The sequence below is a fragment of the Neomonachus schauinslandi genome, chromosome 5, assembly GCF_002201575.2.
Source record: "Neomonachus schauinslandi chromosome 5, ASM220157v2, whole genome shotgun sequence".
NCBI classification, from domain to species: Eukaryota; Metazoa; Chordata; class Mammalia; order Carnivora; family Phocidae; genus Neomonachus; species Neomonachus schauinslandi.
The window spans coordinates 146,417,310-146,541,012 of record NC_058407.1 but is presented as its reverse complement, the minus strand read 5'-3'; the positions used below and the strand labels follow the sequence as shown (position 1 = coordinate 146,541,012).

The window sequence follows — 123,703 nt, the reverse complement described above, 5'->3', positions numbered from 1 at the left end:
TCCTCTCCCCTCCCTCTTCCCTGCCCTCCGGTTGCGGGGCGCCCCCCGGGGCGCGTCTGCGGGAAGCGGGGCGCCGAGGGCCGCCGCTCCCAGCCGTCCACGCCTGCATGCGTTCCCACTGGCACGGCACCTCCTCTCTGCTTACTTAACCCCCCCTCCCTCCCCCCCCCCAGTTTATTTTTTCCATTGTTTGTGTCTGTTTGGTGACCCGGGTCCCCTAATCCAGTGTCTTGGGTTTGGGGGCGGGAGGGATGCGCGCCGAGTGCCGGGCTCATTTATTTCGGGTTAACCACCCCCCCGCCCCCATTTCTTTTGCGCGGGGCGCCCAGCTAGGACGCGCGGCGGATGGTTTCCTGTCTTTATTGGGGATGCGGAGACTGCCGGGTTTTAGGTTTCTTTCCCCACCCTTGAGGAATGGAGACCTGTCAGTTCTCATTAGCGCGAAGGCACGGTCGGGGATGGTCATCGCAGGGGTGTGGTCAAGCCGGGAAGCGCCGGCGGGGCCCGAGAGTTTGCGCCTGCGCCCGGGTTGGGGAACTCATCAGCGCTCGGGTATTTTTCCCGTCCCCCCCCCTCCCCGCCCCCAGTGCTTAGAGATCAAAGAAGGTACCTGTGCTAGGTACCGAGAGAGCGGGGATCTGCTTACATTAGACCTGCGCCGCCCGGGAAGGGGGCCGCCCGCTGGCCGCACGGGACTGTTCAGCGCTTGGTATGTGTCTGGACCCAGCTGAGATGTGCTCCGGCTGAAAAAGACATATCTGATTTTAAACACTAGGTATGGAAAGGGGGGGGAGGGGAACAGTAAAAGATCTCGTAATTTTTTTGTGTTTAAATAGTGCATGTTAAGATGATAATATTTTGAACCTAATCGGGTCAACCAAAATAAACCGTTAACATTATTTATAGCGGTATCTTTTTACTTTTGTTGAACGTGGCAACTTGGACGTTTGAAATTACATTTGTGGCTCGCCTTATATTTCTATTGGACAGTGCTCCAATAGAGCATCTGAATGGGGGCAGGGCGGCTGGGAGCCTGTGCCGTCTGCTTATCTTTTCCTGCTTCCCTGATGGCATGTGGCCTCCTGTCCCCTAAGCTCTCAAGGAGCCCCTGCCTCTTGCTTCTCACTCTGAGCTGAACTGAACTGTTAAGCTGATTGCAAATGAGGATCTTGTCCTCATTTGCAGAATAATGCAAGTTAATAGACCAAATTTTCTTTGTTGAAAAATTTTCTCTCTGCTGTGTATTGGAGTCTGGAAATAGTTGTGTTAGGTTAGAATCAGAATCAGATCGTGAATTATTGAGGATGAGTATTTCCAGTATTCGTGTGTGGGTTCTGTAAAGAGCATGTTAATTTTCAGGCCCTCTGCCACCAAAATGAACTGGAAAGCTCATGCCTTCCTCTGAGTTACTGTGACTTTTGCTTGGGGGCTCATCTGTCTCATAACAAAGTATCCAGGAGAAGAGTCATTGTTTCAAGAAAGTGGTAGAACATCTGTGATGTTTCTCTGTCTGGGTTTTGTAGTCTCTGAGGGTTGCAATGTAGCCAGACATTTTTGTAAGTGTTACAGAATGAGCTAACTGTTGCAAGCCAGGGTTGACAGTAATGTTACTTTAACTACTTTCTGTTTGTTTGTTTATGCCGTAACAGGGAGGAGGCTTGAGTCTGAAGGTGGAATTTAATCCAGACTGGTAACTGTAATTTTTCACTAGCAATATAGGAATACCTTTTTAGGAAAAATACAAACACTGTGCCATATATCCTGCCCACTTTCTCTTTTCCTGTGTCTGTCTTGTAAGACTGTTTAGTATTCAGTCCTTGTGTCTAAAACACATTATGTTATGGATGGAACATATTTCCAGATGCAGATTTTCCCTGGACTGTTATCCTAACTCTGTGCGTCTGCTGTATTCCCGTGGAAACCCTCTGCTCTAAGTTTCTTTAAATGATGTTCCTTGAGCATGTCCCTGTGTGTGTGTGTGCAGAGGTGTTTATTCTGTTCCCCTGGAGTGGCTTTAAAATGCCCACCTGTCTGCCGGCGCTGTGTTTGTCTTTCAGAGCACAGCCCAGGGCTGACTTAGACTACTCGCCTTCCTCCTGGCATCACTGCCACTTACAGTGCAGAATAGCATGGTGGATAAGAATTCTTGCTTGGAGCCAGGCTGTCTGGCTCTGAAATCTAGCTCTGCCACTTCCCTAGCTGTGATCCCGGATTGCTTGCATCACTTCTCTATGTAAAAGTTTCCTCATGGTACCTACCTCTTGAGACTGTTAGGAGGATTGAATGATTTAATACATGCACAGCGCTTAGAACGATGCTTGGCATCCAGTAAGGGTGCTAAGTGTTAGCTATTGTTCTGTGTATACACTATGTGGCAATCACGTATCACTTACCGTGGTGTCTTCTGTTAATGGGAGCTAGTTTCTAAAGTTACCTTGTGAGGCTAAAATGCCACAGATATGAATACAGTGTCCAGCTACTAGCATTGCACATTGTACCAGACTCCAGTATAATCAGTTTCACCGCACAGGCACTGAGTAAATAAGGAATTATAGTGAAGATCCAAGGCACCTTTCCGCCTTACCTAGAACTTTAGAATGAGTAACATTTAAAATCAGCTGATGGGGGGCGCCTGGGTGGCTCAGTTGGTTAAGCGACTGCCTTCGGCTCAGGTCATGATCCTGGAGTCCCGGGATCGAGTCCCGTATCGGGCTCCCTGCTCAGCGGGGGGTCTGCTTCTCCCTCTGACCCTCTTCCCTCTCGTGTTCTCTGTCTCTCATTCTCTCTCTCTCAAATAAATAAATAAAATCTTTTAAAAAAAATTTAAAATCAGCTGATGGGAGAAAGATGAGTTGATGAGGATATTCCAGCTTATAAAATTGTAGATAATTTAATGAAGTTTATATTAGTTGAGTTTCGAAGCTCTCCCATTCCAGTTCCCTTTCATTTAGGGAGAGGTGTGTCTGCCGTACTTCTTCCTTGTTGGCGATGAAGGAAACCCATCATTGAGCTCCTTCAGGGGTCACTTATGGTCTTTCTCTCTGTCACTGTCTCTAGATCCCCACCATGTTGATTTACTCCCCACCTTGTTCCCCCTGAGGGTTGGAGGCAGAGCCCACCACAGCCAGCTCTGCCTGCCTGGTCATTTCCTCCCTGGGACCCTACGTTGTCACGCCTGCCCTTTCATGTTAGGTGTTAACTCTTGGGCCTCTGAACTTTGTGTGAAGCATTCTCTTTATGCTTGGCCACTTCATTCGTTCTTGCACTCAAATATGTATTGACCTGGATCCAGATATTGGGAGACAATCAGGACTAAGAAAGACAAGGCAGCTCTGGGAGTAAATAGCGTAACAATTTAGGGGATAAGGGAAGGCCTCTAAAGGTGATATTTAAGCCAGGACCCCAGGGGGGAGAGGAACTCGCTCTGTGCAGTTCTGGAAAGTGTGTTTGGGGTGGAGGGACAAGCAAGCACAATGTCCCAGAGACATGGAGCCCTTGACTCATTCTGCAAACCCACAGAATGCCACTGTGATGGGAGCTGAATGTGTGAGTGCATGAGGGCGGCGGGAAAAGAGGTTGGGAGCATCCTCCTGGATCTGATAGGTCATGGTAAGGACTCTGGATTTTATTCTAAGGGCCTGGGGAAGCCACTGAGGGATTTAAAGCAGGGCTGTAACAACTGATTTGTGTGTTTAAAAGAGCATTCCTTTTAGTTTAGTGTGGGAAGTGGAGGGGGGAGGGGACAGCGGAGAAGACTGGGAGCTTAGAGCCCAGGCAGGGAAAGGAGGATATTGCAACATCCACGTGAGATGGTGTGATCTGTGATCTGGCTGGGGGTGGTGGAGGAAGCCTGGGAAGTGGTCAGATTTGGGGAGCCCTGCACATACTCTACAGTGTCACTTGGGGGATTTGTCAGGGGGCTGATGGAAGTGGGATGGGAGAGAAAGGAGAGGGTGGTGCCAGGGTTCTGGTTTGAGCAAGTGGTGAGAAGGTGGTTTCATTACTGAAAAGGTAGGATTGTGCAAAGGGTTAGGATTGGCGGGAAGGCCTAGGATTGGGACCATTCAAGTCAGAAATGCTGAATAAATATCACAGACAGCCCAGAACTTCATATATGTTATGGCCTTACGCATATCAGCGTAGAAGTGGATGGTCATCGGGGCGCCTGGGTGGCTCAATCATTAAGCGTCTGCCCTCGGCTCGGGTCGTGTTCCCAGGGTCCTGGGATCAAGTCCTGCATCGGGCTCCCTGCTCAAGTGGGAAGCCTGCTTCTCCCTCTCCCTCTCCCCCTGCTTGTGTTCCCTCTCTCGCTGTGTCTCTCTCTGTCAAATAAAATCTTAAAAAAAAAAGTAGATGGTCATCTTATAAATGCTGCTTGTACAATGGGTAGCTGTTTGGAAGGGAAATAAACGTATCCCTGCATCACTTCTTACAGTCAATTGGTGGGTCATGTTAAAAAAAAAATTTTTTTTTAATGAAACAAGAGTATTCAGGGAAAACATGAAGAATTATTTTATAATTTCAAAGTGGTGAAGGTATATGTGAGTGTGGCCGAATCCAGGCACCATGAAAGAAAATATTGATAAATTCAGCCACTTAGAGATAAAAACTTGTGTCAAAAAGTGTAAGAAACCAGACCGAAAGTCAAAGGATTGACGTCAAAGTGGGAAGAACAAAAACAGCACCACAAAAGACTACTTTCCTCTCTATGTAAAGAGCTTTCCTGAATGAGAAAAGCTCAGTCTGGAAGGAAAATGGGCAGAAGATCCAAGCGCACAGTTTATGGGGAAGGAAGTACAAGTGACTCTTAAATTTCAAGAGCTGAGCAGCCTCACTAGTGATAGAAGGGCTGAGACAAAACCTCATCACATTGTTACACCACTGTCACCCGTTTCTCACCTCCCGGTTGGCAGGAGTGAAGCACTAGATGATTGGTCGGTGAAGTGGCGAAATTGGGGCCAAACACATACATCCTTTAGCCTATGGAACTTGTCGAATATACACACATATGAGATGTCCTGGGTACCTGGTGAACTTTAGAGACTGGAAACAACCCAGATGTGCATCAGAAGTTACAGTACAACCGTATCACGGAACACAGGGGTTAAGGCGGCTTTTCCTGCACCCTGGTAGGGAGTGACCTTTGAGGTTAGGTATGGAGAGACAAAAGCAAGTGCAGAACACATCAGGAGCCCCAGTTTGTATAAAAAATAACAGACGCACAGGATATGTTGAACTTTTTATTTTGGAATAATTAGAAACAGGAAATTGCAAAAGTGGTATCTAGAGGCCCATGAACCCTTCATCCACTTTCCCCCAGCAGTGCCATCTTACATAATTGTAGTGGAGTATCAAAGCCAGGAAACTGAGATTAGAGAATACTGTGAACCAGAGTACAGGCTCTTACTCTTACTGGTTTTTACGTGCCCTTTTGTGTGTGTCTGTCGGCCTGTCTCTGCAATTTTATCCTATGCGTAGATTCACGGAACCACTGCCAGTCAAGATACTCTCTTGTTTCACAGACTTTCTTTGTCAGGACACAGAAGAGACCCTAATGGTGGGTGATTGCCCTCAGAAAGGGCATATGGGTGGCCGAGTGACAGGAGAGGAGACATTCCTTTTCAGTGTCCTAGTATTAAAAATCTTACTTTTTCAACAGTTTGTGATGCCTCTGAGACCTTTAGTAGAACTACAGACAGGCAGAGGGCCTCGAGCCCTGAGTGGTGCAGGAGGTCCAGGGAAGGGGGGGGTGTGTGACTGGGGGGAGAGAAGGGGCTCCAGCGAAGCCACAGGGCTCTCCTGTTTGGAGGCCAGCTGGAGTTGAAACCCCAGTCTCAAGGAGGCAGTATATACACCTGTCATGTGCTGCTGAGTTTGAATAAGAAAAGTGGCTTTTGGATTAACTTTATCAGATCCTTCCTCACTTTAAAATTGAGGCCAGGTTTTGGGCGCCTGGGTGGCTCAGTTGGTTGGGCGACTGCCTTCGGCTCAGGTCATGATCCTGGTGTTCCGGGATCGAGTCCCACATCGGGCTCCCTGCTCAGCGGGGAGTCTGCCTCTCTCTCTGACCCTCCCCCCTCTCATGCTCTCTCATTCTCTCTCTCAAATAAATAAATAAAATCTTAAAAAAAAAAAATTGAGGCCAGGTTTTAACTGGATCCAAAAATAAGATGATGGATAAAGCATTTATCTTTTCTTTCTTTCAAAATGGGAGGGAGGTGTATTTCTCAGGTGAAACTCAGCTGTGATGGAAGAAAATCAGGACAGAGATTGCCAGGGGTAGGGGTGGGGCAGGGATTGGCTGGGGAGGAGGCCTGAGGGAACTTCCTAGAGTGACAGTAATGGTATTTAGCCAAGGTGGGGGGCTGGGGCTGGGTTACAGGACTGTCTCCTTTGTCAAAACTTGCCTTGAAATTTGTGCATTTTACAAGGGAAAAAAGTTTCTGCATTTTACCTTAAAAAAACTGTAAACAAATATTGAAATCTAGAGCAATGATATGCATGCTGACGTGCTAACTGATGAATTATAATTGATGTCTGCCACTTACTTTGCAGTTTATCAAAATAATAAGGTGGATTGATGGATGGACAGAGGGATGGGCGGATGGACAAAGATGGGCAGCTGTGATAAACGGCAAAATATTAATTATAGAACATAGGTATGTGATGTTCATTGAGAAAGATTTTTAACTTTACTGTGTGTACAGTTTTTCTTTTTTTTTTTTTTTAAGATTTTATTTATTTGAGAGAGAGAGCGCACATGAGAGGGGGTAGGGTCAGAGGGAGAAGTAGACTCCCTGCCGAGCAGGGAGCCCCATGCGGGACTCATCCAGGGACTCCAGGATCATGACCTGAGCTGAAGGCAGTCGCTTCACCAACTGAGCCACCCAGGCGCCCGTGTACAGTTTTTCATAATGCAATTTTGGGGGAAGAAATCTACAAGAACATGAAATTCCCTATCCTACTATTTTTGACCATCATTTGGTATTACGTTCTCAAATCTTGAACCATGTAAAGGAGGCCTGTGTTTCATGCTATTAAAAGAGCCTGTGTCTTATTTCCACTTAATCACCTACTTGAGTTGTCAGCTCTTTGCCACCAGCCCTTTGTCCTTAAGAGGTCGAGGTTCAAGGTTTTCTGGCACTTTCTGGGGAAACAGCTCAAGGCTATTAACTCAGTGGATTATCATGATCCCCGAGTCCCTTCTTAGCTAACAGGGACCTCAGCCTAATTCTCCCACCTTCCCTGTACAGAGGTTGGGGGGAAGGTGTCCTGTTCTTTGAAGATGGGGAAGAGTTCTTGCGTTGGGTGGCCTTTTCTTTTGTCACTGACTTTCAGGCCTGACTGCTGTGAACCCCCTCCCCCCACAACCGAGTGCTGTTCTGGGTGCCTTTGAGCGGTAAGCTCTTGCTCTAAATTGGCCCCACTTTATTATTTTATTATTTTTTTAAAGATTTTATTTATTTGAGAGAGAAAGAGAGCACAGAGGCAGAGGGAGAGGGAGCTCGATGGGGGGCTTGATCCCAGGACTCTGAGATCGTGACCTGAGCTGAAGGCAGACACTTAACTGACTGAGCCACCAAGGTGTCCCAGAATTGGCCCCACTTTAAATAAAAGAGAAAAAAGGCTTGGTGGTCCCTTAAGTCATCTTTCTAAGGAAGGGTTCAGAGGCTACGTAGACTTTTTAAAAAATACTTTAAGGGGCGCCTGGGTGGCTCAGATGGTGGAAGCGTAGAAGGCACGACACATAACTCCCATTGCCAGTAGGGACAGGTGTCCATATTTTTGTCAGTCTTGTTTCATTTCCACCCGCTCATCCCCCTTTAAGGTAGACTACCTGAAAAACAAACTCCAGAAATAATGCCATTTTCCTTCCGTGTCATGGGCTTTGGAAACATTTTATTTTGGGGCAGTTTCAAATATTGACAGAGTAGAAAGAATCTGTGTGTTTGTCACTGGTTGGCCACATTTTGCTGATTCGTCGCCACCCCACTCCTTTTTTTTTTTTTTTTTTGGTTGTTGGAATATTTGATTTGATTTTTTTTTTAAGATTTTATTTATTTATTTATTTGACAGAGAGAGACACAGTGAGAGAGGGAACACAAGCAGCGGGGAGTGGGAGAGGGAGAAGCAGGCTTCCCGTGGAGCAGGGAGCCCGATGTGGGGCTCAATCCCAGGACATGACCTGAGCCGCAGGCAGTCGCTTAACCAACTGAGCCACTCAGGCGCCCCGATTTGATTTTTTTTAAGTAGACTCCACGCCCAGTGTGGGGCTTGAACTCACAACCCTGAGATCAGGACCAGAGCTGAGATCAAGAGTCAGATGCTTAACTGACTGGGCCGCCCACGTGCCCCGCTGGAATATTTTAAAGCCAATCCCAGATAGATCTTTCACATATGAAGACTTCAGTAAGGTAACAGCTTAAGCAGAAGATAAAAATATTTAGAAATGACAGTCTTTTTTTTTTTTTTTTAAGATTTTATTTATTTATTTGACAGAGAGAGACACAGCTAGAGAGGGAACACAAGCAGGGGGAGTGGGAGAGGGAGAAGCAGGCTCCCCACAGAGCAGGGAGCCCGATGCGGGACTCGATCCCAGGACCGTGGGATCATGACCTGAGCTGAAGGCAGTTGCTCAACCAACTGAGCCACCCAGGCGCCCTAGAAATGACAGTCTTTAAAAGATGAAAAAAGATGATCACCAGTTACCCACCTTTGGGGCATTCCAACGCTTGTCCCCACCCCTACACTTTTTTTTGTTTTTAAAGATTTTATTTATTTATCTGACAGAGAGAGAGACAGGACAGAGGGAACACAAGTAGGGGGAGTGGGAGAGGGAGAAGCAGGCTTCCCGCCGAGCGGGGAGCCCGATGCGGGGCTCGATCCCAGGACCTTTGGATCATGACCTGAGCCGAAGGCAGCCGCTCAACCGACTGAGCCACCCAGGCGCCCCTCCACCCCTACACTTTGAAACCGATAGATTTAAAAATAAAACTACCAATGTCAAGCAATAATGAAACTAAAACATTTCAGCTAGGAAGCCTGGGTGCAAGTTCCCCGTCCATCACGTGGGTTCAAGTGGGTGGTTTGTGTGAGAACCTGTCCTCTTAGGCTTAGATCCCAGTACTCATCACAGGATAACCGTGCCCCCTCCTCACCCCTGCCAGGGGACATTTAACAAAGCCTGGAGGTATTTTTCCTTATCATACTGGGGGGAGGGGTGCTACCAGCATCTAGTGGGTAGAGGCCAGGGGCGCTGCTAGAACCCTACCGAGCACAGGGAGGTCCCCATAATAAAGGACTGTCTGGCCCAAACTGCTGAGGTCAAGAAACCCTAGTTCAAGACCCTGGGAGATGGTGTTTTATCACAGGTCTCTTCCCTGTGGTTCTCCTTTAACTTGCCGGGAATTGCTTAATGAACAGTGATGGGGGGGGGCAGACACCAATAGCTTTGACTGGTGTTGACGTTTGCCAGTGTTAAGTTGAAGGTAAACCCTTACTTTCGAGAAAATTCCAACTGAATGACTTCATTCAGACTTTTTATTCTATCAGTCGCATCAACAAGGATTATTTCAGAAGTTTGTGTAACAGACTTCTGTATAAGGTTTCCACTCTGCTTACCAGGAAGTCAGACTCCCTCTGAGGCAAGCGGATGTGAAACCTTTTCACTTCTGGAGAGCTTCCAGAAGCAAAACAAGGCCAGGACTGTTTTAGTAGCAGTTTATGCGTGCATGCGGATAGAAAGGGAAGAAGCAAAACCTGGAGCTGAAGGGATGGGGTGAGAAGAGGGGTGGAGGAAAATGACTTTTTCATGGAGATTCTCTAGGAGGAGCATACAAAATCAGCATGGCTGTTGAGCCTTAAAGGAGAGTGAGAACCTGATACTTCTGTGTGCTGGGCAATAGGGACCGTGCGGATAAGCCAGGATTCTCAGTGTCGGGGACCCCAGAGTCAAGTCAGCAGAGAGGGACGTGGCCACAAGTAACTGTGGCAGGATCGCAAATTACGGGTGTTATAATCGGGGTCCAGGAGCCCTGTGCATTATGTAACTCTGTGCCTCGTTTCTTTCCAGATCGATCATTTAGAAAGTGGATGTGTGGGGTAACATGTCCAGTGTGTCCGAGGAGAGAAGAAAAAGGCAGCAGAACATTAAGGAAGGACTGCAGTTTATACAGTAAGGGCCTGACTCGTACCTGCGTTCACGTCACATAGTCCAGCTGACCCTTGAGCAACGCGGGGTGGGGGGGCGCAGACCCCCCCACACACAATTTAAAGTCCACATATAACTTTTGATTCCCAAAAATGTAACTACGAATAGCCTACTGTTGACCGGAAGCCTGACCAATAGCATAAACAGTCGGTGAACGCGTTGTTATGTGTATTATTTATTGTATTAAGATAAAGTAAGCTGGAGAAAAAAGTGGCAAGAAAGTCATAAGGAAAAGAAAATACATTTACAGTACTGTATTATATTTATCGAAAAAGATAGTTATAAGTGGACCTGCTCAGTTCAAGCCTGTGTTGTTCAAGAGGTCAACTGTACTTTTTTATATTGGATTAAGAAATCTTAAGTCCGGTTTGTCAGTCCTCTTAATTCAGGTCCGAAGTTAGATACTTTTATTCAGCAATAATTTTTGCTCTTGTACTTTTGATTTCTTGTGCGTTCTGAAGTATATCTTACTGTCACTGATTTTTAGAGCTAAAATCCTTTAGTGTCTCTGAAAGTGTTAGACCGAGAGGAATTGGAACCTAATCACATCGGAACACTTCTGATGACTGAAAAGTGACTGAGAATGAACTTGCACGCAGGGCTTTTGTAATCAAACATTTCTGTTGAGAAGCTTGGGCTCTAACTAGCCTTCTTGAGCCTGGCGGGGACAATACAGCCCAGTGCTTGGGTGGACTAGTCCAGGCCCAAGGGCCTCTGCTCTTCCCGGGAAGGAGACCAACTTCTCTGTACTACAGAATCCCAAAGTATTAGTGGTTCTCTGCTATTTTACAACTTTTTTGGTATTTGAGGAATTACGCCTTCTTTTAGTAGAAGTAGGTTGGAGAAGAAAAGTGTTATACTTACTCAAGAGAATATAAAGGAAGAGTTACAGGTTCTTTTTCCCATGCCTACAGTTATATGTGAGTAATGGTAGTAAAGAGAGGTAGGTCTTTCAGACGTGCTTTGAACCTGTGGCAAGCTAACAGAAGCTCAGTTTTACAATGACTTCTGGATGAACCAATCCTGATGAGAGCCTGATAATTACAATTACTTGGTTTCTTCTCCTTAGGTCACCACTGTCGTACCCAGGAACACAGGAACAGTATGCGGTAATGATGGGGAACACCTGCCTAAAAGCTCTGCAAGTAGCCTGAGAACTATCATGTCTAGTGGGGGTTGGCCAACGATGGCTTTGTGGGTCGAATGTGGCCCTTTGTCTGTTGCTATAAATAAAGTTTTATTGGAACACAGCCACACCTATCTGTGGCTGCTTGTGTGACATATGGTAGCTGAGACAGAGACTATATGGCCCACAAAGCCTGAAATACTTGCTCTCTGGGCACTTAGAGAAAGAGTTTGCCAATCTCATACACATAGAGGACAACATTATTGTTGGCACATGTGGACAGTTGTCCTATATTGTCTTTCCTCCATGAGTGTAGTTTGCACTAATTTTTCCTCTGAGACCTTTGAAAATTACTGTTAGCCTACCTCTTATTTCATTGAAAACAAGTGAGACAGATTATGTTTCAAAGGAGAGTTCACACACTCTCTTATTTAGGAGAAGAGATGATCTAACAGTAGTAAAGGGTGCCTCGATCCTAAGAGGGAACAGTTAGAGATAAAACTAGTGAGAAACACAGTGAAAGCCTGGTTCCCTGGGTCTTAGACTAAAGGCCCTCATCGGTGCAGACTGTTAGTTCACCTGTGGCTTCTTGTCTCTGTGGGTTTTGATCCTTCTAAGTAGTCCTTCTTTCTCTCTGCCTCTCTGTCTCCCTCTTCTCTGTTTCCTTCTCTGTCTTCTTCCTTCTCCCTTCCCTCCATCTCTCCAAACAGATGTAGAATCAGAGAGTATTATGGCTAGAAAGCACCTGGAACAGCTGTTCATTTTACAATTCATTTTATAGTCCTGACATTTACATGTGGAACTGGGTTCCCGAGAGGTTAAGTGTCAGGTCACAAGTCACCTCCCTTGTTAAAGGTTGATCTGTTCAGTGTTCTTTATTACTTTTGTCTGCTTGGACATGAATTTCATAAAATGAGACTGAAGACTTGAATATCTGTTTTTGTACTATTTATCTGATCTTGACTTTTACAACGTTAAAGCAATGATAGAAATCATGAAGGAACTTTTACATGTACCAAAACTTCAGAACTTTTATCGGTACCGAAAGAATGTGTATACTATACTTCCTTGGTGAGAAAAAGGTTTAACATCCCCACTCCCAAATCAGTAATTGACTTGAGCAAACGTTTACAAAAGAGGAAATACAATGGTCCATAAAAATGTGGGACATTATTTGCAACTGGTGAATCACTAAATTCTACCTCTGAAACAAACAAACAAAAAAGATAGAAACAACAACCACCACCAAATGTGGGAAATTGTTGGTAATCAGACATGCAGATAAAAATGGGGACAGTTTTTCACCTAGAAATTAGTAGGGGTTTTATGTGTACGCATACGCAGGTGCACACATACTACCCCGTATTGGTGGGGGTGCCGTGAAGGAAACCGCTAGACGTGTTCATCGTATTGCCCCTTTGGAATGCAGTTTAGAAATACTAGTCAGAAGCCTTACAATGCTCATTCTTTGTGACCTAGAGTTTCTCCTTGTAGGACTGCCTCACAGGCGCGGAGTTGGGGATGTGAACAAATATTTTGCTGCATTTCTCTTCATGAGAAATTGAATTTTCTCTTTAAGAAGCGAGCAAGATAAAGCCCTTGCTGAGATGGCGGTGTCATGGTCTGGGTTCCCAGTTTCTTAGAGTTGTGTTTATTGCTATGTCACGGGAAGTTTTCTGTACACAAATTAAAATTTCCTCATACCCTGACTTGTTCCGTAAAGGGCTTCAAGTGGTAACTTTCTTTTTTTAAGGTATATTTACGTGCTCTTGTGAGAAATCTTTTTAATGAAGGCAATGATGTTTATCGGGAACGTGATTGGAACAACTCGATAAGCCAGTACACGGAAGCTTTGAATATCGCTGGTTATGCAAAGTCTGAAGAAATTGTCATCCCTAAAGAAATAATTGAAAAACTGCATATAAATCGTATTGCTTGCTATTCTAATATGGTGAGCTGTGATTTTTTATTTTTATTTATTTATTTATTTATTTTTTAAAGATTTTATTTATTTATTTGACAGAGAGAGACACAGCAAGAGAGGGAACACAAGCAGGGGGAGTGGCAGAGGGAGAAGCAGGCTTCCCGCAGAGCAGGGAGCCCGACGCGGGACTCGATCCTGAGACTCCAGGATCATGACCTGAGTCGAAGGCAGACACTTAACGACTGAGCCACCCAGGCGCCCGAGTTGTGATTTTTTTTTTTTTAAGATTTTATTTATTTATTTGAGAGAGAGAATGAGAGAGAGCATGAGAGGGGGAAGGGTCAGAGGGAGAAGCAGACTCCCTGCTGAGCAGGGAGCCCGATGCGGGACTCAATCCCGGGACTCCAGGATCATGACCTGAGCTGAAGGCAGTAGCTTAAGCAACTGAGCCACCCAGGCGCCCCCGAGTTGTGATTTTTTAAAACAGTGTTTCTAGAGAGAAAAAAACATTTTCAATAACATAGTACATTAAAAGTCAGTTTTCTAATTTCCGTTTTTAAGAAAGACATATTGACGCTTTTAGAGTGGCCTGAGGCTTTGAAAAATCAGCTTTGGATAAATGTTTCGGGATTTTAGAAATACTTTGTTTCTTGGATGGTCCTTAGAGTTGCCATGTGAGTCTGGCTTCTGGGCTGTGTCTGCTTATAAGAGAAGTAAGTGCAGGAAGACCCAGGTGTTCACAGATTTGTTTTCTGTAGTGGATTCTTCATTGGCTAGCTGTTTGGGAGTTATATTTCCAGTTGACATTTTTTTTTTTTTTTAAGATTATTTATTTGAGAGAGAGAGGGAAAGAGAAAGAGAACGCGTCTGTGTGCGCGCACAGGGCAGGGGAGTAGAGGGAGAGGGAGAGAGAGAATCTCCAGCAGACTCCCTGGTGAGCTTGGAGCCTGATGTTTGGCTGGATCTCATGACTCTGAGTTATAACCTGAGCCAAAACCAAGAGCCCGATGCCCAACCAGCTGAGCCACTAGGTGCCTCTCCAGTTGACATTTTAATGAGTTTCAACAAAGAGTAACTAGTGGAGAGAGTAGGACAGGAGAGTGATGCCTGGGGCATCAGCCGAGTCTGAAAAGTTTTATTTCTTGAAGATCTGGGGCCTTTATGGCCAGATGTTAACGTTTATCTGACCTGCATGATGGGTACATGGGGACTGATATTCTATGTACTTTTGTGGATTTGAAATTTCATAATGAAGATAATTTTTTTTTAATTAAATTTTTTTTTTGAAGATAATTTTTAGAAAAATAATACCGCGAACGTAAGAGTTTAAAAGGGGGTGGGGGTGATAGTCCGGGGTCTTCGTTTGTTTGCATTTGCAAGAAGACATTGGTGCAAGAAATGAATTGCAGCTAACTTTCTTTGGTTTTGCATCTCAGGGTTTCCACGATAAAGTTTTAGAAGAGTGTGATGCTGTCCTCAGTTTAAATGCCAGTAACTGCAAAGCTCTGTATCGGAAATCGAAGGCTCTCAGTGATTTAGGAAGATACAGAGAGGCTTATGACTCTGTAGCGAAGTGCTCCTTGGCCGTGCCTCAGGTATGGACCTCATACTTCAGTTTGTTGGCTTACATTGCAACCATTTCCTTGCTTCCGGGTGGAGAAATGGCATGGAAAGAGTTAACATTTTCCAGCCAGCTGTCTGCATGCTAACTGCATGAGTTAGAAGTGATCATAAAGCAAGTGTCTGGACAGAAGAGGAGTTATAGCTGTTTTGCCTATTTGTCTTCACAGTTAGTAAATACAAGCCTCCATTAATCATATTTTCGTTGTTCTCCCCCCCCCCCCAGGATGAACATGTAATAAAACTGACTCAAGAACTAGCACAGAAATTGGGATTTAAAATAAGAAAAGCGTATGTCAGGGCCGAGGTAAGCCAGAGTTCTCTGCAGGAGGTATTTTCATTTTGTTTTGTAACTTGGAGTCAGTTCTATTTTTAACTTAATTTTTTTAAACTAGTGTCTTTATTTTCTTTCAGCTCTCATTAAAATCAGTTCCTGGGGATGGGGCTACCAAGGTAAAGTGATTACTTCTGTAAGACTCATAGCTTTTTGTTAAAAAAAAAAGAACAGAAGCATTGGCAGTTCTGCTTTTAATATTTTTGGTTTGCGTCTATTTTTGGGAGCTTTTTGTTCCTCAGACACATAATTGGCCAGAGCTTCCTGTCCTATAAAAAGAAACAAACAACTCAAGTAATATCTTTTACCCAGCATTTCCTGAAGTCCAGTGGAGCATTTTCCAGGATGTTCGTAGATGTTAGGTTTTGTTAGAAAAAGTGGCTCAGAGCCGCATACTAATTTTGGGAGTCATTGGGTTAAACACAGTTAACGAGTTGTTTTTTAAAGGTAAGTCTTCTTGGAGCTGTTAGGATGCCATCGTGAGTTGGGGAGTGAGTAGTGGCTAGACTCGTCCCTCTGGAATGGGGATGCTCCTGAGTATCCGTTGTGAAATAGTGTCCACCAGAAGCCAGCGGTGGTGGAGGGCGCCTGGGTGGCTCAGTCGTTAAGCGTCTGCTTTCGGCTCAGGTCGTGATCCTAGGGTCCTGGGATCGAGCCCTGCATTGGGCTCCCTGCTCGGCGGGAAGCCTGCTTCTCCCTCTCCCACTCCCGCTGCTTGTGTTCCTGCTCTCGCTATCTCTGTCTCTGTCAAATAAATAAATAAAATCTTAAAAAAAAAAAAAAAGCCAGTGGTGGTGCTGATAGACTAGCCCTGCTTAGCCACATGGCACCGAATATTCCATTTGTTTCTTGGATCTTAACTGGAAGGAAGTCAGCTTTCTGTGAGAACTTGGCATTGCTCTCTTAGAGTGAGATTTGACAGATGGCTTGTAGCGTAGAATCCTGACAATACTATGATCCATTATTTGGTTTAATTTCTAGGCTTTGAACTGTTCTGTGGAAGATATCGAGCCAGGTATGTTTTCACTTGTCCTCTTCATCTAGAAAGTACCAGCTTCAGATATTGTATGTCTCGTAGTGTCGTCAAATAAGATTACCGTGTGGTTGTTAGTACTAAAGCAAGAATAATTTCGAAAACTACCTTTGTGCTTCTGGATGTGCTGGCAAGGGATTGATAATACTGGATGTCGGTAGGTGGTCATTGAATACCTCCTGGGGCCCAACCAGCATCTCACAGCTCTGGCCAGAAAGGGGCCTGGGCACTGTGAGAAAGATGCTTGTTTTCACAAGCGAATATGTCTATTCCTGGGTAAAACAAATGACTTTTAGAATTATTTTTACCCTTTCATTTGAATTGCTTTTACTGTCGTCTCTCCATTTATTTTTATAATCGCTTCCCTATTTTCACCTAGCTCTTCATTTTCTCTGTTATTGGCTCTTGATGCTAGTCTTCTGTGAGTACACTGAGGACGAGTGAGTACGTTTCTATCCGTGTTACAGATTTATTAACTCCGAGGCAGGAAGCCGTTCCCGTTGTCTCTGTGCCTACATCCAGCTTCTCTCACCAAGTTGGAAATGAGCTGGCCTCTGTTCCCATTATGCCCTTAACTTCTATTTTGCCACTGCAAGTGGAAGAGAGCTCTTTGCCATCAACAGTGTTGGCAAACGGAGGGAAGACCCCCTTCACTATGCCGGAAGCATTTTTGGATGATGGAGATATGGTCCTAGGAGATGAAATAGATGACCTTCTTGATTCGGCCCCTGAAGCCAATGAAACTGTTATGGTAAATTTCAGCATTACTCCTCTCTTTTGAAGCCAGGGTTAATTTTTATTTATCTCTTATTATTTTTATAGAGAGAGTGTGAGCAAGGTTGGGTGGGGGAAGGGCAGAGGGAGAGGGAGAGAGAATCTGAAGCAGGCTCCATGCTCAGCACCAATGCAGGGCTCAGTCCCGCAACCCTGAGATCATGACCTGAGCCGAAATCAGGAGTTGGATGCTTAACCAGCTGAGCCACTCAGGCGCCCAGGCTTAATTTTTTTTTTTTAAAGATTTTATTTATTTATTTGAGAGAGAGAATGAGACAGAGAGAGCATGAGAGGGGGGAAGGTCAGAGGGAGAAGCAGGCTCCCCACCGAGCAGGGAGCCCGATGCGGGACTCGATCCCGGGACTCCAGGATCATGACCTGAGCCGAAGGCAGTCGCTTAACCAACTGAGCCACCCAGGCGCCCCAGGAACCCCAGGCTTAATTTTTAAAAAATTGCCATGTAACTGTATTTTCAGCATTACCTGTAGGCTAAACTTTAGGTCTCTTACCTTAAAAATTACTTTTGTCCTTCTCTGGTGGTACCAGGCTCATGTGGTTATTTTTTACATAAAATAGGAATGCTAATCTAGTAACGACCCAGTTTTCCTCAACACCTGTTGGAATCACATAGCATGGAAAGGATGTGTTAAAAATTCTGAAAAAGAGGGGCACCTGGGTGACTCAGTCAGTTAAGCATCTGCCTTCAGCTCAGGGTCATGATCTCTGGGTCCTGGGATGGAGCCCTGGTCGCTTGTGTGCACATGCTCTCTTTCTCTCTCTCTCTCTCTCAAATAACTAACTAACTAAATAAATAAAATCCTTAAAAAAATAAATAAAATTCTGAAAAAGAATAGCCATTTGATATTTAAAGAAAAATACGTCTTTTGGATTAAGAGTTTAAGGGATAATACCTCAGGGTAACTGTAAAGCCAAGGTCAGGCTAGATTGGGACTGAGGCTTGTTTTTATATGGCCTGCAACATAAGAATGGGGGTCTTAGATTTTTAAATGGTTGGAAGGAAAAAAAAAAAGAACAGTATCTAGTGACACATGAAAATGATATGAAATTCATGGGACGCCTGGGTGGCTCAGTCGGTTAAGCGTCTGCCTTCGGCTCAGGTCATGATCCTAGGGTCCTGGGATCGAGCCCCGCATCGGGCTCCCTGCTCTGCGGGAAGCCTGCTTCTTCCTCTCCCACTCCCCCTGCTTGTGTTCCCTCTCTTGCTGTCTCTCTCTCTGTCAAATAAATAAGTAAAATCTTAAAAAAAAAAAACCAACATGATACGAAATTCATACTTCAGCGTCATCAGTAAAGTTTTGTTGGAACACAGGCATGACCACCCACTTATGTATTGTCTGTGGGCTGCCTTTTTATTGCAGCAACACGATCCAATAGTTGAAACAGAGACTGTGGTTGGCAAAGCCTAAAATATTTACCATCTAGCCCTTCGCAGAAAAGGTTTACTGACCCTGCCATAAAGTATCTTGAAATAGCAGCAGCAACAATAGTAGGAGGAGGAGGAAGAGTGGGAGCAATTCAGGGCTGGTTTCAGTGTGGCTGAAAGAGAGAGGGGAGGTACAGTGTAAAAAGCAGGCACCCCGGGGTTTGAATCTTCCCACCTCTGTGGTCTTTGGCAACTTACTTCACCCCAGTTGCCTGGTCTGTACAGTGGCCATCATGGTAGGAAGTATCTTGGAAAGGTTAACAATTAAATAGATAGTATGTAACTTTCCTCAGTACTTACAAGGCGGGGGAGCTGTCAGTAAATTGTCACAGTGAGCGGGGAGGAGAGAGGCAGCGTTCCATTTGTCTTTGTGAGATTGTACATTTCACATCCCCAAGAAGGATGGTCCAGGGTGTCTGGCTTCTGCAGCTCCCTTCTCTTGAGCACCTTCCTTCTCCCCCAGCCCCCACACTACTCCTCTGGAATAGAGCCAGTTCTTACCAGTCTCAGGGTAGGGTGAAGGGAAGGAATCAGAGGGAAATGAAACGTGAATGTAACATTTGGCTTGAAATAGTACTGGCCATCACACCTTGATCCTTTTTGAAAGGTGGGCTTGCAGAGAACTAAGCTCTGTAGCCTAGATTCTTCTATGGAGGCTTGATTTTGATTTCAACTTTGTTATGTAATTACCCAGCGTAAGAGTTTGTGCCTATATGCTGATGTTCAAAGCAGTTCGGCCTACTTGTAACTGAGTTTCCTGGATTTTAATAGAATCTTTTTTCTTTTCTAGCCATCAGCGTTAGTCAGAGGAGCCCTCCCGGCCGCCAGTGTCCCCCCCAGCATACCCTTCTCAGCATCTCTGCTGGGCACCTTGCCGATTGGTGCAAGGTATGCTCCTCCACCATCCTTCTCCGAGCTGTATCCGCCTTTGACTTCATCCTTAGAAGATTTCTGCTCTTCTTTAAATTCATTTTCAATGAGTGATTCCAAGCGAGGTAAGAATTGAGCCATTTATGTAAATAATCCCAGTTAATTTTTAAAAAAAGATACTCTGTGTTTGGCAATTATTTAACTCTAGGTAGTTGGATTATTTTCAGGGTAGCTGAAAATATAAAAACTCAGTCTTCAGTTTTAATTTGCCTGGACTGAACTGTGTGCCATTCCGGAGCTCAGGAAGCATAGGGATACGTAGGGATGTACGTGGCACTCGTTTCTGTTTGTTTTCTTAAACAAGATACTTTGTTAAGCTGGGTGTCTATTGTTTTGGGGGGCAAAATGACTTTTAATGTTTTCTCCAAGAAAGGAGTACCCCATCTGAGAGAGTCATAAAGACAGGCTATCCTTTTAAATTCTGAACGAGGTAGATACTTAGTTACGACTAATTTCGGGTCAGAATTGTTCAGAATTAGATTACAGAATTAGAGTTTTCTGTTTCAGGCTCCATCCCTGGAGGTCACTGCCTGGTGCCTTAGTTTTTACAAGGGGTTGCTGAGTTTTTGGTCTGACTCCTGTTTCTGTAATTCCAGGTTTAATATATACTTTAAACAATAATGCTAACAATCTTCAAATTTTTTCTAAGGCATTGTTACATGGTTAAAGGGAGAAAAATCAAAACGATTGATTTCAAGAGATTGACACCTGAAAAACCTAAAATTAGTGTGAAACAGAAGGGCAGAGAGCATATTAACCGAGTGGTAGACTGAGACAGGGAAAGTCATTGCGCCTTACTAATTTCCTTCATGTTGTGACGAGTTCCGGCTTCATAGTTTGAAAAGGAGAGGCTCTGTTCCCATTTGGCGTATGAATTATTTTCTTAGTCCTTTTAACTGGTCCTGCTCCGTAGGCCCTGCTTTAGCTCACGTCTCCGAGAACAGCTCTTTATATAAGTGTGTCGGAGGGTTGTGTGTGCCCTTGGTCTCCAGAGGGAAGTCCACTGCCCAGTCTGGGTGTCACAAGTGAGGATGGGGAGTAGTGCGGGGAAGCCATAGTCAGCCCCTGAGCCCTGATGCCCTGATGTTCTTGTTGCATGATTAGAATGAGAAGGTCTGTTGAAGTGTTTTTATTATTTTAGATCTGCCCACCTCCACTTCTAGAGAGGGAACAGCGCTTAGCAGCAGTAATTCTTCCCTTTTACTTGTAAGTGTCACTTCCTCTTTTGTAAATGCGTCGTCGCTTAAACGTGAACGGAGGCCTTTTGCTTAAGTAACTGACTTACTGGAATGGCGGTGCTGGTCTCCCTTACATTTTGCGTGTGCTGGGGGAAAGAGTGGTAAAATAAGACTCTCCTGGAGCATCCGGTCATAAATGCTCTGTGTGTGACTGGGTCTGTCGCAGACCGTGGAAGAGGCTTTAGCTCAGCAGAAACCACAGGAAAGCTGAGATCAGGGCGGATAAAATGCGCGTGCTGTGCTGTCGAAGCAGAACAGTTACCTGTTACTTTTAACAACTTTGCACGGAGGATCAAAGACAGCGGGGGAGGGGCCTAGAGACCCAAAGAGAGGAAAACAGAAAGAAACCGTTTTTTTAAATAGAAGCGCAGCAAGGGCAGACTAGTACGGATTTCAGCAGATGAAGAATGTCGTATTTTCACAAATTTGTTTCTTTCTTTAGTGATAGTGCAATATTTGTTGGCTGTTTTTTTTTTTTTTCCTGTTTTTTGTTTTTTTCTTATTCTTCTTGCAGATGAATGGACCAGGCACCTTGTTTGCTTCTGAGAGTTTCCTGGGAATTTCAAGCCATCCCAGAAATGACTTTGGAAACTTTTTTGGAAGTGCACTTACTAAACCACCTTCATCAGTGACCCCACGACATCCCCTCGAAGGAACCCATGAACTGAGACAAGCTTGTCAGATCTGTTTTGTAAAATCAGGTCAGAACCAAACAAAGGAGATGACAGTATTAATAAGCTAGTCCATCTGAGAGTTCTTAGGAATTTGTCAATAGGCGTGGAAAACACCAGCTATTGTGATTTTTCCAGCCCTATTTGAGTTCTTTCTTAGCAAGCAGCAATTATTGACTTGGGCCCCTTGGAGTCTAATAGGATAAGTCTAGTCTTATTTGATATGATTTCATTTATAGAATTATATGGAATGGAACATCTACCTGTTTTTGAGATCTTATTGATATTTATGAAATTCTTTATATTCTACATACATGTTTAATAATGTGATTTTTTTTTTCAAAGATTTTATTTATTTGAGAGAGAAAGAGAGAGAATGAGTGGGGTGGGGGAGGAGAGGCAGAGGGAGAAGCAAGCTCCCCGCTGAGCAGGGAGCACAATGACATGGGGCTTGATCCCAGGACCCTGAGATCATGACCTCAGCTGAAGGCAGACGCTTTACCTGCTGAGCCACCCAGGTGCCCCAGGAATGTGATCATTTTCAAATAAAGCAAGAACGAGAAAAAAAGCGTTCTAAGACCAATATTTGATGTAATGTGTATAAAATTAAAGTCTTTTCTGTTGGTTTGTTTCATATCTTTACCCCTAAGTCTGGTGATAGAAACACAGTTTGTCTTAAACTGGATCCAAATTCATTTTCTTTCTTAGTTGTGTATTTAATGGTGTTCTTTACCTTTAGAAGCCATCAGAATTCCTGTCCTCGTAGTTAAATAAGGGTATGTTTTGAGGCTCCTGGTGTCGAATAAAACTTTGTGTTCTCCGACAGATAGCATATAAGAGGCACAAATCAGTAGCTTATTTACATTTGGGAGTTAATAAAAATAGGGTTTTTGTAGCAATGTAATAATCAGTATCCATCTGTTCACATCTGCTTATAAATGTGCCTGTGAAATGAAACGTTACTTTCTGTGCCTTCGAGCAATCCTTTTTCACATCTTTTCCAGGCCCGAAGTTAATGGATTTCACTTATCATGCTAATATGGATCATAAATGTAAGAAGGATATTTTAATTGGTAGAATAAAGAATGTTGACGATAAATCATGGAAAAAAATACGTCCAAGACCAACAAAAACAAATTATGAAGGACCTTATTATATATGTAAAGGTATGTGCTGTAATTACTTAATTGGCGTGCATGACATAAGTGAGAAGTGATTTGCTACATTTATTCTAATGGTTCCTGTGTTACTGTTACTAAAAGTGTGTAGATAGAGTTTATTGTTGCAAGTTCCTTGGGTTGAGACATTTGTATTTTTTTATTATTATTTATTATTTTTTTTTACCTTTGTTTTTAACTTTTTAATATTTGAGCGAGCAGGTGTGAGCAGGGGTGGGGGGCAGAGGAGGGGGGAGAGAGAGAGAGAGAGAGAATCTCAAGTAGACTCTCGCTGAGCGTAAATCCCAACACAGGGCTCAATCCCATGACCCTGAGCCGAAATCGATGGTCAGCTGCTTAACCATCTGAGCCACCCAGGCACCCCTGTCTTTAACTTCTTACACAGTGTGTGTTTTCTCGATGTTTATGGAAACAGGCTTTGACCAGGTTTCAAACGGAAAACCGTCTCACACTTGAAGTTCCCAGACTTAGTCTGAACAGAGTCAGAACACTGAACTAAGGCTTTGACCAGGTTGCTCTTTGAGGTTGCTTTTGAGAGAACTTTGTGGATTCATTTTTGTCAGATCGCTTCATCTGAACGCGCTTTGAATGTCCTTACATGATTTTTTAAGCTTAGACGGAGTACGTGAGGGTATCACAGTCTTTTCCCTGCCCGAAGTAGAAATAATTCAGGCTCTTGGGCCGCTGTTTTAGAGCCCATGCCATCCCTGTGCAGTAAGAGGCACGTCCTCGCTTGAAGCTATCCGCGAGTTGTTCGAGAAACTCAGATGGTGCCCTAAACATGCTTGATATTCACCGGCTTTGGAAAAACAGTGGCCATGTTTTCACCGTCTTTTAATTGTCTGTCTTTCTAGATGTTGCTGCTGAGGAGGAATGTAGATACTCAGGCCACTGCACATTTGCTTATTGCCAAGAAGAGATAGACATCTGGACGCTGGAGCGGAAAGGGGCGTTCAGCAGAGAGGCTTTCTTTGGTGGCAATGGAAAAATCAACCTCACCGTATTCAAACTTCTCCAAGAGCATCTTGGAGAATTTATATTCCTTTGTGAGGTACTGTCTCCGAGCCTTATTTTCTACTGTAGAATCGGTGAGAGTTTCTGACTTGCAAGTCCAGAAGTAGAAAATACTGAGCACTGGTCCGGCCATAATGGGGAGCATTCACTCAGCCAGCTGTAGTTACTACTAGGATCCAAAAGAATACAAAAACCTCATTTTAAATATTAATCAGTAGAAGTATGTAATGTATAAGCATGTGCATAAGTATGGTACAAAAGTTCTATTTTGTATTATGTTGTTGTGGTAATTCTTCTTCTCTGTCTGTTCCAGAAATGTTTTGATCATAAGCCTAGAATGATAAGTAAAAGAAATAAAGATAATTCTACTTCTTGTTCTCACCCGGTTACAAAGCATGAGTTTGAAGACAATAAGTATGTTGGTAGTTTCTAATTTTTATAGTGACATAATAGATTCTGTTTTTAGATCCAAATAAAACCAGAGTAGTATCTCCCCAGGCATCTTAGCCCTGTTCTTCTGTTGTCGCTGTTTTGAAAGATGATGACTACTTAAAAATGTCTATTAGTATATTTTGCTGGGAATTTTTAAATGAATTATTAAATTAATGTTTAATACAGAAAAGCATTATTGATTTGTAGCTTCTTATGACATGGATTTAAATATTTTGTGGCTTAATGTGTAGTCATCTTCCCCCTCCTTTAATTCAACAATTGTGTAAAGTGATTTATTTTTTCTGATAAAGATTTTTAAGATGTATTTTCAGTCTAGAGCTTGACCTGATGTATGTATATATTTTTATTTGTTTTCTTTTGAAAAGGCTTTGGCAGAACAATAATAGATCAACTCCGTTTGTTTCTTAGGTGCCTTGTCCACATTTTGCGAGAGACAACAGTAAAATACTCCAAAATACGTTCTTTTCACGGTCAGTGTCAGCTTGATTTATGTCGACATGAGGTTCGATACGGCTGTTTAAGGGAAGATGAGTGCTTTTATGCACATAGTCTTGTAGAACTTAAAGTCTGGATATTACAAAATGAAACAGGTAGGTTTGTGCATGATGAAGAAATGTCTCCTCACAAACCAAGAAACAGGCTCTTCACTCTAGAGACCACACTGATGGTCACCAGGGGGCAGGTGGGGGGGGGCACATGAAATAGGTGATGGGGATGAAGAGCATGCTTATCATGATAAGCACAGGGTGATGGAAGTGCTTAATCACTATATTGCACACCTGAAACTAACAGAACACTGTACATGAACTCTACTGGAATTAAAATAAAAAAGTTAAATGAAAAAAAAAAAAGGTCTCCTCAAAAGCAATCAGGGTTTGGCAGAGCAGTATCAGAGACTTTTCTCTGTCATCGTGATGTGGCAACATAACTCTTGATTTTATCCTTAGCTTTAAGCTGTCACTGTTCATTTTTAGAGTGGCTTATTTTGAGTATAACCTCATGTAGTGACTTGCTGGTACGAGTTCATGCATGTAGTGTGCTTTTGTGAGGAAGAGAGATTCCTCCGACCGCACCAAGAGCTGTATTTGTAAATATTCCGTTGTGAAAAAGAGTGATGTGACGTGCATTCATCTTTGGTGGCGGATTATGCTACGTGGGGGATAATGAGGGAATCGAGTCTGTGATTGGATGGGTGGACTGTTCATGCACAGAGGGAGAACCTAAAGCAAGGCTTGTACATTTCCCAGGTATCTCACATGATGCTATCGCTCAAGAATCTAAACGATATTGGCAAAATTTGGAAGCAAACGTACCTGGAGCTCAGGTATTTTCTCTTGTGTACCTTCTGCGTTTGGTATCCTTTCTGCAGCGGCCTTGTGGATGCCACTTGTTGACAGATGCAGTTTATACTTTTTTAAAAAAGATTTTATTTATTCATTTGAGAGAGAGAGAGAGCACACGAGTGGGGGGGAAGGTACAGAGAGAGAGCGAGAGAAGCAGGCTTCCCACTGAGCAGGGAGCCCGACACGGGACTCGATCCCAGGACCCTGGGACCATGACCCGAGCCAAAGGCAGACGCTTAACCGACTGAGCCACCCGGGTGCTCCGGATGCAGTTTATACTTCTAGTGCACTTACATCCTTACTGTTCACTGACTTAATGTGAAAAAAATCCCAAATTTTAGTTGATTGTAATAAAGAAAAAAAAATAGGCATCCCGTAATGCCTGCCAAGGCTGTAGGATACAGTTGTCTTACTCAGTTTAATTGGCAAAACAGTTGGGTTCTTGGGCTGTGGGGATCCTGGGAGTGAGGGAGGGAGACTGTGTCTGTGGTTCTGCTTCCCACCTGGCAGGACTGCTCTATGCACTACCTCCCCACCCCCAGCCACAGAATCCTAGTTATCACCCTCCAGAGCTGGCTTTCATAAGTTGAGGTTTGGTGTCTGTAATCTGCACCTATCATATTCTCTTGCATTGGGTGGAGAATTGGAGATTTAGTTATCTACTCAGTGTCTCCGATAGTGTATATAATGGTCAACTCATCAAACCAGACAGTATCAGAAATTGTATGCTATTATGCGAAAAGAAATACCTGGCAATTCAGTATTTTGTCCTCAGAAAACTGGTGTTCTCTTAAAAGTAAAACTTGTGTTTTAATTGTTTCAGGTACTTGGCAATCAAATAATGCCCGGATCTCTTAATATGAAGATAAAATTTGTGTGTGCTCAGTGTCTGAGAAATGGCCAAGTCATTGAACCAGACAAAAACAGAAAATATTGTAGTGCCAAAGCAAGGCATTCGTAAGTAGTGTGTGAGTGTGTATGTGTGTGTGTGAGTGTGTGCAAACAATGCCTATTTCATAATTCTCTGTTACATGGGTATGTTACATAGAAGAAAAAAAGATTGACTTTGAAGAGAGCAGAGCAAAGTAGATAACATAGGAGTAATTGCAAAGCGAAAGAGAAGAGATTTTTACGATTTCATAGATAAGAATTCAACAAAATTTGGTAGTGTCTTCTCTGAATTTGATCAGTTCTTTGTTCAGGATTCCTAGGGAATGTCTGTGAAAATAACAGGAAAGGAAATGACAGAATCATAAGGCATTTCTTTTAGAAGGGTTGAGAAAAAAATCTCTGGTCCTTCAGGTACGAACATTGTACCTGTCCCTTTATATTATGCCTTGTGCCAGTGTGTCTTTGTTTTTTCTGAACTCCATGTTTCTTAGGTGGACCAGAGATCGGCGTGCGATGAGAGTGATGTCCATCGAACGTAAGAAGTGGATGAACATCCGTCCTCTCCCCACAAAGAAACAAATGCCTTTACAGTTTGATGTACATACGTAACTTTTAAGCCACTTTTTTTTTTAATTAGGCATTTCAAATCATTAGAAAGTAGTAGTGATTCAGATTGGAACTTCAATGCTCGTTGTAATACCAAAATTTTAAATGGTCCTCTTGTTTTCCTTCCCCTTTTGTATGTGTGGTTCTGTGACAGTTTCCAGATTGACTGGGATTGGATGAGTTACTTGGAGAAAGGAAATAGACGGTGGAGTCAAGAAATAGTTATGGGCATGACCTACCTTATTTTTCAGATGAATTACTTTGGGAGGGAGTAGGAGAGGATTTCATTTAAACTTGATTCCTAGGCTTTGCTATCCAACTCAAGGCCTTCTGTTATTATGAATGCTACTGATAAGTTTCTTTGACTCAAGCAATGGATATTAGCTAAAAGATACCCCACTTTATAGGATTTTCTAAAAGTAACGCAAAGGAAAAATGGTCAGTGTTCGAGGCACACATTCTTCAAAACCCCTTAGAAAGTATCAGACCAACTGAAGGGGTAGTATTTCATTCATGAGGTGGCACGTTTCTGCTCCATACCCTCTGCTGCGTTCCGTGGTCTTCCGAAGGTGACTGTCCAAGCAAATCCCTTGAGCCGGCTCTGGACTTGACTCTTCAAGGGAGAGAGTCTGGAGCAAGTCTGGAGGGGTGTCATTGTGTGAGCTAACAGAGACACTTGGAGCATTGACAGGCAGTAAACTTTCTGCCCCAGTGGTGGACAGAGGAGAAAACTGTTTGCCCAGAGAAGCAGAGCAGGTGGATTGCAGAGCCCCCTCGGAAATGATGCCCCCTCTCCGACTTGCCCAAGAGAGTTGAGGAAGAGGCAGGTTAATTTCCCGTCGCCCAGGGTACCTTGCGTTTTGTAAACACACACAGGTTACGAGGTCAGGCTCTGAAGGAGGCGGTATGTTTGTGTTTCATCCACAGTGGTTTTAGACTTGGGGATCTGAGTGATTGAATTGGTGGGCCTTGTAGGAGGGGAAGAAGGTTTATTGGAACCGTGGATATCTTAGGCTTTAAAAGAGGAGATTATGGGTGTACTCCTCATTCTTTGTTAAAACAAAGGCGACTGAGAACGATTCTAGTTCAGCTGCTGGGACTACTGATTATTCTTTAATCTCGGACGTGCTGTATTGCCGTGCAATGTGCCAGTAGCTCATTTCCTCTTTTTTTTCTACCATACTAGGTATTGCTAAGGGATCCTTTTTCTAAAAGAAGAAATAATACTCTGTGTGTGTATGTGTGTAGACAGTATGGTGAGGTGGAAGGAGAATGGGCTTCAGAGTCTGCCAGAAAGGCCCTGGTCAAGTTACTCAGCCTCAGTTTGCTCATCTGTAAATGGGAATAATTACGTCCTAGGGAAGATTACATGAGATGGTGTTATGTAAAAACCCAGCACAGTGGCCGGCCTTCTCCTTTATCTTCTCTTCTCCCTGCTCCTTATCATTGAACTTTGAGAGACTATGGTAAATGTTTCCCTAGTAATACCTGCCTAAGAACTTATTGGGGTTTCACTTTATGCAGAGGATTGGGGGCGGGGGGCGTTGACACTGGCCCAAGGAAGGAAACCTGCAGTATTCAGGGCTGACTGCTTTTAGATTTTTAGCAAAAACTGATGCTAAGCATCTGATATTATGTAAACTAATATATGGGGCCAGCCTCTGTTGCAACACAAAGTAAGCTAACAATTAATTGTACTAGAATGCTCTATTAAGACAAGTATATTGATGATATTTGAGAATGAGCTGTCTTGGTGATGGAGGTTTTCTTAGTTCTTGATAGTTGTGGTTCTTAGAGACATCTACATTCTGCTGATCGCTGCCACCTTATTTTCCTACCAGTTTCATTGTATTTACTTAGTAAAAACACAATGCAAATAACCAGAAGAGGTAATATTTGAATGCTATGTAACTGGATGGCCTGGCTCGTGTATTCATTGTCTCCAGACAATGCATATCGAATGAATGATGGCTGAGGTTAGCTACCAGTATGGGTTATAAGTAAGCTAAATGTCTGAGATTTTTCCTGACACTGTTCAGGACCTTTGGAGTAGTCCATAGTTTCTTTACTGCCTCCCAGGAGCTGACAAGGAGGCTCCATGGAGATTAGGCAGGGAGAGGAGTTGCTGTCAGACTGAGGGGGCCAGAGATTTGCATTGTGGAGACCAAATGCTCTGCTGAGTTAAAAGCAGGTACTCTGAATAAGGGAGTTTGTAGACATTTTCTTATAAGAAAATATTCCATATCCTAGTTCCATACTTTGTGTTTTTTTTGGAGATTTTCTTTTGAAAAATTTTGAGATAGAAAGCTTAATATCATCTCATGTATGTTGGGCTTAGAGTCAGTTTGAATTCATTCAAAGTAATCTTATGTAATAATTGTGTTACTCAGCATTAGCACAGATAATGACGCTTATTTTGCTTAAATGTAAAAATTAGGCAGTTTTACTAACTGTACTCTTGTCTTAAAGCATATTCATATTTCTTTTATATACAGCTGTGCAATCATATTGCTTCTGGGAAGAAATGTCAATATGTTGGGAACTGTTCCTTTGCTCATAGTCCTGAGGAGCGGGAAGTGTGGACTTACATGAAGGAGAATGGGAGTAAGTTGCTGTCTTACCTGTGGCTTGACATCCATGACATCTAGCTTGCTGGGCAGTTTCCTTCCTCTCTGTACATGTGCCAACTCACCGCGAACCCAGGAAGTAGTTTGCATTGTGCCATTCTGTCAGTGGAGTGTGAGCCTGGCATCTGATCTGTGTTTGCTTAGGTCAGAGCTGGATACAAATACATGGGAATATTTGAATGGCACAGACGTGTGCCCAAAAGGTGGCCTGGGAAGTGCAGTCCTTCTTGACTGGATCAGACCATCTGCTCCGATTGTGAATAGGCACCCCCGAAAAGTCAGGTTAGAATTGAAGGTTTCCTCAAGGAGGCCTTCCCAGTAGAACAGCCCCAGATGCAGAGGCCCGAGGAGGGAATGCTTATCTTGGTCAAACTGCAAGTTGATCGTGGGAGTCTTTGAGAGGAGCCTCAGACAACCTTTCACTTTTGACCAGAGAGGTTTTACTGCAAGGACGGGGATCGTTGTTGTTTAATCTCTAGGAAACTGATGGAAATTTATCAACTGCTTGAGATCTGCAATCTCTGAATTACAAGAACCAATCAGATTGAAGCATGTCCCCTGCTGTGTTTAACCGGTGTTCACACTCAGTGACCTGTGTGGACAGGACTCCTCGCTGTCCTGCTTGGAGAGGGACATATTGTTGGGCCTTACTGAAGATGTCCTTGCATATCAGGACTGTTGCAGTGATTCCTGCTCCAACTGGTCTGGATGGCGAAGGATTTCTAGGTGGCCTCTCATCTTAGTCTGATGACATATTGTTAGAAACACTTGCGCAGGCAGCAAAGCCGATTTTTGACCTTAACCTCATTACCAGATTTTTTTTAGCACAGTGGTTCTCAACCGGGGATGAATTTGGCCACATATACCCACCTCCCTTGGGAACATTTGGCAATGTCCGGAGACGTTTTTGTTGTCATGACTTGGGCGGGGTGTCCTACCGGCATCTAGTGTGTAGAGTCTAGGAATGCTGTTAAACATCCTGCAATGCACAGGACAGCCCCCCACAGCAGAGAATTAGCTGGCCCAGCAGTGAGGTCGAGAAACCTGGCTTTGCACTTGATGGTCATGCCGAATGTACTTGTTCTTACTGTAGGAAGCCCAGGACCTGGTCACGGTTGTGCTGTTGTAAATTGCACCCCAGCATGTGGGTCCTCAGGGATGGTGGCTCGACTGACAGGCTCCCGTCAGGGTCAGAATCTCGGTCCAGTGGTAGTGAGTTTCTGCTCTTTCTTGGTAGACAGGAGTGTATCCGCTGCAGGCCCCTGAGCCGTGTTTAGTAGCCCATATGGTTGTGGGGGTGATAGTGAGTGTTTTACTGGAGGCAACAGGAAGCAGTGGGAGGTGCTTTTTTTTTTTTTTTTTTTTTAGCAATACCCTTTTAATGGTTTCTGACTTTTCAGCACCCCCAAAGGGTCTTGCAAACGCAGGGAGTTAATTCATCTTGAAAGCTAATGTTGGCACTCTCAACAGTCCGGAATTAGGTTCAGAATCATGAGGGTTTACCTCCCCGTTGGACAGGGCCCCTCTCCTCGCCTAATGTAATCCGTCTCCGTTCTGCCGTCTCGCTTTCCTCTCGAAAATGTACGCCAACTGATACAAAAGGTGTGCATGATCTTGTGTGTATTTCAATGGTGTATTTAAATTTCCGCTGCTGAAAGTGATTCATTTTTCTTTAGTACAAGATATGGAGCAGTTTTATGAACTCTGGCTAAAGAGTCAAAAAAATGAAAAAAGTGATGATGGTGCCAGTCAATCAAACAAGGAAAACGGAAAACAAATTCACATGCCAACAGATTACGCTGAAGTTACCGTGAGTCCTTCGCTTCCACCACTGATGGAGCCTTTCCTTTCTTTCTCTTTCCCTCAAGTCTGGTACCCTCACTGGCTGCCTGCCCTCCTCCGGTCTCTCCACCTCCCTCTGGTGGCCTTGGGCCGTTAACTTAAGTCCCCCGATTCTAGCAGATCCTTTCGCTAACTTTGGGGCCAGAGAATTTGGAGCCTAAATGCTGGGGCCTCTCCTTACGAGCCTGTGGCCTGGGCAGATTAGTGAGCATCCCTGAGGGGGGTCGTGATGGGTAAGTGAAGTAGGGTGGGTCCTGGACACTTAGGCCGATGCTGGGCCTCAGAAGATGCTCTGGAAATGTGGGTGCTAACAGCCCCCCCCCCCCCCGCATTTTCTCCTTACCTGCTAGCGTCTGGCCCCTGCCTCAGGGTTCTGTGGACACTTTAAGTCCTCTGTGGTTTTTTACTGTTTGGGTTTTCTTTTAAAAGTTTTTGTAAGAGTAAGGAGGACAGTATAATGACTGTTCTTGAGCCCACCATGTTAACAGTTCATTGTGTTTGCTTTTGTGAAATAAATAAAATGTTTGCAGATAGAGTTGGAACCCCCTTTGTCCCCCATCCCTGAGGGGCAAGATCCAGTGTGTATTTCAAAAATCCAGGCTATGTGTACCTGTCTTTGACATATTTATTCCTAAGCTATAGTTCTGCCTGGCTTGTGTTTTTAAAGAGGACATAGGCACATGTGTTATCCCGCTCCTTGTTTCTTGTTTTGTTTTTTGGCACCTCCCTGTAATTGACTCCGCTGGATCCGGGTCATGTCTGTGGCCTGGCCTCGCCCCCACGCGTGTGCCTGGGATGAACTCCACCTCCTCTGCCAAGGCACAGTGCTGATTCCCTTGCCACCTTTCAAGTGTGTTCCTGTGTTCCCAAAGCAGGGTCACCTGGACCTGCTGGGTTGGGAGATTTACCTGGGCTATTTAATCAGGTAGATCTTCATCACCCCCGACATAGCGAGTCACAGTCTCATGGGAAGTCTCCAGGAATCTGTTCTTACCCACTTGCAAATGATCCTTCCCCAGGGCATTTGGGGAACAACGCCCAGATGCTTACAGCTTGCATCTGTGGTGGTCTTCCACTGACGAGAACACAGTTCCTTCTGTGTAGGTCTGTGCCCCGGGGACCGAGTCCTCTCAGCATCTGGGCTTCCCTGGTCCCTGGTGCGAGTCCTGGCCCATAGTAGGAGCTCATTTCATGTGCCCTGAATGGCAAGGCTGCTCGTCCCTCTGCAGCTGGAGAGCTCCAGGCTTTCCCGTCCTCTCTGCTGGTCCTCACAGTGTTCATCCGTCCCAGGCTCCTCGTGTGAACCTGGCCCCTTGTCCTCCCTACACACGTCCTTGTTTGCACACCAGCCCCCGTCACCTCTCAGCCAGAGGCTCGTTGGAACCTGGCCGAATCCATTACCACTGCCCTCTGCTGCCTGTGCTCTGGCCTCCCTCCCAGTGCTGGGATCCTTTTCTTGGTCCTGTTTCTGACCTTGACTTTGAGCTTTACCTTCTTGCCCGGCTCCGCTGCCCCCCCCCCCCCCCGCCCCAGATGGGCTCCCTGAGAATAGAGTCTGGGTTTCTAGCCCTGGTGCCCTCCCCGAATCGTGTTTGGCCCGTTGAGGGACCCAGACAACACCCACTGATGGGACGCGTGTCTCCCGTGCACTTTAGGCGGACTTCCACTGCTGGATGTGCGGCAAGAACTGTAACAGTGAGAAGCAGTGGCAGGGCCACATCTCTTCCGAGAAGCACAAGGAGAAGGTTTTTCACACCGAGGACGACCAGTACTGCTGGCAGCACCGCTTTCCCACAGGGTATTTTAGTATTTGTGATAGGTACGTAGCCCCCGTAAGCTCCCGCGTGGGGAGTGCTGAGGTCACGTGACTCGCTCCATCATCCTGGCGGTGGGCAGAGGTTATGGGGGTGATGAGGTCTGAGAGTGGGTGCTTGGATTGGGGCTCGAAGCGTTAGCTGCTCCTTGGACGTTTCTTCACTCTTCTGTGGTTACGTGAAAAGACTGACTAGCCTGCCCGTATGGGGTTGAGATGTCTTAAGATAACCGAGGAGAGATGTATGTTTGTTCCAATTCGCCCAAACCGTCTTTGAGTTGTCAGGGGTGAGTGGCCAACCACAACGTGCCCTGCAGGGGTGTTCGTCAGTTCGGAAACTGCCTCTGAATCCTGGCTGTTCCAGTGCATATATGGAACCGACTCAGGTCAAAGGAAGAGGTTACTATCGCTCCTTTGTTTAAGTTGCCTTAGAAAATGTTTTAGCAAAAAAACCAGATAGTTTTGAGTTGCTCCTCATTTTGTCAAATCACTGTCTGTATGTAATTTCCCAGTTCAGATCCACGTGATACCCCAAACTATTGAAGACATCCTTTAGGTAGCGTCACTTCTGATTTCTTTCTCCTGCATCAGGAAGGACTGCGGTCTTTCCTCCCCCCATCAATCAGTATTTCTCACCAAATACATTTAAAAGGGCTATTTTTTTCCATTGTAGATGTCAAGGGTATATAATGTTCATTTTTCTAGGCTTAAGATTTTGAACTAAAAGTTTTATGCAAATCACCAAGCTAGTGAAGCGCGGACTTTTTGGGTTTGTATAAATAACTTGGGGATGCTCACCACGCTGACTCGCCCTGCAGGTATATGAAGGGCACCTGCACAGAAGGGAATGGCTGTAAATTTGCACACGGGAATGCCGAACTCCATGAATGGGAAGAAAGAAGGGATGCCCTAAAGATGAAGCTCAACAAAGCAAGAAAAGATCACTTAATCGCCCCAAATGATAATGACTTTGGAAAATATAGTTTTTTGTTTAAAGATTTAAACTAATATGCTGGCTTTTATGTATGTTACCTAATCAAAGCATTGACCAGAAAAATTGAAAGTGTTCTAAGGCACGTAGCAGAGGAGCTGCAGATTTTCTGCTTGTATTGGCGTCTATCGTCCCTCCTGAGCAGCAACCCACAGTAGGTAGGAAAACGCGCTGTTTAACAGGTCTGGCCATGCTCTCATGGCACCATTGGCATCAAACGGCGAAGTGACCGCTACCCTGTTGCCATCTGTTGAACAGACTTTTGGATGAAGTGTGTTGGGGAAGAGGATAAGGTTATGTCTAAGACGACTCCTTGAGTTGGTCCTTCAGATAAGAACCATCATGGTGAGAGAGTAGACACTTGCGCTAGGGGTCAGAAGACATGATGGATGAAATTCTTCACGTTTTAAATGGAACAAATTTGTTTAATATAATAAAGTTTGCTACTTATCTGTACGTAGGTTGCTAAAAAGGATTTTCTTAACTCAGATTTTAAGCCAAATAACCATTTAACACTAGTACATGTTAAATGGGGTATTTTTCTGTATTTGTATGTTTCACTATAATAAGGGAACTAAGGATAATGTGCATTGACACTATTTTGAAAAAATAATCAGTTGACTCAAATTTTATTTCTTGGTCTTTTGCTGTTTAAATGATGATTTTGAAAGATTACACTTGTACTGTTGGTATTGTGTAGTGTATGGACCAATATTGCCTGTAATAAACATTTTATATATAGATGTCTTTCATTTTTTGGTGTGGTCCTTCCCCCTCCCCAAAGAATTATTGAAACTGGGCCCTAAAATCACAAAGTTGGTTTTTTTTTTCAACGCCCTTATTTTTTTATTTTTATTTTTTAAAGATTTTATTTATTTACTTGACAAAGAGACAGCGAGAGAGGGGACACAAGCGGGGGAGTGGGAGAGGGAGAAGCAGGCTTCCCGCGGAGCAGGGAGCCTGATGCAGGGCTCGATCCCAGGACCCTGGGATCATGACCTGAGCCAAAGGCAGATGCTTAACGACTGAGCCACCCAGGCGCTCCTCAACGCCTTTATTTAAGCAATTAGTGATAGTATGCAAATTAGACATGGTAACGACTTTTCACTCTGTCCTGCTCTCTCCCAGATTTGAGTTGATAAGCAGCTTCTCTTGTTCAGGGACATGTTAACTCTTCTGGGGCTCTTCTGTGTTACATTCAGATGCATGAGTAGCAAGGAGACAAACAGCCAGCTAGGATGTGGGCCATGGGTTTCCACAGATAACTGGCACAACACTCTCAGTAGGGCTGTTTTGGTTGGCAGGATGGCTGGGAGACACAAAGACAGAGCTAAGCTGTCCTCTGGGACCCTGACCTGCTTCAGAGGCTGGGACGTGGTGACCTAGGAAGAAGAGTTGTCGGCAGGGTGTGGGGGGGGGGGGCTGCTATGTCCTGAGGATGTTACCAGTGCTGTGTCCTTGCTGGGGATGGGGGTCGGGGGGAGTGGTGGATGGGCTTGGAAGACAGGGATCTGCTGGGCTGTGATGTGCCAAGCCTTCCAACCCTCGCGCAAAGTCACTTCCTCGTGACGCCCTTGAATGAGTGGGTTTAGGGGGGTAACGGAAAAGGGTCTTGGTTCCTGTATGTGAGTCCAGCCGCCGTGGAGAGGAGGGTATAGCTGCTGGTAGTGAGATGAGACAAGTAGAACATCTAGAAGAACCAGAGGCTGCCTGTGACTCCTTGAAGACAGGAGAGACTGTTTTTCCTCCACGCGCGGGAAAGCAGTTGGGACCAGTTTTACTTGGTGGATGCATTAGGAGTGCATCTTATTTGCCAAATAGATAATTTGTTATGGGTGACAGTTTCTGTAGAATAGACTCGTAGTGTTATTTTTCTACCAGGTCTCTCTAGTCTGATGGCCCTCATTACATTTTTTCATCGTTGTACTTTCTTCCAAACTTCTTTTTTTTCCAGGGAGAAAAGCAGATGGTAAAAAGTGGTCTCTGGTGCTCTGTTTCAGTTAACAGATAAAAAAGTCGGTTGTCTTAACTTTTGGAATCCACGCTAGAAACTTAGCTTGAGATCCTGGAGTGGTCAAGAACTCAAACTCTTTAGTTGGCCTGGAGAGATTAGAATATAGACTTCTTGTATTTATTGCAAGGGAAGAATAGCAAGTTCTGGAAAGCCAGTTCTGGGGTCCTGATTCAAGGTCTCCAAGAAACATAGCCACCATTGTCCAGACTGCCCAGGCTCAGGGCGTTGGCTTCCCTCCTCCAATTCCCGACAACCTGTACCTTGTCAGGCATATCCTGTTTGCTAAGTAAATGCTTAGAAGCTTTAAAAGTTAATGAGCATTATTTCAACATATACTCTCCCCGCCCACTTCTCAGACTCCACCAACTTGATCATGGTGTAAAAAGTGGCTATGAAAGCTCAGATATGGGTCGATGTGGACAAGTTATGGCTGACTGAGCCCTGAAGAGCAGTGTCGCCTGACCCTGACGGCCTGGTGTGTTCAGAAATGAACTTAATCAGTTTCAGAAGTACATTCTGGTGTCAGAGCAGCATGGAAATGTCTAGATAGAGAAGAAGAAATGAACTGCCTTTTTAAATCCAGGGTGGTTTCCTGGCCTATGAGACGTCACCTTGCATTGCCACAAGGCATTGTGGGTCTTAAAAGAGAACCCACAGGCAGCAAAAGTTCTTTGGACCTTATAAAGGCCTGTGCCAATGACAGGTGTGTCTTATAGAAGTGTAGGGTGGATTCTGTCCTGGCAACCTACAGTGAATGGAGACTGGTGACTTTGGCCATATTTGTTTCCCTTAGTAATACACCAGTGACCTCAGATCTACACAGACAAATCAAGAGGGACTAGAAATAAGGTTAATATTAAAGAACCTAGAAATACATTTTTTTTCGGCGTCTATAAAAACAAGGTTATATAAAACAGTATGAAAACACTGTATTACCGAGTTTGTAATGTAATAGATGAAAAAGTAAAAGCACAGGAACGGGAAGAGGAAACAGAGCTATATTGGAGAAGCTTCTGTCTCTTACTGGAATTAAGGTAGTATAATCTGAAGTAGAAATTCTGGAAAAAATCTATATAGTGATCCCCAGAGCAACTGCTAAGGATATACCAAAGAAAGGTTTAAAATCATTAATTAATGGGATACTAGCAAATATCCGCTTAATACAAACGAAGGGAATAAAGAAGGAACAAAAAGGACAGGAGAGGGGTGCCTGGGTGGCTCAGTTGGTTAAGCCACTGCCTTCGGCTCAGGTCATGATCCTGGAGTCCTGGGATCTGCTGCTCCCTCTCCCACTCCCCCTGCTTGTGTTCCCTCTCTCGCTTTGTCTCTCTCTTTCAAATAAATAAATAAAATCTTAAAAAAAAAAAAGGACAGGAGAGCTATAAAACAACTAGCAAAATGGTAGGTGTAAATAAGCTACCAACGTCCTGGGCCTCAGTGGTGGACACACTGAATGCCATGGCTCCCTAGCAAGGTAGCCAACACTAGCCACACCTTACATCCCTGGAAGCCAGGCACCAGGCTCACCCAGCTGCCCTGGGGCAGAGGTGAGGTCTCACCTTAGCTTCTGGTTCTCGCCAGCCCAAGCTTTTTGTTTTGTTTTTTGCCTGCAGTCATACTGCACTGGTTCCCTCAGAATTTTATTTGCCTAGTTTTCTGATTATTCATAGTCACCTGCGGCCTCAGCAGCCGTGTAAGTATGGACTTCACTTCGCCCCAGGTACACTTGTCCCTCTCCCTCATGGCAGCAATTCTCTTCTGTCGCTCTCAAATCGCCCCATTTCATCCCTTACTGACTTGTCTTTTATAATCACAAAACTTTAGAAAGGACCTAACATTTAGAGTCAGAGATGTTTGAGAGAGTCAGCAGTAGGTCACTGGTCACCCGGGCAGCCTACCTTTGAGTCTGAATTTCCCACCTACTAGCTTTGTGGCCTCAATCAAATGACTTTTCCAAGCCTCGGTTTTTCTTGCCATCTGTGGGGTGAGTCCAAGCAGCACAGACCCTCCCCCAAGGGCCGAGGTGGTGGGAGATGAGGCTTTCGGGCACACGCCGCTTAACTGATGCAGATCGTGCACGCTGGGAGACTACAGTAACTGAGATTTAGTGAGATCTCACTGTGGGCCTGGCACTTTCCGTAAATCACCTCATTTATCCTCAGAACAACCCTGTGGGAGAGGTACTGCTATTACCCTCCATTTTACAGACGTGCAAACCGAGGCCGAGTGACCTCTCCCGCCCGCCTCACTTGCGGGACCCTGGACACCTCTCGTCCCCGCACCTATTTTCCCAAGGTTAAGCGGGGATAATTAACGGCACCTATGTTCCCCGGGGCCTGTACGGACTCGCGGGCACGAATACCATCATCATCATGGCACTTAGAACTCAGCAGGCCAAGCGGCGACTCCCGGATGCCCGAGCTCTCAGATCCCGCGCTGGGAGGATCACGTCGTGGACTGGCCGGACGCTCGACCCGCGCCTGCGCAGACTCCGCGGACGGAGGGCGGAGCCTGTGGGACTACAGCTGGCGGCCGTAGGGGCGCCTGCCGGGAGGCTGTTCGCGCAGGCTCTGTGGGTGAGGGGCGTGGCCCGCCGGGGGGGCGGGGCGGTCAGGCGGTGTCGGCATCCGCGCAGACTCCGTGAACGAGAGGCGGGATCACCGGGGGGGCGGGGCCGCCGGGAGGGGCCGGCGTCCGCGCAGACTCCGTGGGCGGAGGTGGAGCTGCCTGCGCGGGGGCGGGCGCCGCGGCGGCGGTGGGGCTGACGTGGAGGCTCCGGGTTAGCGGGCGCGGCGGGCTGCGGGATTGGGGAGCGACGGGCCGGGCCGGGCCCTCGGGCCCGAAGCGGCGGCGGCGGCGGTATAAAGCCGGCGACAGGGAGCATGTAATGTCGGAATGCGGAGGCCGCGGCGGCGGCAGCAGCAGCAGCAGCAGCAGCGACGACGCCGAGGACGAGGGTGGCGGCGGCGGCGGCCCCGCGGGCTCCGGCTCCCTCAGCCCGGCCCCGGCCGGAGTGTCCTCGGCGGGCCGGCTCCGTCGCGGGCTGCGCGGCGCCTCCCTCATGGCGCGCCGGCGGCCCGAGCTGCTCTGCGGGGCCGTGGCGCTCGGCTGCGCGCTGCTCGTCGCTCTCAAGTTTACCTGCAGGTGAGGCGGCCCGCAGCCCTGGGGCCCCGGCCGGCGGCGCAGGGCCGGCTCGGGGCCCGCAGGGTCCGGGGTTGGAGCGGCCTTCGCGGGGGAAGTGAGGCCTGGCTTTGCCTGGAGCCACGGACCCGACCCTGCTCAGCCTGCGGCCGTGCCCGCCACTTGCCCCGCGGGCCAGGCGAGATTTTCGGGGGCTGCTCAGGATCCTTCCTTCATTCCATTTTAGCACCGAAGTTAGTGGGCCACGTTCTGAGGTGCTCGTCACCTGTTGGGGTTTCTTGGGGGGGGGGGCGCACCTGTCACTTCTGCGCAGGCTGTAGGACCCTCATTTAACCCCCATCGGGTTTCCCTTATGCCGCGAGTGTAATGATTCACAACTGTTAGAGTCCCAGACCCCTTCGACAATTCGTGCACTCATCGATCTAACGATTATTCATCCACACGTGCTACGGTGGATAACACTCACCCAGGTGAGCGTTCAAGATAAAAATCCCACTCTCCTTTCCAGTGGGACAGGCAGTAAACAACTTAATATAATTTTAAAGGGCTTCTGTAAGTGCTCTGCAGGGAATAGAAGGAAGGAGGGTGGGGCAGAAAGGCCTTCGTGACCACGAGACCTAGGAAGCTCAACCGGAGAGGAGGAAGGGGCCAGCCCTGGGAAGATTTGGGGGAAGAGTGTCCAAGGTAGAGGGAGCAACAAGGGCAAAGTCTGGACGGGGCTGTTGTTTTACTGGAGCTGAAAAGAAGGCCTGGGTAGGCAGGACCATAGTGAACAAGAAAATTAAAGTTACTGTGTCTCTTTTGGGGAAGGTACACAGATACAAAATGTACTTTAAATTTCAGGAGTACTTTTGGTCTCCCAAGTGCTCAGTGTATCTTCTCGGACTCCCAATTTGTAAGTCTCTGTTGCAACTGACTGGCATATTAGCCAAGAGGAAGATTTCAACTTGGAACATTTTTACGGAGTGTGTTAAGCATAGTATGTGGCCTCTGTTGTCAGGTGTCAGAGGTTTGGGAGTTTTAGTGAAAGGGGACAAATTATGATAACTGTTATTGATCATTTGCCAAGTACCAGCCGGGTTGCTCATCCTTGGCACTTGGGCAGAGGAGCTGTCCTGTCCATGGTAGAGTGTTTAGCAGTATCCCTGGCTTGTACCTACTAAATACCCATAGCACACAGCCCTAGATATGACAACCAGAAATGTCTCCAGACATTGCCAAGTGCCCCCTGGGGAACAAAACTGCTTGCTTGAGCACTGCAGCTTACTTACATCAGTGCATTTATTCCTTTAATACATCATCTGAGAGCCTAGTATGGACCCAGAAAGGCTCAGTCCTCAGTAAAGTCTGGATATACTCTTATCCTTCCAGGTTATAGATGAAGGAGTTGAGCTTTGGTCATGTTACAAAACTTGCCCCAAATCACACCCACCTATTAAGTGGCTGAGCTGGAATTTGAATCCTTTATTGTTAGGTACTAGGCTCTTAACCTTGCTCTTTTTCATGGGCTGCGCAAAGAAAAATATATGAAGTATTTTACAACGTGGAATTGCAAGATGTCTTTGGGTTCAATTTAGGAAGAGAGGTCCGTTGTGTGTGTCCATGTCCGTCCCCGACACCCCCCCCCCCGCCCCCCGCAGCTCCAGGGGTGGGGAACTTACTGACATCCGTTCGTCCATAGAAATAATGCTTCGTGTTTTTTTCTGAAAGAACATGACTTTAAAGTCTTTTTTTTTTTTTTTTAAGATTTTATTTATTTATTTGAGAGAGAGAGAGAGAGCACATGAGAGGGGGGAGGGTCAGAGGGAGAAGCAGGCTCCCCGCCGAGCAGGGAGCCCGATGCGGGACTCGATCCCGGGACTCCGGGATCATGACCTGAGCCGAAGGCAGACGCTTAACCGTCTGAGCCACCCAGGCGCCCTGAAAGAACATGACTTTAAAAAGCTAAGAAAGTCCTTTGAGATTTGGGGAAGAAGGCAGAGTGTAAATCCAGTTATTGTGGCAGGCAGAGCAAGATCCCTACCTGCTTCGGAATAGGAGTGAGCCAGTGAATGGCCGCTTGCCTGTCCCTCTTCTTTCTGTGCCACTGGCAAATCTAGAGAGTCTTTTAATAGACCGAACTTGATTTTTTAGAGTCTTGTTTGATTGAATGGTGTCATGATACTGTTATAGACTCGAACATTTCTGACCCCCTTTTTCTATTTTACTTTTAAGATTGTTGCATTAATGAGGACAGAAGCTTACGAGAAAGTAGGATTTTTTTCAAAATTTTATTTTTATTAATAGCACCAGGCCTAAAATAAGGGACAGCCCTCCTCAGTGTTGGTTGCTTAGCTGAGTTCAAACCAGATAATATAAAAAAGGTTGATTTGGGGTGGAAACACAATAATTGTGCATTTTTGGGCCTTTGATCTTTATTTTACCTGCCTTTCTATTCATTGAGTCTCCTTGACTGCATCCTACTCCCTTTCCTTTCACCCTGATTTTGGAGGGAAAAAGTTGTGTGTCTGTATCTATATATGTATGTGTGTGCATATATTCATTTTCCTTTATTGCATTTTGTGATTTCAAAGCTGCTTCAGATCCTCTTCAGAAGGAGGTGTAACGTGCACGTTTCATAGAAAAATTGGGAGTTGCAACCTGCCATTTTTGCTTGCAACCAGCTCTTGAGTTTTTCGAACCTGAGACTGAGCCTTCAAATCTGCAGGAAATCTTTGATCTAGGTAGAGTTTCTCAAAAACTTGTAGCAAGTTTTAAGAGTTAAATGGAAACTTGTGAATGTTTCTGGTGGAGCAGAGGCAGATGTTTGTCTTCCCTGGTTAATGTTTGCTTTTCCATGGGCCACGTATTTTATCTGGCTGGTGTACTTTAGGAACCGCTCTGAACACGCAGAGCAGTAATACTGAGTGGATTATTATCCTTTGTTTGGCTGTCACAGACCTACATTTTCCCTCAGATTGTGTTATTTAACACTCAGCATGCAGTTTGACTAGTAGAAGAATCATCTCGAAAGAGGGAAGTTTTGGAGCTTTTGATAATGTGTCACGCAGGGCCTTCTTCATCTCTTTGCATGGCTGCCTGTCATTCAGATCTCGGCTTAAAAGATCCCCTGTCCCATCACCCTGTTAAATTCTCCACCTAGCAGTGATCCTTTTGTGGGTTTTTGTTTGTTGGGTATGTGTTCGGTTGTGTGTCGTCTCCCTTGAGAACATTTTCGTGCTTTCGGCTGTAGCCTGCATGCCTGCAGTGTGGTTTCTGAAGCATACTAACATTTGCTCAGTGAACATTTTTTAAAAATTATTGTGTAAGTGACTGAGTTTTTCAGGTTCTGGAGAACTTTTACATAGACAAAGCTCCCTGATTGAGGGGTTAAAATGGTAGTTTGAGTGAATAAATAGGAGATTTGTTCTTTTAATACCGCTTCTTTATGATATTAATAATTTTTGGTTAAAAATAGGGAAGTAATAGATTTAAACCTGTCTTAATTCAGGAAGCTAACACCTTCTAGATGCAGAGGAGGGCGTGGGATTCTTTCCTTTATGCTAAATGACCCAAGGCTCCTAGAGGAGGTAGGGTCTTGGGTGTTCAGGTTTTCCTTTTTGGTTCTAAATATCTGTCTGTCTGCTGGGCATCTCAGAGCCAGCACACTTTCCTTCTTGTTCTTCCTTCCTGCTACCTTGCTGTATTCTGAGAAGCCAGATTATCAAGTTAGTTTGAACACATATGTGAACATAGAACATAATGATGTGGCCCTTAGGATCATGCCTAGTAAAGCAAATGAGCCTCTGACACTTTTATTCTGAGTGTTCTTAATTATGTCTATCTCTGTGGGGTTTTTTTTTTTTTTTAAAGATTTTATTTATTTGAGAGAGAGAGAATGAGAGAGAGCACATGAGAGGGGGGAGGGTCAGAGGGAGAAGCAGACTCCCCGCCGAGCAGGGAGCCCGATGCGGGACTCGATCCAGGGACTCCAGGATCATGACCTGAGCCGAAGGCAGTCGCTTAACCAACTGAGCCACCCAGGTGCCCCTATCTCTGTGGGTTTATATTTAATTTGCCTTTGCATATGTTCAGATGAGTAGGAGGGTCGGTTTGTTCGTTTCACAAATTATTGAACTTCAGAGGACCAGGCACCATAAACAGTGAGGCTCTAACAGTGAAAAAAATAGGGTTCTTGCCTTCAGGGAGTTAGTGATGTGGTAGAGTAAATAGGTAATCAGTAAAAGAAGTAAGTTACTGATTGTGGTGAGGGGTATAAAAGGCAACCAACAGGGAGCTGAGAGAAAAAAATGAGGTCTCCTACTTTGGGTAGAGTTGTCAGAGGAGGAGACACACCAGCCAAGATGTTTTTCTCATCAGCTTCATGGTGGTATATTTTATTTTCAGTAAAATTACACATTTTACATGTACAGATTACTTTTTTTTTTTTAAGATTTTATTTATTTGACAGAAAGAGACACAGCTAGAGAGGGAACACAAGCAGGGGGAGTGGGAGAGGGAGAAGCAGGCTCCCGGCCGAGCAGGGAGCCCGATGCGGGGCTCGATCCCAGGACCCTGGGATCATGACCTGAGCCGAAGGCAGACGCTTAACGACTGAGCCACCCAGGCGCCCCCAGATTAATTACTTTTGATAAATTTAACCACCTCCATCCTTTCAGTCAAGATAGAGAATGTTTCCTTCTCCCCAGAAAGTTTCCTCAGTACCCGTACTCTGCAGTCAGTGTCCCTGCCCCACTCCCCACTCTAGATAGTCACTGGTGTGATTATTTTGTTATAGATTAGTTTTGGAATTTTATATAATGCATTCATGTTATATGTATTCTTTAGTGTCTGACTTCTTCAGTGTAATTATTTTGAGAGTCATCCAGTTATGGTATGTATCAGTTCTTTTATTGTTGAGTAACATTTAATTGTAAGAATATACCCCAGTTTATTCTTTCACTTAATGAGTTACTCCAGCTTCTTTATGCTTACTATTTAGATAATTTATCTTTTCCCATCCTATGCTTTCATCCTATGTCTTTATGTTTAAAATGGGTCTCTTTTAGACAGCATTTGGTAGGTCTTGCTTCATTATCTAGTCTGGCATTCTCTTCCTCTTAATTGGGTGGTTTAGTCCTTTTATATTTAATGTAATATTTAATTACATATTTAATATTTGATATTGTTGGGTATAATCCTACCTTCTGGCTATTTGTTTTCCATTTGTACCTTCTGGTTTTTGTTCCTTCCTTGGTCGTTTTCTGCCTTTTGGGTTAATTGAATATTTTCTAGGGTCTCTTTTTTAATTCTGTTGGTTTCTGGGCTAAACCACTGTATTGGTTTTATGCCATGTTAGTGCAGATGTGTGAACAGCTCAAGGTGTTCATTAAGCTCCTTTCACCTGGTGGGATGCAGCCTCAGCCAAGATATTTTGTCTTGATGGGTGAAATAGTGGCAGCTCTGTGACTTCAGACCACTTGTTCATTCTTTTCTGTCTTCTCTTGATCTCTCCCTTTTGGGAACTTCAGGTACTCAGGAAGACTGTTTTCCAGTTAAAATGGGCTGATACTTTGTTATTCATCTTTATTAACCTTTGGATCATGATATTGTTAACCTTAAAAATTAAACAGTTATTTTACCAGAAAAATGGGTTTATTCAGAAATAGCAGAGAACTGCAATCCAGGACATGCAAGCTATGGCAAATCATAGGCAAGTCCCACAGACAAAGGAGAACAACATTATTTTATGGAGAAAGGGGAAGATGGGAGGGGTTGTTGTGAGTGAAAGTCCATTGGAGAGAAGCAAGAGTTTGGGGGGATAACAGTTTTTCAATGGCTGATTGCTGGAGTAGTCAGTCTTTTTGTAGGAGTTGTTACATCTTTTCCTGTTGGGGCTTGTAATTCTTTTCCTGTTGAGGATTCTCCTGTTGGAGTCTAATTGATCATTTTTTCCTGTAATTGACAGGGAGAGGTGCTGGCTCCCCCTTCTGGCCTCCCCACTCCATTTTAGTGGCTTCCCAATATATGTATCTGGAGAAACTACATTATTATTTGTTAGTTTTGCCTGAATGCCCTGGATAAGTACAGGTCAACTCCAGCTCATAAACATAATGTTTTCTCAGAGTTGAGTCCATGGTAAGAATTTCCCATAGAAATCTTATTAGTGGTAGCCACGAGAGCTCCCTCTCCTTAGTTCTGAGCAAGCTCGCTGGCTCTTCTGAAGCCCTGGAGATCAGTGGCTCCTTTGGCGAGCCAGGCTGCAGAGAGGTGAGGGAGGAGTGTGTTGGGTGTGGGAGGCAAGAATAGGGATTATTCTAAGACCTCCTTCTCCTTTGCTCTCTGCTGCCTTCCCACCCCACACCTGGGGAGACAGTATTAGAGAGTCATTTTCAGCATATTGGTCATGTCTTGCATTCTCTCAGCTAAATATTGCCTTAGCACAGCATATTTTTTACTCCAGGGTGATGTTTTAGGAACTCCATGTTCTTACTCAAGGGATTTTTCTCTTAAGCTTCGATCTCCCTCCACAGAAAGCTGTTTTTAGAAGAAGATAAACTTAGCAATCATGTTTGTGTTTGCTCTTTTGTAGTCGAGCAAAAGATGTGATAATACCAGCAAAGCCACCTGTCAGCTTTTTCTCCTCGAGGTCTCCGGTGCTTGACCTCTTCCAGGGGCAGCTGGACTACGCAGAGCATGTTCGCCGGGACTCAGAGGTGGTGCTGCTGTTCTTCTATGCTCCGTGGTGTGGCCAGTCCATTGCCGCCAGGTCAGAGATTGAGCAAGCAGCGGGTCAGCTTTCAGACCAGGTAATGCTAACACTCAGCTTGCAGATGGATGACTCAGCCCTGTGTGCAGGGCTGGTTGTTCCCAGAGAGACCCCTTACCCAGCTGGCTGACTGAGCCAGGGTGAAGGCCAGGAGCCTTACTTTAAAAAATTGTAATGCCTTCTATAAAGAAAAAGGATTTCTGATGGTAAGGGTCATAGTTGGTTAGAGGCAGGAGAGGGAGCAGGAGAGGGAAACACTGAGCTGTGTTTCCTTGTGATGCAGGTCAGTGTTCATCTCAGGGTGCCATGCTGTTTGGTTTCAATGCTGAAAAGCCTAGTTGAATATCCATTGGATACTTGTCCATGAGTTATTTTCTTTTTCTTTCTTTCTTTTTTTTTAATATTCACATTATTTATTTGAGAGAGAGAGTGCATGCGTGCGTGTGCATGTGCATGGGGTTGGGGTAAGTAGGGAGGGGCAGAGAGAGAATCTTAAGCAGGTTCCATGCCCAGCATGGACCCCGATGCAGGGCTGGATCTCACCAGCCTGAGATCATGGCCTGAGCCGAAACCAAGAGTCAGACTAAGCTAACCAGGTGCCCTGCTGTAAGACAGATTTATATGTCATGACTACAATGTAACATACTGACATTTTAAAAATACTTGGACCAAAAAAAAAAAATAATAATAAATAAATAAAAGTAAAAACAAAAAAAATAAAAATACTTGGACCAGAACTATATGCAACAAATACTTAATGAAGGTTAACTTTTGTGCTAGACCAAAGGGCTGCGCAAATGAGTCATCTATATGGCAGTGGTTTTCAACCCAGTGGATCCCAGTTGCCTTTTATAAAACAAATATTTTATGAGGTGTCTTTTGCTGTCCTGAAAAGGAATTCATAGATGATAAAACTTCCCTACACATTAAATTGCAAAAGAGCCAATCTACTAATTATAAAGGTGGGGGAAACAAAGGTAACACAATCAGGTCATGTGTGTTTCAGGATGTAAATGCTGGGGCAGAATAGGTCCTGGTCCCTTTATGGAGAACTTTTGGGGTCAGACTGGTAAAGGTGTGTTGTGTTAGAGACTCAGGTACCGTGGGGACACTGCTCTCACTGATTCGAGTTTCCTAAGCGGTAAACAGCTCTTGGTAAAGGCTGGAACCAAACAAAGTAATTTCTTTTTTTTTTTTTTTTAAAGATTTTATTTATTTATTTGACAGAGAAGGACACAGCGAGAGAGGGAACACAAGCAGGGGGGAGTGGGAGAGGGAGAAGCAGACTCCCCGCCGAGCAGGGAGCCCGATGCGGGACTCGATCCAGGGACTCCAGGATCATGACCTGAGCCGAAGGCAGTCGCTTAACCAACTGAGCCACCCAGGCGCCCCAAACAAAGTAATTTCTGCCTTGGGTTTACATAGGAGTTGCCTTCCCAAGAAATTCGGTGAATACAAAAACCATACTTTGGATTCACATATGAAATGGAATTAGGTCCTGGGCTTGATTACTAACAGACAGGTTTTCTCCAGCCTCATTGTTGGGCAGGACATTTCAAACTGCCCTGGGGTGCTGGGGATAACTCTTCCCTGTGCAACGCAGTTTCGAGCATCGTGGGCTGTCTCCCACAGTGCCTGCCCACCCCATGCCCTGTAGCTTCCCAGTCACTGCAACAAGCAGAAGAGATCGCACAGATTTCTAAAAGGCTGCTGCTGAGAACCACTCATCTGAGGTAATTTATGCAGGCAGCTGAGTTCCAGAAGTTTCTTTGGAACTCTGGGTTGGTTTTTCTTAGAAACAATGTTATAAATGCTGGTGAGGCTTTCTGCCCAAACTAGCAAAGCCTTTTGAACCATTATAGATCCCTGAATGTGGTGCAAAGTACTGTTTAAATCTAGCTCTTCATTAGAACTCTTCATTGCCTGGGACACTGGTTCTGAGGGGGTTGTGATTTTGTGTTCCGACTTTGGACCCATGGGATCGATCAGTTCCCAGTACTCCCTTTACCCCCCTCCCCCTTTAAAAATGACTAATAATAGGGGCGCCAGGCTGGCTCAGTTGGTAAAGCATGTGACTCTTGATCTTAGGTTCGTGAGTTCAAGCCTCACATTGGGCAGTAGAGCTAACTTAAAAAAAAAAAAAAAAGGTAATAATAACCAAACTGGCAGACACTTCCAGGGAGGAAGCAGGAACTCTAATGGAGCGCTGGGAGGCAAGCGATAGGTTAGCATAAAAGAAGTCGCCACTTCATTCCCCAGGCATTGCCCAAGTTTTCTGAATTAAGAGAACATGTGGGGAACAAGGAGGAAATCTGTGTTTAGGGCAGGTGTCAGTTCCTTCTTACCGTATTGTGAGCTGAAACAGCGGTGTCCTTCTGAGTGAGTTTCGGAGTGGCGTTCTGGTGTGCTGGGCCCTGTGCAGTTTCTCATGACAGCTCTGCACACTGGCCCTGGCATCCCTGTGCTTGGAAGCAGGACCTCAGACTTGGATGGTGGAGCAGTTGGCTAAGGATCACATGACAAGTGGTGAAGGTTATAGTGCCATCCACAGCTAACGAGCACTGCTTTTTTCAAATGTTTTTTCCAGCTCCTTCCAAATGGAGAGCTTATTATTCTGTGTTCTCACTAGGGAAAAGGAGGGGGTTTATTTTTGGAAACAGGCAAAAATCGTTTGAGCCACATTGCTTTAAGTAAAATTAGCAAACGTGGTAGATTGTGCCCTATTTTTGAATAAAAAAATGAGATGTCGCCTTTAAGTAAAGATATCGTTGTTTTCCTTTCTCATAAATGGACTCTAAAAGGAGCTCTAAAGAGCTTCCACGAAGTTTTGAGCAATATTGCTATTTACGACGTGTAAGGAAGGCCTCTAAAAGTGACTTTTCATTTGTAATCTTCATATTTTTTCAATATTACTATGAAAATTTCTTCACATAGCAAAGGTAAAGGAATTGTATATATGATTGCCAGTTAAATGTTGTTAATGACATTTTATTTTGCTTATTTGATCATGTATTTATTTCTCTTACTATTCCTCTAGTCAGTGGTTCTCACCTAGAGGAAATTTTCTCCCCCAGGGGACTTTCGGCAGCATTTGGAGCTATTTTTGGGGATCACTATTGAGGGGGGGGAAGCTGCTGGCATGTAGTGGGTACAGGCCAAGAATACTGCTAAACCCTACAACCAGTGTGTAGGACTGCCCCTTTACAAAGACACACATACAGAAAGCCTCCTACCAGTGGAAGGCCAAAATAGCAGTAGTGCTGAAGTTGAGAAACCCTGCTCTAATCTATGAACCCATCTTCTTTGGTGTACTTTTCCAAGTAGATTGGAGACACAGTGACACTTCTCCTGAAATATCGTAGCATCTACCTATAAATATGTGTTTAATTTGTATTTTTGCTGCTTAATACTACATTTTAGAGCATAGCTTTAATTATCTTATTCTTACTGGTTTTTAATGTAGTTGTTAAAAATGCCTTTTGATATTTGTGACGTTTTATTTGCAGCTAACATTTTTTTTCCTTCTCCCATGCTCAGTTTGACTGTCAAAAGATATCCTTCCATTGAGTTTTAGTGTAATCATGCTTAGAAAAAGCTCACTGGTGCTCATTCACTTTAGAATTCAAAGCAAATCATTTCCCTCTTGGACTAGGACTGTAAAATACTGGTAAAATACTAGAATCCTAGCTAGACACCATAGATGAAAGTCTGTCTTTTTTTTTTGTGGTGGTAGATGATGACCTTCTTTGAATACCGGAGATAATTTTTTTCTCACTTTCTGTTTTGGAGAGGAATAGTTCCATTTCTATGATTTTTATCTTTAAAATCTTGGTAATTTTTCAGTTGTTATTCATAGTCATTTGAAACCTTTTTTGGCTCTGCAGGTGTTGTTTGTGGCAATTAACTGTTGGTGGAACCAGGGGAAATGCAGAAAACAGAAGCATTTCTTTTATTTCCCTGTGATATATCTGTATCATCGGAGGTAAGAATTAGTTTTCTAATTCCAGTTACGTTCCAAAGTGAATTTTTTTTCTGTTTAAAAGTATTAGATATTCACTGTAGGAAATTGAGAAAGTACAGATAAGCAAAAAATACAGATAAGCAAAAATAAATAAGAGGATCTGGATATTTAATCAGCCATACATAATCATTACGTGTTTTGATTTATATCGTCCTCTGACTATACATATCCACCCTCTTTTTTTTTTTCCAAAATAAAAAAATGGGATTGTGTAGTAATAGTATTTCCTAAACTGCTTTTTCTTGCTTGTGTGAACATTTTTTTCATACCATTACGTAGTGTATGGCATTGTTTTTGGTAGTGCTGGCGGCCCTATTGTGCGGCTGTACATTTCAGACATCCTGAAGTACTTTATTGTCTGAAAATACACAAAGGTCCTTATCCTGTCACCTGGCAACATACATAAGCAGGAGGGAATCTTAGCACCTTTTCAGCTGGGAAGAAAGTTACTATGAGTCCCTGGTCCTATGCCCATAATCCTGAAGCCCAAAGAGCTTTGAAGACCTGAAAAGTTTTCGTAAATTTTGTTCCGTATGCATTCATCTAGCCTGAAGTAACAAGAGGCTGCCTTTGGTCTTTATCCCACTTAAGGAGCCAGTTTATTTATTATGCTGCAGAAATATTGGTGTTTGATTTTGGAATACTGCCCAGACGTTGCTGTGAGTGTTAAGTAATGTCTAAAATCGGTCTTGAAGAATTTTGGAGACAGATGAGACTTTAGACTTTGTTCAGTGTAATTGGCTTGAAGTTTGTTAATGAAGGTAAAATGGGTAAAGAATGTTTGATTAGTAGGAACTTTACTTTTTATGCTTTATTTTTTCCCTCCCTCTGAACTTCCTAGGCTTTAATCAGTGAGGATTTATAAGAAACATCAAACTATCATTTGTGGATTATCTGTCACGTTCCATCACACCTCATGTTTCTAACATAAAATGTTGTGTGGCATGTAGTATTGTTTCTCAAGAGCTGTTAAGTAATATTTGAGCAAAAATGCACTTTCTTACCCTATCTCCACCTTCAAAGTCTCTTCTAGATACAAGAGTACTTCTCAGAGAGTAAACTGTTGCATTTGAAGATGCTAAAGCTGTCTGCTCTGTAATGGGATAAATAAGCTTGCCCTGCGAAGGTCCCTGCAGTTCTCTTTTTGGAAGTAGACAATATTTGGAGATAGGAAATAGGTCACAGGTGCCTAGTGAGGAGTATAGGCCTTGCCACTAGGTAACCCAAGTCAACTGCCCAGAGGTGGGCCTAATTTGATGTGATACTAAAATCAGGAGAGTTCCCTTGAATCAAGTACAAAATATCTTTTTGGGTTATGTGGCTGTGCAGTATATTGTCTTATACTGTTTGTTTTCTTAGATTTATGGAAAGATTGAAAGGACAGGCAAGGAACCTTAGAAACATCTAGTCCATCCTTCTCATTTTATGAGGAATTTGAGGTTGATACTCTCCTTGAAGTGTTTGCCCCTCATCTTTGCCTGTTAGGTTTTACTTGTTTCAGTTCGTTCAGACCTCTTAATACTCACTTGAATATCTCCCATTCCCAGTGTACCAAAAACAAGCAAGTGCTAAGGCACAGAGATACCTGAAAGGTAGCCTTTTCATATCCCGTTTAAGAATCTGCAAGTTCTCTGTTCTATACATAACACACATGAATGAATGTGTGTCTTCAGCTAAGCTCTCTTGTGACCATTCGGTGGTGCTGAGGTTCTCTTGGTTAATAGTGCTTGCAAATGTGGCCCCTCAGCCTCATCCCTGGGCAGACAGACCATCGCTGTCCATGTGTTTCTGTTGTTCCTGTGTTCGTAATGGCTTACCTACTAGTGACTGCTGAGATTAATAGACTTTCTGTTTTGCTTTTAAGTAGATTCCATTTTTTTTGCTTGTATTGATACCACTCACTAAGAAAGTTTATAAAAGGCTCTAAGGCAGGGAGTAGTTTCTTCTAACACTCTGTTCACGGCTCAGCAGCCCTGGATCAGCTCGTCCCATGGTCGTGACTGTGGCATGTTGGTAAAATGTGTTCTGCACCTGCATTCTGAGATCTTCTCAGCTTTTACAAGTCACTGGGATCCTTCTAACGACCCTCCAGGAGGCTGTTTGCCTGAGTAGATGATGTTTCCAGATTTCTTGGCTCCGTTTTGCTGAACAAAATGTGTTATCAGATGATTTTTTGATTTCTTCCTTTAAATTAAAAATTGTTAGTGGCTGATGGGGTTGGTGGTGGTGGTAATTTTTTTTTTTTTAAAGATTTTATTTATTTAACAGAGATTGAGAGCGTAAGTAGGCAGAGCGGCAGACAGAGGGAGAGGGAGAAGCAGGCTCCCCAGTGAGCAAGGAGCCCGATGCAGGGCTCGATCCCAGGACCCTGGGATCATGACCTGAGCTGAAGGCAGCCGCTTAACTGACTGAGCCACCCAGGCACCCCCGGTGGTGGTAATTTTTAAACTAATGTAGGTCTTGAATTGATAGAGTTGTTAACTCTGTCTCCCAGCTGTGCATGTAGAGTGCTATTTTTACTTTTTTCATGCTAACATTCTTTTGTTTGGCATCATATTTTCAGTGCACCCTGAAGAATTGTGTTTATCTCATCCCATTATATGTGTGTTTGTCATTTATGTAAGCATATGGTATTGGGATCACAGCATTTATGTAAATCTTTACTATGCTCTGTTTATTTTGCTATTAACAGCAAGCTTAATGTCAGTTTCTATTTAGACAGAAGAATGGTTATGGAGTTATTATATTTCACCTTACTCCCCCATCCCACCACATACCCTCAGTTATATTTGAGCAGCGTCTGCATTGTGCAAGATTGAAGAAAGCCATGTGAGGATTCTGATTAGCTTAGGAGGGTAACTGAAAGTTGGTCTTATTTCTTAGCAATGCTAAATCAAATTCCTGTGCATCCCTAAGCACACCTGGAAGGGAAAATAAGATCATTTTTGCAGATCCCTCACTTTGTCCCTTCCCATTATCCTTTTTTGTTATAGTAAAGCGTTCAATAGGTTTCAGGTTATTTAGTGATCCTTTGTGTAAGTGCCTATGGGAATATTTAATAAGTACGTTTTAGTAGGCCAAGGGCCAGTTGCTCAGCTTGTTTTTTATTTCAGAGTGATGTGTAAAAGAAAGCCCCCCCCCCCCCATGTTGAATTATGTAGTTAAGATCCTGCAATCCTTTAGCATTTGGTCAGTTTCCAGGATTGCCTTTCTGTTTGGTTTTGTTTTTTAAAGAAATATTATTATGGGAATTTTTCTTTTTCCCACAGAGGCTAGAATGAATGTTCTTTGTTTGAAATTCAGTTTGCAGTTGAATTAAGCTCATAGAAAAGTAGTGGCTGCTTGTGCCACCCGGCACATGAAATGCTTACTCTCAGTTGGTCCTCCATTCACCTCCCGGGACACAGGCTACTTACCTATGAAGCAGTCAGGATCGTCTTGTGGTGTTGATGATTTCAGTTATACGTTACAGGTTTAATGCATGGTGTATTATTTTTATTTTTTTATTTTTATTTTTTTGGTACTAGTTTTGGACCAATCGAATACAAAGGCCCCATGAGTGCTGTTTACATTGAGAAGTTTATCCGCCGGGTGATGAAACCACTTCTCTACATCCCATCTCAATCAGAATTACTAGATTTTCTCTCAGACTACGAGGTACCTGTCTTTCATATCTCCTCCCATCCCCAAGGTTTCACTGGGTTGTGTTGGATTGTTTATATTAGAAGGGTTTTTTATACCTCTTGATTTGCAGGAATGAAAAGATCACATTATAGATAAGCCCCAATTAAATGATTTTTGAGATACTCGATCGTAGGGATGGTTTGGCCAAGTGAGTTTTGAGAGAATGGAACACTTGTAAACCTTGTGAATTTTTTGTTTCGGAATTCCCAGCAGACTTTCAGTTTGTCTTATGATGAGCTTAGAGCAGATAAGAATTAACTTACAGGTTTATATGCACCTGCAAATTTCTAAAAATTTTATTTGACACTGTATGGCATGTTACTATGGAATACTTGGTTTTACTTGTCAGCTGTAGTTTAGCTTTAAAAAAAACTGGGAATGTGTGCCCTTCTATTTTATAAAGTGCATAACTCTTTCAAGGTCTTATTAACAGAAAGTTTCCTAACATGGCTTCTCTGCTGCTTTCCCATTGCCAGCTTCATCCCCTGATAAGTTGTTTTTTATAGGATCTTCAATGTGTGTTCAGGACCTCTTATTATTGAGAGGCCAGTATAAAGCTTAAAATAATCTCAATAAATTATAAGAACAGTTCCACAGAAAAAGTCATTGCAGCAAGTGTAAATCATACTTGGGTACAGCAAGTAAAAATGATACTTAGATACAGGACCATAGGTACCTGAGACATAAACCCTACCAATCCAGACCTCACTGAGGATTTAGTAATTGTGACTGGGTTGAATTTTACCTTTTGCACTGGGGAGATTTTATGTAGATTGGACATGAATTTCTGTCGTTACAGCTTTTCGGTCATGTTAGGAACACTGTTTATGTGTTAACTCTGAGTAGATTCTTTAAGCAGCAGTGTTAATATCTAGTTATTCTGCTTGTAAGTTCTCAGCTGTGCATTAGAGTGAATGTGTCCTTACTCTTACGTGGCTACGGGATGGCTTTCCATGCACCTCACAGGCTTGTCTCTCGTTCTGCGAGGGCAGGCACGGGATGGCTCTCCGTGCCCCTCACAGGCTTGTCTCTTGTTCTGCCAAGGCAGGCTGGCAGCTGGGAGCCACCCTGGGTGCCTGGGCCTGGTCCCACTGGCAGCACTAACTGGTTCTGTGACGTGGGGCAGGTCACTCACCTGCCAGGCATCAGGGGACTGGAACGGGCATTTAACTCTTAGTTGTGTGATAAGTGGGTTTTCATGTAGATTTGCAGTAGATGACGGTCACGGAGGCGGTACGGCAGAATGGTGAAGAATCAGGACTTAGACACTGAGCTCCGTCACTTGTTAGCTGTGTGGCCTATGGGCTTCTTAACCTCTTTAAGCCTCCATGCCTTCATCTGTAAACAGGGATTAAATAAGACATGAAAGTGCCTGCAGGATGTAGTCCCAATAAATGAAAACTTATCCATAGAAATGGCGTCATGGGAAAATCCTGGATATTTAGCACTATTGAGAGAACTCGACATGTGTGTAATGATTGCTGGAACTTCCTACTTATATAAGAAATCTTTTGTTTGTTTTATAATTAAGATGATAAAAAATGACCTGCAGGGGTGAAGAGGTCTTCCTTCAGGTAGGCTTTGTAGGGACTTCTGTAGGACACTGTGCCTAGTTTTGCTTGAAATCCTCTGTTTTTTTCTTTACATTTTCACTGAGTTTCTCCTAAAAAATAAAGGGAAAAATGGCAGACGAGCAATGGCACATGAATAAATAGTACATATTATGTGTTTACCCTTTCAAAGAAAAGTATGGAAAACATTGAGATCACTTAGCCTTATAATAAGAGTACCGAGAGGCAACTTCATTATTATTTTCAGCTCCTTTGGAGATCTGTATCCAGAGAGTTCGGAGCCAGTTCTTAGCAGGGGTCATGTGATAAGGAGTAGGACTCAGCTAGGACTCTAGAGGTCTAGGTTTTAGTCCTGACATTAGCAAGTCTCTGACTTCTGAGTTTTACACAGATTTCTAGTCTCTGAAGGTAGGGAATTGGCTCACATAATCCCTTCTGACTGTTTTGACTTCAATGAAGTTTAGAGGCTGAAAGAGGGAGGCAGAAGAAGGTTCATCAGTTATTGGTTGGGGAAGTTTTTTTGAGACATGCCTTTGAACATCCGTATCAGAGCTCTTTCTGATCTTGTTTTGTTTATGGCCTCTATAGTGTCTCTGTGGTTGGACCTGCAGGAGAGAGGCGAGTTCCCCTTTATGACTGAGCAGCAAGGCTGGTTCCTTACCTTTAGCCTCTGCATTCTCTGAATCTACTTGTTAGCAGTGCTTTCAGAGATGATGCTCCAAGTTTGACGCTGAGTTCACATCAGACTCACTGATGTGCTGGTGACATTACTCATTTCGGCGGCCCGCTGAGTTAGAATGATGTACAGCAATGTTCAGACTGCCTTTAATCAGGACCAAGAAGATGCTGCCAAGATGGGACCCCGTATGGCCTGTCAGCCTTTAGAATGCTTCCTCCCAAAGTGGTAGATAGCTTTTATCATGTTAGTATCATCTTTCACTGGGCTGCTTCTCACTGAGATGAAATTGCCTGGTTGGCAAGAGACAATATTTGATTAATGGTGAAAGAACTCAGGAGGCCAGCCCAGCATGGCACTTGTGAAACCATCTATCTTGTGAAACCTACCAACACTGCCTAGATGGTCTCGGTTTCGTACACACTCTTTGTAAGATAACGTAACGGCAAAATGTTAGATCCAGAAATGAAACCACCGCCATGGCTTCAAGAGTCGAATAAAGAGGAAAGGTAAAGGCATTTTTGGAGGCCCCGCTATAGAGCACAATATGCTTCTGGACATTCCTCTGAATTAAGGTTTCCCAACCTCGGCATTATTGACACTTGGAGTCAGGTAGTTCTGTGAGGGTGGGGGCTGTCCCACACTTTGCAGAATGTTTAGCAGCAGTCTTGGCCTCCACCTACCGGATACCTGTAGCACTTCCTTCCCCCCCTTAGCTGTGACAACCAGAAATAGGGGGACAAAATCACCTCAGTTGAGAATGTATCTTGTAAATTACTGTTTTTCCCAAATAAGACCTTAGGATGCTTCACAGGTATTAGAACAAACAGATCTTTTTTTTTTCAGGTAGCACGCAGAATGCCACAATCTAATTGTTGCAAGCTTATCTCATTTCACAGTGGCAGAGAGGATATGGAAATCAAGCAGTGCCTTGACTGGAAAATCCTGGAGCGTCATCTGGGGGGACTAGAGACAGGATGAGTTGTATTGTCATCAGTAGAGCTGTCCGTGATGTTCAGCCTTATACTCAAATTGTTACTGCCCCTCCCCACAAAATACGCTTCCTAATATGTTAAGGGTCTTGCTAATTTAAAGAAATCTTACTATGAAAGGTGCATCTTTTGATCAAGAGCCTTATCTCGTAATTTTTGTGTTTTGTAAAGGGATTTCAATATTAAGTGTATTTAAATTTAAGTACACCAGAATTGGGCTAAAATAATGCTTTAATGTTTTTGTGGCACTTCTGAGGTTTGTTAGAATGGCAATGCTTTTTGCTTATGTCTCTAGGTGTGTTTGTGACATCTTGAAGGAGTGCATTTGATAATTGTCCCCTCATTAAAAAAAAACCATACTGATTAATTGTAAATTCATTTGTCTTTAATCGAGATATTTGTGAGCAGTTTGGACCATCATAAAATTGTGCCATTAGTGTTTATTACTTGGGAAGTGATATTCTGAAAGTAATAACCTTTAACATAAACTTTTATTATGTGTATCCTGACCATATATGTATATGCTTATGTGCTGTCACAAAGAGAAATGCTCTAGTTTTATCTTGGTTTGAATTTTTGTAAGTCCCTCAGATGAATCCTTCCAAAAGCCTCTTTCAGTTGATTTGATATTGAATTACCGAAAACAGTAAAAGTTTTTAACCAGTGGAAAACATTGTATTTGACTTGATATCTCAAACCTGCCCAAATTGGTTTGCTCGTCATTAACTCTAGTTTTCTAGGTTTTAGTCCTGGCATTAGCAATGTCACTGAGCCCGGATGCACTGAGTAGAATATGACACTGAGCCTGGATGCAGTTTTTAGGAAAATAATTTTGCCTTTGATTTATTGAACATCACAGAAAGACATTGCAGGGTGAATATTATAAATACTTGTTTCTGTAAGTTCCAAAATACTTTACTCGGTATTAGCCAACAAAGAATGTGTAAACTATGCTCTGGTAAAGTGCCCTCCAGTTTTCACGTGCTTTTGCTTCTGATCTTCCTCAATAGCCATGTGAGATAGAAATGATAGGTCCTTCTAAACAGATTCAGAAGGTGGGGGGCACAAGGGGTGTAATTTAACCCTCAGTGGAGACTGGTCTGTAGCCCAGGGCTTCTGGCTCCCCAAATTCTTGCTTGTATCCAAAGAAATGTTTAAGGTCTCAGAGTTGAAACTTCACTATGGATCTAGAAGTTAAAACTTTGGGTGTTTAACTATTTTATGTCATTTTTCAGGCTTTCTCTTTCAGGATAGAAAAATTTTGAAGGTGTTGGCTTCTTAATTTGTAACTTTTTCCCCTTCATTTTTAGGAATGGTGTTTAAGAATAAATAGTGATTGAGGGATGGGGCCATGGGTGTTGACCTGCTGTTAAGGCAGCAGGGTCTCACTATTTTCATGTTACTGAGTGGGTGTTCTATGTAGGATAGTCACAGTATCGAGGCAGGGTAACGTCTAGATTTTTCTTCTCAGATATGCACTAAAATCATACCTGCCTTGGAGCGCCTGGTTGGCCCAGTTGGGAGAGCGTGCACTCTTGATCTCGAGGGTTGTAAGTTTGAGCCCCATGTTGGGTGTAGAGATTCCTTAAAAATAAGTAAATAAGTAAATAAATAAATGAAATCATACCTGCCTTATAAATAATGAATGCCGCTAGAAACTGAAGTAAACTTGCCAGTGGATACTGCAGAGGGAGAAGAAGAGCTTGAAGTCCTCTTGTTGCAAACCATATTAAGAAATTCTACTTTCGGGTGCCTGGGTGGCTCAGTTAGTTAAGCGAGACTGCCTTCGGCCCAGGTCATGATCCTGGAGTCCCAGAATCGAGTCCTGCATCGGGCTCCCTGCTCAGCCGGGACTCTGCTTCTCACCCGACCCTCCTCCCTGTCATGCTCTCTGTCTCTCATTCCCTCTCTCTCTCTCAAAAAAAAAATCTTAGAAAAAGAAATTCTGCTTTCTTCGTTCCCTCCATCTGTAGAATCGCTCTTCCTTGAGGGTTCTTCCTGCCTGTTTAAGATACAGACAGGAAAGTGTCGTTTATTACTTGTGGACAACATAGACAAACGTATGCCAGGGGCATTTTTATTTTGGTGAATGTCGAGTTGAGTGGGCAGGGAATAGCGTTCGGTAATGGTAATGTCACTTACAAGGTCAGGAGTTCTATGGCTCTTCTAATATTAGTATTTTTTTAGGTATCATTTGACAGGTATCGGTAGCTTCTACATCAATAATGCTTTTTTGTTTTTGAAAGCACTTGACAGAATCATCTGATTTGTGCCTTGTAACCTACCTACCAAAAGCCAACAGTATTATTTAGAATGCTTATCTTGTATTTGCAGCCAAAATAGTTTTTGATTCTTTTCATGAGTTTTCTGTAATTTATCCACTTACGATCAGTGATTTAGCATACATCCATTAATTTATTCTTAGCCGGTTTGGCAAACCACATTGTTTTAAATTTAAGTGGGATGGGGAACAATCTTGGGAATCTTTTGGAGGGGAAAGTTGGGTGTTAGGAAAATTGCCTGGTGATAGAAAACCTGAGCCTTTTGGAGAAAAACCTAGTAGAATGCCTGGCACCTGCTGTTACCTGTTGTTTGTTAGTAAAAGTCTGCTCTGCAGTTGAGCAAATAAATAGGTACCACCTCTGTCAACTCCTAGGTTGATAGCACCATGAATGAAACCGTTTTGAATTTTCTCAGGTGTGAGTTAACATTAGTAAGAAATACTTCCAGTGCCATGGAGTAGAAACACTGAGGTTACTATTCTTACGGCCACTAGAGGGTGTGCACACCGTCTGCCAAAATGTATGCCTCACTGCAAATGGTGTTCACTTAGCAAAGAAATACTTTATGCTGATGAGGTTTGCTGGCCTCCTATAAATAGCCTCTTTCCAGCCTCCTCATGATAGCAGGTGCTGAGTATACTGTACCCCAGGGAATGGAATTAAAAGCATGCAAACTGGGTCAAGTTGTAATCTGGTACTCATGTTTTAGTCTTGCTAAATTGTCGGAGGCGCTTTGTCTCATTTCTCTTTTTGTCTCCATTCTTCCACTCATTCACAAATGTTTATTTTGTGCCTGCCCGGTGCCAGGTACTGTCTGAAGTGGATATGTAGTGATGAACAAGAGAGACCCTCTGGAGATAAACAACAAACAGGAACACAGACAAGGTGCAGGGAGTTGAGAAGTGTCCTCCCAAAATGCCTGTCTGCCCGGAACCTCAGCATTGGCCTTATTGGGAGATAGGGTCTTTACAGGTGTCGTTAGTTAAGGATCTCGAGATGAAAGCATCCTGGACTTAGAGCAGGTCCTAAACCCAATAACTGGTGTCTGTATAAGAAGAGGAGAGGACACAGAAACACGGGCGAGAAGGCCATGTGAAGCCACAGGCAGACACGGGAGTGATGCAGCCACAAGCCAGGGAATGTCTGGAGCCACCAAAAGCTGGGGAAGAGGCAAGGAAGGATTCTTCCTCGGAGCCTCCAGAGAGAGCACAGTCCTGCTGCCCTCCTGATTTCGCACTGCTAGCCTCTAGAACTGTGAGAATAAATGTGTTGTTTGAGGCCACTGAGTTTGAGGTAATTTGTTAGGGCAGCTCTAGGAAACTAATGTACAAGGTCGTTTCAGATAAGTGCCCAAAGGAAAATGAAGGAGGGTGATGTGGTAGACGCAAGGGCAGGGAGGAATGGTATAACTGATTTAGAAGACAGGGAAGCCTTTCCTCTGAGGAAAGGATGTCGCAGCAGAAACTTCCACTGAAGCCTGTGTGTGAGGCAGCCCTGAGGAAAGATGGAGGGAGTGCTTCAGGAGGAGGGAACAGGAAGTCAGAGGTCCTAAGGAAGGACTAGGACTGGTGGAGCCAGAGCAGAGGGCATAGTGGTAGGAGAGGAGGTCACAGAGGTGTCTTCCTACTGTCGTGGGTCCCGATTAAACCTGACCGTGACACGCGTGAGGGAAGAGCACGGGCACTTGAGCTCCTGTGTCCGCTCACCTGGTGGCCAGTTAAGCATCCAGGAATGGACCAGTAGGACCCTGGGGGTGGAAGACCTTCACACATTGGTAAGCATCCGAGTGAGGAGGGACAGCCTGTGGATCGGCAGGGCTTGCTCCCCAACTTCAGCCCAGCGTCAGGCAGGTCTACGTGCTCGGCCAGCTCATCTGAAAGAGCCTCACAGGGGCGGGGCCCGGACAGAGTCGTCTGCCTGGCAGTGGCCCCTGGGTTTATTTGCTGCTGAGCAAACTATGGGCCTGGACCTAGAAAGGTCCTTGTGTGTGAATATGCACTTTTTTGTTTGAAATATTTTAAGGTTCATTCTCAAACATGCCGGTTTTCAAAATTTAATACAGACCATTAATGGTATTGTGCATATTTGAAAAATAACACTTGAAATAGACTTTGCCTGTTCCTTGTGTTCTGAATGGCTAGTTTTTTACAATTTCTGTAGCTTTGTATCATCCCCTGTAGTTGTTGAGTCTTATGGTCTTCATTTCTTTGGCAATGAGAAGTGAAAATAATTTTGCAGATGGGATTGTTTGCTTTGTATTGTTTATGGGATTGCTTTGGTCAAAGTGCTTGAAAATTGCAGTGCTGGTTCTTTTGAAGATGAGGCTCCTTCCTCCAAACTACGAAGGCCCTTGGAAAACTGCAGCTGTGAGGCTGTCAACAAGAAGAAATTCTTCCCTTATAGAGGTGTCCACCCTGTTACTCGTTTTGAAAGGTTGAGTTTGGGTTTTCCTTGAAGACTTCGAATTCGCATTTTCCTTACTTCACTACTGTGTGTACCCGTTCATATGTATGCATAAACACGTGTAGTTGCACCATGCGTGTAGACAGATGCATGCTTGTGGGCCATGTGTCCACTTTTAGCATGAGTGAGAAGAGGGCTGAAATTGACCTCATTTAATTTTTAGCCACGAAACAGTTATTAATATGTAGGATGAATTTATTCCATTTGATTTTGGTTTGGAAGATTGGTCAGAATTTAAAGAAACTTAAATGAGTCTGTTGTCTTTCTGTTAGTTTCCATTTTATCTTTTGTGCCCAATATTAACGAAGTGACTAGAATTTCTAAAGATGTTGTCTTTCTTTGTTTTCGGTAGAAGCGCTTATTACACTGTCATAGCCTTGTTTGAAACCGTAAGAACCCAAACACTGTAATTCTACTTGAAGTCAGTTCTGGATCGGCTTGTTAAAAACATGTTGAAGGAGTTTAGCAGAAGAAAATGTTGTTTTCTGATTTCCTCAGTTGTTTGAGAAATAAATTTATGTGCTGTTTTCTTTTTTTTAGATATTAGGATTAAACATTCTGACTCTCTGTTTCTAAAAACCAGTTGATTTATTTAAAATTGAATCTTAAAATAAGCAAGTGTTTTAGATTTGAAAGGGTGTGTTTTCCACTATAGGTCAGAAATTTCCTCTTTTTTTACAGTGTACTGATGTAAAATTTTACCAACAGATTAAATTTCTCCTTTACCTTTGGGATCTGATTTTGTCCCAGTGATCAGATCAGCTCCATTTACTTATTAAGCATGTGCTTTAGGGCCAGAAAGGGGTCTTTACATTTGCCTAGTGCTTTATCAAGCTCATTCTTCTCAGTGACCTTGTGATGAATTGTCCCCATTTGCCAGAGAAGGAGGCTGAGGCTTTCCATTGAAGTGTCACCCAAGACCATTCAGTGTCAGACTCCAGGCCCAGCACTCTTTCCCCAGGGATCTCACAGTTTGGCTTTTAGGGCAGATACGATTATCACAGGATGCCACCAGGCAGAATTTGTGCCACAGGGCCTTCAAGAGAAGGAAGCAGTTACCCTGACATGGAAGGCAGGATTGGTCTGGTGGGGGACAATTAATTGGTTTGGCAGAATGCAGGGGTGTTCTGTGCTAAAGCTTAGATAAATGGATTGAGCAGGTGGAAAGAAACTTGTGGGACTGGAGGAGCAAGAGGGTAAGAGATGGGCCTTCCACAGACTGACCTGACCAGAGAGGAAGGTTGTCATTGTATGATGTGGGGGTCTGGGTATGGGGGCAAAGAGCCCCTGGAAGGATGACCTTGAACACTAGCTGAGCCAGACTCATTTAACCTGATTTCTCTAAGTGTGAAGGCATGTTTAGAGTAAATGAGAGGAAGCGATTGAGGAAGAAATCTGAGAAAGGTTATAAAGAAATCATTGATTTAGTTTGCCTAGAGGCACTAAACAAAAGGCATGAGTTATTTGAACTTGATGGTGAGGTTTCTAGCCAGGGACCTAGAAGAACTCTAAGCAGGGCGCCTGGGTGGCTCAGATCGTTAAGCGTGTGCCTAAGAACTGTAAGCAGAGGGTGGAGAGATCCACTTAGGGAGAGGGAAGGAAGTTTCAGCTCTGAATGCCCCTGTGAACGCTCTGCGTCTCCATTCCTTACCCTGTTGGTTGTGTAGATGGAGGGAAAGCTCAGTCCTGTTCCGCAACTTTGTTCATGTGGTTAGCCTTCTTAAAAAATGAAACACAACAAATTGCAGTTGCCAAATAATGATGGCATGTCCAGATATAAAATATTCCTGTGACGCAGTGGCCTCTGGTCCCTCAGTCACCTCATTCTGCTCTTGTTCCTGCAGCCTGGAGTCCTCGGCTACTTTGAGTTCAGTGGCTCACCCCAGCCTCCTGGTTATCTGACCTTCTTCACTTCAGCACTGCACTCACTAAAGAAAGGTAAAAATAATTCCTATCCAGACATTGGTACTTGCAACAAATGTGTGTATATTGAGATCTTCTTTTACATATGTTACCCTTATGATTCTATATTTAAATTTCCCGATTCCTTTTCTCTGTATTTATATAAAATACACTGTTTTGTGTTCTGTTGGCAAACAAAATACTATGCTATTTCAAATACAGTCTAGTCTCTAAGATGTGTAGCTTTTTAAACTGTGGTTTGATCATACTGTGTCTGCAATTATGTATTTTGCAGTTGAAAATTTATACCATAACCTTTCTGAGTGTATAGTTACAAGTTTTGGTCAGAATTTTAGTGGTTATATTACCAGTTGGATATACCATAATTTGGGAATACATTTCCTTTGGGGAGTATTTTTACAAGTATAAAAGTCATGTCACATTACAGCATAAGTATGCATATATATATATATATATATATATGTATAATTTTGTTTTATTTGTTTATACTCAGCTGAATCATATATTATTTGAGGTCCCTACTTTTTAAAGTGTCCTGCCCATCTTTTCATGTTGTTCCATGTTCTCCTCTGTAGCAGTCATGACCTCCTGTCAGTTTTCTGTTGGATACACTTTCATCTGCTCACTTGTCTGTCTTCTCTGATACACTTTCATCTGCTCACTTGTCTGTCTTCTGTTACCGTGCTGGTCCAGGCCCATTCCCCCACCCCTGGACTAGACCAGTGGACCCTCAGCTGGTACCCACTCTTGCCCCTTCTTCCTCACATTAGGGTCCATTCTCCCCAGCCTCTAGGGCCCAGGTCTCCACTTGTCAGACCCCAATTCATCCTTCAGGGTCCAGTCAAATACCACTTCTACAGTTTCCCCTGATCTCAGTTGGGTATCCTATTGCTTCTCATTTGTAGCACTTAACATAGTTTGTATTTATGTATGAAGTTATGAGATTTGTTTAATGTCTGTCTTCTTCCTCAGACTGTGCAATTTCTGAGGGTGGGGCCCGTGTGTCTTCAGTAAGTGCTTTTCCTCCAGCATCTGGCACATAGCAGGGGTTCAGTCACTATTTGCCAAGTGAGCGATCAGATTGATGGCTGTGTCATCTTTCCCCCAGTAGATCAACCAAAAATATGTAACTGTCCTTCTGTTACTGGGTATTAGATTGCTTCCATATTTTGAGGGGAGGAGGATTAGAATAGTATACTAGTAATACATCAAACAGTCATATGACTGGCCATTTTAAGATAGACACTGTCTTAGGGTTGTATGCATAGAGAACTACTGCATTCGTGTTTTTCACTAGGGACATTAAGAGAGGAAATCAGGCTGTCACATAAGTATGTGTCTGTCCACTTGAAAGACTCTGAGCTGCCCAGATTCAGGTGACTAAGAAGACTTAGTGTAAGTTTGAATTTTGAAAGCAGCATACTGCCAACATAAAAAAGCTTAAGAAGCCGGTACTCAAAAATGTTTTTAGAAAATGAAAGCCCCGGGGCGCCTGGGTGGCTCAGTCATTAAGCGTCTGCCTTCGGCTCAGGTCAGGATCCCAGGGTCCTGGGATCGAGCCCCGCATCGGGCTCCCTGCTCGGCGGGGAGCCTGCTTCTCCCTCTCCCATTCCCCCTGCTTATGTTCCCTCTCTTGCTGTGTCTCTCTCTGTCAAATAAATAAAATCTTTAAAAAAAAAAAAGAAAAAAAAAGAAAGAAAATGAAAGCCCTGGGGCGCCAAGTGGCTCAGATGGTTAAGCGTCTGCCTTTAGCTCTGGTCGTGATCTCTAGGTCCTGGCATTGAGCCCCGTGTTGGACTCCCAGCTCAGTGTGGAGTCTGCTTCTCCCTCTGCTTCCCCTCCCTGCTCATGCTCTCTCTCTCTCTGTCTCTCTGCCTCAAATGAATAAATAAAATCTAAAAAAAGAAAAAAAAATGAAAGCCCCCTCAGAGATCTCAAGCGAAAACTGTACGTGAAAGGCCAATCTGCAATCACTTACTCATCGACCTGATGGTAGCATTCAAGTTCTTGAGTTGAAGAGGACATTTCAAGATGGTGGAAGGATGTTTTATTATCTGGTTAGCTTATGTTGTGTGCTAATGATTCATCTTAAATTACTTTTTCATTCAGAGGTTTTCAAAATATTACTTCTTTTTTGGAAGAACCTTTCCAAGTACAAGATACAGTAATCTTTTAGCCCCTTTTTTTTCTTTTCTTTTTTTAAGCAGAGGAAGGTGATAAATGGGTAAAAACTATTTGAAGGAACAAAGTAAACCTCTTTGGTCGAATCCCTAATATTGACAAATGATCACAGGCAGTTTCTTCTCAGAATAAATCTAGTCTTTGATTACCTTGGCTACATTTCTTCCCTAGCTTGTGACTCTAGTGGGGTCTGGTAAAATCCTTTTGCATATGAACTTTGCAAGAGCGGAGATTCATTCTAATTCATCATTTTTCACTTCGTTTTTGTGGGTAAGCTCTCACTTAAGTTTAATGAACCATTTTTAGAAGAAAAAGACAAGTTTGGAATGACGACTTTCCATAATATGTGCACTAAAACCTGCTTTGGGCATCTGGTTTTTTCCTCCACTTTTCTTTCTCATACCCAGAAGTCAGACAGTATTTTACTTATTAATAGTAGCTGTTCAGTAAGAGAAATGTGTGCACACTTTTTTTTTAATGTTACAGTTTGAAATGTAAATTATAGGTCAAGGTTGTATTTAGATTGTGTACAACAAATTGAGGCCTAAGGCACATTTGCCTCACTTAACAATTGGTTATGGAGAGCTTAACTAGAGAAGTGTTTAGTCTTTTGTGGTAGAAAGCAGATGTCCTGGTTTAACATGCCACAAGTGTTTACAGAATGCACGTATCTTTCCATTGCCTTTATTTTTTTTAATTGTCTTAGAAATAGCCAGGACGCTCTCTGACATTTGTCTTAAGGTAGCTGGCTGGCATGAGTGGACAAGTATTTTGAGAACGTACCGGATGTGAAGCCTCGTGTCTAGGTGTGGAGGGTGTGCTATGAGAGAGTACATGCCTACCTCAAGAATGCGTGAGTTTAGTTGTAAGATCTGCTTCCGTGGTACTTTGCTCCCTCCCTTAAGACCGTTTCTGTAACAATTGATACTTGTACACATTATTGTAAGGGAATTAGGGAAAATTGGCTTTCCGCCTGAGCACTTAATACTGATTGCTTTCTCTTTTTGTTGTTTTAACTGTTTCCTTTCATCTCAGTTATCTGGGTCCTTCACCCCTTGATTGCAGTCTTGGTGCTGATCTGTCTGTTGTTGGAGCCCTGCCTGTTAGGTGGTGGGGGCGGTGCTGCTTTGTCATATTTCTGTCCGTTATTTTCCTGGCTGTGTTACTGTCACCGTTTTTTATATAGCAGTTCTGTATTTTCTTTCTTTCTTTCTTTTCTTTTTTTTTTTTTTTTAAGATTTTATCTATTTATTTGAGAGAGAGAGAGTGAGAGAGAGTGCACAAGAGGGGGTAGGGTCAAAGGGAGAAGCAGACTCCCCACTGAGCAGGGAGTCGATGCGGGACTCGATCCCGGGACACCAGGATCATGACCTGAGCCGAAGGCAGTTGCTTAACCAACTGAGCCACCCAGGCACCCAGCAGTTCTGTATTTTTGTGTAGTTTAATCTGTGGTTCTTTTTCTTGATTTCAGTGTTGTAGTTAAAAGGTTGAATGAATGACTATAATAAAGGGCACTTGACCTTGAAATTGCTCAAGTGAGAGTGATTGAAGCAATGAGATACTAAGTCACTTTGGATCCCTTCCCACCACCACCACTTCTCCTCGTGCCTGGCCTTTTGGGTTCCTTAGACCAGGGTGTAGGCATCGCTCACAACAGGACTGCGTTGGCCCCTTCCTGAAGCATTCTTCTTTTTCTGTCTTTCCACTGGCTTATCTCTGTCCCCTGACACTGGAATCCTAATGAACTGAACTGAAATTCACATGGTACTTAAATGTTACCTTGAAATACACTAATCCATTAACTAAGGATGTCGTTTCTACTTTATTCTGCCACCGTTAGGAATTCCTAAACTTAGTTGACTGGGGAACCTTGTGGCCTTAGTTTTCTAAGGAACACCCTTTGGGAACTACTGTTGTAATGAATTTTTTAAAGAGGAATTTATTGGAGGACGAACTGCTAATTCCAGTGTAGGGTCTCTCTACTCCACCAGGTGGCGTCCAGTGGAGCTGTGCTTTGCTGGTAGAATTGAGTCAGGATGCATACAAAGCGCTCTTCTCCATATCCTTGTTCATGAATAAAGCTTTTTTGGGAGCACTTTTCTGTTAGATTGTGAAATTTTATGTAATTATCCGGAAGTCCAGAGAGGAGGATTTTCTTATTCTGTAAGTGACACACATTCTTAAAGGTATTGAGACAACAAGGGACTGATTTCTTAGGCAAGGTTGATTCTGAGATTGCTTTTTTTTTCCCTTGGGTTCCTGGATCTAACTCTTGAGAGTTTGGATCAGGCATTGGGTTTAACAGTTCTCTGTGAATGAAATAGGTTCTAGGATTGCTTGGTATTCTTGGATAATCTCATTCATTGTCACTGTACTCGTAGAGGGAAATCTTTTCCTGTCTCCTTGAGTTCTAAGGCCCTCTGGGTACTGATTAATACACATTAGCGTAAGTTAGAAATTCCATACTTTTTGTTCCTGTGCCTAAAACTGACTTTTTTTTGTGATGTTGCTATCATTTTAGCAAGGATGTCCTCATGTTTCACAGGAGATGCTTTTCTTCCCCTTGTGGCTTATCTCTTAAGCCTTGCAAATGCCGCTAGGTAAGAATTAAGGCCAGACCTCCCCGCATAAGTTATATTCAGAAACATGACTTTAATTCAACAAATATTTGAGGATCTATGTGCTCCAACTAGAAAGATGAAAAAAAAACTAGTTTCCCAACATACAGTACCACCAGAGAGTGAGGCAGACAGGCAGGCTTGCCTACAATGTGAGATTGGGGACAGGTTTGTGACAGGTTGTTGGAGTATGGAGGCGGGACATCCACATCAGATCACGGATAGCTCAGAGGAAGTGGTGCTGGGGTGGGGAGGTTTCCCGGGAGAATGAGGTGTCAGCCTTCAGGTAAGTGTGTAAGGAACTAGAAGGAAGATAGAGAGGGGCTCGGGAAAGCAAAAGGTATGCAGGAAGCTCCAAACCAAATTTAGTCATTTATAGATATTTAGATTCCTTGAACCTATATGTATTTTAAAAATAGGACCATCTTCACTTTCTGTTTTGTGATATTTTCTACTTTTGGAAGATTGTCCTTTTTAGGGAGTGTGTGTGTATCCTATTTCTTCAAGGTTTTTGGTTTGCTTCTTTGATGTTTTTGAAGCTAAGATAAGATTCCAGACAAAGAACCAAAAATATTTAAATCTTAAAAAACTCTCAGGGATCACCTTCTATAATAAAGTCACAAGCTTACAGTGAAACAACTCAGTGCAGACAAACCCAGTTCTGGTCTCTACTTGACCACTTTTTATGTAAAGGTGGGTATGGTAAGCTGTTACTAGGCTGAGCCCTTCCGTTAGCCAAGCCCTTTATCTGGATGATGCAATCTTCACTCTTTGAAGTAGAAACTGTGAATATGTCATTGTGACTGTCTCTGGTGAGGAAACAGGCTCTGAGGAGACTGTTAACTGACCTGAGGTCACTGTGGCGGGCAGAATGGTGGCTCCCCAGAGATGCCCCTGTTCTAATCACCAGAACCTATGAACATGGTACGTCACATGGCAAGGGAGAATTGAGGTTGCATGTGGAATTGGGTTGCTAATCAGCTGACCTTGAGAACAGGAGATTATCCTGGATTATCTGAGTGGGCCCAGTGTCATCAGGAGGATCCTTAAAATTGGAATTGAGAGGCAAAGAACAGTGTCAAAGTGACGCAATTTGAGAAGGACTTGTCCAGCCCTTGCTGTCTTTGAAGGTGGGAGGGGCCACAAGCCAAGGAGTGCAGGCAGCCTGTGGAGGCTGGCGACCGGAAGGAGATGGATTCTCCCCAAGAGCCAGAGGGATCATGCCCTATTGACACCTTGATTATAGCCCTTGAGGCCCATTGTGGACTTCTGACCTCCAGAACTGTGAGGTAAATAGTCTTTTTAATCTACTAAATTTGTGGTAATTTGTGACAGTAGAGGTAGCAAATGAATACAGTCGCATACCAGTAAATGAGCTGGGATAGGAACCCAGGACCATGTTACTCCCATTTACTGTTGTACACTCCTGGGATGAGGCAGGGGGCACAGGATGGTGATTCCTGCCTCCTGGCCTTTGCCCATGATACTGCTTTAACTAGAATACCTTTCCCTAGTTAATATCCACCACCCTAATTTTTCAAGGCCTAGCTGAAGTCCTTGGGGTATTTATAAATACTGCCTCGCTAGCATAATGTCTAGTACGTTACGGGCATCAAATGGAGATTTCCATACCACTGGTCCTTTCCTGGAGCTCACGAGTTGGCTGTGCACCCACTTAGCAACTAGCATTATTTTCTAATTTTCCCCTGAACTTTATTAGTATCTTCCTAACAAGAAGTTCCCATAGGCCCAGACTAAGTCTCTTAATAAGTCATTTTAGTAGCCGGTGTCCTGTGTGACCCATGACCCCTTCCAACTAGTCTTCATGTTCCCTGTCTGGAGGATGAGGGAGCTGTGCCCTGATCGCCTCTAAAAGACGCTTCAGCTTGAGAATGCACTGGCCCTTGGCCTGTTTTTGTAGGCCTGGGAGATAAGAATTGCTTTCATATTTGTAAAGGGTTGTTCGCAAGAAAAAAATAAAAAAAGAACGTGTGACCCTTGTGCTAGACCCTAGTAAGAACAGCCTTAAATGGGGATGGAGGAGGGATTTGTAAGCGGATGGGTTTCTTTTGTGAAGTCTTTCTTTCCCTGAAGGTGTTAAAACAAAAAGGAATTTAATTGAAATACGTGTGAGAGGGGCGCCTGGGGTGGCTCAGTCGGTTAAGCAGCTGCCTTTGGCTCAGGTCATGATCCCAGGGTCCTGGGATCGAGCCCCACATCGGGCTTCCTGCTCAGCGGGAAGCCTGCGTCTCCCTCTCCCACTCCCCCTGCTTGTGTTCCTGCTCTCGCTATCTCTCTCTCTGTCAAATAAATAAATAAAATCTTAAAAAAAAAAAAAGAAATACGTGTAAGAGAAGTACTTGATCATTTTAATATTGTGCTTTGGTGAAATAGGGATGGTGTGAGGGTGTTTACTGTCATGTTAGTATATGTGACAGTGCATATTTAGCTCTGCAGTTTGTGTTCCCCTAAAACAACATATTTGGAACTGCATTTCTCTCCTCCCTAACTCACAAGAAATTAAAAGTCCCAGTGAAGGAGTTCTGTGTTTACTTAGCATTTAGCCGTATTGTGGCAGGCACCAGAATGTGCATGTCTCTGTGGTGCCCAAATGCCAGAGAATTTTCTGGATAATTGTTTTGTGCTTTATATTAAGAATTTTGAAAATACACAAGGTTCAGAGTCAAATTTCTAGTGACAAAATGCAAGTAATTGTTGTAGTTCGTATGTTGGATGCAAACATTTCTGTAGTCTATTACATTTCTTTGAAGGTTTTTTTCATTTGGATGGATGTATTTATTATTGGAAATGTGGGAAGTCATCCACTGAATAATTATAAATCACTATATAAATGCTAAGTAACATGGGGGCGGGTTGTTACCCTTTTTATGTATTCCTATTGTTTCCCTTTTCCTGCCTTGTCTAAAACCTTGGAAAGAAGAGTGGGAAAGCAGTTCATAAAAATGGCAGAGTATAGAGTAAAATGAGGCTTGTTTCCAGGGTGGAAGGTACCATGATGCAGGTTTGCTTTTTGGAAATGTCACTACTTCCCAGAGTAAAGAAGGGAAAGAAATTTTCCCAGGGAGTCAGCGACTTCTTAGCCATGCTGGGGAAAAGCCACATGACTTAATCCAGTGGTATTTAGTTTTGAAGTATCATGCTTTATTTATTAGCCGTTCTCCTCACGAGTATTTTACGTGACCTGATACTCCATTTTGTTCCACAATCCCTAAGAGATTAGCTCACACAGATGTCTGCTGGATAGCACATGGCCAGTCCTGGTATAAAAATTTCCTCACTGCTCAGCTGCAGCATTTCTCTTCATTCCTTGAGTATATCCTTGGGTGCCTTACTTTGCAGTGCACCAAGTGCTGTTAGCTCTAGGCCTCTGAGAGAGAATTAATTTCAGATGCTCAGCAGTTTATGCAAGGTCTAGAGATCCACCTTTTCCTTTCTGAAGGAGAGATAAGGTCACACTTTTAAAAATAAAATTAATAGGGTGCCTGGGTGGCTCAGTTGGTTAAGCGACTGCCTTCGGCTCAGGTCATGATCCTGGAGTCCCGGGATCGAGTCCCGCATCGGGCTCCCTGCTCGGCGGGGAGCCTGCTTCTCCCTCTGACCTTCCTCCCTCTCGTGCTCTCTGTCTCTCATTCTCTCTCTCTCAAATAAATAAATAAAATCTTTAAAAAAAAAAAAAAAAAAAAAAAAAAAAAAAATAAAAATAAAAATAAAAATAAAATTAATAATTCTCTGCTGTTGGAGAGGTTCTTGTGGGAAAAAAAATGTAAGAAATATTCTCTTAGGTGTCCTTCCCAGATCATTGACCATTATTAAGACTTGCTATTGGGTTTATCATATCAGCCTAAGTTTCTTTCCGAGTTTACATGAATCTTGCTTTTTCACAATTACCACCCTGGCATAGTCCAATAGAAATATAACATGAACCACATAGGTATTTTAAAATTTTCTGGTTGGCTACATTAAAAGTTAAGAAGAAGTTGGTAAAAATAACTTATGTATATAAAATAATACATTTAACCCACTGTATCCAAATTATTACCATTTTAACGTACAATCAGTATAAAAGCTGTTGAGATATTATATATATACATATTTTTGAACCTAGTCTTTTATACTTTTACACTAGTTATTTATACTTTACATTTAACAGCACATTTTAATTCAGATGCTGAAATTTCATTGGAAGTACTTTATATTTAGATTACATAAAAATTACGGTGGGAAAATGATTTACATACTCAAGTTGTTTTAAACATACTTAAAAGTTTTCTAATGACTGAGTTGAGTCGGTCAATTTAATTTAAAATTAAATCAGTTAAGGGGCGCCTGGGTGGCTCAGTCGTTAAGCGTCTGCCTTTGGCTCAGGTCATGATCCCGGGGTCCTGGGATCGAGCCCCAACATCGGGCTCCCTGCTCAGCAGGAAGCCTGCTTCTCCCTCTCCCACTCCCCCTGCTTGTGTTCCCTCTCTCGCTGTGTCTATCAAATAAATAAAATCTTAAAAAAAAAATTAAATCAGTTAAAATGAAATAAAGTTAAAAATCTGGTCCCTCACTCACATTTATTTATTTTAAGATTTTATTTATTTATTTATTGGGGGAGAACAAGTAGGGGGAGGAGCAGAGGGAGAAGCAGACTCGCCTGCCGAGCAGGGAGCCCGATGCGGGGCTCGATCCCAGGACCCCGGGATCATGACCTGAGCCGAGGGCAGACGCTTAACGACTGAGCCACCTAGGCGCCCCTCACTCACATTTAAAGTGCACATTAGCCATACGTTGCTAGTGGCTAATGTATAGGACCGTGCAATTCTGGACATAGGCCTCATTATCCAAGTGTCCAAGGGTAAAGCAATTTTTTCTTGAGCTACTGAGTCTCCTGCAAGCACATCCCTGAGTTAATATTTCAGATTCGTGTCCCTGGTTATCTGTTAGTTGGTGAGTGTGAGTTGTGTAACTTTGCTTCAGGCAAATTTATTATTATTATTATTATTACTATTTTTTTGAGAGAGCTCAAGAGAGCGTGTGCACAAGTGTGCGAGTGGGGGAGGGGGAGGGGGAAAGGGAGAGAGATTTTTTTTTTAAAAGGTTTTATTTATTTGAGACAGAGATAGCGAGAGAGAGCACGAGCAGGGGGGTGGGGGTGGAGAGGGAGAAGCAGGCTCCCCGATGAACAGGGAGCCCGAAGTGGGGCTCAATCCCAAGACTCTGGAATCATGACCTGAGCCGAAGGCTGATGCCCAACCACCTGAGCCGCCCCGGCGCCCCAGGGAGAGAGACTCTTAAGCAGATCCCATGCTGAGTGCAGAGCCTGCTCGGGGCTCGATCTCATGACCTGAACCGAAATCAAAAGTTAGACACTCAACCGTCTCAGCCACCCAGGTGCCCCTATTAGTAATTTTAAAACTGTTGAAAATCTGTTTTCTTTCTTAATAAAGGAAACTATTTGTTACTCTTTCTGGACTGTTTGAGAATTTTAACATTTTGCCTCCTTGAGGTAGTAGATTTTCCCTCAGTATATGTGCTTTACCCCAATACTAAACTGAAGTTTTCATATTAAAAATTGAATTTAAGGCAAGTGGTTTTAAGCAAAATAAAATAGTCTGATATTAAAATGTTATGCAAAAGCCCCAAAACAAAAGTCTTGATGTAAACCAGAAAGATCGCGATGAGCCAGATGCATCTGAGTAGAAGCCAGATGGAATTTCAGATTCTTCCATCCTGGATGTGTCTTTGGTGGTTGCCACGAGGTAAATGGTGACAGTGGTGTTTGGAAGGCACGGGAAGGTCAACAGAAGCTATATACCTAAGGGGAGTGTGGGAAGCAGGGGTGGAGCTTTCCGTTAGTGGCAGAGAACAACCCCAACCTCAAAGATAGGAAGGGGTAAACCTGTATTAAGTACTGAAAGTAGACAAGATTTTTTTTTTTAAGATTTAATTATTAATTTAAGACATAGAGATAGAGAGCGTGAGCAGGGGGAGAGGCAGAGGGAGAGGGAGAAGCCGACTCCCCACTGAACCAGTAGCCTGATGTGGGGCTCGATCCCAGGACTCTGGGATCATGACCTGAGCCGAAGGCAGACGCTTAACCATCTGAGCCACCCAGGCGCCCCTGAAAGTAGACAAGATTAATGGATCAAATCAAGGTCATTTATTATTCAGAGCACACAAACAGTGATGTGGTGCCGTAGGCATAGATGGTGGCTGTGTTTGTGGTGGGCTGCCTTGTAGCTGAGGGACCCAGAGCCAGGGACTCAGCACCTTTTGTAGCAAGCGGCCAATAAGCCAGTCTTCATGCTGTGGTCAACTCGACCTCCTTAGTTGCCTGACTGACCAGCTACAGAAACTGGTTTTAACTACTGGTTTTATCCCGACGTTCTTTCCTGGTCTTGGTACATCTTGCAAGTGGTCTTTGTGACGCCTTCCCCTAAATGATTAATAGAGACTTGAAACTGGCCAGTTACCTGGCTAAGAAGAGTTTATTGAGATTTTTAAAAAAATTGAACAGGATCATGTATGTCATTGTTGGACCTTATTTTGGTGGGGGAGGGGAAAGCGTTATTTCAAATTTATTTTTTTTTTTTAAAGATTTTTATTTATTTATTTGACAGAGAGAGAGAGGGAACACAAGCAAGGGGAGTGGGAGAGGGAGAAGCAGGCTTCCCGCAGAGCAGGGAGCCGGATGTGGGGCTCAATTCCAGGACCCTGGGATCATGACCTGAGCCGAAGGCAGACGCTCAATGACTGAGAGACCCAGGCGCCCCCCAAATTTATTTTTAATTCAACGAATTCAGAGTCCTTAATTAAAATATTGAAGCTTCACCACCTTTAGGACAAAATTACTCATTTTAGAAATGACAGAGACTCCTACTGTAGAAAGCCTTGGAGCCCTTGCTTAACAGAGAATGTTCTGGATGTGGAGGTGAGAAGCGTTATTTTTTTGTGTGTCTTTCTTAACACTATAAACTTCCTCTGCTAATTCAAGTACTCCTTGTACACATGACAGTGCAAATTTAAGTGGCCTCTTCTAGCAAGGTTTCCGCTATATGCAGGAACTTAAAATAGATGTGTGAATTTCATAGATATCTCTGTATGTGAAAAGTGAAGTTTTAAAATTGTGATATGTTTGGGCATGTTTGAATCTGCTGTGTGCAGGCAGGCTGTCCCTTCTTAATGCAGTTGAACAGGTTTTTTGAACAGGCCCTTTCAACTTTTGGATCAGCCTGTGACTTTTTTTTTTTTTAAAGATTTTATTTATTTATTCATAAGAGACAGAGAGAGAGAGGCAGAGGAGAAGCAGGTTCCCCGCTGAGCAGGGAGCCTGATGTGGGACTCGATCCCAGGACCCTGGGATCATGACCTGAGCTGAAGGCAGACACTTAACCATCTGAGCCACCCAGGCGCCCAGCCTGTCACTTTTTATTCCTCTGCTCCGATAAGTCATGTTGGTGACACTGGCTGACTATCAAGTGTATTTCCTCAGTGGCTGCTTTTCCTTCTCCTCTTTTCTCTTTTTAGCCGTGGCTGTCCACCAAGATTCAGCCTTCTTCTGGAGAGTGGTGCCTTCTAACCCTCTCTTACGTCCTGCTTTTTCTTCTGACAGCTTTGGCATCTGAACTTACATGTTATGCCATTTTTTAAAATCCAGATTTTGAGCTAATTTTATACTTGTAGAAAAGTTGCAGAAATAGGACTGGGAGTTCCTCTGTTTTCTTCCTTCACCTCGCTTCCCCCAATGTTAAGATGTTATATAACCAACCATTTGTGACGGTGCTTTGGTCAAAACTAAGAAATTACCATTGGTACAGTATCATTAACTGAACCACAGGCCTTATTTAAATTTTGCCAGTGTCTTCACGAAATGTTTCTTTTCTGTTCCAGGATCCAATATGGGATCCCACATCACGTTTAGTTCTTTTTTCTCCTTAGTCTCTTCCAACTGACGACAACTCCTTAGTCTTCCCATGTCTTGTGTGAACTTGACCCTTTTCAGGAACACTGGTCATTGTTCATCTTGTTGCTCAAAGAGCTCCAGCTTTCGCCTTTAGGAGTGTCTTGGGTCGGCTCCTGTGTCCTTTGAACGTGCTCTGTCCTTTATTGTGACAAAAGCTGTTTCCATCTCCTTTTGTGCTTCCCTTGCCCCACCTCTGGAATCAGCCTCTTCTCCAGGAAGCCCTGGTTTCTTTTATGGAAGAAAGGCAATTAGAAACCAAGACTGGGGTGCTGAGTATGCTCTTTGGTATCGGGTGTCATGACTTGTAGGCCCTTTCAGTGGGCAGAGCAAGGACATGTATATATTTACACCCGCGTGTATGCCTACGTCTGTAGTTCTCTGTTGTGTGTGTGTGAGAAAAGCCGTAAGTTTATACTAATTCCCTCTGATTCCAATCTAACACCAGAGTGTAGCTTTCCTTTATTAATGTGTAACTTTCTCCACCCACCCCGAGAAGCCTGGCTCTCATTGTCCTTAGTTCTGCGGTACTCAGTCTAAGATACTGTTCCAGTTACTCAGTTCTTTCTCCCTACCCCTCTACCCTTCCACCGTGGTGTGATAGTTAAGTTTATTTGTTAGTGCTTGTGTTCCACATTGGGCACCCCCACATCTTGGTTGGTTTAATGATTTTTGTTTGTGGGTATGTGAAGGGTGTGAAACATCGCTTGGGCTCCGAGAGTCCCGATAGGAAAAGGTGTCCCCGGAGGAGGAGGGTCAGGCTGCCTCACCCCTGTTTCCCGACCCCATTTCCTCTCCTTTCCCATCCTTGCCCATCCTTGCCCCCTGCCCCCCATACATAACCAGTCTCTGTCGTTACTGACTTACCCTTCCTGTTTCTTTGGTTTTGTGCCATTTTAAACTCGTCAGATTTGTATGAAAGGTGGTCTCAGGGATTGCCACGCCCGCTTTCTCCCTCTTGGCCACTCGTCCAAGAGCAAGGCGACACCCCTGCTGCAGAGTGGGACTGGGGGTGGGTGAAGCTGGAAACTTGGTGTGTTTTAGTACTTCCATATTTTTACATTTTGGCTACTTAGAACTTGGTTATATTTAAAGTTAACTGGTATCTTATTTAACATCCAATAAAGCAGAAGGGGGCTAGGAAAGAGGGTACCTTTTCCTACACCATCTTATCCACTCGCCTTTTTTTTTTTTTTTTAAGATTTTATTTATTTATTTGAGAGAGAGAGAGATCACAAGTAGGCAGACAGGCAGGCAGAGGGAGAGGGAGAAGCAGGCTCCCCACTGAGCACAGAGCCCAATCTGGAGCTCGATCCCAGGACCCTGGGATCATGACCTGAGCCGAAGGCAGAGCCACAGTCTGAGCCACCCAGGCGTCCCTCCACTTGCCTTTAATACTAGATATTTTAGTCAATTTTTAGCCACACAAATACTACATCTACTCCTTGAGGGAAAGAAAAGAAAGCTTACACATAAGGATAAGGTCCCCTCTGATCTCTATCCCCCACATAAAACTATTTTTATTATCCTTTCAGAGTCTTTATACTTTTTTTAAACATACGTTCCTGTAGGAAAAAAATAATGTATGTTGTTTTATAAGGTGTGAGGTTTTGTGTGTTTTTTTTAAACCGATAAGAAGGTATACTTTACCTTTCTTCAGCTTGCTTTTTCACTCACGTGTCAAGAAAAATGTTCATGTACAGATAGCCCCACTCCATTGTTTTGAACATCTGCCAGAGTATTTCTTGGTGACGGTCCTTACATGTGGCTCCGAGCACCCAGGTGCGGATCAGCAGCGGGGCTCGGGGCTGCAGCTTCTGCCCACATCTCATTGTGAGCAGCACACCCCCTTGCTCTCCCGAGTGGCTGCCACTTTCTGTGTCCCACCAGCATCATATCAGAGTGACCTTTCTCTACTGGTCACCAATACTTGGTATTTCCTGTGTCTCAAATTTGGGGCAGTTTGGGGGTAAAGAGGGGTACTTTGTTTTAATTTGCTTTCCTCTGAAATAGGGAGGTTGAGTGTATTTTCATGTAATTATTAGCCTTTTACATTTTTTTCTGTGGTTTGCCCATTTTTAACTGCTTTCTTTTTCTTATTTATTTGTGTGAGTTCTTTGTACATTTTAGATTCATTCATTTAACCAGTATTTATTGATCTCTTAGATGCCTAGGCACTGCTATAGGTGCCGGGGTAATAGCAATAAACAAGGTTGCTAATTTCACAGGAGTTAAGAGGAAGTTGGACCAAAGAAAATCAAAATAAATCAACCAGATTATGTAGATATTAATAAATGCTATAAAAAAATAGAGTAATGGTAGAGAGAGTGCTCGAGTGGAGAGGAAGCCCCAGTTTGCCCTTAGAGACTTCATCCTCGGAGTATTTGCACTGAGGTGGGATGGTCAGGGAAGGCTTCTTGGAGAAGGTGGGGTTGGAGCTGAGGTCTGAATGGCGTGGAGCCAGCCATGGGAGTGTCCAGAGAGAACAGCATGTGCCTGGGCTCTACGGTGGGGTAAATGAGAGACGGGCACGGGGTCACGGGAGAGGAGGTCACATCATCGCAGGTGACCATGAGGGAGGGTCATCAGGAGGAGGTGTGAGGTCTGTTTCAGGAGGAGGTTTCTCTAGCCCCTCCTTTCTTGTCTAGGCTAGGTGACCGGAAAGAGCTTTGCTCTGGGGATTTGTGCATCAAGACTTGATCGTTGGGTTTTGTGGTGGTTTTAAGGCATAGGCTTTTTCTTTAATAAAGGAAAATTTTCTGTTTCAGATTACCTAGGAACAGTACGATTTGGGGTTATCACAAATAAACATCTTGCGAAACTGGTATCCTTAGTACACTCTGGAAGTGTGTATTTACATAGACATTTCAACACATCACTTGTAAGTATTTTGAAATCACATTTATATTAGCGCAGTGGTTCTTAACCTTGTTTAGGTCACAGACTTCTTTGAGAATTGGATAAAATCTGTGGGCGCTCTCCCTAGGAAAGTGTACTTGATTTTGTATGCAAATTGAGAGTTCTGCAACCCCATGCTAGAGCCCGTACCCCTGTTTATGAACCCCTGCATTAAAGGGCTCTCAAATGTAACATCTAGAAATTCTTTGTTTATATTCTTTGACTCTGGTACAGCCTCGTTAGTTTTCCTCCTTGGATGAAATTGCAGGATTGTTCCGTTGGAGAATTGTTACTCTGGGCCCGTGTTCTCAGAGGTTAAGCTTCCATTGGGCGATGTTCTCTGTTCATTTGTTCCATTCATCAGGAGTACTCATGTGACATGCTCTTCTCCTTAGGTGATGAAACGGATTTTGAAGTTCTTGTTAAGTCACAGTGAGAAGTTGATGGCTTCTCACCCCAGCGAGCCTTGGTTTTCCATTGTCGTCTTTGTTCCCTGTCTTCATTTGCTTTTGGTGAACCAACCCCAACTCAGCTATTTCTGAGCTTTTGACCTGTATCCTGCTTAGTCCTGTACCTCTGCTCTATTTGTTGCTGCTTCTTCAGTCCCATCACTGAGAGTTTATTTTTCTTAAGTATTTTCTGTCTCTAACTTCACTGACAGTGTGTGTGACTTACAGGTTGAGTGCAGACCAGTATCTGTGTAACCTGTGTACCCAGCCCGTTGAACTTGGGCTCCCCTCAACTCAGCGTGCAAGTCGCATGCCTGTGGGGGGGGCTGTTAGGCCCCCTCCGGGGTGCTCCCTTGGTTGCCAGTCGCCCTGGCTTCTGCAGCTCCCTAGCAGCCCAGATGCTATGCTGTATTTCTTGTGGTTTGGACTCCAAAAGTCAAATGTGTTTTTGTGTTTCGCAAATAGAAATGTGTACATGATGTTTGAGTATATTTTTTCAAACTCCCGCCATCCCACTTCGAGAGTCACTGCTTTGCTGGTTTCTCTGCCACCTTCCCTCTCTCCTCGTGCCTCTGAGCTGCTGCTTACTTCCTCTGCTTTCGCTGTCTGTCCCATCTTCCTTCATCCTCCTTTTGTAGCATGCTGTACAACCACCATGTATCGTATGGATTTAGAGGGGAGGGCACTGAGGAAGGAACATGAAACAGAGAAGCTAGGGCTGTGGGAATGGCCCTGGCGAATGCACTGGGCTTACTGCATCAGGTCTGTAGTTCTTAAGGTCATTTGGTTGGTTTAGCAGAATTCCTTCTATCAAATGAACTACTACTGGGATACCAGTATTTTAACATAAAACCAGTGGACATCTTTGTCACGAGGCAATTTAATTCTCTGTTTTGGAGAGTATAAAAGATCTCATTTTGTGGAACCCTCCAAAGCACTTTTTTGGGGAGTTTCATTTGAAACCCAGTGATGCATATTTTTGGAATTTCAAACATAATTTTATGTTGACCTACTTTGGTTGTTACAGAGAAACAAAGCACAAAACCTAGGTGTCTCTTTCCTTCATTCTGTACACATAAGTGTGATCTGTGGTCTTGTACAAGTTGTGGGTCATTCGTGGATTCCTTCAAGTATTTGTTGAGTTCCTGCTGTGTGCCAAGTGTTCTTGTAGTCACTGGGAGTACAGGGGGTCAGAACAGATACAAAGGTCTGCCCTAACGGGGTGGCGGAATGGGGGGGTGCTCCTCCTGCCATTATGAGCCAAGTTTTGAGGAACCAGTGTAAAAATCTAAATGATCCTTGGCTTTATAACCTCCTTTCCTGTAGGTGTTCATTGATCCTTTTACAATAATCCTTGTATAAGAACCCAGTAAAATGTAATAGTTCCCTTTGGCCAGGGTGGAAGAGGTCATTGTTGCCAGCAGCAGATTGGGAGAGTTCTTCAGTGGTAGAGGAGTCAGCTGAAGGGGACGGGAGGCATCTGTGACCTGGAAGTCACCTCTCTGCAGCCGCTTCCGCTCTTTCCAACCACTTGTGAGGAAACGCTGTGTCTGGAGGAGCAGGGGCAGGTCACGTCCGGGGAGTCGTCTTGTCTGCAGCTGGGCAGTGGTGGGGTGGTCGGGGCCTCCTGAGCCTGCCCTGCCTTCAGCCTTCCCTGTGTTGTCCTTCGCAGGTCTTCCGCAGGGAGGCTGTCAACTACACGGCAGAGAACATCCATAAGTGGGCCTTAGAGAATCGAGAGGCGCTGTTGCGATGGCTGCGGCCGCACGGCGGCAAGAGCCTCCTGCTGAACAATGAGCTCAAGAAGGGGCCGGCACTTCTTGTATTTCTCCCTTTTAATCCTTTAGCTGAAAGCCACCCTTTAATAGATGAGGTAAGAGTCATAATGTTAAAAGGTATCTCCTAGGGACCAGGAAAGCCTCGTGAACTTGGACATCTCGCTCCCGGTTCACGGTGATTTCCGCCAAGAGCCGAGAGCCCGCCAGCAGCGGCCGCTGCATTTCTGCACCGTTACTCCTTCCTCCCGTAAGTGGGCAGGAGAGTGGGTGCCGGGGGTAGGACCCACCGCGGTCTCTCTGGCCACGTTGACGGACAGCTGCTCGAGTCTGGGGGAATTGGCGAGAACAGGCCTGTCCGAGATGCGCCTCCCCAGGGTGGGACCAGATGTCCCCCGTCCTGCCATGACCCACTGCAGGAGTGGCGTAGAGGGGCTGGACTGCGGCACGGGCAGGGTGCGGGGTGGCCTCGGGGGTGGCCATTGTTGGGGGGGTTGGGTCTGACCGCCAGCCCTGGCCGACCTCAACCCGGCAGCCGGGAGCGGCAGTGGTGATGCTGGGCTCCCCTGTTTCTCTAAGCCTTTCTTGTGAAGATAAGCAGAGCGGTTTCCAGAGGCGGACGCTGTCAGGAGTCTGCCCCTCCCTCTGCTTTTCCTGTTTCGGCTGGTGCACTCACGCTCTCTGGGTGGGAGTTGATTTTATACATGGATCATTTGGAGGCACTTAGAGAGAGTAATAACAATTACAGCGAGCGCCTGGGATTGCTAAATTGGATTTACTGGGGGGTTTATTTTTTCCTTCCCTCAAGGATCCCTTAATTGGCCAAAACCAATTTCAGACCGCCAGTGTACCACTGGCCAGGCTAACCAGACACTGCCTCTCCCCGAGCCCCTCCGCGTGAGCCTGATGGTCTGCCTGGAGGCGGCAGGGAGATGGGCCTCTTGCCCAGCCAGACCCCTGACTTTGCTATTCTGGAGCCTTATTGTGAGAGTTGTTACCCCTGCTCCTACTCTGGCTTCGAGGAAGAAACGAGAGAAATGAAATAGCTTTGTTTCTTCTCCTCTGATTGGGGAGGACTTGAAGTAATAAGACTTATTTTCTTGAGAAAATCGTCACTACATGGATAGTTTATGAACTAAGACACTCTCCCAAATTACTAGGCCTTTACTACATCTACTATTAAGAGCCATAAGGCTCTTTGTAGGAAAGGTGGGGTTTTTAACCACGGCATTAGCTATGGTTTGGGATTTTTACTTTGACTTCTAAAATTTCTTTGTGGAGAATTCTATCTTGTCTGATTTGGGCAAGTAAGCGTCCTGGGTGGGGTAGTGTTTTGTAACTGGAGCTGGTCCTCTGTTCAGGGGGTCGTGGTTGGATTTAGGCCCCTGGTGGGAGGACACTAGCTTTCCTGCCTTTTTCCCTGGCTCAGCGTTTCCCTTCTCTCCCCTGACTCCTCCATCTATGGCCAGGCCTTCTTCTTCTTTTTTTTTTTTTAAATCTCTTTGTTCCTGTGGCTCTTTCCTCAGAGCTCAGAGTGTCCCTGCAAGGTGAGTGGATTCCCCAACCTCAGTGTATGGTTGAGATTGTTGATAACCAAATGGCATCTCAGCAGTATTATGGCTTCCTTATTAGCCAAGTAAAGTGTTCTGTGCAGTACATTTCCCTCTTCATTTTAGGTCAGTTTAGCAAATGTTTATGGAGCACTGTGTCAGGGAGCCGTGGGGGAGAAAGATGGAGAAGACGCAGCCTTACCCTCGTGGTCTCAGAGGCTTGTCCAGTAGGGGCAGGAGGAGCTTGCTTTTAATTAATTCAGGGCGGAGGAAGGTCAGCCCCAGGCCCGGCTCAGGAGGAACTGGAGGAGAGAGGGCTCTGTGCCAGGAAGCTGAGGCTGTGGGTGGGGCAGGGATGGGGGACAGACTTTTAGGGTGGCCGGGATGTGGATGGGCTGAAGGAAACGTAAGGGAAGGCGCAGCCTGAGCAGAGGCACGGCGGTGGGGAGGTTTGCGGGTTCAGTGTTAGCAAGTAGTGCGGGTTGTGTGGCCCCCGGAGGGGCTGCCTGGAGAAGTCCCAGGTGGAAAGCCTGAAGAGGAGAGGCTGTTGGGTGCGACTTTGAGGACTCCAGGGTTCAGCGTGGCCAGCACAGTGTCACTGACAAAGGAGAGATGTCCGCAGAGTGGTGTTCCCATGATTCGCATTTCCCAGGCAGCAGTGTTCCAGGAGTGTGGGAAGTAGTAAAGTCCAGAGCTTGGGTGCTGGTGGGGATGGGAAGTGGGGTATGTGAGCAGGGGTAAGGAAGCCGTCGGGGTTGGGTCGGGTGGGTCGGGGGAGCAGCACACTTGGACATTCCCAGGCTGAGTTCTAAGCTCATCAGCTCCTCAAGCGCAGGAGAGTTTAAGCCTTAAGCCTTTTACCCATGCCCACCTCGAGGCCCAGTTGGGCAGGCGGTTGAGGACGCTTACATTGTGGAGAGAGGTCAGTGTCCCGTGAGGGTAGTAGTGTCGGGGCTTGCCGGGCAGCGGGTTTTGAGGCAGCCATAGTGGGGAGTGTGGTGGGTGGCACACAAGAGGACGGCCATATGCTGGCTCCCTTGTGAGCCCCGGTCCGGGGCCAGCAGCTGCCGACACACGCGCATCCCCCCCAGCACCCCCACGGGAGAGCACAGCATCAGGCTGCTGGCCCCCTGCGTCTCTGCAGAGGGTCCTGGAGAGGTCATAGGACGTCCCAGCTGCTCAGAAGACATGCTCCCTGCAGCCAGCAAAGAGTCTGTGTGCCTCGTTTCCGCTTTCACAGCGCCGCTCTGACACGTTCAGTGTGTGAGCCTCACGAGCAAGGTCATGGTTATCTTGTTCTGGCTTAAACATTTGTCTGATTAAAGAAAATGGAAGAAAGCATTTACAGCACAAATAGTTGAAGTTATTTGCCAGATTTTCCTCATTAGTTCATGTGAAATTAAGTATGACCTCAAGCATTTCACATGTAAAGATGGAACTGGACTTGCATTGTCAAAACTGCCCCGGGTGCGAAAGGAATGTGAAAGTGAAAACCAGTTCAATTTATAGGAGAAAAATAAGAATTCCTCTCTTTTTTAAGAGCATTACTCTATACAAAATATTTTCTTCAATTAAAAATATCCTTTACGTGGTGCTTTGCTTATGAGCAGTGTTGTGAAAAGAGATGAGGAGAGAAAACCCTTTAAGGACCCCTGCTCTCCTTAGTATACTCCTGCTTGGGCTCCTTGCAAAAGATTGCAGTAAATACTTCAATTTCTGTGGGGTTTTGGGGGGGGATGGGCAGGGGGCACGGGTAGGAATGGTAATCCATTGTGTGTTTGGGTGCAGAGCAGTGCCCGGATGGGGCCAGAGGGCAGCTGGGCTCCTGTGGATTGCACGGGCCTGACCTTATTAGTGGGCTGTGCTGTCAGAGCCTTTTCCAGAGAGGGCCGAGACGCTTTATGTGGGGGGAGAAAGGAAACACTGGTTCATCATCTGAAGTGATCTTTTCTTATGCCCGAGAACTATTCAGTTTATATTTCTGTACAGATGCATATGTCTTGAATTAACACTCTCTATAAATACCGTATATAAAATTTGGAGTTTTTTTTTTAATTGGAAAAGTACTCACTAAGTGGCTTTACACACAGACACACTTGAATGAAACAAAATCCCGAGTGACTTTTTTTTTTTTTTTAAGATTTTATTTATTTATTTGAGAGAGAGAGAATGAGAGACAGAGAGCATGAGAGGGAGGAGGGTCAGAGGGAGAAGCAGACTCCCTGCCGAGCAGGGAGCCCGATGCGGGACTCGATCCCGGGACTCCAGGATCATGACCTGAGCCGAAGGCAGTCGCTTAACCAACTGAGCCACCCAGGCGCCCAAAATCCCGAGTGACTTAACACCTTTTAACTAACTGGCAAGATTTGATCCAAGTGAGCACGTGATTCTATTTTAGACAGTAGGTGGAGTAAATGCCTTTGGATTGTAATGACTTGCTTGTTTTTCTTATGAACCTGGGGTGTGTAGTGAAAGGTATTCAGTTTGGAGATAGTCTTAGAATGAAATGTAAATCTAATCGGGCTAATACTGATCTGAGGGTAAAGTGGTTAATCTCCCCAGGAAGTGGGAGTGTGTATGTTACCCCGAGATGCCATTCATTCACCAGATCTTCTTGTGCATTTGTTCTGTGCCTGGCTGTGGGGAGAACAGGAGAAATCAAACAGGGTTTCTACCTGTGAGGGTCCATAAGCTTGTGGGGAGGAGGGGCATCTGAGCAGACACTTGTGAGACTCTGTGGGAAGGGCTTTGGGGTCCCGAAGAGGCAGAGCCAAACTCCCAGGTGAGGTGGCGCAGGCGGCGTTAGCTTTACCGAAGCAGCCACCCTGCTATTGGGCCTCGGGGACAGTTATTGAGGTTTGTCGGATGGAGGAGGTCCTGGCCAGGCCTGCTCTAAAGAGGGTGGGGTGACCCTGGAAAGGCAAATGCAGGCCAGACTGTGTTAGGTTTTATCCTCCAGGTAGTAGGGAGCCATCGAATGTCATTTGGCGGAAGAGTGCTGTGTTTAGGGTGGTAATTTAAAAATTAATAGTGACAGTGTGGAGGCCGAGTGAGGCAGGGGAGAACATGTGGTGGTCTGTGACGACTGAGGGCCTGAATCGAGGCCGTGGCCATGGGGACACAAAGGATGGGGACGGCTTTGTAGCTGAAGTCAGAGGTGGCGGGGCTTGAGGCTCGTGCGGACGCAGAGGGGAAGTTGGGGCTCGAGGGATCACCGTTCCCACTTTGTAATGCTGTTTTCCCAGAGAGGGCAGCACAGGGTGGGGAGGAGGTTATGGGGGAAGACAGGATGGATAAGTATGGTTTGGAACAGGTTGAATTTGTAGCCTCCTGTGAGGTGTGAATTTATTTGGAAACAGGTATGCCGTGAAATACTGTGATCCGCTCATGAGGTGTTTGGGACATTTTTAGACTGTTAGTAAAGGTGAAGAAGACATCATACGTATGGAAGAGTGGCCCCTCAGCTTAGAGGTATGTTGCAGAGGGGGAGCTTGGTTCTTGTCGTGTGGTGGATGGAGACGTCTGCCTCTAAGACCCCTTCCTGCTCCCCACAGTTGGCTCACTGTTAATAGAGTGACAAGTTCTGAAAGGTAATCCAGGCCTCTTCATTCACAGCTTTGGGGTAATGCTTTCCTGTTAGATGGAGTGAGCTGAAGAGCCGGCCCGGGCTCCTGGTGAATTGGACTAGGATGCTTCCCGGGCCCGACGGCTGCGGGCTCCCTCCCTCCGCCATCGCCGTGCCTCTCATGAGCTCCACCCTGTGTTTCAGATCACCGAAGTGGCCTTGGAGTACAACAACTGTCACGGGGACCAGGTGGTAGAGCGGCTCCTTCAGCACCTGCGGCGAGTGGACACCCCGGTGTTCAGGCCTCTGGCGCCTGAGCCCCCCGCGCAGCTGCCGGAGCCGCCGCTGATCACGGCGTCCCCCTGCTGCAACACCGTGGTGCTGCCCCAGTGGCACTCTGTCTCCAGGACGCACAACGTCTGTGAGCTGTGTGTCAACCAGAGCGCGGGGGGCGTCAGGCCGAGCTCGGTCGGCATGCCGCAGTGCAGCTTTTTTGAGATGGCGGCAGCTTTGGATTCTTTCTACCTCAAGGAGCAGACCTTTTATCATGTGGCGTCGGACAGCATAGAATGCAGCAATTTTCTGAGTTCCTACAGCCCCTTCAGCTACTACACTGCATGTTGCAGGACCATAAACAGGGCCGTGACGGGCTTCATTGATTCTGGACAAGGTGTCTTTGAAACCCCGACCATCGCATTTTCTTCCCTCGAGAAGAAATGTGAGGCCGATCCCCCAGGCTCCGTTCCTCACATTGAGGAGAACAGGTATCTCTTTCCTGAAGTGGACGTGAGTAGCACAAACTTCACAGGCCTGAGCTGCAGAACCAACAAGACCCTGAACATCTACCTTTTGGATTCAAATTTATTTTGGTTATATGCAGAGAGGCTGGGGGCTCCGAGTGCCACTCGGGTGAAGGAATTTGCCGCAATTGTTGATGTGAAAGAAGAGTCTCACTATATCTTGGATCCAAAACAAGCTCTTATGAAGTTCACCCTAGGTACTGTGGGCAGTTTCCTTCCCCAACATAAAAAAGTATTGCTTAACTTAATACCGGTAACTTTTATCCAGGGATCTCAGTACATTTGGTCATGGGGGGATGTCAGTTCTGTAGCTCACTTGAAATCTTTAGACTGCAGTTGGTCATCATTTTAAAAGAAGTTAATTTTGTCTAATAAAGGGAACAGAAACTTCCTAACTCCAGATTTTGGATAAGTTTGTCTTGTAGCCCCTGGGGGGTTGGGGGGATAGGAGTCCAATATTCCAGATTGGCAGTGCCTGTCCCGTTTCTGAGTTGCAGTGAGCTGCATGGGGTGGGCAGGAAAGGCAATGGGGTGGCGACCCCTTGTGCTACGAGCATCCCGGGGGGCTGATGAATGGGACCCCCGCAGCAGTGCCACTCCAAAGGAGCTTAAACAGGAAGCAGTGAAACGTAGAACCACCTGTCCTCCCTTTGGTCTCACAGGTTTGGATGTACAGGTATCAAGGCCACCAGACCTAATTTGTTCTTTTGCTGTTTATACCTCCTTGAGAGATGCTGCTCTGATCTTCTGTGTCTAGATTGTAACAAACAAGCATCAAGGGCAACAAACAAGTGTCCTGTTGCAGACCAGCAAAAACCCACTTTGGGGGTGGGGAGCCCCGTGATGGGAAAACATCCGCGAGCTTGCTGTTGGGGCTTGGCAGCAGCAGTGAACTAACCCACGCTGTCCTGTTCCCAGGACTTTGCTGACATCCTTGATGTCCACACAAGGAAGTGAGAATTCAAAAGCCATGTTAGTTCAGCCTCAGTGGAAACATGGGGAAAGTCATTGTTTGCCAAATGGAGACAGGAGGAATTTGGTAGGGAGAGAAACCTTTTACTTCCAGGTTTTAGAGAATATGAAAGCAAGAGTGAAATTTATTTATTAGAGAACGAAAGAGAGCAGGAGCCCCGGGGGGTGGGGGTGGGGAATGGGAGAAGCCGGCTCCCTGCTGAGCAGGGATCCTGACACAGGGCTTGGTCCCAGGACCCTGAGATCATGACCTGAGCGGAGGGCAAACGCTTAACCAACTGAGCCACCCAGGCACCTCCCGAGTTTTCTTAAAGTGAAACAAGCCTGTGTTTTTAGAGTGTTTATTTAGACTTCATAATTCTGTTCAGTAATACTTAGCATTCAGTGAGCTCATAATGGTGTTCAATTTGAGTTCAAGGGTCATCTGAAAGAAGCCTTCTTCAGATTTCTTTTTTTTTTTTTTTTTAAAGATTTTATTTATTTGAGAGAGAGAATGAGATAGAGAGAGCATGAGAGGGGGGAGGGTCAGAGGGAGAGGCAGACTCCCTGCCGAGCAGGGAGCCCGATGCGGGACTCGATCCCGGGACTCCAGGATCATGACCTGAGCCGAAGGCAGTCGCTTAACCAACTGAGCCACCCAGGCGCCCCCTTCAGATTTCTTTTGATCTTCTGTATCTACTCTGAAACATACGTCTAGCTCAGTTTTTCTTTGTCCTGTAGTTGGTGACATTTGTAAGGGTCCTCGTGAAAAAAGGCCTGTGTGTCGCTGGTTTGCAGAGTTGACTCTTCATTCAGCTTCTCTGGGCCAGTTTAGGGATTTAGGTTTCGTTCACATGAGAGAATTTTTGGTTTTATGTTTCAGAAACCTAGCCAAGTAAGTAACTCACATGCAAGACAATGACTTCTCTTTAGTATGCACATGACACCCTTCACTCCTCCTCCCTCTGCGGAACACATCACTATTGGACCTCAAAATGGAGAGTTAGAAGTAGGAGAAAGAAGGGAGAACACAGCAGATCAGTCCTGCTTCGGACAGACAACCAAGCAATCTGAGGACACTGGAGTTTATGGGAAGGGAAAAGCTGTCAGTTCAAGTTAGGTTTTCAGACTGCTTGTGGGTTTTATTTATAAGTTTTCCCACTAAATATGATTGAGTTTATTTTTCCTAAACTTTCAAAAAGGAAACTTGAAGAATTCGAATAAACATGAGAGACACCTGTCCGCTCGCGGCAGCTTGTGTAGTAGCTGTCTTTGTAGTGATGTTTAGAGGTCTTGCGATCGTAGGTTGAAATCTCTTAAAGATTGTGGCATGATGATCTGTGCAGTCTCGGGTGTCTCTTTGTGGACTGATCCTTTTAGAAAAAAGGGAGAATTCCTAGTCTGTAAATACTAGAGCATCTGACATTGTGCGGCATTTTGTTACCTAAATCCCCGCCTGGTGCATTCAGGGTTTTGCCTGTAGGTGAAGTGTTAAAAATGCAAGCCTGTGAAGCCAGCCCATTTTTTTTAAATGTAGAGTTTAAAGTAGGCCAGCTACTCTCCCAGTACTTAGCGAAGAGCTGATCTCATTTTCTCTTTATTTTTAGAGTCTTTTATTCAAAACTTCAGCGTTCTCTACAGTCCCCTGAAAAGGCATCTCATTGGAAGTGACTCTGCCCAGTACCCTTCTCAGCATCTAATCACTGAAGTGACAACTGATACCTTTTGGGAAGTGGTCCTTCAAAAACAGGTATGGAATCATGAGAGAGGCAGAAATCATGCCATCTCTCCCTATTAAAATAATCCCCAGAGCCGCAGTTGTTGGGGTGAGCATTCAGGTTTGATGTGCAGATTAATCACATGGCAGTCTTCTTGCACAACATGCATGAGTTACATGCTGGTTTTCTAACTGCAAAAAGTCCTTAAAGAAAGCACATAATGAGGCACCTGGGTGGCTCAGATGGTTGGGCGTCTGCCTTCGGCTCGGGTCACCGAGCCCCACATCGGGCTCCCTGCTTGGCAGGAGGCCTGCTTCTCCCTCTCCTTCTCCTGCTCCCCCTGCTTGTGCTCTCTCGCTCTCTCTGTCAAATAAAATCTTAAAAAAAAAAAAAAAACCCACATAATTGGAAAGATCTAAAAATAAAATTTTTCATCATGGGTGCATAAGCAACATTTCTTGAATGCCTGCTGGGTTCTAAGCACAATGAGGATGTGAGCCCATTTCCTAGGCGCCATTAACAGCCATCTTCCCTTCCCCCAGGACGTTTTGCTGCTGTATTACGCACAGTGGTGTGGCTTCTGTCCATCCCTCAATCATATCTTTATCCAGCTAGCTCGCCTCCTGCCGACGGATACATTCACTGTGGCAAGGTAAGGGAGCCTGTGGCACTTTGGGCCTGTGCCTGTCTTCCCTCCTTACGGCTTAGCCATATGGTTTGCAAGGGCCTGCCCATTATTCGTTAACCTTGGGTAAGACTTGGCGTGATTTAATTGTCAGTTTAAAGCCTTGAGCAAAACCTCACCGAAACTGAAGTTTTCCTGATGATTTCTGAGTGTTCCTTCCATGGTGTTGAGTATGTTTAGCCCTGATTGAATTCATGGGAGGGTGAGTGGGGGAGCAGTGCTGACCTGGTTGCTAGGACGACCCTTGGATTGGCCAACTCTCCGGAATATCATGGGAAGGGTGCCCACGGACTTCCATGGCGCTGGGGCCTTGGCCCAGTGAAAGGGGACAGGTCCCCAGTGTGCCTCCAACCGGCCCTGGGACCTGGAGCAAATCTCTCCACCAGGTTTAGTTTCCCTCCTCACTCCTAAAATTAGGAGGAAGGATTGGTTGATAACTATGTGTTCTAGTTTTGTGATTCCTTGGGTAACCAGACGTGGCCTCTATAGTAAGCAAAACAATTTTTAAATCATTGTTTTGTAAAAAAACAAGCCTCAAACAGTTTTTGGAAAAGGTACTAAGCTGTTTGGGGTGGGGGGGCGTTGTTTAGACTTCAGCCTTCCAGATAGAATTAAATATAAAAGATTAAATCATAGGAAAAAATAGCAGAACATAGAGTATTTGGTTTTGCTAGTTCCTTCGAGAGATGGAAACTTTCCAAGGTGAAGCAGTTACAAAAAAAAATTAAAGATAAACAGATTCCACTAGAAAAGGGCTCAATGAGAGAAGTGAGGAAGGTAGGCTTTAAAGATTTTTTTTTTTTTTAATTTATTTATTTGAGACAGAGAGAATGAGATACAGAGAGCATGAGAGGGAGGAGGGTCAGAGGGAGAAGCAGACTCCCTGCCGAGCAGGGAGCCCGATGCGGGACTCGATCCCGGGACTCCAGGATCATGACCTGAGCCGAAGGCAGTCACTTAACCAACTGAGCCACCCAGGCGCCCGGAAGGTAGGCTTTAAAAAAAGGACAGTAGCTGTATTTTACAGCATCTGTATTTCACCCACTGGATCTGCTATAAGTGATGATTAGAGCCAAATTTGAGGAGTTACTGTGCCATGAGATTTTTCTTCATACATGTTATCTGCCCTGCTCATTGGAACACTCAGTGAAGCAGGTCTTAGGATCTCTTTTTACTGAGGAGGGTAGGTAACTTGCCCAGAGTCACACTGCCTGTAAGTGAGGGACCAGGACCCAGAATCAGGTGTTCATACTCCAGACCCTGAGAAAGAACAAAGGCTTAAGGAACTGCCAAGAGGAGAATGTGGTCTGTCTGCACAGGGGAATGTTCTTCAGCCTTAAAAAGGAGGGACATTCTGATACCTGCTACAACATGGATGAACCTTGAGGACTCAGTGCTAAATGAAGTACAAAGATACAAAAGGACACGGGATGCCTGGGTGGCCCAGTCGGTTAAGCGTCTGCCTTTGGCTCAGGTCATGATCTCAGGGCTTGGGATCCAGCTCTACTCAGTGCTCCCTGCTCAGTGGGTAGTCTGCTTCTCCCCCTGCCCCTCCCTGCCCCTGCTTGTGCTCACACTCTCTCTCTCTCAAATAAACAAATAAAATCTTAAAAAAAAAAAGGACACATACTGTGTGATTGCGGGGATGTGAGGCACCCAGAGGAGTCAGATTCACAGAGACAGAAAGTAGATGGTGGGTGCGGGGGAGTGGGGAGCTGTTGAATGGATAGAAGGTCTCCGTTTTGCAGGATGAAGAAATGGTTGGGGAGTTGGGTGGTGGTGATGGCTGCACCCCATTATGAGTGCACTTATCACTGCTGAGCTCTGCGCTCAGAAATGGTTGGGCTGGGACATTTTATGTGTGTTCTACCACACTGAAAAACCAGCCCGGGGGCAGGGGAGACACAGCCGGGAGGGACTCCTGGGTGAAGAAAAGACTTGAGTAGGTTTCTCCTGGAGGAGGAGAGTATAAATAAACAAGTAGGGAGATTACAGTCTAATAAGTGTAAATTAATAACAAAGTGTCATTTACACTTACTAACAGATGCTTTTAAGTGACAGCATCTTGTGTTGATAAAGTGAAGTTGGCACAGTCAGACCTAGCTCATGAATTGGGCGTAACCTTTTTGGAAAGCGTGTTAGCAGCATTTGTAAGAAAGCACAAAAATAGTTAACATTTTTGCCCCAGTTAATTTCACTTTGGGGAATTAAGGAACTAGGGCTTGGAGAGGAGCGTGACACTGTGGCATGGTTTATGTCCAACAGGAGAGCCACAGCTAAGTCAGTTGTGGCTGGGAGTTTGATGGGATTTTGACCCATTTATTAGATCAATGCTTTTCATATAATTAATTGAAAAGAATCGCATATGAGATGTACAAGTGCCGCTCTTCACAATGTAGAGGCATATACACCAAGCCCGAATGAGAATCCCAGAAAGAAGGTCCTGATTAGCCCAGTGGAATTCTGAGCGGATGTTTACGATGATGTTTTTCTTTCAAATTTAAATTTTTGTTTTTGAAGTAAAACTCAGAAGAAAAGTATTTGATGATAGACTAAAGCGTTCAGTGCCACTTGTTTAAAAAACGGAACTCTGATGTTTTAGGCAGGCTGTCCCAGGCAGAGGGAGGAGTGCTGTTTTGTTCAGTTGTTTGAAACCATTATAATTTGGTCATCCTTCTGGACAAATGCATGGTACTGATTCACTCCCACCCCCCATTATACTTTCTGGAAACTTCTGTCAAGTTAGTGATGCAAAAAATTGCCATCTTTTGTATGCATTGTTTGTGATGATTGACATCGGAGCCTCCTGGCCAAGTGGCCCTCCATGGTCTGCTCCCTCCTTCTAGGATGTTTTTTGTTTGTTTCTGCACCACCTGAGTGATCCCTGCGGGCTGGGGTTGGGGGCTGCTGCCTCCTTCAATAGTAATAAAGCACAGGGTGGGTAATTGAACACAGGTGTCATTTTTTGTCATCTTCTTTTTTTTTTTTTTTTTAAAGATTTTATTTATTTATTTGAGACAGAATGAGATAGAGAGAGAGAGCATGAGAGGGGGAGGGTCAGAGGGAGAAGCAGACCCCCCGCCGAGCAGGGAGCCCGATGCGGGACTCGATCCCGGGACTCCAGGATCATGACCTGAGCCGAAGGCAGTCGCTTAACCGACTGAGCCACCCAGGCGCCCCCATTTTTTGTCATCTTCTGCATTAGAAAATTAATCTAAAATCTGCTTAAAAATACAGGTTTGTATTTATATTTACAAAATATAAATATAAAATAGAATGTAGCTTTCTTATGTCTTCAGAGGCTTGATGTATTTTGCACAGTGATTTCCTTTTTCCAGAGCCGATGGAGGGATTAAAGTACTTGACCAGATCCCGTCAGGTGGGTGGACTGCTCCCAAGGTGTCAGTGAGGTGGTTTTTTTGTTTTGTTTTGTTTTGTTTTGGAAAGCTCATTTTTACTCTGAGGACATGTCCCTCCCACTCCGTAAGTGAGGTGGAAGGTTACATATTCTGGAAGCATCAGCTCTTCTTGCCTGAGTTGCAGCTGGCTTGCACTGGCACTGACTATGAGGGGCTGGTCAGTGTGGCCACAGCAAATGTCCCAGGCTCTTCTGTTACCAGAGAAGCTTCTTTCGGGGTGGAGCGTCTTGGGCTGATCTTTCACTTTTTCTCATCTTTCCCTTTGCCAGGATTGATGTGTCTCAGAATGACCTTCCTTGGGAATTTATGGTCGACCGTCTTCCCACTGTCTTATTTTTTCCCTGCAACAGGTAAAGCTGAATTTTTTCAATATTTGGGCGGATGGGATTCTTTTGCTGAAAATGAAATGGGTTAAGGCACTTCAGAGAAGTGAAATGCAAATCATTAGCTATTACTAAACTATTACGAATAAAATACATTGTTCAAAAAATGTGCCATTAGGGACCAAGGGTAAAAGGGCTTTGGCGTCACGAGGTCAGATGTGGTTTTGGTGAGAACTTTCCCCTCCCAGAGTGTGTGTTCTCACGAATGTGAATGTGGCCATCAGGACTCGTTTGCCTTCTTGGCCTTATGAGCGTACTACAGTGGATGGAAAGCAAAGAGCCACATTCACGTGGGGCAGGATGGTCGCTCATTGTTGAGCCCCCGGACGTCAGGCCCTGCTTGCCCCAGGCTTTCACGTGTGTCATTTTCCACCGGGTCCTGCTGATGAGCACCTTGTCCCTCTTGTGCAAGTTGGAAATGGAGACTCTCCTCCCCACTGCACCCCATTCCTGGGATTCAAGGAGCCCTTCTCCCCAGGTGTGCAGACTTCTGTGAACGTCTGCCCTGGGGCTGTCACCTTGATGTCTTCACATTTGTCTAAGCGGACTCCTAAATTCAGTGATGACAGCAACTACCCTGAAAGCCCAATAGACAGGGGTGGGACATAAGCAAAGCCTAACTTGGCAATTAGTAAATGTTAGATGCGGATGTTTTGCTAAAAAGGAAATTAACTCTTGGCCTTTGAAAGCCTGATAAACCAGATGTTCTGCCCTGTTTTAAAAAAAATATTCCCTTTTGTTTATAAAAGAATGGGTCCTCAGGGACCAGTCACCCGGCTCTGACAGTATCTTTCCAGGGGGAAGCATTTGCAGGATTATTTTAGTGAGGTTCCTAAGTCATACATGTGATGTCTCCTGTTCTCATCTCCTGCACTCACTTCTACTGTTCATTGTAGCCACTGCCATACTTTCTGTTTCTCCAGGAGCGTGCTTCCTTCCTAGAGATTGAATCATTTCCTTGTTTTTTCCTCTTTATCTCAAGGAATTTTTGCTGGAATACTTCCTGGGGTAGTAGGGTCCTGTCACATCACACACTAAAAACAGAGTGTGACTCATCCTGTTCTGTTAACTGTCGTGATGAACCTTTTCCTTCTAAGAAGCATTTAAAGTGCCACACAGTCAAGGGATCCTGGGCACTAACACTAGCAATTTCATCTGTGTGGGATGGAGGTCGGGCATGAAATCTAATGAAGCCTGGTTTTGGAATTTCAAACATAGTCTGGGAAAGTGGTAAAGTCATAACACCCAGCACGTGCCTTTGCATGGAGACATTCTCAGCAACTAGAATGCAGGAGTATGTATTGAGAGAGAGCAGGAGAGAGAGACAGAGAATCGTGTGTTTGGGAGACTGAGTCAGGCTGTGTGGGGGGCCGAGCTTTCATCGGGAAGCCACCTGATGTCACTGTGGGGATGCGTGTTGGTGTTCCCTGCAGCCCCTCCCCATTAAAAAGTCAAGAAGGTAAATATTGGATATGAGAAGAGAGTCCAGCTCTTTGTTAGTACGCAGAGCTTGGGAAACCAAAGCCTTACTGCTCAGGAATGGAATTTTTCTTATTTCCTAAAAACAAAGAGTATTCAGCAATGAAGTAAGCTCCTCGTCAGCTGGTTCAAGTTGAGTGTTCGGCATAATGGGCCAGAAGGTGTACATGAGCCATGGGCAGGAGCTGACCGCTTGCAAGAGAGGAAATGAAAAAGGTCTTTTTCACGGTGCATATGCTTATGTTATTTTTAGTGAAGAGAATATATGGGTTTTGATAAAAGAGAAGTTTGCATGTGCACTAGGTTCAAATGTGTGCAGCAAGTAGGGGAAATGTCAAGATGTTGACAGTTCTTTTGGAGGAGGATTACAGGTGACGTGAGGGCTGCGTCTTGTTTGCTTTGCAGCTGGTCCCCAGTGAGCACGTGTTTTATAGTCATGGAAGAGAGAAGCCACATGGGATGGCTGTGCCCCTCCTGCCCCTGCAGGTCCGGCTCTCCTGTGCAGGGGCGTCTTGCAGCCGCTCTGCTCACACCGCTCTGTGTGACGTTGTGGAAGTCAGGTGCTCTGGCCGGGCCTGGCTGAGGATGTCCCGGGGGTGCGGTGGATTACTGTAGTGTGGGCCCTGGGAAGGGAGCAGCCCGCCTGCCCCCACTCTCCTACCCCCTTCTTTGGAGTAGAGGCCTTATATCCTGTTCCTCATGTTCTCATCTAGCCGTTTAGGTGCTAGAGGTGCATGAACACACTCCTAGCGGATTGAGAGTGGACTCACACCGTGGGGCCTTTTACGACTCCACTTCCAAAATGATTCCTTTGTGGAAGTTTGTTCACACCTCGTGTCCTTGCTACTCCTAGAAAGTTGGAAAGCCGTTCAGCACACGGGTTCAGTGGATTCACAGAGATTGCTCCAGGGACTGGACTCCAGAATAGTGTGCTGACAGGTGTCATTCTCAGTCCTGCAAATGTCTCCACACACACTAAGGCACCTCGGCAGCTCTCTCCTGGGGATTCAGCTCCTCTGTCCGTCCTGTGAGACCAGGTTTGCGCTGCACGGCTCAGGGGCGGAGCCAGCCTCCACTTGTCCGCTCGTCCACTCGTCGTCGTTCTTCACCTGCACCTCATGGGGACCTGGGGGTTTTCAGTCATCCGTTGAAAGGCTGGGAGTCCCCAACTCGAAGGAAGTTTCTCTCTGTGAAGAAAACCATGCTTTAAGGGAGGGTGTGGTTATATACTTACTCCACATATTTGACTAGTCCATGTATCTGAAAGTCTCCGTAAATGTATAAAACAGGGCATGTGTGATTTTAATTTCCCTGTGATTCTTATTTCATTGGGAAAGAGCTATCCATCAGCAGAACACCTTTTGTCTTTTCTTAGATGTTTGACCACTGGCTTTGTGTGTGGAGAGGGTGTGTAAGCTTTTAATGAATGGTTTCTTGGTTTTTTAAGGAATGATATGACTGTTTTTCAGTTAACACTCAGCATTCAGGTTAATCCGTGTCATCCGAACAGCAGTCCCGTGAGAGCGACGATGCATTTATTACCCCTTTTACAGAAATGAGGCAGTGCAGGGGTGCAGAGGGGTCACCTGTCTGGGCGCTCAGGATCGTGAGTGGCAGCCTTGTGAGTCTGCCCGGCAGGCGGCTCTGGGGCCCATATGTGGCAGAAATGTTGGTCATCAGTTAAATGACAACTTCTAAAAAGGAATTTTCTACATCAGGACTTGCAACAGAGCTTTGGGGGAATCCCCTTCATATGTCACTTTCCTTCCTTATTCTGTGCTTTCAGGGCGGGGTGGCCTTAATTTCTCGGAGTCCCTTGGTTGGTCTTTGTATCAGGGGTCAGGGCTTGAGTGATACCTCCTCCATCGTGGTAATAAAAATGTCTCCAGATGTTGCCAAATGCCCCTGGGGGGTTATAGTCGCCCCGGGTGAGAACTCCTGCCTTGGATAGTGTGTAATAAATGCTGGTGGAAGAAATCTGGCTGAGCGTTCAGTCTTCCCTATTGCACCACTGTTGACGGCCACGGAGTGACACGGGTGACGTCCTGCCCCAGGACATCCTTCCTTACACGCCCCTGAGCCTCTCAGAGCTCGCGGAGGCCCCGTTGCCCATGCGCTGCCGGTGCCCTCCATCCGTGGCTTGAGGCTTGGGTCTGGGAGCTTCTTGTCTTTCTTGGAAGGTTGTTACCAGAAACTGGGCTCTTTGTCCTCAGGAACACATATTTGAGATAAGCCACGTTAATTACAGAATGAGCACACGGGACATCTTCAGCTTCGTAGAAAAGTTTTTGCCCAGATAACATTTTCCCCGCTTTAAGTAAAATCCTTGGAATGTCTTTCAGTGGGAAGTAAGCAGCCCGACCTTCAGTAGTGGTGTGGTTTGGACTACGAATGTCGACAGGACTCTCACCTTTGACTCCTTTCCCTTTCTCTCCAGAAAGGACCGTAGTGTGAAATACCCCGAAGACCTTCCCATCACCCTTCCTAATCTGCTGAGGTTCATTTTGCATCACTCAGACCCTGCTTCTGTCCCCCAGAACTTAGCTAACCCTCCTACCAAAGAGTGTCTTCAGAGTGAGGCAGTCTTCCAGCAGGGGCACATCTCCCACTTGGAGAGAGAGATCCAGAAGCTGAGGGCAGAAATCAGCACCCTTCAGCGCGCACAGGTGCAGGTGGAGGCCCAGCTCTCCAGTGCGCGCAGGGACGAGCACCGGCTGCTCCGGCAGAAGCAGACCCTGGAGAAGCAGCACAGCCTGCTCCAGCTGCACAGCCAGCAGCTGCAGGCCCTGTACGAGCAGAAAACCCGCGAGCTCGAGGAGGTGGCCCGTAAGCTCCAGGAGCTGGCCGATGCCTCGGAAAACCTCCTCACCGAGAACACGTGGCTCAAGATCCTGGTGGCAACCATGGAGCGGAAGTTGGAGGGCAAGGACGGAGCCGAAAGCCTTCCTCCCCCACAGGAGGTCGGCTCTGACCACCCCGAGCCCCCAGGCCCCCCCCGGCTACCTGGCAGCACCCCTCTGCCTTCCAACAGCAGCTCCACGCTGGCGTCCGAAAGGAGCAATGAGAACAGGACAGACTAACTTTTAAAATGACATGAAGAAATCAGAGGTGAAAACTGTACATTGGGAATATATTTATGCAAATTTTATTGAAATTTATTGTAAATAAAGATTTTCTCAGTGGTCTAGAAAATCAAGTTGAATGTCATTCAGCGTTTATTGAACAGGGATGACATCCCTTCCACTTATTGCACAAACTTGGTAGCTTGGACAGAAACAGTAACACAGTCCATTTGAACCATTTGTCTGAAAAGTAGGTCCGTAGTTTCGTGGCTCAGTGTCACAAAGAGTTCCCTCCCCATTCCCTGGCTGTTGCTTCTGTGATGACATGCAGGATGAAAGGCTGATTTCCTGACTGACCCGTCAGAAGACCAGAACACAACAGTGGGGCTATTCAGAAAGAATTCAATGAGAGGTCATAACTTAACTAAGCCATGTGAATGTGTGGTTCTGGCGTCTACACTAAAAATAGTAGCTATTGATCAATAGGAACAGTGAACGCTATTATGTAGTTGTTCGCCGCCTCTCCGGGCACTCCCACTTGCCTCGCAGAGACCTCCACCGGTGCCCCCCGAGCCTGCGACCCTGACCCGGCCCTGCCACTGCAAAGACGTTGCCCCTGACAACCGGGGCAGAGGTGGGATGAGGAACCCCCAGGAGTAAAACCCAGGAGAAAGTGAAGGTTCATCATTTCAAAACCAGAACTTCACCGCCACCAGTTCAAACCTCAGGGCAAGTCTGACAGTCAAAGCCATCACGTTCAGGGACGGCCTGGGGCCGGGGTTCCTCGGTTCCCCAGATGAAGACAGCCTGGCTGTGTGCTGCTGGCTGTGGAAAGTAGAGGTAGAAAGCCTGGAAGTTCTGAGATGCGAGCTGAACGGATCAGACACCCCTACACCTTCCACGTTGGGTCTCCAGGGTCCTTCACCGGAAAGCCAGCCTTCTCCCAGATCTTCCAGGGGGCGCCTTTGAGAGTGCTGGCCCCCTCCGGTCCAGGGGGCCTCTGAGGGTCTCCAGCCTCTCAGGCTCGGCCATCCCCGTTTTAGGGGCCAGGGACGTGTCTCCTGTGCTAAGGCCCAGCTGCCTTGCAGGGGCTCCTCAGTAGCCCCCTGGGGCGTCTCCTTCCCGCCTACAGCTCAGACACTACCGAGCTACCCTTCTCCCATCCCACAAGCTAACACTTCATGTTTGACCCCCAACTGAAGGGTATGCTGCTAAAACGAAGTGTTCCCTAAGCCCCCTCCTTGGGGTTCCAGAAAGTAGATTATGAGTTCCACATGCTTGTTAGAGACTTGAGTGAGGCCAGAGGACCTGCCGTCAGCCCGACCAGTGCTCCGCGGCTAAGCCCACGCTGGCCTCCAGTTTATTACCAAGGATGCTGACACAAGCCACGTTTTAATCATGATAGTGGAGAATGTGCTTTACGGTGGTGGGATTAACAATCTCAGCGAGTTCACTGAAGTATACACAAGGGAAACCTTGGAGATGCAGGTTGTGGGGGCGCTGGCCCGAGTGACAGCCACCAACTCATCTTCATGGAAACCCCGTCCTGAACCTGAAACTCACTCTCCCCGCCGCGCCCTCCCCCGGGGCCCACTAGGGGTGGGCTGTCAGGCCGCCGTCGCAAGGGGCTTTCCTGGGTGCTCATGCACTTGGGGCTCTTGGAGCAGGGTCAGGAGACTCTCCTAGGTGGCCCGCTGGGGAAAGTGAAGTCCAGTACCCAGCAGGTGGGTGGTGCTCAGAGAAGAAAGGAGACTAATAAGGAGACTAATGCATGAAAAGGAGGAGGGGGGACCCTCAAGGTCTCCTCCCCCACCCCTCCAGTGCAGAAAGTATTAAATAGAACAACAAACAAAAAACACTATTTCCTCTTTGCTGGGCCAGCTGGGTTTCAGATAAAGGTAGCCGCCACAGGCGCTGGTGTTCCTAGCGAAGCTTAATGATGAGTAATGCTGTGGGGGGGCGGGCCGGGGGGGACAGCAGTGGCGGGGGAGAGTGCTCAGCATGCTTAAGAAACTGCTCTGCCACCAGGCCGCCTGGCAGCCCTCAGGATGCGGGCCCCGGCTCGTCCTTCACCGGCTCTCAAGCAGCGGCGGCGGCTTCCTTGCAGTAACTCCACTCTCAACAGGAACTGGTTATTTCGCGACCGAAGGGGGGCGCGTGGTTCTTCCATCCATTGCTAACCAAGCAGAAATCACCAAAGCACCCCAGCTGGTCAGCCATGAGACTTAAAACAGACATGTCCCGTCCTCTGCCCACACACATACACACATATATATTAGAGGCCCCTACCAAGTGCACTGTGGGCCTTCCATGTCTAAGATACCCCCTCCCCACAGCCTTGAGTCAGCTTATCATGACTACAGTCTGTCCCATGTGCTCTACACGGTATTTTTAAAAATCAGCAAAAAAAGGCTTCAGCACATGCTTCTGGGGCCTATTTACAGTTCACAGGTTTGTGAGTTCACGCGTTACAGTAGTAGCTCCATCAAAAACAGGCTCAGCTCAACATTCAAGTAACAAAAGCGCTACGGGGTCGTGAGCCCCGGCAAGGTCAGGCCTGCCCACTGCCTGCAATGGGCAGTCCCACCAGGAGGCGTCCCGGCTAAGGACGGCCAAGGCCTCAGGAGCCAGTGCATGCGGTGATGAAGCCCAGCCAGGCCATGCCTGCAGGTGTCAAGCCGTCCCCAGCAGCACGTCTGTGGTTCCGCCCCTCCCCATGCCTCTCAGCCGGCTGCAAACAGGCCTCGGGGCCTCCGCATCCCAGCTCAGCCGTGGACGTCTGGGCCGTGTGGGGTCAGCTTGGCCTTTCTCTCCCCGCACGGTCCCTTGGCGGAGTACTGCACCAGCAGGAAGGGCTCCTTGGTCTCGCCATCGCCCACGATGCTCTCCTCGTCTTCCGACTGGCTGATGTGCTGCAGGCGCAGGTAGCACCAGCAACCCAGGATCAAGGCCCCCAGGGCAGCGATGGCGATGAGGATGACGATGACCGTGACCACGCCCGTAGTGGGGCTGTGGTCCATAATAGACATGGTCAGTGCCTGGGGAGCTTCCGCGGGAGGAAGCTCGTGGGGCCGTCTGCTCAGCGAGGCTGGAACCCAGGCTGGACCCGAGAGCCCTGAAAGACAAAGCAGGGTGAGGCTCCACCGGGGACTCCACGGGGCCCTGCCAGCTCCCAAGCTCGGGGCGGCCGGGGTGGGGGACCTCTCCCATAGGGGCTCTTTTTAATCAGGTCTTAAGCCTGACCATCCTGCCCTCATCCTAGTGAAAAACACGCCGGGTGGCTTTCGCTGTTTCTAGCTCATGACGTCATGAGCGTTCTCTTCGCTCCCAACAGCCCACTTCCACTTCCTACCCCTGACACCATCGGTGCTTCTGCTACCAGACAGGAGTCACCCTCGCTCAGCCAAGGAGCCAGAGATGCAGGGAAGGGGGCCCATGACCCGCAACCCCACTGCAGCCCCCCTGGAAGCGGGAAGAGGGTCTGTTTGAGGAGAATGTTCTGAGAGCCCAGCCCCACGAGGTGTTCAGGAACTGCCCAGGGACCAAGAGGAGCCAGTACTCTGTGATGGCCAGACACGAGGGAATGGAAAGCAGGGAAATGACCTCAGTCCGTCGCTCCAACGGGCGACATATGTAACCCAGCCAAGTCTCCTGGAACACCTGGGAGAGGCTGCAGCAGATGACAGCCTTTGTCCACCAGAGATCTGTGACCCGCCTGGGCAGAGCCTTCAGCAGCCCAGTCCTGGAATGTGGAGGCACTCAGGACAGCCTGGGGGAGGGCAGACCGGCCCCTGCCCGCACCGAGCTCAGCGTCAGGGGCGGGCCCCGGACCACAAATGGGTCGATATGCCAATGCCATGCCAGGAACACAGGGGCCGGGGTGCCAGGGCGCTACGTCAGGCGGGGCAGGCGATACCCGGGGAGGTGAGGCTGATGCTGAGGCAGCAGGAAGAGCCAGCCCCTGGGGAGCATTCCTGGCAGGCGAATGGCATCGGCGAAGGCTCTGAGGCAGGGGAGGGCCTGCGGGCAAGCGCAGGAGCTGAGGGCGGTAGGCAGCGGGAGCGTGCGCTGGACCGCCGCCCGCCTCAGACAAACCTCTGCACCTCGCTGGGCCTCGGATTCCTCCTCTATGGACGGGGCTGGTGAGGGGCGCAGGGGAGCCAGCACTGGGAAGCCGAGCAGGCAGAAAAATCCCAGACCCTCTCGGGCGACTGAGGCTGCAGGTGCTGGAGCCAGCCGGCTCCCCTGCGTCCCAAGACCCTGCACTTTCTAACTTGGCCTCCTCGCCCTAAAGGAAGCAAATAAGAGTATCGAGCACCCCAGCGTCTGAGGGTGGGGAAACGCATGAGCCACTCTCAGCGCTCAGTAAGAGCTAGCTGTTGAACTCTGCAGAGATGGCGATCAACACAGGGAGAGAGCTTTGGAAGGGAAGGCTTTCCCTCCAGACAGGATGGAACCTGCCGTCCTTGAGCAATAACAGCCATGATGAGAAGTGATTCTTACCCACACCAAGGAGACTCCCCGCCCACCCAAGGCCAGGCGTTCCTGGAGGTCCAAGGCGGCTCAGTCGACGCCCCTGGAGTCTGTCCAGGCCCTCCCCCCGAGTACGGCCCTGCCAACCGTGCCCACATGTGCAGAGATGTCCTGGGCAGGAGGGGGGGTGATACCTCTGACGTCTGCCCCCCCTTACCACTTGCAGGCTCAGGCTGTGGCTGTCACTCCCACCAGGCTCCGTGGCCCACCTGTGTGGGTCCACTGTAGCCAACGCCCCTGTGGCCCAGAGGAAAAGCCTCAAGTCCTACGGGGCCCGACAGGCTGCGCCCGCACCCCCTGCTTCTCCCCGGCCACATGACCTCCAGGCCTTTAGCCAGACAGGTCTCTGTGCCGCAACGCTCTGCTCCCCTCCCCCTGTTCAGTGGGCCTCAGCTGGGGCCACTGTGCCTCCCAGGGGACATCTGGCAATGTCTGGAGACGTTTTTGTCGTCACCACCGGCAGTGAGGGGGTTCTCCTGGGATGGAGTGGACAGAGACCAGGGGAGTGCTAAACAACCCACGGTGCAGGGGACAGCCCCCATTAACAGAGATCCGACCCCAAATATCAGCAGTGCGGAGGGTGAGAAACCCCGGCGGGCCCTGGTTAACTCCAGCTCAGTAAGGGACGCCTGCCAGGCCCCGCAGCCCAGGAGGGTCTCCTCATCCTGCACCTACTCCTGCCCTCCCTCCAGGGCGCTTGCTTCAGTGTGCAACCCTGGCTTCCACAGCACGGCCATCTGGTTGGCACCTGCCTCCCCCATCAGGCTGTGTGCTCCAGGAGGGGCCCTGCACACTGCTCGGCTGCCAAGTGCACAGACTATCCTGGCCTCCTCCCTGCCACCAGCAGGGCTGCCATCAGCTCCCACCATCCCTCTCAGCCTGTCCCCTCAGGCCTCCAGACAGGACAGGTACCCCCCCCCCCGCCGGACAGCGTACCAGCTGTGCCAGGTGAACTGCTCTTCCTGCTACAGAGGACGCCCACCTGCCTTGTCCCTCCCCTGGCCCTCTTGTGTCCGGCACCTGCTGGGGTGCCTGCCCTCCTACCAGGCCCCTGGACAGGAAGGCAATGCAGTATCAATTCAGAAAAGGGGAAGTATATGTGTGTTTGGGGGCAGGAAGTAGGAAATCAAACAATGGCGGCAAGACCTGAGGAGAGGGGACCCCCAGGGGCCAAACCTGCCAGGGAGCCTAGAAGGCGCCTACCAGTCCAGGGGAAAGCCACATGGTCCCAGGACTGATGGGGAAACTGAGACAGAGGCAGCCCCAGCTCAGAGGGACCCTTTGAGAGGACTGGTGACCGGAAAACCCTATCTGCTGCCCCCGCCCCAGGCCAGGAGGACTCTCACCCCCAAGTGCACAGAGCCCGGTTGACCAGGCCATGGGCATGCCTAGCCTGTGCTTACTGGCGCCACCCCTCCCCGCCCCAAGTGAGTTGTTTGTCCCTGCATTCACTCAGCAAGTATTTCCTCAGAAATGATGGTTTCAAAACTGCTCACATCACCCACTGCTCAGAGCCCTTCCTGGCATCAGCAGAGAAGCAAAACTCCCTGCCTCCCTGGATTTCTTCACACCCTCCCTGCCCTCCCACCTCAAACCCTCTGAACTTTCTGTTCCTCCTTCCTGGAATGTTCTTTCCTGACTGTCCCGTGACTGGCTCCTTCTTGCCATTCGGGACTTTCTCCGTGGGTGCCTCTGGGAGGGTACCTTCCCAGACCACCCTGGCTCCAGACGCCCCACCACCCCACACCTGCCATTGCCTTGCATTTTACCATTTCGATCCCCAGCCCTATTACCAGTGCACAGCAGGTGCTTGATAAATGCCCGCTGAGTGTTCCAAGCCCGGAGACATAGTGGTAAGTTAGAGGGGCCCCTGCCCTCATGGGGATTGTGGTCGGCGGCTCCCACCCCTGAGCCCGCTCTCCAACCCAAAGCCACTCCCGGGACCCTCCGCATGGGTCCCCACACCTGTCCCAATAGACTCCAGGAAGCTGGCAGCCTGAGTGCAAGGGCAGGTGGATTCCCAAGAGGTCTGAGCCCATGAAGGGGCAGCTGTCTCCACGTGCTAGGAGGCAGGGAGAGTGGGGTGCCACCGGGAATCAGAGCCCAGGGGACATGTGAAGCATGAGGGTGGCCGGCTGGTTCCCCCTGAACCCCCGTGGCCCAGGCTGGACCCTACCCACTTGCTTTGCCTCTCCCGACTTCCCTCATGCCCTTCTGAGCCAAGGTATCTCCTGCAAGTCAGCTGACCCCTCACCCTGATCCAGGCAAGCACACAGGGTAGGACAGGGATGCCACAGCTTGGGCTGGGTCGACGCCCAGGATGGCGCGTGGGAAACCTGCACCCTCTCAGAACAATCATCAAATTAGCTCAACACTCATTCCATACACTTGCTTCATCCTCCCAACAACCCTGTGGCTAACACAGCTCACCGGTATCGGTCCCACTTTACAGATAAGGAAACTGAGGCATAGAGAGTTTGAGTGCATTGCCCAAGACTGAAGAGCCAGAATGTGGGATGTGCCCCCAGAAGTGGGGCCCAGGAGATCAAAGGAGGGGGTCTTCCAAGTGCAGAGGATGGGGCCAGCCTGGTGGACAGAGCAGAGCCAGGAGCCTGGAGGCTCTGGGCGCTCCGTGGGGGGGGGGGGGGAAGGGAGGGACAGAACATACCTCCCCACCCCCAACCTCTGTAGCAGCTCCTGGAAAGTTCCCTCAGTCAGGATGAAGGCTAGCACCCGAGGCCATCTGGATCCCCCAAAACATACAGGACCAATCCTCCACTCTCCCGCTCCGTGGACCCTCAATCCTGCCTCCCTGGGCCAAGGGTGGCCTGACCCTCGGATCTCACCCACAGCTCCTAGAAAAACAAGCTCTAAAGTCCAGGGTCACCAGTCTGCTGAAGCCTGCCCAAGGACAGGGCACTGCTGGGCAGAGTCAGGATGCAGGGGGAGTATATACCCCGTGCCAAATCCAAGCAGGCACTGGGACCCAAGGATGCATGGCACAAGGCTCCTGCCCTCCAAAAACCAGGACCAAGAACAGCAGGGATGCAGATGGGAAAAAGCATTACAGGGCTGAGGCTATGTGCAGCCATATAGCCAGTGTCATCTCGGCCTCCCATCAGCCACCCAATCACACTCCATCCTCCAGAAGAGGAAGCTCGCACCAGAACCCCCTAGGTTCCCTGGGGGCAGAAGAGGAAGCTGATGCAGACCGAGCCCAGGGACTGCCCCAAGGTCAGTCAGGGTCTCCTGGGGCCCAGGCTTGGGACCCAGACCTGGGGCTCATGCCCCCACCCTGTGAATCAGCCACTGATCATCCTCACAGGATCAACCCACTTGGCCAAACAACTTTAGTAATAACAGCAGATGCCCGACGAAAGTTGCCAATGATTACCATGTGCCAGACGCGGAGAAGCTAAGCACTTCACACAGATCCTCTCTCCGCTGAGCCTCAAAACAACGGTAGTGTTGTTATTAAGCCCACTTTGCAGATAAAGAATCTGTGGCTCAGAGAAGTTAAGTCAATTGCCCAAGGTCACACAGCTCAAAAGTAGCTGCACAGGACGTCGAACCCAGGCAGCCTGGATTCTGAATCCCAGATTTCAACCCTGAGACAAAAATGTCATATTCTTGGCCCCCACCTCCCCACTCCCCTGCCTCAGGCCCAGGGGTCAGGTAAACCCCAGTGCGGCCCCCACCGGGGCAAGATGGGTGACAAGGGCTCGATGCTGGGGACACAGGGATGACAGGCGCCCCGGCAGCTACCGCGTGCTGAACGCGGGCAACGTGCAGGCGCCGTGCCAGGCGAGATCCCCACGCACCGTCTCATTTAACCCTGCCAGGCAACGCCGTCTCCCCCACTCCACCAAGGAGCTGAGCGAGGCTAGAGGGACGAAGGGGCTCGGCTCCCTGGGCGACAGCTGGAGGGGGGCGACAACTGGAGAAGCAACTCCAGCCGACCCGACTGGGGCGGGGGAGGGGAGGGACGGGGGACCACGATACCCAGTCATGCCCACGCCGCGCAGTCACCGCCGACGAAACTCGGCATCAAACGCTGCGGCCCGTCCTCAGTTTCCCCACCTGCTAAATGGGCGCCAGACCTCGCCAGGACCCGCGCTCCCAACCCTAACACCCGAAGCCCTCCGGGCCACCCTGGGGGATGCTAGGACGCCCGCCTCCTCCGTTAATTTTAAATATCCCGAGGCGTCCCGATGAAGCCAGCGGCCGGCCTGGGGCGCGGAACTGCGGGCCGCGGTGGCGGGCAGGCACGGGGTGGGAGGGGAGGAGCGGAGAGACCCGCTCCCCGCAAAGCGGCCGCCGCCGGCCGCCGCCCCCCGCCGCCTCCTTTGTCCCGATCTCGCCGCAGCGCAGCGGACAAAGAACCCCCGCCCGCGGGCGCGGCCCCCCGGAACAGACCCTCCTCCCGAAGCCGCGCCCCCGCCCGGGCTGCCCCTCCCCCGCCGCAGAGACGCCCCCCCAACCCCCTGGCCCGCGGCTGAGCCGCCCCGCGCGCGCCCCCAGCCCACCGGGGGCCGCCCCTTCCCCTCCCGCGAACCCCCGCCCGGCCCGAGCGCCCGGACCGCCCGGCTCTGCTCACCATTGCGCCGCCCGCAGCCCGGCCCGACCGCACCGCAGCAGCCCCGCGGGCCCGGCTCCGCCCGCCAGCCAGCCAGCCCGGTCCGGCCGCGGCGCACCGTCGGGACGCAGGAGCCCCGCTCTGCGGCGGGCAGGGCATCTCCGGCTCCGCCCCGGCCGGAGGCGTGGCCCGCTCGAAGCGGCCAATGGAAGCCCGCGCTGGGACGGCGGGCCGGGGCGGGCCGGGGAGGGGTCACGTGCGCGCGGGGCCGGGGCGGCCCTGGCGGGGCGGGGGCTGCGCGCAGCCGGCAGCCCTGGGGGCGGGGGGCGGACTCGGCCTCGGCGCGCGCGGATTGGGCGCCGGTGGGTGCGGGGCGCCCGCGGCAGCCCTCCCTCCAACGCGGCGACGTTGCCCTTATTCCCGCCCACTCACAGAGAGGGCAACTGAGGCGCACCGCAGGTAAGAGTGTTGTCTGGGAACAGGGTGCCGCGGCACCCTGGGCCGGGGCTGGAGAGAGAGCGGGACATTGCAGTTGAATGTCCTAGTTTGGGGAAGGAGCAGGTCATTCAGTCGTTCGTTCATTCATTCATTCATCATTCGCGCATCGGTTCACTCCACCCTGCGGAACACCCACCGGGTGCCGGGTTCACCGGTGGCCGAGAGAACAGCCACGAACAAAACCAACAAGGACCCTGCCCGCACGGAGCTCTCCTTCAGGTGCGGGCTGAGCTGCGGGGAATTTGCAGCCCTTTGGCCGCTTGTAATCATGGCTCTTTAACGTAATAAGCCCGTGATTAGGCCCCCACCACGTGCCACGCCCTGTACTCTTGGCTTAACACATTTTATCCACCCGACCCATTTTACAGATGAGGAACCCAAGGCTCCAGAGTGAAGTACCACGGTCTCCTCGTGATGGAGGCAGAATTCCAGGCCAGGCCTTGTCTGCCTGGACACACCGAGGTGCCTGTTAGTGTGCTAATCCCCACTTGTCCACCCAAGAAGGCAGTCCAGCGAGATGAGAGCCCCTTTGTGGCCAGCTGGGGCCTACAGGAGGGGTGAGAGTGGGTCCTTCAAGGCCTCTGTGGCCCAAGTCCTCAGGGCCCCCACAGCTTGGAAGGTAGGAGGGGTGCAGGTAGAGCCCCTCATCCTGGGAGCTGGAGCCTTTGTCTGCTGTAAATGTCTTTCCAAGCCTCAAGCAAAGCCTCTGGGAGCAGATGGAGGGCCCAGCTCACGAGGCCTGGTGGTCAGGCCCTGCTTACTCTCCCCACTCCAGCATGGCTGGCCTCTTTCCTTCCTCACAGGCACCAAGCTGTTCCCTCCCCCACCCCCCCACCCTCACGCCCAGCCACCCGACCTTGGCCAGCGCTGTTTCTTTCTGCTGCAACATTCTTGCCCTTCATCTTCCAGATACACACCCAAGAGCAGTCCCTTTCATTATTCTCCCTCCCCGTGCATTGTGAAGGTGTGTGATTAACTTCTGGTGTGTCTCTCCTGCCAGGCCTTGGTCTGTTCTGTGCATTGCCACATCTGCCGAACAGTACCTGACACACAGTAGATCCTGAATCCAGGGATGGTGAGTGAGTGAGTGAATGATCACACTGTAGACCTCCAGGCCTGGCCCAGCCTCCACCCTAGCCAAGGGGGGCCAGGCGCCAATGGTGAGCTGGAGGTTAAGCAGGAATGGGGGACAGAGAAACAGAGGGAAGCCTGGCTCCAGGTCAGCTATTCTTGAGGCGAGATCAAGCATCTCAGAACAGCTCTAGCTCCTGGCTCTGCCCAGCGCTGCCTTCAAAGGCTCCCCTCCAGTCAGCCACACCTAGGAGCTCAGAACAGAGGGAAGCAGGTTTTTCCCACGGAGCCAGTTCCAGAGCTCTCTGCAATCCCAGTGTTAAGTTGGCAGAGACCTCATTAGTGGTGAGGACGTGGGAGGGGCAGGCTCAGAACCCCAGAGCCAGGACTGGCAGATGACTGGAGAGGCAAGGACACTGTGGGGGGCGGGGGTGGGGGAGACTGGGGCAAAATGGTGAGGGGAATGCCATGTGACATAGAAGTTGAGAGCCCGCTGGGGCTCAAATCCAGCCTTTCTTGCTGGGTAGCTTTGGAAAAGCAGCGTAAATTCTCTGTCCTTGAGTATCATCTGAAGATGGGGGCGGGAGTAAGGTCGCTATCAGGGGGTGGTTGGGAGTCCCTCAAGTGCCTGCTGCAGAGGACGCAATCCTACCCGTTCACTATTAACAGTAGTAACAGGGTCAGTCAGGTGTGGGGTGAACTTGGGCTTCCCTTCCCCATGTGGAATTTGGGCAAGTCACTGCGTCTCTGGAGCCACAGGTTTCTAGTCCCATGAAACCCACCTGTGGGATGCTGAGAGGTGGGGGGCTGGGAGTAGGCGACCTGGGACCAGCCTTTATCTTGCCCAGAGTGAGTTGTTTCAATAATAACAAGAGTGATAAGTTATGATAATAGCAGCAAACAGCAAGCACCCCATACGTATAAGCACATTTTAATCCTGTTTTACAGATGGGGAAACTGAGGCACAAATCCCCTGGAGGTCTTGTTGAAATGCAGGTTCTGGCTCAGTAGGTCTGGGCCTGAGGTTCTGCATTTCTCACAAGCTCCCAGGTGGTGCTGATGGTTTGTGAACCACACTTGGAGCAGTGAGGGGCTAAGGCATTCACTAGAGGTCACCCAGAGTGGTGAGCTCTGAGCCTGGTTTCATCCCCATATGGTAGGCTGTAGAGTCCTACACTTAACCTCGGCTCTAACTGCCTGCCTGGCCCCAGCTATCTCCCCTACAGAGAAGAAGCAGGAAGTATAGCTCCCCTCCCCAAGCCCATTTCCTCTCTCAGGGCCCCTACCACCTCCCTCCGAGGTGACATCTGGCCCTTAGAACTTCCCAGCCTTGAGCATCCCAGGGGTCCTCCCTGTTGATGGCATGGAGCTTCTCAGATGTTCATGAGCCAGGAAGATAATTAAGGGCGAGGGAGGAGTTCACCCTGGCTCCCTGGGGCTTGCCGGGGCCCAGCTGGGCCTGCCCCGTGCCAGTCTGGCCCTGTGCCTGCTTCCCTGGGGTGCTGGAGGGGCTGGAACAAGGGAGGGGCTCGCTGGGGAGTAGAGCTAGGGAGACTCCTCCAGCTGGGCCTCCCTGCCTAGCTACAGCTCTCAGGCCGGGCAGGCCTCTGCTCATGAGGCTTCCCCGTAAGGGTTCTGGGCCTAAAAACAAAATGAAAACTGCTTGGTCAGGGGGCAGTTTCCCAAAGGGTGAAGGGCAACCCACTGGCGAGTCCTGCGGGCTGAGGTTAGGGTGGGTCACAGAGAAGGCGGCCCCTAGCTCTGAATCACCCAGCAATTCTCCTTCAAGGGGAGAAAGCTTCACTTACTGTTAGGCAGCATTAACATCCCTCCCGCGCCGGCTCAGCCACTGCCAGCCAGGAGAGAGCGGGCCTTGCGCTCTTGAGCTAGGATTGCACAGCCTCTTGTTTTCTGCCTGTTTATGTTTACAGTCTCCTATTTGTGGCACAGGTATGGCTTTTCCATTTATGGTAGTGACATAGCCATTCCTTTTTATTTTTATTTTATTTTTTTATTTTTTTTAAGATTTTATTTATTTATTTGACAGAGAGAGAGAGAGAGCAGGAACACAAGCAGGAGGAGTGGGAGAGGGAGAAGCAGGCTTCCTGCGGAGCAGGGAGCCCGATGCGGGGCTCGATCCCAGGATGCTGGGATCAAGACCTGAGCCGAAGGCAGACGCTTAACGACTGAGCCACCCAGGCGCCCCAGCCATTCCTTTTTAAATCCATCTATTTAGGAGGGGAAAAGTGAGTCACCTTGAAGCAGCATATAATGGGAGTGACTAGAAGGGGTATGGGGACATGGAAGCATTGGGGACGGTGGCAGACGGTTGGATGATGTGGGGAACCTCTTGGAGCTGAACCACTCACAGCTCAGGCACCCCACCATCCCCTGACCGCAGGGCCCAGCAGAGCCCTGGCTGGGAGACCGAGATATCCCCCAAGCTCCTGTATCCACAAGAAAACTCTATCTGGGTGGTCATGGGTTGTGTAGGGCCTGGGTCAGATCTGGTCCTCATTCCTGGGGTCTGTGGTGTCATTGTGGGGATCAGCATGCCTCACCTGAGGTGCTCCCCACACCCCTACACCACCCCTGGGCTGCCCTGTGTTTCCATCTGTGGTATTCACCCCGCCCCCCCCCACACACACACTTGACCACTGGAGCCCGTTAATCACCCATTCACTAAATCATTCATCTATCCAATCTTTATTGGGCACCTACTATGTGCTGAGCCCTGTGCTGGGTGCTGGGTAGATAGCCATGAGCTGGACAGGCAGAACTCAGGTCATGAACTTCAGGTACACAGAATTATGGGCACATCATAATCCGGATCATGGTGTATTCTCTTTGGTCCTTGCATGACCTGCTCTTATTAAAAATGTCCATGATTAAAATAACTCTAGTCATGTAATACACACCCCATAGCCCATTGATCAAAAGCTAGGACCCTAACAATGGCCAACATCTAATCCCGAGGGACCCCCATCCCATCCCTTGAGTCCTTGAATCCTGTCTTCATCACTCCCTGCCTTCCTGTTTGGGCAGTTTTATCATACGCACATCCTACAGGTATTCGGGCACACCTTGGAGATATGGTTGGTTGTTCCAGACCAACGCAGTAAAGCAAATATCGCAATAAAGCAAGTCGGATGAATTTTTTTGTTTCCCAGTGCGTGTCCGAGTTATGTCCACACTATACTGAAGTCTATTAGGTGTGCAATAACATTATGTCTATAAAACAATGCACATGCCTTAATTAAAAAAATATTTCTAAAAAACGCTAGCCGGCTTCTGAGCTTTCAGAGAGCTGTAATCCTTTTGCCGGTGGAGGGTCTTGCCTCCGTGTTGATGGCGCTGACCGATCAGGGTGGTGGCTGCCGAAGGTGGGGGTGGCTGTGGTAGGTTCTTAAAAATAAAACAATGAAGTCTGCCGCTTGGATGGATTCTTCTTTTCCTGAACGATTTCTCGGTAGCATGGGATGCTCCTTGATCGCATCTCACCCACAGTAGAACTTCCTTCCAAACTGGGGTCAACCCTCCAAACCCCGTCGCTGCTTTATCCACTAAGTTCATGTCATATTCTCAGTCCTTTGTTTTCATTTCAACATCTGCATGGCATCTTCAGAAACCACTTTCTTTGCTCGTCCGTGAGAAGCAACTCCTCATCCCTTCAAGTTGTATCAGGAGATTGCAGCAATTCAAATAGAATAATAATGAAAAAGTTTGAAATACTGCGAGAATTACCAAAATGTGACACAGAGATGCCACCTGAGCAGAGCAGTATATTCGTTTCCCGGGGCTGCTGGGATAAATGGCCACCAACTGGGTGGCTTTAACACCAGAGAAGTGTCTTCTCTTCCAGTCCTGGAGGCCAGAGGTCCGCATTCAAGGTGTCGGCGGAGCTGTGTTCCCTCCGGAGGCTCCAGGGAAGGATCTGTTCCCTGTCTGTCCCGGCTGCTGGTGGCTGGCAGCCATCCTTGGCAACCCTTGGCTTGTGGATGCGTCACTCCAGTCTCTGCCACCCTGCTGTCACGTGAGTTCTCCTCGCGCCCCGCCCCCCAACATTATTGCGGAATCATTGACAAATATAATTGTATATATTTAAGGGGTACAATGTGATGATTTGATACACATTATGGAATGATTATGTGGTAAGAATGCCTAAGATCTCCCCTCAGAGTACTGAGTTGGAAACTGTCCTCATCATGCTGTGCATTAGATCCCCAGGACTTCTTCGTCTTTTAACTGGAAGATTGTACCCTTTGACCTCCATCTCCCCATCTGCCCTTCCCCCCAGCTTCTGGCAACCACCATTCTATTCTCTGTTTCTATGCAATTCGCTCTTTTGTTTTAATTCCACATAGAAGTGATACCATACAGTATTTGTTTTTTTCTGTCTGGTCTATTCCACTTAGCATAATGCACTCCAACTTCATCCATGTTGCACATGGCAGGATTTCCTTCTTTTGTATGGCTGAACAATATTCCAGCGTGTGTGTGTGTGTGTGTACCACATTTTCTTTATCCATTCATCCATTGAAGGACATTGAAGTTGTCTCCGTGTCTTGGCTATTATAAATAACGCTGCAATGACACAGATATCACTTCAAGATAGTGATTTCGGGGCGTCTGGGTGGCTCAGTCAGTTAAGTGTCTGCCTTCGGCTCAGGTCATGATCCCAGGGTTCTGGGATGGAGCCCTGCGTTGGGCTCCCTGCTCCGGGGGAAGCCTGCTTCTCCCTCTCCCACTCCCCCTGCTTGTGTTCCTGCTCTCACTATGTCTCTGTCAAATAAGTAAAATCTTTAAAAAAAAAAAAAAAAAGATAGTGATTTCATTTCCTTCAGATCTATACCCAGAAGTGGGATTTCTGGATCCTACGGGACTTCTATTTTTTATTTTTTGAGGAACCTCCATACTGTTTTCCGTACTGGCTGTACCAATTTACATTCCCACCAGCGGTGCACCAAAGTGTCTTTTCTGCACATCTTCCCTGACCCTTGTTATCTCTTGTCTTTGAAGACAGCCATCCTAACAGATGTGATGTGGTATCACACTGTGGTTTTGATTTGCATTTCCCTGATGATGAGTGATGTTGGGCACCTTTTCATCTACCTGTTGGCCATTCGTATTATCTTCTTTGGAAAAATGTCTGTTCAGGTCCTTAGCCTGTTTTTTAATTGGATTGTTTGCTTTTTTGCTGTTGGGTTGTATGAGTCCTTTATATATTTGGGATCCCATTCTGTAGATTGCCTTTCCACTTGATTGTTTCCTTTGCTCTGTATAAGCTCTTTAGTTTGATATAGTCCCCCTTGTTATTTTAGCTTTTGTTGCCTGTGCTTTTGGTATCTCATATAAGAAATCATTGCCAAGTCTAACGTCAAGGAGATTTGCTCCTATGTTTTCTTCTAGAAGTTTTATGGTTTTATTTATTTATTTTATTTTATTTTATTTGTTTAAAGATTTTATTTATTTATTTGAGAGAGAGAATGAGAGAGAGCACATGAGAGGGGGGAGGGTCAGAGGGAGAAGCAGACTCCCTGCCGAGCAGGGAGCCCGATGCGGGACTCCATCCAGGGATTCCAGGATCATGACCTGAGCTGAAGGCAGTCGCTTAACCAACTGAGCCACCCAGGCGCCCTAGAAGTTTTATGGTTTTAGATGTTATATTTAAGTCTTTGATCCATTTTGAGTTGATTTTTGGGAGTGGTGTAAGACAGGGGTCTGGTTTCATTCTTTTGCATCAGATACCCAGTTTACCGAATACCATTTATTTATTTAAGATTTATTTATTTATTTTAGAGAGAGAGGGGGACAGCACAGGGAGCCAGCAGAGCCCACTGATGCGGGGCTCACTATGCGGGACTCGATCCCAGGACACTGAGATCATAACCCGAGCTGACATCAAGTGTCAAACACTCAACCGACTGAGACACCCAGTCGCCCCCCAGTACCATTTATTGAAGACACTTCTTTTTCACCACCGGCTGTTCTTGTCGCCCTTATCAAAAAAACTAGTCGACCATATATGGGCTAGTCCCATTCTAACTCAATAAGACTTCATCTAAACTTAATTAATCACATCCGCAAAGACTCTTTTTCCAAATAAGGTCAGATTTATAGGTTCCAAGAATTAGGACTTTAATATATTTGGCGGGGTTGGGGAAACAAGTCCATCCATAACAAGGGCATCCAGACAACCAAAAAAGTGTATCAAGGTGTTTGAATCTTCTGGGGCTTAATTTCTTCATGTAATAGTACGTAACTAAGATTGACCCATACTCGTTCACTTGTTTTAACTGTCCTGTCATATTCCACTGGGTCAGCGTACAGCTGCTCTCTTGTGGATGGCCTTTTGGGTGGTGTCCAGGCATCTGGAAGTGCTGTTTGGATGTTCTTGTGAATGGCTCTTGGTACACACATGCAGGATTTCCTCTGGGGTGTTTACCTAGAAATGGAATCACCAGGACTCAGAATATGTGAGTGTTTAGGAGGCAGTAGGAAACAGCTTTCTAAAGTGGTTGTACTGGGGCGCCTGGGTGGCTCAGTCCTTAAGCGTCTGCCTTCAGGTCGGGTCATGATCCCAGGGTCCTGGGATCAAGCCCCACATCGGGCTCCCTGCTCCGCGGGAAGCCTGCTTCTCCCTCTCCCACTCCCCCTGCTTCTGTTCTCTTTCTCGCTTTGTCACTCTCTGTCAAATAAATAAATAAAATCTTTAAAAAATAAAATAAAGTGCCTGCACTATTTACACTCCCACCAGCAACGCATACGATCTGTGTCCTCTCTGACACTTGGCATTATTAGATTTGAAAATGTTTGCCAATTGAGTATAAAGCTGTTTCCAGTTGAGACCTTGATTTGCATTTCCTTGATCACTAATGATGCTGAACATCTTTCTCAACCTAAGGTCTAAAGTAGATTCACCTATACTTTCTATTAAGGTTCTGAAGCTTTGTTTTAGACATTTGAGTTCATAATCTATAATCAACATCAAGTTCCAGAGGATATTTACCTATAATTTCTACAAAAGATTTTTAAGTGGTTTTTGTTTGTTTTTGACATTTAAGCCTTTAATCCAGTTGATTTTTGTATATATGGTATGAGGTAGGGATTGGTCGTATAACCTTAGGGGCTTTTGTAGGGTGACAGGTGTATTTGGGGGACAGTGGGACAGGACATTAGACTGGCACTCTTGACTATACTAGAAATTGCTCACTGGGTTTTGAGTTCAAATTCTGCTCTTATGGATTGCCTGTGAGATCCTATGCTTCAGGTCTGTGAGCCTCCATTTCCTCATCTGTAAAATAGGAATTCCAGTGGATACTGCCCTTGGCTGGTTTGGAGATTCCATGAGTTAAAGTATGCAGAATGCTCCCCACATTGCTTGGTACATAGCATAAGAACACCGACTAGCATTTATTGAGCACCTGCTATGTGTCAGGTAACTTGGCAAGCACTTTATATGTGTTATTAAGTCATGGAACCCCTGGCAACTCCATGAAATAGATGTTTCCCCCCACCCTTTACAGATGAGGAAATGGAGTCTCAATAGGAGTAAATCCTCCAAGGGCACACACCTGGCATGTGGCAGAGGACTTGAACCCTGGCATCACCACCACACATCAAAGCCATCTCCTTCCCTTCCTCCAGCCTCCAGGATCCAGTCCCTGGGGAGTGGAATGGCTGTCTCTCCAGGAGGAAGTGTCTAAAGGTTGAAATGGAGGAGGGGTGGGCAGTGCAGTTGACCCTCCCCTCCCTGCCCCTCGATTCCCCTGGGGCCCCTGCCTTTGACTCTGAAGCTGGCGAGAGGCTGGCAGCAAAGTCCATCCATCCTCTTCCTCTGGGGCCGTCGGAAGCCACATAGATGACTCACTGGCCGTAATGTTCTCCCGGTGTCATCCATTATCCACAGCTGCCATCCTGGGCCTGGGTTGCTTTGGGGTCAGGCAGGAATTACTCCCAAGGCCCAGCTCTCAGGGGCTTTTCTCCATAGCTGAGCCTGAGCACACACAGCCCTCTAGATCCGAGGGCTGGGGGCTTCCCGCCAAGAGGGGACGCAGACTCCAGCATGTGCTCCAGGCCCGGGGTCTGCCAGCAGACAAAGGGCCCTGAGCTGCCCTTGAGCCCAGCTTTGTCACCTCCCAGTTACCTCTTCTGAGCCTATATTTCCTTATTTGTAAGATGGGAGTAACTAGCTCTTCCTTGCTGAAAGATGTAGAAATAATCTGCACAGGAGGCATGAGTAGACCGCAGCTGAGCTCGTTCACTAGAGTTAACTATTATTATAGTCACGCCTCCGGGGGTTGTGTCCCAGCCCGGCTGAGGGTATAAGGCTGGCATGTCTCCTACAGGAGACAGACCCCCAGTGCACTGCCTGCAAAAAGGGCTTCTAATCAGCCAATACGTCCCCCCATAGAAGCTTGTTCGGGGTGATGAGTCGTGGAATAACTGTTTATTGAACACCTACTATGTGCCCTGCAGGCTTCCGTGGTGACCGACAATCATGTCCCTGTATCCATGGCACTTACAGTCCAGCGCCCCAGGAAACGCGGGGTCCTGCTAGGAGGGGTCAGCCCTCAGCCAGGCTGGGGCACGGGCTGGGGGCAGAGGGCTCCCAGGTCTGCCCCTGGGTGGAGTAGGGGCTCATGCACACCCATCCCTGAGACCATACAAAGCTCACATCCCCCGCACCTGCCTGTTGGAAGGCCCTGCCTGAGGAGCAGGGGTAAGCGTGGAGCTGCTGGAATCATGCAGACCCATTTTTGTCTTATGGCATGTATTAGTTTATTGCTACATAACAAACCACCCCAACCCTCAGCAGATGACGTTTTTCCTCGCAGCTTCTGTGGGTCCGGAGTTCAGGAGGGGCTCCGCTGGTTGGTTCTGGCTCAGAGTCTCTCAAGAGGTTGCAGACAAGATGCCAGCCAGGGCTGTGGTCACAGGAAGGCCTGACAGGCTGGAGGACCCATTTCCATGTGCTGTGGGCGGGAGGCCTCTGCTCTTGAGCGTCCTCACAACATGGCAGCTGGCTTCCCCCAGCCTGAGTGATTCCAGATGGGGAGCAAGAAGGATGCCTTGTATGAGCTCGTCACACAAGTCACCCTCCCTCATTCCCACTGTATTCTCTTCCCTGGAAGTGGGTCACTAAGGCCAGCCCGCGCTCAGGGGAGCGGCTCCATTTTTTGAAGGAAGGGATGTCAAGGAATTTGAAGGTCTATTTGAAAATCCCCATATTGGGTGACCTTGGGCAAGTCCCTTCTGTGTGAGCCTCAGTCTCCTCATCTGTGAGATGGGAGTAATGAGTCATAGCCCCTACCTGGCAGGGCCTTTGGGAAGTTGAGACAAGAAGATACAAGTGCAGAGCCTGTCGTGTTAGTGACGCCCCCAGTAAACCCAGGTGGTTGATACCACTGTGGGTATTTAAAGGGATTTATCCAGGACCAGCCCCTTTAAAAATAAATAAATAAAACAATCAGGTGGAGAGGGGGATATATGTTAAAATGATTGGCCATGAGTTGATGGTTGTGTGGAGGGGAAGGATGTGTGTGGAGGCTCCCTTTATTATCATCTGTGACTTTGTATATATTTGAAGTTTTCCATAAGAGGTTTTTTTAAAAAATGGTGTGAGCCTAATGTGCCCATTTTACAGATGGACAAACCCCAGAAGCAGGCAGGAGGATTGGAGTATGAGTGGGGGTACGTAGGGCTGGACTGGGGCCCCACGTGTGTTTTGTTCATCCTGGGGAAGGGGCGTGTGCATGGACTCTGGGGCCTGCTTCCCTGCCTGAGCCTGTTGTAGAGAGGGATCTCCCCTGCCGTCTGAGTCCAAGATCTCCAGCAGTCCATCCATCTGAGAGCACCTGGTGCCTAACTATTATGTCCATACCTGGGAGAGGCATCTTTTTTAAAAGATTTTATTTATTTTATTGTATTTATTTAGAGAGCGATCGAGTGCAGGGAGAGGGGCAGAGGAAGAGAGAGAGAGAGAATCCTAAGCAGACTCACACTGAGTGCAGAACCCAATGCAGGGCTCAATCTCACAACCCTGAGATCATGACCTGAGCCGAAATCAGCAGTCGGACACTTAGCCAGCTGAGCCACCCAGGTGTCCCTAGAGGCATCTTTTAAGTGTATAAATATTAATGTTGTTTTGACAAGGGGTGTATTTTATTCTTTTTTATTTTAGATCTTTTTTTTCCAAAGAAGATACTTGTTCATGGTAAAATCAAAGGGACAAGCCAAGCTCCTTCCCTTATGTCCTCCAGTCACTCCCAAAGACAACTATTGAATTTCTTTATTCAACAGGTGTTTGTTGAACACCTACTATGTGCCAGACACCGTGCTAGGTGTGATGTCCACTAGAAATATGATATGAGCCTTGAATGAGAGCCACACGTGAAATTTGAGATTTTCAAGGAGCCACATGTAAAAAACGTAGAAACAGGTGAAATTAATTTTAATAATGTATTTTCTGTAGCTTCATATATCCAAACCCAGGATATGGAAGCGATATAAAAATTATTAATGAGATACCTTACATTGTTTTTTCGCACTGAACTAGTCTGCTCGGGCCGCCGTAACAAAGTCCCACAGGCTGGGGGTTCAGACAACAGAAATGTCCGTTCTCACGGCTCTGGAGACAGCAAATCCGAGCTCGAGGTGCTGGCGGGGTGGGTTTCTCTCCCTGTTTCTTAATCTCTTCTTACAAGGATAGCAGGCAGATTCGAGCCCATCTTAACTGCCTCATTTTACCTTTTTTTTTTTTTTAAAGATTTTATTTATTTATTTGAGAGAGAGAGAATGAGAGACAGAGAGCATGAGAGGGAGGAGGGTCAGAGGGAGAAGCAGACTCCCTGCCGAGCAGGGAGCCCGATGCGGGACTCGATCCCGGGACTCCAGGATCATGACCTGAGCCGAAGGCAGTCGCTTAACCAACTGAGCCACCCAGGCGCCCCACCTTTTTTTTTTTTTTTAATATTTTATTTATTTATTTGACAGAGAGAGAGAGAGAGATCACAAGTAGGCAGACAGGCAGAGGGAGAGGGAGAAGCAGCCTCCCCGCTGAGCAGGGAGCCCAATGCGGGGCTTGATCCCAGGACCCTGGGATCATGACCTGAGCTGAAGGCAGATGATTAAGCGACTGAGCCACCTAGGTGCCCCAAGATTTTATTTTAAGTAATTTCTACACCCAGCATGGAACTTGAAGCCACAACCCCGAGATCAAGAGTTGCATGCTCCACCGACTGAGCCAGACAGGCACCCTGACATATAACATATTAATTTCAGATATACAACATAATAATTTGATATTTGCATGTATTGCAAAATGATCAACACAGTAAGATTCCCTAACATCAGTCACCAGAAACACAGTTACAGATTTGCTTTTCTTGTGATGAGAGCTTTTAAGATTTATTCTCTTAGCAACTCTCAAATATGCAAGACAGTATTATTAGCTGTAGTCACCATGCTTTATATGACATCCCCAGGACTTCCTTATTTTATAACTGGAAATTTGTACCTGTTGACCACCTTCACCCATCCCCCCCCGCCCTACCCCTCCCCCCAACTGTTCTTTGTTCTTTGTGGCAACCCCCAATCTGTTCTTTGTTTCTATGATTTAGCGTTTTTAGATTCCACATGTAAGTGAGGTCATACAGCATTTGTCTTTCTCTGTCTTATTTCACTTAGCATAATGCCCTCAAAGTTCCATCCATGTGGTTGCAGATGGCAGGATTTCTTTCTTTGCTTTATGGCTGAATGGTGTTCCACTGTATACGTATACACCGCATCTTCTTTATCCATTCATCCATCGATGGACACTTAGGTTGTTTCCATGTCTTGGCTGTTGGAAATAGTGTTGCAATGAATCCATATCTTTTCGAGATAGTGATTTCATTTCCTTTGGATCTATACCCAGAAGTGGAATTGTTGGATCATATGGTGGTTCTATTTTAATTTTTTTGAGAAATCTCCATACTGTTTTCCACAGTGGCTGAACCAGTTTACATTCCCAACAGTGCAGGAGAGTTCCTGTTCTCCACATCCTCGCCAACACCTGTATCCTGTCTTTTTTGTAATAGCCATTCTGCAGGTGTGAGGTGATCCCTCATCGTGGTTTTGATTTGCATTTCCTTGGTGATTCGTGACATTGAGCGCCTTTTCATGTACCTTGTACTTGTGTACATACTTGGCAAGTACTTTCACAGACTTGGCCATCTGTATGTCTTCTTTGGAAAAATGTCTATTCAGATCCTCTGCCCATTTTTAAATCACATTTTTTTTTTTTTGCTATTGAGTTGTATGAATGAGATATCCCCATTTTTAAAACTACAGATGGTAATATTCCATACATGCTGTTCTTTGCTTTTCTCACTTGAAAATAGATCTCAAAACTCGCTTCCCATCATCTTGCATAGATATGCCTTATTCTTTTTGATTTCTTGATTTTAAAGAATAATTTGAAACATATAAAAGCATGGTGCTGCTGAGCTAGAATCACAGAACCCGGCGTTTGTTGAGTGCTGACCACCCCGAGCTCCGGTCATCTCATCCAGTTGTCCCCACAACCCCACAAGTGGGTGCTCTTCCCCCAAAAAAATTCAAGTGGAATTTCCACCTTAAAAAGGTGGAAAATAAAAACCACTAACTTTCAGGGAAATATCAAGTCCTGGATCATAGAACTGCCAGATGATAGGGTCTGTGAGACTTCCGTGTTGAGGTTAACAGAATAATAAAATACTAATGTATAATGTTATCATATTTCATTAATATGGAGTAGTATTATAATAGAGCGATATATGAGCAAGAATATAGTATCAGGAGGAGCTGAGAACTGGGCTGGCTCCCAGTGGTTCCCTGTGGTTCCCACAGGAACTGAGACTGGGGCTGGTTCTGGGGCTGTACTGGGACACGGTACCAGAGCCCAAGGGTCCAGGCAGGACTCTGCCCCCCTTGGATCTCACTCGAGGCAGGAGGAAGCTTCTGGAAGGGAAAGTGGTGCCAGGAATCAACCTGGAACTGGCCTACCGGCCTTCATGTGTGAGATGAGAGATGGGTAGAGGGCACATTCCTATACCACAGCCCACCTTCTAAGCTCCAGAACCTTCTGGGCCCAGGGCCAGCTACTCTTTCCTGTTTGGGGATAGGGGTGGTCGTTCTGAGCCAGCAGGCTCTGTCAGGACATCCTTGGGGCCTCTGCCAATGCTGGGATCCCAGGCAGTGTGCCTGCCCTGTCAGGGGCTCCCTGTAATTCTAGAATGGGCTGACGGGATGACCACAGTGCCTGCCTCCAAGGTACAGTGAGGGTGTAGCTTACATGGGTAGCTGATACTGTTGTGAGCATCTTGAGCCCTGACAGGCCCTGTGTGACCCAGGGAGGGGCTTTGCCCAGAACCAGACTGCCCCCGTGGAACGGGCTCCTCAGGGAATGTTGTTCTGGGCTCTAAGCCACACAGGCTGTGGGTTCAGGCCTGACTGTGCCTCATCCCAGCTCTGATACTCCCACCTCTCTGCGCCCCAGTTTCTCCATCTGTATGTAGCATGGGCTTGGTCCAGGGGCAGCCTGAACCCTTGGGAAGAACTCTGGTCAACAGGGGCGTGCAAGAAACTGAGAATCGTTTCTGAGTAGAGCTGGTAGCCCCGCAGGGCTCCCTGATTCCTGACGCACTGAGGAACCCCCGCGTGCCCTGAGCTGGGCCCCTGACAGGCCCTATCCCTGCCGCTCTGGCTCCCGAGGGAAGAGGTTGTGGCTGGCAAGCACGTCTCCAGCAGGTCTTGAACTGCCGGGCCGGGAGGCCAGAGCGAAGTGAGCGGCTGAGGCAGGAAGGCGGCTCTTGGCTCCGAGTCTCCTAGGGCCTCTGCCTTTCCACCTGTCCTTGGTCCCTCTGTCTCCTCCCTCCCTCCCTGCATTGCAGTATGCGTAGCCACAGCCGTTCCTGTCTTCTCCCATC

At 46.6% G+C, this 123,703-nt stretch overlaps 3 protein-coding genes across 9 annotated transcripts; 2 read left to right on the top strand and 1 right to left on the bottom strand.

The window, feature by feature from the left end:
• The first annotated feature begins 10,069 nt into the window (after positions 1-10,069).
• ZC3H7A (zinc finger CCCH-type containing 7A) lies at positions 10,070-34,796 on the top strand. Its single transcript, XM_021698159.2, has 22 exons — positions 10,070-10,174; positions 11,280-11,319; positions 13,090-13,287; positions 14,697-14,855; positions 15,107-15,187; positions 15,295-15,333; positions 16,196-16,229; positions 16,715-16,998; positions 19,256-19,460; positions 20,537-20,601; positions 21,148-21,334; positions 22,309-22,470; positions 23,337-23,533; positions 23,810-23,910; positions 24,358-24,539; positions 25,197-25,273; positions 26,116-26,249; positions 26,675-26,780; positions 29,285-29,393; positions 31,093-31,226; positions 32,914-33,077; positions 33,890-34,796. Exons 1-22 carry the CDS (start codon positions 10,107-10,109, stop codon positions 34,077-34,079), a joined length of 2,916 nt encoding a protein of 971 aa, XP_021553834.1. The 5' UTR covers positions 10,070-10,106; the 3' UTR covers positions 34,080-34,796.
• Positions 34,797-38,870: 4,074 nt separating this feature from the next.
• Positions 38,871-99,210, top strand: TXNDC11 (thioredoxin domain containing 11). Of its 6 annotated transcripts, XM_044915612.1 has the most exons (14): positions 38,871-39,220; positions 45,789-46,005; positions 49,850-49,947; positions 53,514-53,643; positions 63,499-63,592; positions 73,506-73,528; positions 76,561-76,618; positions 79,111-79,223; positions 81,362-81,562; positions 86,784-87,576; positions 89,938-90,080; positions 90,591-90,700; positions 94,422-94,502; positions 98,452-99,210. In XM_044915612.1, exons 1-14 carry the CDS (start codon positions 38,964-38,966, stop codon positions 99,092-99,094), a joined length of 2,961 nt encoding a protein of 986 aa, XP_044771547.1. In that variant the 5' UTR covers positions 38,871-38,963; the 3' UTR covers positions 99,095-99,210. The 6 variants fall into 6 exon arrangements, with proteins under 6 accessions (XP_044771547.1, XP_021554006.2, XP_044771548.1 ...); XM_021698331.2 differs by lacking the exons at positions 73,506-73,528; positions 76,561-76,618 and having other exon boundaries at positions 38,872-39,220; XM_044915615.1 differs by lacking the exons at positions 38,871-39,220; positions 73,506-73,528; positions 76,561-76,618 and having other exon boundaries at positions 45,922-46,005; positions 53,515-53,643.
• A 505-nt stretch (positions 99,211-99,715) lies between these two features.
• SNN (stannin) lies at positions 99,716-108,335 on the bottom strand. 2 transcript variants are annotated; one of them, XM_021698332.1, is made up of 2 exons: positions 108,207-108,335; positions 99,716-102,191 (listed from the first exon to the last, which is right to left on the bottom strand). In XM_021698332.1, exon 2 carries the CDS (start codon positions 102,103-102,105, stop codon positions 101,842-101,844), a length of 264 nt encoding a protein of 87 aa, XP_021554007.1. In that variant the 5' UTR covers positions 102,106-102,191; positions 108,207-108,335; the 3' UTR covers positions 99,716-101,841. The 2 variants fall into 2 exon arrangements, with proteins under 2 accessions (XP_021554007.1, XP_021554009.1); XM_021698334.1 differs by lacking the exon at positions 108,207-108,335 and adding an exon at positions 107,612-107,687.
• Between the last annotated feature and the right edge of the window lie 15,368 nt (positions 108,336-123,703).

Excerpts from the sequence above, each read along its gene's own strand:
- ZC3H7A (XM_021698159.2), top strand. The coding sequence starts at position 10,107 with ATGTCCAGTGTGTCCGAGGAGAGAAGAAAAAGGCAGCAGAACATTAAG. Across the intron at positions 10,175-11,279 it reads GAAGGACTGCAGTTTATACA|GTCACCACTGTCGTACCCAG; the intron begins GTAAGGGCCTGA and ends TCTTCTCCTTAG. Across the intron at positions 33,078-33,889 it reads TATTTTAGTATTTGTGATAG|GTATATGAAGGGCACCTGCA; the intron begins GTACGTAGCCCC and ends CTCGCCCTGCAG.
- TXNDC11 (XM_044915612.1), top strand. The coding sequence starts at position 38,964 with ATGTCGGAATGCGGAGGCCGCGGCGGCGGCAGCAGCAGCAGCAGCAGC. Across the intron at positions 63,593-73,505 it reads ACTGCACTCACTAAAGAAAG|CGAGAGAGAGCACGAGCAGG; the intron begins GTAAAAATAATT and ends AGACAGAGATAG. Across the intron at positions 87,577-89,937 it reads TCTTATGAAGTTCACCCTAG|AGTCTTTTATTCAAAACTTC; the intron begins GTACTGTGGGCA and ends CTTTATTTTTAG.
- SNN (XM_021698332.1), bottom strand. The coding sequence starts at position 102,105 with ATGTCTATTATGGACCACAGCCCCACTACGGGCGTGGTCACGGTCATC.